The sequence below is a fragment of the Pan troglodytes genome, chromosome X, assembly GCF_028858775.2.
Source record: "Pan troglodytes isolate AG18354 chromosome X, NHGRI_mPanTro3-v2.0_pri, whole genome shotgun sequence".
Lineage (NCBI taxonomy): Eukaryota > Metazoa > Chordata > Mammalia > Primates > Hominidae > Pan > Pan troglodytes.
In genome coordinates, this window is record NC_072421.2 from 13,572,329 (window position 1) to 13,716,507 (window position 144,179).

Below are 144,179 nucleotides of genomic sequence, written 5' to 3' on the forward strand. Positions count from 1 at the left end.
TGCAGAATGAAATGCACATGTAGAACCAGTTCCATTAGCAAAAGTCAAATCAGTCTCCTCTTTGAAGATGTAGCATGATTTGTGGACCTGACCATTATAAGGGCATCTTTTGCTAATTTAATACATATCTATATACCTACTGCTACTTTTGTATCCATAACATTTTTTATTCCATAAAGAGAAACACCTTCTACAATGATTAAGTCATTAACTCTGATAGCATCTCATTATAAATCAGGAGTCAGCAATCTCTGGCCCAAGAGCACAAAACGGTTAGCTACCTGTTTTTCTACAACCTGAGAGCTGAGAACAGTATTTACATTTTTAAAGGACTGGAAAACAAATGAAAAGAAGAATACTATTTCTTGGCATGCAGAAATTATATGACAGTCTCCTACCATTTGATCCAGCAATCCCATTATTGGGTATATGCCCAAAGGAATATAAATCATTCTATTATAAAGATACATGCACGCATATGTTCACTGCAGCACTATTCACAATATCAAAAATGTGGACTCAACCTAAATGTCCACCAATGGTAGACTGGATAAAGAAAATGTGGTACATATGCACCATGGAATACTATGCAGCCATAGAAAAGAACGAGATCATGTCCTTTGTAGGGACATGGATGGAGCTGGAAGCCATTATCCTTAGCAAACTAATGCAAACAAAAAACCAAGTACCGTGTGTTCTCACTTATAAGTGGGAGCTAAATGATGAGAACACGTGGACACATAGAGGGGAACAACACACACTGGGGCCTATTGAAGGGTGGAGGATGGGAGGAGGGAGAGGATCTGGAAAAATCATTATTGGGTACTAGGTTAATACCTGGATGACAAAATAATCTGTATGACAAACCCCCGAGACACAAGTTCATCTGTATAACAAACCTGCCCATGTAGCCCTGAACTTAAAAGTTAAAAAAAAAAAAGCATATGAAATTCTCATTTTAGCATCCGTAAGTAAAGCTTTCTTGGCCCACAGCTGTACTCATTCATTTACAGTTTATCTACAGCTGCTTTCCTCTTAAAATGGCAGAGTTGAGTAGCTGCCTCCAAACAGAAAATATTTACTATATGGCCCACTTCAGAAAGTTTGCTGCCCCCTGGTATCAACAAAGTGGTTTTCAGAAGGAACCCTGAGGCGCAGCATGGAATGTGTAGACACGTAAAAATTATGACAATGGACTGACGTGGATTTACAAGCCTAACTTCTCACAGGATGTAATTCCTAGTGGAACACCTTACATGAGCAGAAAAAACAAAAATCTGGAGGAAAAAAAAACAAAGATGGAAAACCTGAACTTTGTGAACGTTTGGAGAGTAGAGCGTGAAGACTGAAGAAATATTGTACATATTGCCAAGATGTGCCCTTTCTCCATAGCACACTTTCCTTCTTAAAGTGGAGCTGGGCAGTCCGGAGGTAAACACTAACCCTGTGCTGATTGACTGATGTATGATGGACATATAACTGTGAATCTAGTCTGAGTAGGAAGTGATGAGAATGGCCTTTGAATGTCTAGTATCTGAAAGCAAACATACATTAGGGGTCCCGTGAGAAGGCTGAGTATCTATCCCTCCATCAATGGCCCCTTAGAAATACCACGGTCACGCTTTAAAAAAGCCTGCCTCCACCTTTGATTTTATAGATATTTTAGTCCATTTGGAAGGGGATAACTAAGATTTAAGTTTCAATACTTGTTGTGACCCCTCCATCAGGGAAGAGATTGGCAGTAGCAGAAGAGGGATGTGGCTAAGAACAACAGTCATCCTTTCTCATTTCCAGAGTGTGTGTGTGTGTTGTGTGTCTCATGTTTTATTTTGGGATATTCTCTTGGTATGGTAGTTCATGTGCCTAATTTATAAATATGTAATACATTTTGGTATATATTTGTGTATTCACACTTTTTATGGATACTTCTATTTGTGTTATCAGTTTACACGTGTCTTGACTTAATTTTCTGTTCCTGTATAACAGATTAGCACATATTCAGTGGCTTCAAAAAACACATTTGTTATTTCATTGTTTCTTCCATTAGAAGTCTGGAAATGGCTTAGCTGGATCCTTAGCTCAGGGTCACACATGGCTGAAATCAAGGTGTCAGCCTGGGCTGGATTCTTATCTGGAAGCTTGGGGTCATCTTCCAAGCTCAAGTGGTTGTTGGCAGAATTCTTTGTCTTGAAGTTGTACAACTCGTGATGACTTGCATCTTCAAGGTCAGCAGAAGAGAGTCTCTATGATTCAGAGAAGGCCTAAGCCCTCTTTTAAAGAATGTCCAACTGATTAAGTCAGGCCCACCCTGGATAATTTTCCATTTGATTCCTTAAAGCTGACTGATTTGGGACCTTAATCACATTTGCAAAACTCCTTCAATTTTGCCATAAAACGTAACATAATCAGGGAGTGACATCGATCACCTTTGTCAAATAACATAACCGAAGAATCATGGTGTAACACCACAGGGCTGAGATTATAGGCACCTGTTGAGCAAGACAAGCGTCAGAGAAATCCAGCTTTAGATCTTAGCTCTCCCACTTTCTAGCCGTGTAATTGCACAAGTGACTTAACCTCTCCATGCCTCAGTACTTTCAACTGTAAACTGGAGATCATTCTAGCAACATGCTAGCATTCTAACACCTACCAGTTTGGGCTGGCTTTGGAATTAAGATTATACTTACAAGAGGTCTAACAGTGTGACTGACAAATAGCAAGTGGTCAATAGGCATCAGATATTTCATTAGATATTCATTTTCATGCATACATATATTTTATTCATAAAACAGAAAAATAATATGAACCGGAATACATGTCACTGGGTCTCCAAGAAAGCAAGACAAAAAAGGCGAAATTAGAATGCAAATTGTCTGATTTCATATTACTTTTGTGGTAAGAACAAGCTAGTTCAATAAATGGCACTTTAACACAAAGTGAGATACTGTAAAAGCATGTGCATTCAATAACTCTCAGTTGAATTTAAATCTGGACAGAAGTACTTGCTTCTAAATTGTTAGTGGATTCATTGACTTATTTTCCTAGGCTCGAATCATTTATTTAACCAAATTATTCCTTTCCCTTTAGTATTACCCACGGAAGTATTTTCACATAACAAACATTAGTTTGCCCAGGCGGCCCCTCCCTTCTTCCCCACTCTAAGATAAAGTCTGTTAATATGAAACCAATAAAGTCAACGTGGAAGGACACTTGCCAAAGATCTTGATAAAGTGCTGTGTAGCAAATGGACAAATATGAATAACAAATCCAGGACCTGCAGTTTCTGTACTGAAAAGTAGTTCTGATCCACCTCCTAGTTTCAAGTTAAAAGCCTGCACTAAGCTCTTCTTCTATGAAAGGGAGGAGGAAAAAACAAACACAAACCCCCCAAACAAGAAATCCCTCCCCAAAACACTGCTCTAAATTTGCTCATGTCCTTGGAAGTAAAAAGAAACAATTTCCCCTGATTACAGATTTCCTGATATGCAGAGAATGCACAACCACAAGTTGCCTCGTGCTCACAACAATGGGGCAGACAGAAATGCACACAGAGCAGGCTTTTGTCCTCTCGGTTATTGTCATCTTATTCCCCAGAATGGCTTCTTGCCTGGTGATGGGCAGAGGGCCTGATTGCTGAGAAACTCTCTTCAGAGGGACTGGTGTGTGGCTGTGGGTGGTGTTTGGGGACACTGGGAAAGGAAAATTCCTGGGAGCAGGGGCTGTACAGTAGCTGCAGTAACTCAGTTGCCCTGGAATTCCTGAAAAGGCTGGGGCTTTGGGCTCTCTTCTATTTCTATCAGAGTGAATAAAAGAGCTAGTTATTCTAAAGCTTTATGGAAAAGGCAAGATAAAGAGGGGGGAGAGAGGGTGAGAGAGAGAGAACTGCATCAATATACAGCAACATTCTGAGTCTCATTGTCAAGTATTGGCAAACTATCCTAAGTGACATATCCAGATGTGGCTCAATTTCTCATAGAAATTTTTTTAGAGGGCAGTAGGAACCAAGAGACTATGGGGTAGGTAGATCTTGTCTTGCCTTGCCTGAGGATCCCTGTATATAATCTATTTTTATCATTAAATAATAATAGAAAATAGAATCGTAGAGGCAACCATCCAGAAGTTTCCAAACATCCAAGTGTTTGACATTATGGAAATATATAGATACAGACTTTGTGGGCTTTACATGGGCTTGTTATCTATCCTTATTTTTATTTATTTGTTTATTTATATGTATTTACATGGAGAGGGTGGGATAGGTGCATCATGAACCGACTTAATTCATTCAACACTCATTTATGAAGCATCTATTGTGTGTAGGATACTGTGAATGTCACACAAACGAAACACAGGAGCCCTCTGGCTTTATTTGCAATCCTATCCCAGAGACTATAAAGCTTGGAAGAAGCATCATTCAAAGCCATATTGACATCCATCCACATCACTCAGCTTCTGGAAAAGTGGGTCAAAAATATTCAATGAGTTACCCAATTCTCGAAGAGAACAAGAGTGAGATAGAATTCGTTGGTAATTCAATAGATTTCGTTAACTCAATTTCCAGTTTACCAACAGCCAAACCAAAGGCTTCTAAAAGGAGTAAGTCAGCTCTCTGACGTACTCTGATCATTTCTGTGTCTTTTGGAGGAAAAAACAACCAGCCCAACTGCTCTTAGTAAGGAAAACTGCAACCCGCCAGTCAGATGCAGATTTCACCTCTGAACCAAGTGTTTGGTTTCACCTACACACTTCCTGCCGGGTGCTTTGCTCATTCAACGTTCAACAGCTGTATCTTTCCCAATTCGATTCATCTCACTTTCTTTTTGGTCATCAGTGGCAAAACAGTATAAAATACCTTTATTACTATCTGACGCTCAGCGTTATACCCAAGATTTATCTTTTTAAAAGCCAAGAGACCATTGCATTTATCAAAAGGAGAGTAGTGGGTGCCACTGGGGGCTCATATTGCCAGTGGATATTGTGAATTACATTAAGAAGATCTGAGAACAAATGTCTTCTGATATCAACTTCTCATATTTGATTACCACTATTTCATGAGTGCCTTTTATTTTCCTTCTAAACATTTGTGGCATTGTTTTTTTTTTAAGCAACAGCCAACCTAATATATATTATTTGTGCCACGTGTGGTATTATTGCTAAGACACTCCATGCGGGTTCTGGTGCAATTTTAGTCTTATATTTCTGAGTTGTTGGAGCCATTTAAGTAGCTTGCCTATGGGGGAATCCTTAAAACAGCTCTGAATACCTTAGAGAGGTACATTTTAAGTAAGGCTGCATCATCATTTTGGCTATGAGAGTTCCTGGGATGTGGGGGAAAGGATGTTAAATCAGAACCCTCACATTATTTAAATGTTTTCATGAAGGGTATAATCAAGTGTGCCTCTTGATTCTATTTGAAGATGTGCCAAGCGGCAGGGGCCCTCTTGACAAAAGCGGCCAGGAAGTGACTTTTTACTCCCCAGCGACAGCATTTTCAAATTGCTCTTTTCTGCTCAATAAAGGCTAAAAAGGAAGTGAAACCTTTTGTCATATTCTGCACCACTGATTTTTTCCAGATGAGCAGAAATGCCTGCCTGTATATCCTTCTAAGGACTGGCTAAGAAAGGGTGGAAAATAACAGGCAAGAAATGTATCTGTTTGAGTGTCTGTTCTTTCGTTGGGCTATGAAGTAAAACCCAAAAACGACATTGAATTTGGCATTGGAAACTACAGTGCCATTGTTGCTTTGGGACTGGCTTAACAAGCCCACAATATTCTAGAAGCATGTGCCCATCCCAGGAGCCAACTCAGCCATTTCTCAAATATGAAGAGGACTGGGCCATGCAGTCCTGTTTCCTCTTCCTGATCTTTGTAGTAGTTACAAGCTGAACAGAAACATGCAAATAAAAATCGAGAACCCTAAAGAGTAAGAAAATCATTTCCAGAAAGACTGATAATAAATTTCAAGCCATCAGCTCAAATATCACTGATTTAAGTGCATTTGTTCCAGCTCTTTTATAGAATGTGAGGTTAAATACACAAACTTGATATTAGAGTTGTCCCTGTACAACTCTTTAAAAGAATCCCGCATGCGATTCTTTTAAAAAGAAAAATAAAATAGAATGATTTTTAAAAATCTCATCTAGAATGAGAAAACATAAAGTGCTTTTGGCTTTCCTTTCCCTGATTTTGAAGGGCTTTTTTTCCCCTTTTCCTTTACTTCCCTACCTTAAAGATGTTTAAATTTAAGCCAGGTGTGAGCTCTGAGAGAGATCGAAGCTGCATTTTACTTACCTTTGTAGCTCAGACAACCAGAAATGGTAGCGTTAGTATTTGTGGAATGAGTCTTCACCTGACTTATCCTGAAGGGATGCATCTTCTGCTTAGGATAATGTTAGATTTGAATTTTACAAGATCCTGAGTCAGTAGTCTGTCATCCAGGCTGCAGTGCAGTGGCACAATCATGGCTCACTGCAGCCTGGACCTCCCAGGCTCAAGTGATCCTCCTACCTCAGCCTCCCAAGTAGCTGGGACTATACGTGTGCACCACCATGCTCGGCTAATTTTTACATTTTTTGTAGAGAACAGGTCTCACTACGTTGCTCGGACTGATCTGGAACCCCTGGCTTCAAGTGACCCTCTCACCTCAGCCTCCCAAAGCGCTGGGATTACAGGTATGAGCCACTGCACCCCACCATTATCATTATTTTAGAGTGTACTCCTACATATAGATATAAAGTTAAGTGTAAAACAGCCTCACGCAGGTCCTTCAAGAGGTATCCAGAAGAAGGCATTGTTATCATAGGAGATGACAGCTCCATGCCTGTTACTTCCCCTGAGGACCTTCCAGTGGGACAAGCTGTGGAGGTGGAAGACAGTGAGATTGACAATCCTGAGCCTGTGTAGGCCTAGGCTAATGTCTGTGTTTGTGTAAAAACACACACAAAAATAAAATAAAAAGTTTGAAAATAGAAAAAAGTTTACAGAATAAGGATATAAAGAAAGAAAACATTTCTGTACAGCTGTACAATGTATATTTTAAGCTGTTATTACAAAAGAGTCAAAAAGCTAAAAAAATTCGAAGGTGTATAAAGTAAAAACGTTACAGTAAGCTAAGGTTAATTTATTATTGAAGAAAGAAAAATATTTTTAACATAAATTTAATGTAGCCTGTGTACAGTGTTTATAAAGTCTACTGTAGTATACAGTCATGCCCTGTGCCTTCACATCCACTCACCACTCACTGACTCACCCAGAGCAACTTCCAGTTTTGCAAGCTCCATTTGTGGTAAGTGCCCTATACAGGTGAACCATTTTTTATCTTTTATACCATATATTTACTATACTTTTTCTATGTTTAGATATACAAATACTCACCATTGTATTACAGTTGCCTACAGTGTTCAGTACAGGAACATGCTGTACAGGTTTGTAGACTAGGAGCAATAGGTTATACCATCTAGCCTAGGTGTGCAGGAGGCTATACCAACTAGGTGTGTGTAAGTACCTCTATGATCGAACAATGATGAAATCACCAAACGATGCATTGCTCAGAACATAGCCCCATTGTTAAGTGATGTGTGACTATAATTACACTACTGGGATTACATTTGGGAGAAGTAAGGTCTTCCTTTCACTTTTTATGAGTTGGAAGATGTATTGAGAAAATCTGCCTTCAGCTGCTATAGTGGTGAGGTGGTGGTAGTTCTCTCTTGCTTCCTGTTAATCATTTACATTTATATGGCCTATTATAACAAAACATTTCAAAGAACCTCATAAACGTGAGGATTGATTCAATTAAACTGTACTTCTGGTCTCTGGGATGAATATGACAATGTTTTGTTCATCTCAGAACTGGAAAATTAAGGCCCAGAAGTTGTAAAGATATTTCTCATTCCAAATTCTGCATATATATATATTTTATGAATAAATAATTCAAGAGAGTGAGGAAAAATCATATTTTTTTCTCCTTTGAGCTGGAAACAAAAACCCTTTGTACAGATTTTGATGATTCTTACTTCCTCCAAACCTTAGCTTTATTCATATGTTCTGCAAACTAAACCACCATTATGAAACCAACTGAAACTATGATCACAGGAGGCCATAAATAAATTAGCTAAAGAATTAAAATCCTCCTGGTCAGGGATTAAGCCTTTTATGATCTTTCTCCTCTATGAAAATCCCTTAATCTCTCCTCCTCTGAATTTTCCATTTATATTGCTTATATCAATGGTTCTTAATTTTAAAAACGTGACCCCTCTTCTTGCACTCTGAATTTTTATGTCCTCGCAAAAGATATCATAATTCTTTTTTAGAAATTACAACTGTATCTAATAGGAAAGCTAAGGAATGGCATTCATGTGATTTTTTTTTTCTTTTCTTTTGAGGCAGAGTCTTGCTCTGTTGCCCAGGCTGGAATACAGTGTTGCGATCTCAGCTCACTGCAATCTCCGTCCCCCGAGTTCAAGCGGTTCTCCTGCCTCAGCCTCCTGAGCAGCTGGGATTATAGGCACCTGCCACCACGCCCAGCTGATTTTTGTATTTTTATGAGAGACAGGGTTTCACCATGATGGACAGGATGGCCTCGAACTCTTGATCTTAAGTGATCCGCCTGCCTCGGCCGCCCAAAGTGCTGGGATTACAGGCGTGAGCCATCGTGCCTGGCCGGGAAAAATACATTTTTGATATCGAATATCTCAGTCCCTGTTATAACTCTGTAAGCCCCGGGGAGTCTGAAATGCACAAGCAAAAATCTCTGGCTGATTTCAGTCAGCCATTTGGGGGCTTATTTGCTTTGTTTTCTAATTGCTTCTCAACATTTAGTTTGAGAGGATAGAAATTAGGCCATTTTTTTCATCTGTTATAGGACTGGCCACACAGTAGTGCTTCAGAAACTAGTTGCTCATTTATTGCTTTGTCCATTCTCTTGATTTTCTTTTGCCTGGGAGGAAACACTGCACTGACCTTTCAACCAAATATTTGGGTGCTGCAATTTTTTTTTTTTTTTTTGAGACGGAGTCTCGCTCTATTGCCCAGGCTGGAGTGCAGTGGCGCGATCTTGGCTCACCACAACCTCTGCCTGCTGGGTTCAAGCAATTCTCCTGCCTCAGCCTCCCAAGTAGCTGGGACTACAGGTATGTGCCACTATGCCCGACTAAGTTTTTGTATTTTTAGTAGAGACGGGGTTTCACCATGCTGGCCAGGCTGGTCTTGAACTCCTGACCTTGTGATCCACCCGACTCAGCCTCCCAAAGTGCTGGGATTACAGGCTTGAGCCACCACGCCCAGCCGCGGGCTGTTGCAATATTTTTTTTTTTTTTTTTTTTTTGCGACGGAGTCTCGCTCTGTCACCCAGGCTGGAGTGCAGTGGCGCGATCTCAGCTCACTGCAAACTCCGCCTCCCAAGTTCAAGCAATTCTCCTGCCTCAGCCTCCTGAGTAGCTGGGATTACAGGCGCCCGCCACCACGCCCAGCTAATTTTTGTATTTTTAGTAGAGACAGGGTTTCACCATGTTGGTCAGGCTGGTCTTGAACCCCTGACCTCGTGATCCACCGACCTCGGCCTCCCAAAGTGCTGGGATTACAGGCATGAGCTACCACGCCCAGCTGCAATATTTTAAATATATTTTAGTATAAAGTGAAGGGCCTCTGACGTCCATCTAGTAAGAATCAGGCCACATATACATAGACTGACAGTTTCAATCTTTGCAGACTTTGTCCTTTGAAGTTTGCTTTGCTTTCTCTTTTCACACCTTGGTAGCATCTTTCAGTTCTCTGCTGCTCCAGAGACGAACATTATGGCCTCTTGATTGGATGGATAAAGGGTCCAGCCCTGACCCATTGGCTGCTAGAAGGGCCAGGGGCAAAAAGATGACCCCATTAACCACCTTTTCCACCTGTACTTCAGTCTTACTTGCAAATTGTTTTTTCTCATGCCTTTTCATCATAGTCTTTACAATCATCTTGTCAACAAGTTATCGTAAAAATTGTTGAAAAGGATCTATTAATTCTCAGCCCAGAGGCTGTCCTTTGGATTTCTTTGTGACTATTGCTTTGGTCTTACATGTGGCTGATATCAGCTTGTTTTGAAAATCCAAACACTAGTCCACATTTTCACCTAGTAAAGTCATTGATGCCTTCTTTGTGGCCAGTTATAAGGAGCTTTTTCATCTAATTCATGATGACCCAGGAACCTTACCTCCATGACAAAAATGTTCCTGGAATTCAGCTTCCCAACGTCATCTCTACTTCAGTTCTTTAGGTTGCCAGATGTTGAAGATAAATCACTTTAACTGTGGTTGCATAGAATTGGTTGGGAATCACATGAGTTTCTTCATGTAAAAACTACCAAGACCTCTGCTTTGGGTCTAGATCCTGGTATATGCTGCCTTCTTCAAAACTAAGGGGAGATGCTGGGACTTGCTGTTAGCTCCATTTTTTTTTTAATTGCATGATTCTCTGACTTTGCTGAGGAGTTGTAGATCCAAGTTCAAACATACATTGGCAACTACACCCAAATGCAGCCAAGATACAAGGGTCTACATGTGATACAGGGTCTAATTAGCCATGTGACTTTGGACAGGTCATTCTCTCTGGCTTTGATTTTCTCATTTGTAAAATGATGTATTAAATTGGGGCAAAAGTAATTGCAGTTTTTGCCATTAAAAGTAATGAATTCGGTTCTTCCTAATAATTGAATTAGGTTCTTTCCAGGCCCTTTTCTGGTTCTTTCCATTTCTAAAGGTCTATGATGAATAGGCCAACCATGTCATCATGGGTTCCAGCACAGCACCCTAGAGCCCCACACCTCATTCCTGGCAGGCACGCACATCTCCAAATAGGGCTCCTTAGTTTTTAAAGAAGGGAAAACGGATAAGGAGAACTGAAACCCACATACTTTCAGTTCTGACTTTGTGAGTTTTGAATTTAAATGCTTTCTCATATGAAACAGTGAGTGGGCAGAAGCATTCTACAAGAAGAGAGCCCTGAAGTTAGATGAGCAATGAGCAATCCCTTTCTGTTGGTGATTCTCTTTTGAAACAAAACGCATCACTGCTCAAAGCTCAACTGCCAAAAAAAAGAAAGAAAGAAAGAGAGAGGGAGAGAGAGAGAGAGAGACAGAGAGAGAGAGAAAGAAGAAAGAGAAAGAAAGAAAAAAGAAAGAAGAAAGAAGAAAAGAAAGAGAAAGAAAGAAAGAAAGAGAGAGAAAGAAAAGCTAAGGGTAAGGAGAAAAAAGAAAAAGAGAGAGAGAACCCACCACCCTGTGCGAGCAGCACAGCTGAACAAAGGGAAATAGAAGGTAGTGGCATGTGAATCCACGTGGCCCTTTGCCAACCCACTTGCCTCTCATGCTGCCACACTTGCATATATCAGGGTAATTTCTGGGATGGAGGTTTTTACTGAGCACTTGTTGGCAGAGAGATTTTCTCCCAGTCTCATGACGTTCACAAAAAGCTAGTACTGAGAAGAAAAAACTGCTGGGACTTACATGTAATAGCATCTTCCAAGCAGCTCTATAAGATGACTAACATTTCAGCTGGACACGAGACAACTTGGCACCAGAAATGGTGGATGATGGTGCACCACCACTGCTTCATGCAGCCCACTATCGAGGCAAGGGGGTCTGAGCACATTGCCTGCAAATAATATGTTTGCAACTTTTCAATTCATTTGAGTCCTGACTTTAAAAAAAGCGTGCCAGGCAAATGATCATCTGCATGACTTTTCAGAAGGTTTTGCCCTGCTAGCCCTTAAATGATATGTGAAAACAAATCAGGGAGTTGGGGCCATCTGAAATGTAGCTTGAGAGGGTAAGAGAAGATGGAGAGACATGCTAAGGGTTTAAATAGGAGGAACCAATGAGGAAAAGCACATGACACTATTATAGTGGAATTTTGCCTTTTTTTGGCCATTCCTGTATTTCCATAGTTGTAACCATTTGTTACAAGCTATTCCTCTGATTTTTTTTTTTTTTTTTGCATCTTATAAAAGTGAGGAGTCTATAAAAGACAACATTTTGTAGGCCTGCAGCCTTTGCATCTAGTTTTTGGAAATAAGTTGTTACCTATCTGCCTATGAATGCCTTCTCCCAGCTTTCCTCGAATTTTTTGAGGGATGAGGAAAAATTAGTTTCCTTTTAAAATACGGAACCCCTGGAGAACATTTGTTTCTCAGAGAATGATAAACAAGGAAAGGGGATGTGATGCATACAGCAAATTTAAAAACATTATCAGGCTGGATGCAGTGGCTCATGAAGCTTGCATTTTAGTGCAAAAAAACAAATAAATATATAATGTGGCAAGTGTATTGCTAAGCATTTTAGAGAAAAGTGAAATAGGATAAAAGGATTAGAGAAGAAATGGGAGGGTGGAGGGTCCATGCTATGTTGTAGGTCATGATTATAAATACCATTAAGTCTAGTCTCCATTCTCCCTCTGTGCAGATGAAGAAACTGAGGCACTAAAGGAAGAGATGACTGCCCAGGGTCTCCCAGCTGGCTAGGCACCCACTGGGAATGAAACCCAGCTCTCCTGACCCAAGACAAGCCCTCTTTTCTCCCATCTCGACACCCGCACTTGGAAATGGGTTGCTGCAGTAGGAATTTGAAGTCTAGCATTTTTTCCCTTTGCAATCAATTGATACTGATTTTCTTATGAGTACAAAATGAATTGTCCAACACCATTTGCATACCAGCTTGTGGCAGCAGTAATAGTCACTAACATTTAGAAAGGGGTGGCATGGAATTCACCTAGAGTTGACTCCCCACTGTGTGGTCAGTTCATGAGCATCTGCCCTGTGCTCAGCACCTTTCACACTGATGTGACAAATTCAGGATGCATCTCCAACTTTAATATGTACATGAGTCACCTGGGAATCTTGTTAAAGTGCAGATTCTGATTCAAGAGGTCTAGGTGGGACCTGAGACTACAATAAGCTCCCAGGTGATCCTGGGGTTGCCAGTTCACAGACACATTTTGGGTATTGAAAGTCTAGGTACCTCTGCTAGTTTGCTGAATGCAACTGAGAAAGAAACCTCAGGGTTAATGCTTGCATTTTTCTGTCTTCATTTCTCCATTGTCCTACTCCCCTCCCTTGGAAGGCTCCAGCTTAGAAAAAGAAAACATTATGAAATAGCAGTGCCAAACCTGAATTACAATGTTAGGCATGTAATTATCTGGGCAAAAGCCAGATGTCTCAGACTAGGGTTTAGTACAGCTTGCCAGGGCTGGGTAAAGTTCCTAGATTGAAGACACAGTTGAGACTACATGACATATGCAAGAGAAAAGGGGTACCTGTGCCTGAAACTCTGGGAGGTGAGAAGTGGACAAGGGTTACTGCTGCATAAGTAATTGAGGAAGCTTCTCCTTCCCCACCAGACTGCAAACTGAGATGTTTGCATATTAATCTTGGCCACAGGGGTGACTCGGTCTGTGTCTGCAAATGAAAGGTTTCATCCTTGGCTGTGAAATAAAAATAGCAAATAGCATGTGGCATGCAGGGGCTTTTCCTCTATAAGGGGCTGTCACTGTCCACTGTTTAAAGCCTCTGCTTGAGCCATCTTCAAGGAAGGAGGGTTGTGAATGAGTGGGGGCAGATTGCAGAGCCAGTTCGTAGACAGCAGAGATGCTCCAGGGAAAACCTCCCTTCTCTTGCTGTTTACATTTGCACATACTTACCAGTTTGCCAGCACTTCTTGGTGTCAACAACTTTGACTGAGACTGCGCCACGTGAATGTATCTCCTGGGGACTCAGAAGATAGCTCAGGAGGGAAAGGCAAGGCCCCCGCACTGTGATCTGACTGAGCTTAGGAGAACTGGGCTCCTCAAATCTTTTTGCAAACTCAGTTTCTTCTCAGAGGAAAATGGTAACAGTGATAATAAGAAAAAAATAAAACCGTATCTCTAAAGTGGAAAAGGCTATAACAGTTCCCATTACTCTTCTGGAGGGAAAACCAGTTCCAGTGGGCCTAGGATTCCGCAGCTATGTAGGGCTTCTTTACAACTGAAGACTTTAGACCATTTGGTTTGTATTCAGTAGGACCAGGTGGAAGATGTGAGGATGGGATGGTGAATGGGAGGTAGATATCTGACTTTAGATTTCTAGGCATTTGCCAAAATATTCCTTCTCCAGTCAAGACTTGTTGCCATCGGTGAAAATGGTTAGTCACCTTATAACAGTTGTGATCTTCCTAAATGCGCTCAGCAAAGGCAAATGGAATGTTCTGGATTACCAACCAATGGCCCAGAAGGTTGTACATCACACTGGGAATTGTTGCTGGTCTCTTTTGTTAGAAGTTGAACTAGAGAGGTGGCAAGCAGAGGTGGAACACTCTCATCAGTTACTAGAAAGATTTCCCACCACCCAGATAAGCCATAAACCATCTGAGGGAAAGAAAGATTAATTCCCTCAGCCAATATCAGCTCTAGCTCGATAATAATTCCCATCTTGGAGATGGGAATAGGGAAGGCAAATGCCCTCTTCTTCAACAAGTCTCAGAGCTTACTGTAGTGTCTCAAGGATAAGGCTCCTATGACCCAAGAGCTGCTGGGCAACCTGTGTGTGTCTCAGCAGAGTCGAGGGTTTGGAGGACTGCCTGGGGCAACCCAGCTGTCACTGGCTGGCCCAGGGTTCCTGCATGAGGCCATGATCTTGGCTTGGCAAACAGCAAGGGAGATTCCAGGAAAACAAAGAAAAAAAAAATCCTTTTCACTTTTAATTCAAGTGGCCCTTCTTGCTGCCACTTTGAATGGCTAAGACATTTGTACTTTTTTTTTTCTTTTTTTTTGAGACGGTGTCTCACTCTCGCCTAGGCTGGAGTCCAGTAGCACATTCTCGGCTCACTGCAAGCTCCGCCTCCCGGGTTCACGCCATTCTCCTGCCTCAGCCTCCCCAGCAGCTGAGACTACAGGCACCCGCCACCAGGCCTGGCTAATTTTTTTGTATTTTTAGTAGAGACAGGGTTTCACCGTGTTAGCCAGGATGGTCTCCATCTCCTGACCTCGTGATCTGCCTGCCTCAGCCTCCCAAAGTGCTGGGATTCAGGCGTGAGCCACCGCGCCCTGCCGGCAACATTTGTACTTTTTAGTGGCCCCCACTTCCAGATGTGGAGTATATAAGTGGATGCCCACTGATGGGGCCACTCTGTAGCTCTCCGGAGTGAGTCAACCCCAGGATATTGGAGGAGCAGGGAGGGGCAGAGAAAAGCTTAATTCATTTTTCTTATTGTACGACTCATCTTAAAACATTGCAATTTCTTTCAAGCAAAATAGCAAGCCTTTTTTGTTTGAATAAACATTTTACTTTGGGATAATTTTAAATTTGCAGAAAAGTTGCAAAGATAGTACAAAGAATTGCCATATACCCAGCTTCTGCCAATGGTAACGTCTTATATTTCTACCGTACATTTGTCAAAACTAAGAAACTGACACAGGTGCAATACTATTACCTAAACACCAGACTTAATTTCAGTTTTGCCAGTTTGCTATTTAATGTGCTTTTTCTATTCCAAGAGACAATCCAGGGGACCATATTGCATTGAGTAACATGCTCTTTTCTAACAAATCTCTGCTTGAGCTAATCTAGCTGATCTTTTAACCAACCTAACTGAGCACCTGTTCTGTACAGGGCCCTGGCTAAACCAAGTGGGAGGGATAAATAAGTCCTGACATAGTTTGCTGTCTACTTGGAGAGGCTGATGCATAAATAAGACTTTAAGATGCATGTAATCAGAGTGGTTTGCAAACAGTGCCCCAAGATTGTGGAGGACAGGCATAGTTCTCTCCACCTGGGGCCTCACTGGGGCCACATTTGCTATGAGTCCAGGAGAATCAGAAGGGCGTTCCTAGATAGGGAAGTGAGCTGGAGAGGGAAATCTGGGAAGGTGATACAGAGTTCCACCCAATTTGACTTTGATAGGAAAGGGAAAGTACTGCAGGGTACTGAGCTGACTATTTAAGATGTGGACGCTTAGAACTAGGAAATGTCCTGGTTTCTAAAAACAATGAAGAGAAGTACTCTAATACTGGGAAAAATGTGTGAGCATGTTAGTTGGGGAGGCTTTTCAACTGGGGCTCATTAGGAAGAAACCCCAGCGATCTTTCTTTCATTATGTGGCAGCTAGTTGAACTATTTGATTTTACAGCAAAGAACTCACAAAAAGAGGGCCTTTGTTCCCAGGTTGAAAGCACAAGAAAATACCAAAAACTTGAATCATACCAGCGTCCAGGTAGATCATCATTCATATCATTTGCCGGTTGTTAATTTTGTTGGTGGCGATCATCTATGCTCTTCCCTCACCCTAGGGGTGCTGACCCTCATCTTAGGAGAGGCTCGACTTGTAGAGCGAGGACTCATTTCCCCCACCCAAGCCAAACAGGTGCAGGGGAATGGAGCAGTTTGACACCAGCCGCAGCTCTGTCCTAGGAGAAGATCATGATGTGACCTGGGGATAAAGACTGAACACAAAGCTCAAAGCAGTGCTCTCTAAAAGCAGGGTGTCCCTTGATGTCTGAAGAAATGACAATGTTGACCTATAGGCTTCTAGGTAAGGTTCCAAAAATGTACCCTCAGGGTCCATCTTCCATACTCAAAGCTTAACTTCAGTTCCCCCACAAAGATTTGCTTTCTCGACGCAAAGAAGGCCAAGATGTAGGATCCATGCTCTTCTAATGTGGTCTTCTACAAAATTCTCAATGGGCCCACACTCCCCAGTAATCCCAGACTTATGAGTCCATATTCCAGCTGTTTAGCTCAAGGGCTTACAAGGCAGGTGGGTTTCACTTAAAGGCAAAAGAAGAGGACAAGAGTCGTGGGGGTAGCTCCCCACAGGTGAGGGCTGGCGGTTGAGAAGGCAGGAGAAAGTGTCAGTTTCATGGCTGACGGGAATCCAGTGTGACTTCAATAGCTGAATTGAGGCCGGGCGCGCTGGCTCGTGCCTGTAACCCCAACCCTTTGGGAGGCCGAGGCAAGAGGATCATTTGAGCCCAGGAGTTCAAAACCAGCCTGGGTAATGTAGTGAGACTTCGTCTTTACAAAAAATAATGATAATAATAATAATAATAACAACTTGAGTGAGCCTTCATCTTTCTGAGCCTCAGATTTTCCATCTGTAGATGAGAATCTTATCACCTGCCCTGCCTATCTTGCAAGGTTCTAGTAAGAATTCGAAAAACAAATGAATGCAGAATACATTGCCTGGTATAATAATACTCAATAAAGGGCAGCTATTGTTCATATTACTTCATGTATAATAAAAAAGTTATTTCTTGTAATTGAATTCCTAGTAAATATGAGAGTCTCCCTGCAGTAAAGAAGAGAACAAACTTTATGCTACTACAAAAAATATGTGGCTATTTGCCTATTGTGGTGGAGAGAATTATCACTCTCCAATTCAGGACAGGGTCCATGTCCTGTACGTCACATGGGAAAGGGGAATTTAGGTGGCAGATGGAATTAAGGTTGCTAAGCAGATGACTTTAAAATAGGGTGACTATCCTGAAGTTTTGGGATGGACCTAATGTAATCACAAGAGTCCTTAAAAGCAAAAAAGGAAGATGGGACTATGCAAGGGAGGACCAGCGGGATGGCAGCCTGAGAAGGACTTGGCCGGGCACTGCTGGCTTTGAAGACAGAGGGAGGGAGTCCTAAGCCAAGGAATGTAGAAACCTCTAGAAGCTGAAGAAGGTGAGGAAATGGATTCTCACCAAGAGCCTACAGACAGGAATGCAGTCCCGCCGACACCTTGCTCTTAGTCCAGTAAGATTCATGTCAGACTTCCGATCTACAAAACTGTAAGATAAAAAGCATGTGTGGGCTGGGCGCAGTGGCTCACGCCTGTAATCTCAGCACTGTGGGAGGCCAAGGTGGGCAGATCATCAGAGGTCGGGAGTTCAAGACCAGCCTGACCAACATGGTGAAACCCCATCTCTACTAAAAATGCAAAATTAGCCGGGCGTGGTGGCGCATCCCTGTAGTCTCAGCTACTTGGGAGGCTGAGGCAGGAGAATTGCTTGAACCCGGAAGTTGGAGGTTGCAGTGAGCTGAGATCACGCCACTGCACTCCAGCCTGGACAACAAGAGCGAAACTCTGTCTCAAAAAAAAACAACAAAAAGAAACGTGTGGCCATGGACACAAACAAGGGAACAATAGACACTGGGGCCTATTCGAGAGTGGAGGGTGCGGGGGAGTGAGGATTGAAAAACTACCTATGGCTACTATGCTGATTACCTGGGTGACAAAATAATCTGCACACCAAACCCCTGCAACATGTAGTTTATCTATAGGACAAACCTGCACATGTATCCCTGAACCTAAAATAAAAGTTTAAAGAATGTGTGTGTTGTTTTAAGCCACTTCGTTTGTGATCATTGGTTACAGCAGCAATAGAAAACGGACACACCTGTCAAAAGAAATTCTGGAGTAATGGCACATTCTTGGATGTAGGAATGATATGTTATTAGCTGCACAGTTTTTTGGAAACTCCTTTACTCCTCTTCTCATGATGAATTAGTCACAGATGAATTAGTATTTTTCCCCCCATTTATCTGGCATGGATTGTAGTTGCTGAACTAAGGCAGCTATTTACAGCGCTCTTCTTATACCTCCGACTATGTTTGCAGAAACTTACATACAAAATACTGTTGCCTGATTCAGGCTGCCTGGTTTGGTTTTGAACAGGGTGTGTCAAGGTACATTCAAAGGGAAACTCTGACTCAAGGGCAAAGTGATGTTGATAGAGTCCAACTCAAAATATTTAGAGAAAAAGATGGGTATAGTCAGACAGTGGGCTTTCTCCCTTGTGTTTTCAAGGTTTTCCTGAGAACAACAGACATATTGTGGCTTTCCCCTTAGCTTACTATTAACATGAAGCGAGAGGTCAATGACACTGTCTGGCTCCTTAAAGGAGCTAAGAGAAGGGAAGAAAAATCCAAATTCCCAGGTAAACATCTGTAAAAGGATTTGGAACTGAGGATAAGGAAGTTCCAAGGCTTACTGAAAGGGAAGGGAAGGCAGCATTATTTACTGGCCATGGATCGTACTTCCTGTTGTGAAGCTCAGCACTGTTTCATAACAGCTGGGGGCTGCTGTCTCTTCTGCTGTAATGAGGAAGCAGCGTTCTTGGTTCCTCCATATTACACAAGTTAATGACCTCTACTGCACGGTGAAATTGGCATAGGGAGAAGAATGGGACGCTTGCCCCTGTAAATACAATAAAGCTTTTTTAAAAAAAATTGCGGGAATATCTTTTCATAGATAATGTTATTGAATATGTCACATGTCCTTTACCCCTCTGTAGGCTCTTGACTTGTCTGGAGATTAAAACAGGTTAAAGAGATAAGTACTCACCAGGGACTGCCCCTTAGCATGCATTTGTTGTCACTACACAGCCAGGGGCTACAAAAGCCAGCATAGTCCTTTAAAAAAGGAATTCGGTTCGTGTCTTTCTTATCATATAATTTTGCTACAAACCCCACAAAAACTGTTTTTGCAGCAAATTTGCCTGGAAGGTCGGCCAGGGAATTGTGAAACAACATTTTTACTTTGACAGGAGACATGATAACTTGCCCTTATCCTTCTGCAGATAAGTCATACTGTGGCTAGGTTCACACATGTGAGATACAGTGAAAAACTGAAGAGACTTCTTGGATATCTCATTGGATAAATGCTCAAAAATCAAGATTTTTTTTGGCAAAAAGGTCTTTCAGGTTAGCCGACAGAGGTTGGCTTTCCTTATCACACCGTGTGAGTTCAAATTCAGATTGGGCTATTAACAAACTGTGTGGCCTTGACTAAGTTAATTAACATCTCTGTGCTTCAGTGTTCTCAACTTTAACGGAGAGAGTAGTAATACATATGCCATATTCTTGGTGTGAGAATTAAGTAAGGCAACACATGAAGCCCACAGAACAGTGCCTGATACTATAAAATGCTCCATCAATGTTAGCTATTTTAATTAGACAGAATGGATGTAAATTCGTGATTGAGGAATAGAAGGTACAGAAACAGATGAGTCATCAAAGGGAAGGAATGCTTGAAAGCCCAGGAAACACTGCCCACCCGCATGTATGCTATCATTTGCACCCAGCATTCAGGGTTCTCCTGAATGAAGAAGCTTCTCTTCCTGCCTTCTTCTCTCCTTTCCTTGTTTCCCATGACAATCCTTCTGGAAGTGTCTGCACCAGCCACACAGGTCTCCAGGGCTTTCCTATCTTCTTCCCCTCAGTCTCACACATTCACAAGGTTTTTGTTTTTTTTAAAAAAAATTATTTTAAGTGACTTTAGATATCTTGCTTGTGTTATAACTTTAAAAAATCTTGGGCCGGGTGCAGTGGCTCACGCCTGTACTCCCAGCACTTTGGGAGGCCAAGGCGGGTGAATCACGAGGTCAGGAGTTCAAGACCAGCCTAGCCAACATGGTGAAACCCCGTCTCTGCTAAAAATACAAAAATTAGCTGGGTGTGGAGGTGCACACCTGTAATCCCAGCTACTCTGGAGGCCGAGGCAGGAGAATAGCTTGAACCCGGGAGGCAGAGGTTGCAGTGAGCCAAGATCGTGCCATTGCACTCTAGCCTGGGCGACAGGGTGAGACTCCATCTCAAAAAAAAAAAAAAAAAAATCTGGACCAGAAACATTGCATGGTTTTACAAACTTATTCCATTTTGTACTTAGGAAATATAGACTAAATCCCAGGTTTTCAATTTCCTTACCATTGTGCCATACTAAATATTGGGGATTCTACTCTTCTAGCAGTGCAAATCTGTGCTACTCTATTCATTCTCCATCATTGCTTAAGCTTCCAGGTTTGGTTTCTTATCTCTCCATTAGATTCTAAGCATTCCAGGGCAGGGATCAAATGTAAGCTTTGTATTCTCAAAGGTATCTCAAGTTCAAATCTCAAGTCTGACACTGGTGAGAATCTTCAGTAAATATCTAATGACTTTTGCATTGCTTCAGTGATTAAATGGCTATAAAAGGCAGATTGTTTCCCTCCTACTGAAGGCACTGTGGATAGGTGCACCCATATCGAATGGCCCCTCACTATTGTGAGTGCTGGCTGTTTTCATCACAGTGGGTGGCATTCTAGGCTCTTCCCCCAGGCTTGGAGTCTCTCTCAATGCCATGATCTTAGCATTCTGCCCGTTGACCACACTGGAAGTGAAACTACATGCTTATTTCTCATGGTGGGACACAGTGTACAAGGAAGTAAAAAAAAAAAAAAAAAAGGGAAAAAGAGAACAGACCTACTTTGTTCCCCTTAATCTCAGGTTTGGTGAATTACTGAGTTTGGGGCAGGCTTTAGAGGCTGGTAAATGACATGACATTGCCTCCTTTGTGGCTACTGAGTTCCTTTTGCAGGGGGATGGAAGACAGTTTCAAAGTTTTAACTTTGATCATCTTACCTGGGAAATGTAAGAAAGGCAGGACCCTCACCTGTTATGATGGAGTGCAGGGCCCAGGCAGGGGACACTGCAGGGACTTGTGGTGGCAACTAGTGCATTATCTTCTTGTGTCTTCATTTCTTCTGGATGAAGTTCATGCCGAAGACTTCTTAGGAAACCCATTCGTTAAGGGGAAGGTACTCCATTGCCTCACTTAGTTACATATTATCCTGGCCTTTCACAGCCTGGATTAAAGTCTGAGGCCTTCTCTCTAATGCAAGCTCATGATAGGATAGAATATCACTCTTATCAGGCCATTCATATTGACTGGTCTTTGACATACTCCGGATACTCTGAAAATACTGCTCTGCAGTTGTCAGCATTTTAAAGGGGGAAAACCATGGTTAAAACAAACTAAATATGGCCTGAGAAGAACTCCATACTTCTATATTTGAGTCCTTGTGGACAAACTATAGCCTAGCTTAATAGGCAGACAAAATTGAAAACCTAACTTAGTAGTATGCACCTGTAACAATAGCTAAGTCTTGGCCAATCCCAGTGGCCATACTTCAACCATTCATACACCGCTGAGTGTTCAAACTGTGTTCAAATAAGGCATATGCCGAGCTGTAACCAGCCCAGTCGTTCTGGACCTCATTTCCCATTTCTGTACATAATTTCCCTTTTTTTGTCTATAAATCTTCTTCCATCACGTGGCTGCACTGAAGTCTCTGTGAATCTGCTGTGATTCTGGGGGCCGCCCGATTCAGGAATTGTTCATTGCTCAATTAAATTCCTTTACATTTAATTTGGCTAAAGTTTTTCTTTTATCACCATTGCCAGGCCTCCTTGGAACACCTATCTCCCACCATTCATTGCCTTTCATGGACTAAGTCAGGTACCACTTTCTGTTTCAGCCTAGAAAAAGTATTTCCTCCTCAACCTTAGAGAGAGGAGGCTAGACGAGATGGCAAGTACCTTCCAGTCCCAACATCCTAAGCATCTCCTTTCTCTTGGTGTGAAGTGATATAGGGAAAAGAAAGTAGGAGTTGGAGTCAGATTTGGATTCCAAAGGCAGTATTCCTGCTTCCTGGCTGTATAGAGTTAAGTGAGTCCATTTCTTCAAGGCTCAATTTTCTCATCTCTAAAATGGGAATGACGATACTAGTCTCAAAGTGCTGTTGGGAGCACTACTGACATCCTGCTTGCAAAGCATCTAGTACAATGCCTGGCCCACAGTAAGCATTGAATGCATTTAGCTATTATTATTATTATTAATAGAACTGTGTAAATAACATTAGTATCTTTTATGGGACTAAAAAACAAAACAAAAAAAGAACTGGTCAGGTGAATCCTCACATGTTATGTTAAAACTCTAGGGACCAGGCCAGATGTGGTGGCACATGCCTGTAATCCCAGCACTTTGGGAGGCCGAGGTGGGAGGATCTTTTGAGCCCAAGAGTTCAAGACCAGCCTGGTCAACATAGCAAAGCCTCATCTCCACTAAAAAAAAAAAAAAAAAAAAAAAAAATTCTGCCTGGTGTGGTGGTGTACACCTGTGGTGCCAGCTACTCGGGAGGCTGACGTGGGAGGATCGCTCAAGCCTGAGGGGGCCAAGGCTGCAGTGAGCCGTGATCATGCTACTGCACTCAGCCAGGGTTACAGAGTGAGAACTTGTCTCAAAATAAAATAAACAGACAAAAAACAAAATTATAGGAAATAATAAATGCCAGTCTTTCTCCTTCATTTCAGGGCCCAAATCACATCTTGCTGTTGTTGTATGACTATTTTCTTTTTGGTCTTCTTTCTACTATATTTAACTTTTGCATGTATTCCAGAGTATCTGACAAAGTGCAGTATGCATGGTAGTGTATTACAAAACATCTAAGATATTGAATTGATCATCTGTTTCTTAGCTGGCCAGTCTATCATGGCAAATAATAATGAACTTCTACCATTCTGACCAGTGCTCAGAGTGATTTGATAAAGCAGAGATGGACTGGAATTGTTCACAACCACACATTCAGCGACATCCAAGTTTTTCATTGGCCATGCTGAGGAGCAAAGCTATTTAGGGGCTGGTGGGAATTGGACCTGGATGAGGACAGAGGTTGGGCATAAATAAACAGGTCCTTCACTCTGTCACTCAGGCTAGAGTGCAGTGGCGTGATCTCAGCTCACTGCAACCTCCACCTCCCAGGTTCAAGCGACTCTCGTGCCTCAGCCTCCCAAGTAGCTGGGATTACAGGCATGTGCCACCATACCCGGCTAATTTTTGCATTCTTGGTAGACACGGGGTTTCACCATGTTGGCCAGGCTAGTCTCGAACTCCTGAGCTCAAGTGATCCGTCCGCCTTGGCCTCCCGAAATGCTGGGACCACAGGCGTGAGCCACTGGGCCCAGCCTCGGTCCCTCTTATTGACCAGCTACTTCAGACTAACACTGGCCACACACTGTATCTCATAATCCTTTCAGTCGTCTTTAAAATAGAGATTTTTGTCTTCCATTTTACAAATGAGGAAACTGACAGCCAGAGAGATTAAGTAAGCTTCTCAGAGTGGAGCGAGGACTTGCAACTTCACAGCCGTGTGCTTCTCTGCAGTATTGCCTGGATTTAGCAAAGTGGGATTTAAGGATTGCTTCCTTTGTCTTTACCTGTACTTAGGAAGTAGGCTTAGTTCTCTGAATAATCCACTTCTTGGACCATCAGACAACTATTTTCACACATACTTTCATCTTTCCCTAGCCTCCCTGAGTAGGTTAGGTAGTTATTCTTTGCGTGTTTTCCAAAATGGTAAGGCTTCAGGTAGACTTTCAAATTGTAAGAGTCATTTCAACAGAATTAAAATGTTCCACCCAAAGCCTTATACAGAGAGTGCTTTGAATACGTCTCCAAAAAGTATCTGACTGAATCTAATTTTTTTTTAATGTGCTTTTGCTTAACTTACATTCAGTAAGCCCACCCCATCTCAGACATTTTTACTTCTGAAGATCACTGGGGCCGAGCGCAGTGGCTCACCCCTGTAATCCCAGCACTTTGGGAAGCCAAGGCAGGGGGATCGCTTGAGGCCAGGAGTTTGAGACCAGCCTGAGCCACATAGTGAGACCCCCATCTCCACAAAAAAAAAAAAAATTAAAATTGACTGCTTGTGGCGACACATGCTTATAGTTCCAGCTACTTGGGAGGCTGAGGTGTGAGGATGAATTGAGCCCAGGAGTTCAAGGCTTCAGTGAGCCATGATCACACCATTGCACTCCAGCCTGGGCCACAGAGCTGTCTCTCTAAAAAATAATAATAATAAAAATAAAAAAGAGAGAGAGAGAAATCAGAAATAGCTCCTTATAGCAAATACATTCAGAATTTCCCCATAAACATAGACTCCCATGACAACCAAACAAAAAGAGACAAGGAAGGAGAAACTCACTCTCTTAAATCCACCAGCTGTAAATCCTTTCTGCTAAAAACTGTAGGATAGTATAGATTCTGTTTAAATTTTTATTTTTATGACTGATGTAAAGAATGATCCTTTGTTTAAAAGCCCTTTCTACTACTCTCTCTATGTTATATCTAAACTGGTACAGAGATATTGGTATAAAATATCTCTCCAATGGATAAATTGATTAATTGACTTGATAAGTTTGACTTAACGTGTATATGTCAAAAATCATTTTGAGTATTTCCACACACTTTGGGCTTCCAACGATCTGCATCCTTTCCCCCCACTGAGATTCTCTATGCTGGCATGTTTTTCTATGGCACAGTGAGGGAGCAGTTGACACAGTATAGGCCAAACGACCCATCTATTTCTGTTTTCTCCCTTAATTTACAATATCACTGATTACACCTAATAATTCCATTCTAAAATACATTTTTACACTAATTTTGCTACTCACAGGTCCTAGAAACACCATCACCAGGGTATACTATGGATTCAATTTTGGGGACATAAACATGTTCAAACGTCTATGATGAAAAAGAAAGGTTTACTATTACTTGTCATCCTCAGTTCCATTTGTCTTATTAGAACCTTGCTGGGCACAGTGGCTCAAACCTCTAATCCCAGCACTTTGAAAGGCCAAGACGGGAGGATTGCCTGAGGCCAGAAGTTTGAGACCAGCCTGGACAACATAGTGACACTCCGTCTCTACAAAAAATCATAATAAAAAAAATTAGTCAGGCATGGTGGCATGCACCTGTTCTCCCAACAACTCTGGAGGCTGAAGAGAGAGGATCACTTTAACCCAGGAGTTTGAGCTTGCAGTGAGCTATGATCACACCACTACATTCCAGCCTAGGCAACAGAGCAAGACTCTGTCTCAAAAAAAAGAAAGAAAGAAAGAAAAAAAAATAGAATCCAACAATCCCCCCACCCAACATTATGTTTCCTTTTTCTGTACCCTGGGCAAAGAATATCAGAATTTTCATACACAGTAAATTCTCTATATGTGCTTGTCACTGGGGTAGTTTAAAAACCAGTGCTGTGGGGTACAGGTTTCTCTCCACAAATCACCACCGAATCAGCTTCTGACAGATCTGCAGCTAGAATGACTCTTGGCCAATCCTAGGATGATTCCTTTATTCATTAGTGGCTTTCAATGCCTTGGGGCTACTCTTTCTGTTATTTGAGGACACCATGCAGCATGCAGCGGTTTTTTATTAACTCACTAATTGTGCCATTTCTTTCACTCTTGGGGTGATGTTGTATGTGTTCTAATATAAGATATACAACTCTTCATCATTTTTCCCTGTTCAGATAATCTATTCTGCATGAGGACTCCCTGTAAGAATATTCATAGTATTCAACTGTAGTAAGAGAAAGTTTGAAATAAACTGAATAGCCAAGTGAAAGGACATTGGTCAGATAAGTTATGGTAAACAAAATGGAATGCTAAACATCGATTAAAATGAGATGTTTGCTACTACATACTCATTAAAAAATTTTTTTAAATGAGATGTTTGACTGGGTGCAGTGGCTCATGCCTATAATCCCAAAACTTTGGGAGGTCAAGGTGGGCAGATCACTTGAGGCCAGGAGTTCGAGACCAGCTTGGCCAACATGACAAAACCCCATCTCTACTAGAAATACAAAAAAAAAAAAATTAGCTGGGCATGGTGGCACATGACTGTAATTCCAGCTACTTGGGAAGCTGAGGCACAAGAATCACTTGACCTGGGAGGTAGAGGTTGCAGTGAGCCGAGATCGCAGCACTGCACTCCAGCCTGGGTGACAGAGCAAGACTCTGTCTCAAAAAAAAAAAAAAAAAAAAAAAAAGAGAGAGAGATGTTTGAAGGGTATTTTAAGTTATGGAATGTTTGCAATGCTACAGTGAATATCCTTGTACTGAATCATGTACACTGATGCAAGAAATTCTGTAGGATATATTTCCAGGAATGGAATTGCTCACTCAGAAAGCTTAACTATTTTGCATTTTATATATATTGGTGAGAAAAACTTCAAAAAGATTGTACAAACTTATAATCACAAAGCAGTAACCAATTGGATGAGATTTTTTTTAAGAGACCATTTTGAATCCATCCAGTTTAGTCTAGCAACAAGCTGGAATGCTCTAAAAGAAACTCTAAAACACTAATTTGTCTTTTCACTCAAATATGTATCTTTTTCTGAAAAAATGTCTAGTGAACTATATATAAAAATCATTCTATAAAGCATTTCTTTTATGTTACTAAATTAATCAGTAGAAAGGACATGTATTATAAAAATATACTGTTGAAAACATGTTTTCTCAACATCCTAAAAGCTTCAGGCTGTATAGACACAACCCAACTTTGTGTCTAAATGCTGTGTCATTCATATGTTCCAGCCTTGGTTTCCTTATTCTTAAAATGAGGAGTTGGAACATAAGGTCGGTTTCAGATGTAACGACTCCATGATTTTACAATACCTCTTATCAACTGATTGTAGTAACCAAGAGAACTTCCTTCTCTCTCCTAATAATGACTTTTTTTTTTTTTTTTTTTTTTTTTTTTTTTTTTTTTGAGACGGAGTCTCGCTCTGTCGCCCAGGCTGGAGTGCAGTGGCGCGATCTCGGCTCACTGCAAGCTCCGCCTCCCGGGTTCACGCCATTCTCCTGCCTCAGCCTCCCGAGCAGCTGGGACTACAGGCGCCCGCTACCACGCCCGGCTAATTTTTTTTGTATTTTTAGTAGAGACGGGGTTTCACCGTGTTAGCCAGGATGGTCTCGATCTCCTGACCTCGTGATCCGCCCGCCTCGGCCTCCCAAAGTGCTGGGATTACAGGCGTGAGCCACCGCGCCCGGCCAATAATGACTTTTAAAAAAAAAATTGGAGACAGGGTCTCACTCTGTCACCCAGGTTGGAGAGCAATTATAAGATCCTAATTCACTGCAGCCTTGACCTCCTGGACTCAAGTGATTCTCCTGTCTCAGCCTCCCGAGTAGCTGGGACCCTGGGTGCGCCGCTATGCCCGGATAATCTTTTACTTTTTGTAGACACAGGATCCCAGTATGTTGCCCAGGCTGGTCTCGAATTCCTGGACTCAAGTGACCCTCCAACCTCGGCCTCCCAAAGCGCTAGGATTACAGGCTTGAGCACTGCACCCAGCCAGAATGACATCTTTTGTCATAGGTTGTGTTTAGTCCGCACAAAAGCACTTTGAGGTCTCAGTATCATTGTGCCCATCTTACAGAGAGGAAACTAAGGCACGGAAAGGTCAGTAACTTTTCTGAGACCACAGAGCAAGGCAGGGGTGGCAGAGGAGCAAAACTGCAATCCCCGGGGGCTGGGACAACAGAGCCACATTCTTTCTCTTTTCCTCCCTTTCTTCCCTATTGTTAACAGATGGAAGCAAATCTCAAAGTGAACCCTACAAAAATTTTGACATTGCATTCCATAGCTTAGATAGACAATGTTTGTTTCTGTGATCCAAGGGAGAAGATTCTTAAATTATGTTCAATTGAATGTACACATCCAAACGTGGCTTAGCTTCTTTATGTCTGATGCTGTAAGAGTCTTTTTATGATTTGTTTTGATTTTTATGTTTTTTAAATTTTTCTAGGATATGTGCTTGATAGTACTGAAACAAAGGCAGAAAAGAATCCTGGGGTAGGGGGGTGAGTGGGAGGGAAGTCTCTTTAAGGTCAAATTGAGTTACTGTCTCTTGCAGATGAAGATGAATATGCTCTCTCTCACCAGACAGATTCTTGTGGCCCACGGAGAAATCTGAGCTAGTTCCCTTTTCTTGCTAATGAAGGGTCATCACTGAGGAGACTGAAGGGGAATTTTTCAAACCAGGTGAGACTAAGTGTGCAGGGTAGGCTCTCAACAGATATTGGCAGCTGCCTTTCCCTCAAGGTCCCACCTCCCCCACCCCAGACTTCCAGACACAGGCAGCTCAGGACATTTTCATACTTTGTGCCAGGCAAGAGATGCTCTTCAAATCTGTGACACGTTGGAAAGTTTTTTTTTTCTTTCAAATCACTTGGATGTTCCACATCTCCAAATAGCAAGGAAAAATGCTTGATCTTGCATTTTAAACTTTCTTTCTTGTTGGTCTTAATTTTCTTTATGTATTTATTTATTTTTTAGAGACAAGGTCTCCCTCTGTTACCCAGGCTGGAGGGCAGTGGTGTGATCATGGCTTACTGCAGCCTCAAACTCTTGGGCTCAAAGGATCTTCCTGCCTCACCCTCCAAGTAGCTGGGACCACAGAGGTGCACCACCATGCCCAAGACAAAGAGTCTCAGGCTGAGAGGCAGCAAGTGCAAAGGCCCTGGCAGGGTGGGAGACTGCTCACTGTGTCGCAGGGAAGGAGAGGAGACCTACAGTGACTGATGGGCGGTCATGGCGTGTGAGCAATGAAGAAGGCTGATGAGGCCCCACCCATTGGCCTTATATCACTGGGATCTTTTTCTCATGCAATGGGCAGCTAATGGAAGGTTTAGAGCAAGGGAATGAAGGGCTCTGATGATTCATAATAATAATAGCATAGTGTGACTATTATGATCATTTTAGAACTATCACTCTTCTAGCAGGATTAGGAAAGAGGCCCTACACCAAAAACATAGACAGGGAGACCCAGTCCAGGAACAGGTGGAGATGATGGATTAGCAAGGGAGGGCAGGGACTGAAGAGCCGTGGGTACTGAGTGCACCAAGGGCACTGAGAGAAGGCCTGGGCTGCTGATTCCATGCTCTTGTGTTGCTTTGCTTTAGTGTTACTGCTGTCCTGCCCTTTGGCCAAGGGAAAAGATAAGAGTAATTTGAAAGGAAATATCCCTGGGAGAATAACAGCTTGTTTACCTGAAACGGATAATTCCTTGGAACAGGACTTGCCAGCTTTCAAGGATTCTAAAATTATGAGGCCAATCTGCACTTTAACCTGGACATGATCAGGATGTACTAAACTGAGACCGGGGAACCAGCCCTGGAGTTAAGACTCCTATTTTCAGTTTTGCTTTCGACCTTCCATAAACTGTTCCAATTCTCACTCATCTCCTGATACCATATTATTTTGGGCATCACATTTCCATGACTTGACTCCCTACACAAATTCTGCTTTGAAGCTTTTTCTATGCTGAAGCCACAATGGATCAATTCAGTCCAATAACAGCTCAGCGGAAGGGAAGGGAAGTCAGTCAAAGCAGGGATTTGGTGTCAAGTAAACACAATAATAGGCTTTTAACTGAATGAGTCTTTCCCTTTTTATTTTCACTTTTTAATTTTTTTATTTTTATTATTATTATTATTTTTTTTGAGACGGAGTCTCGCTCTTTTGCCCAGGCTGGAGTACAGTGGCGCAATCTCGGCTCACTGCAAGCTCCGCCTCCCGGGTTCACGCCATTCTCCTGCCTCAGCCTCCTCAGCAGCTGGGACTACAGGCACACGCCGCCACGCCCGGCTAATTTTTGTATTTTTAGTAGAGACGGGGTTTCACTGTGTTAGCCAGGACGGTCTCGATCTCCTGACCTTGTGATCCGCCCGCCTCCCAAAGTGCTGGGATTACAGGCATGAGCCACCGCGCCCGGCACGTCTTTCCCTTTTTAGCCAATTATTTTGTTGTGTAGACAGAGCCTCAACCAGCCCCGGTACCATTTGTCTCTTCCCAACGACTCCTCCCTATTCTCCTTCCTGGTAGTTCTGTGGGCTCCTTCATGCTGGTTTCCATGCCACAACCTATCTGGAATCTTGGAATTGCAGAACTTCAGAGGAAAGAGAAGTCTGGAGTATATCTGAAGTCATGACAAACAACTTCCTTTCCCCATAGCTGATAAAGAATGGGCCTGCAGGTCCCATATGAAGGGAAGGTGTGAACACCCTGCATGATAGGAAAGTTTACAATGCCCTGGAGGTCCCTATGATTCACTGAGCAGTGCTGGACAACTAGACAAAAGCAAATATATCCACCCGGTTCAGGGGGCTTAGCCAGCTGTTTACCACGCCAGCAGTTTTCCTGTTTCACACCCCATATCCTTAATATAGGGCATTCTCTTAAGGGACCTATCATGTCCCTTCCAGTACACTCATTGTCAGTCTTTCCTTTTTTCTCCTCCCTTCACTCTTTCCACATTTCATCCAAATTGTTCTCTTTTCCTCCCCCTCCAGGGGAGAACAGGAGGATGGCCTGTGCCTGTTTCCAGTCTCACCATGAGCACGGCCAGTTGGTGTTTACACATGAAACGGAACTAACTGATCTCCTATGCATGTACATCAGAGGGAAGTACCTGTTTTCCTTTGAATTCAATAGGCAGCTAATGAGTTTTCCATTCCTTCTGATCTCAACCTGCTGTCACGTCCACTAGTGGGTGATCTTCTTTCTGTTGCAAAAGAAGACTTTCTGAACTCCTATGTGGGTGGTCATTTATGAAGGTTGATTGGTGTTTGAAAATAATTTAGAACTCTGTATGTTCATATGTGTATGTGTGTATGTGTAAAAATAAAACTTGATTGGCATGACATCATGGGTGCTGGGAGTGGGTCTGGTAACCAGGATAAAAAGTGGTCTTCTCTGTCCCTTGTCTGGCCACAATTAGGAGAGAGTCTGGATTGTCAGGAAATGGAGCTTGTTCCACCCTCTCACTGTGGCTTAAGAATTTTCTTCTCAACAATGAAAAGATGCACAGATCATAGTACAGGAGATAATAAGAGTCACTCTTGCTATCTTCAGCAGATCATAGTTGTACACCATTCTATAAAAATATGAGAGAGAGAGAGAGAGAGAGAAAGATCTTTGTAGGAATAAACATAGAAAGCCATGTTATCTACAAAGCCAATTCAACCTGGACTGCAGTACTCACAATCATAAAGTTCTAGTTAGGTTATTAGTTAGTGGTTGACAACCATAAAGTACCAGTTAGGTTATTAGTTAGTGATTGGAGGGATGCAAAAGCTGACTTGAATACATGACTTCAATCACTTGGACACATGTTTAATTTCCTGTAAGAAAGCTGCAGAAAATCAATGACCTAAATATCTGAACTTGGGTATTTCCAAGGAAACCACCAGACTTCCCCATTGTCTTAGATTAAATACAATTAATAAAATGCCTAACAGACCCCAGAGGTCTTCTGTGTAATTAGATCAATAGCAGTACAACATCTGAGATTTACTTCTCTCTCCAACAAGACCCTTTAGGCTTGGTAACACATCCAAGTGGAAGAGGAAAGAAAGAAAGAAAAACCCAAAACCAAAAGCACAAATAAAACTACCGCTGAAATTACGAAGTTAGGCTCTTCCCAAAGGCAAGCAACTAAACTCATTCTACCAGTGAGACTGAGTGGAACCCTCTGCTCAGCCATTCCTCAGCATTGGACACGGCTTATTCTTGACGTTTGGATAAAATATGGGTTGGTCCACAGGAAAGACATTCATTTTAAAAATAAAATAAAAAATATGAGTTAGCATCAATACAATTCTATGTTTTAAGAAATGCAGGTTGGTATTATCAGCCCTGATTTGCAGATAGAAAAACTGGCTGTGAGATCATCAGCAATCCTGACGTCTAGAAGATTTCAAGGCCGGGACTCAAACCTACGACTCTATAGTGTAGAGCTTATGCTGTCTCCTTAAATAGTCATGGCTTCGCTAGGCTCACTAGAGGGAGATGATTTCACGTACAATATTTAAAAAGTAAGGATGTAGGGGCAATGAAAATGTGGCCCAACTATATCTTAAAAGGAAGATAGTTCACTGGCATATCAGGTCATGAAACAACCACGAGTGTGAACTAGGAAACCACAATGCATGTGAGAATGGCCCAAACACAATTGACTGCACCATCTGGAGAAAAGGTGAAGCCTACACGGAAGAATGCCAAGTAGAAAAATGAGATGGGTTTATGTCAAGCGAAGATTAACATTTCATGTATCTTCTCACTTTAAGCACTTCGTCCTGCTTCTGGTATATCCCTTCACCCTGAGCTGAAGCGAGTTCATTAGCTAGGTGGAAAACAAGAGGAAAGCCAGTGGAAACTGACACTCTTTTTAGATTGTAACCCCTACTTGGGGCAAACCTACAGGATCTCAATGACAGAGGTTTGCTTTCTTAGTAAACAGCCTTGGAAATTCCCCCTCATCTTCCTTCATGGGTCTGGTGTTCTTCATCATTTTACCAGTGACTTATATGTTGGGAGAGAAAACCTGCTTGCTAGATATTAAGCTTATTAAGAGAAGAGGATAGGAGTTGGAAGGGTGGGAGTTGAGTACTTAGCATCTTGCAAGACAGGATCAGAATTTGAAAGAGATCAGAGGAAATTGAAAAATAATTCATAAACATAAAGTGCAATAAATGCTTGTAGAATAAATAATAAAACAATGCAAAGCAATTATCCTAGGGAAAACAGAGATAGAGAAGTTGGTTATAACGCAAAAGGTCTATGGATCATGGTGATGGTACTTTTGCTTCTGAAATAAAAACTTAAGATGTATCACAACAAGCATAAATGTACTTCATAACACCAGTTCATTGAGTGCCTACTTAATTAATTCTGCTGAGATACTGATGAGGTACAGAAAAGGAAAGTGAGAATCAAAATAGTTTGACTGCCTGTTGGGCACTCAAAGGGTAGTTCTTGATTGATGCATTAAAATGTACTGTTTTTGCAGTCTTCAGCTTTATTGAGGCATCACTGACAAACAATAAACTGCACCTGTTTAAAATGTGCAATATGGTGAGTTTTGATGTATACACACATCTGTAAAACTGTCGCCACAATCAAGATGATCAACTTATCTATCATCCCTAAAACTTCCTCATGCCTCTTGGTAATCCCTCCCTCTCCACTCCCAGTACCCGGGCAACTACTGATCTACTTTCTGTGACTATAGATTATATTTTATAGACTCAATTTTATATAAATGAAATCACCCAGCAGATCTTTTGAGTCTAGCCTCTTTCACGCAGCATAATAATTTTAAGAGTCATCATGTTGTCTTAAGTGTCAATATTTCATTTATTTTTATTCCTGAGTGGTGTTTCATGTAGCTTATTTTTTGGTGCTCAGTTATTACTTCCCTGGAGAGATTAGTCAGTTGACACATTCTTATCCTATTTCTTTATTCTGTACTTTTTGTTTAACTCACATCATAGACTCACTAAATATTTATATGAATTTATTCAAGGATTTGGTTCAAAAATGAACATCTCTTCGAGAGGATTCTATTGGGGGTCATTCATTCATTTGTTCATTAAGTCATTCAGCAAATATCAATTAAGCCCTTACTAGGTCCCAGGCACGGTGCTAGGCACTGGGGATACAATAATAAAGAAAAGAGACATGCATCCCTCACATTCTAATGAGAGGAGACATGTGGCAAACACAATAAAAGCAAAAATTATTAGTATGTTAGAAGCCAACACATGTGATTTAGACATAATAGAACAGGCTGAAGAGCCAACAGGCATCATCCTAACAATGCAGCCCGGATTCCAAACAGCTCCTGCAAATTGGACTGAGTGTAGACTTTGGCATGGTTTTCTCAGTCACACTTATAAAAGCCCCATGGAAATCAACTTCCAACAGGACTTCAAAGAAACGGAGGCTGCCATGAATGGTCAGGTATTAGGGAATGAGGTCATCCTTCCACTGAACACTCCCCTACATCCCCTGCAGGTGTGTATGTCTTAAGCTTTTGTGCTTACCTGCAGGAGAAAGGCCAGAAAGTGGCTGCCACATTCTTCTCCCCCAACTGCAGGAGTGAGGCCACAGAGGTTTACCTGGGAAGAATACTCTCCACAAACTTAAATCTCAGCCCATTACACTGGTAAATGTCACATTCCAGTTCCAGATATCAATCTGGATCCAGGAATGTATGTGCTTCACTCATTCCAAGCACTCATTTGTTTGGTTTGGGGGAGGAGAGACAAGGCTAGAGCAATCTGAAAGTTCAATCAAGCCAAAATACCTTGCTCAAAAACTGATAAAACAGGGCCCCCAATCCATAACCAGAGAATGTTGGGCACTTTCTTCTCTGCAGAAATGTTTTTGCATTTAAGTTTAGGTAGATTTAAGAGAGGAGTGTAAGGAGAGAGTTTCTGTAACCAGAGGAGGGGAGGCTTCCCCGCCTGCCTCCGGAGCTTCTCCTCCAGGGTGATCTGGCAGCCATTCAAGGCAGCCTGAACTTTCTGAGAGACTTGATTTCCTGTTCCCACTGCCTCAGCCGACTGGAGGACTAGGGTGACCCAGGGTGGGGAGCAAGGGACACTGGTTAGTTTAGGATCAGCGGGTGGGAACTGTTTATCCCAACATGCTTAGAAATTCTTCTAGCAGCAACTGTAAAAATAAAAGTTTGAACTGTACAAGAAACTTAAGTTATTTCAACAGTGAACTTCAATCATGAGATTCTTGAATATCTTTTGGGAAGACAAGTTATTTTGTTTGTTTCATTCATTTAAAATATAAAACAACAGACTTCTTATAATGCAGAGGGGACCTCACTGTCACCTAGTTCAACTCACACATTTTACAGATGATGCAGAGTTCAGAACTATTCATTGACAATGGCTGGGGGGATGGGAGCAAGATCCATGTTTCCTGGCTCTGAACTCAGTGCAATTTCCTCCATGGATTATAAAGAAGTGCAATTCCAAATGCCACGCCTTAGGGGGAAATTTACTATATGTAAATTATACCTCACAACCTGACTTAAAAAAAAAAAGTATATGTTATCCCTGCTTCCTCCTGAACCTGGGTCTGCCTGACACCAAAGCCCCGGGGCTTTCCGCTCTCTGCCTCTCAGTAGTCTTATTGTCATTCCTGTGAATCCATGGTCCTTTAGTGGTTTATGTTTGAGGAGGGAGCTGTGGACTGAATAAACTATGCAGCACAAAGGCATTAACCATGGATTAATGGGAAAGAAAAGCTTGCTGAGTTCTGAGTCTGACGGGTCAAGAGCTTCTGATGGTGTCATGCAAATTTCACTTCCCAATGAAATCAGTCACTCTTCGTGTAGAGGGGCCATCATATCTTAGCCAGTTCCTGCTTGGGGTTCAGAAGAGAAAACAAAACAGTTTGCCCCATGGTGGGAAAGGGACATTTGGTATTCTCCTTGGCTTCCTAGCTAATTACAAAGTGTTAATGACATTCAAAGGAAACTTGCCTCCTTCAGGGCTTTACAAATAAGGAAGGGCGGGGGAAGGTGAGCCAAAGAACAGACAGGGGCTCCAGTGAAACACAGGGCACAACCAGTCAGCTCCCAGAGTGGGAGGCAGCCTTAATTTACAAAGGAAATAGACACCCCAGCACAGGCTGAAATTGGGTGGGACCAAGAGTTCTTAAACTAATCACAGCTGGTTTCCAAACCTCAAAGATTTGTTATTGCAAAAACATTCTCAAGCAGTAGATGAATAGATTGAATGGCGAAGAACAAAGAAAAGATGGAGACATTTTTCCCACAGCGGCTTCAAGACAGGTTCAGAGAGGTATGAACTAGCAAAGTAACACATTTATCCAATCAACATTTTTTACCCATCTCCTACACTGGGTCTGAGGACACAGCTATCACGTAACATTTGACCTCCTCTAGTATCCTACAGAAAAACAACTAAAGCACCTTTGTGCAACTCAGAACTACAAGCTCTTCCTCATGATTTGGACAACAGGTGCCTTCAAAGAATGGTTCTTTTTCCTATATTTTCCTTCCCTTCTCTTAATGGAGAATTTTTTCTTCCACCCTAAAAAGGAAACACGACCATCAGTTTCCCAAATATGAAGAGGGAAATGCATGTGTGTATAAACAGTGGTTACCACCTAGTAGAATTTTAAGCCTTTAAGGATTTTCCCCCCTAACGATCGCAATTTCCTTCAGTTACTATTGTCCTATGTCTTATATCCAATGTATTATTTAGGTATTTCTTTACAGGCTTTTTAAGATTTACAGGTGTACCTGATCAAAAATAGCTGGAAAGATCTGAGATGTTTTTTACTGGATAATTTATTCCGTGTGTACCCAACAGCCAAGCACTTGGCAAATGACCAAAAATATGATTTATTTTTATTTATTTTGTTGAGACGGAGTCTCACTCTGTCGCCCGGCTGGAGTGCAGTGGCACGATCTCGGTTCACTGCAACCTCCGCCTCCCGGGTTCAGGTGATTCTCCTGCCTCAGCCTCCCCAGTAGCTGGGATTACAGGCGTGTGTCACCACACCCAGCTAATTTTTTATATTCTGGGTAGAGACAGGGTTTCACCATGTTGGCCAGGCTGGTCTCAAACTCCTGACCTCAAGTGATCCGCCCGTCTTGGCCTCCCAAAGTGCTGGGATTACAGGCATAAGCCCCTGTGCCTGGCCAAAAGATATGATTTAAAAAGCCATAATAGCTCATGCAAGAAATAAGCAGCTGACAGATTAAAATGGCAACTTTATGCTTTAATGGCAATGTAAACTATCCAGAAGGGACATTTATTGGCTCAACAAGAATTGATTTTCTTCGCTCTCAACTATTAACAGGTCTTCTCTTTCTAAAAGATAGGAATGTGTGCTCCAGTAACTAATTTGTTTATGTGTAACTAATACATTGAGAGAATCTCTGTAAGACATCTTTCTCTGGCACTTATTTTATCTTGATCCTGGATGGAAGATAATGATAACCAAGTGACCTGTTTGTTGACTAGGGCACACTTCAAAGCAGGTATGGATATTTGATTTAATGTACATTAGCAGGACATGGATGCAAGTGTATGAGTACTGAGACAGGTAGGCAAGTGGCAGGGTGAACTTCACTCCTTAAAATAGTGAGCTCAAGAGACATAACTACCTAAGCTGTCTGATTTTGTTCGATATGCTCTTTTAAAGTGATATAAGGCAAAATATATTTAACTGGTTAATTAGTGAAAATGTAGCAACAAAGGATGTCTGGTTAATTCATGGAAAATGGGAATTTTGAATAATTTAAAGGTAATGTTTGAATTAGGCAAATAAAATTAATTCTTGTGTTTGCATAAACACAGAGATTGGAGAATTGCTGTGTATTCAGTGTTCTTTCAAATGGCCAATCATTCATTTATTTAGTACATGTGTATTGTGCACCTCTTGTATGGGTGGGAACACACCAGGTTCCAAAAATAAGACTGGGACTATGATAAAATTTTTACTCTCAAGGGTAACAGTTAAGTAAATAACAGCCACAATATGGGGTTTGAGAGGTACACAACCACTAAAAGAGAGGAAAAGGGACACAATTTTGTTTGAGAACTAACAGATTCCAGAAAAGGTAAAGAATTAGGTGGTCTTTGACACAAGTCTTAAAAGAGTAAGCAGGCACTTGCTACACATAGAGGAAAGAAAGTACAGCAGACAAAGAATAGGCCAGTCATGGTTATTAACTATCAACTAGTCCATCTTTACCACTTACTTGCTATTCGTTCCTGGACACAATTGATCTCAGGGAGGTAGTGAGTAGAATGGTGGTTACCAGAGGCTGGAAACGGTAGGAGGGATGTCAGGGAAAAAGAAATGCTGGACAATGGGTATAAACATACAGTTAGAGAGAAGAAATAAGTTCTAGTGTTCAATAGCACACTCGAGTAACTACAGTTATCCTGTATCTCAAAATACCTAGATGAGATTTGCAATGTTCTCGGCACAAAAAATGATAAAAGTTTGAGATGATGAATATCCCAACTACCCGGATATGATCTTTACATATTCATGAATCAAAATATCACATGTACCCCATATATATTTACAACTATTACATATCAATAAAAATCATGAAGATATTGATAACTAATAGCTAACATTTATTCAACATGTACCATGTGTCTAACCTTCTCACCATCATTGTTTCCTCTGACACTCACCGTAACCCTCTGACACAGATACCATCATCACTGTCTGTTTTACAAATAAATAAGAATAAAAAGAATTGATTTCAATGTGTTTTGGGTGAGCAGTGCTGAGAGAGCCCTGATTCACTTGGATAAGAATGCAATGCGCTGTCTGGTTCTGGTTCAATTTTACATCTCAGAGCTTATGTACTGTGAGTGCAATAAATCAGGTGTGTGCACAGAAATTCAGGGCAGAGTTAAGCTCCTCCTAAGGAGTGAGTCAAGTATTTGTGATTTGACTGGATCACCTTAATTTAGATATCTTTACAAAGATATTAACCTATCAATCCAAGATGAAATTTTAACTAACATCAGGGAGATGAGATGGCCCTTTCCCTCTGGTATCAAAAGAAACCCTCTCCAAGAGGCAGAGGCAAGAGACTCTGTATCTCCTGGGTTTCAGTTGCTGAAGGAAAGGACTTGCCACTGGTCTGTGGGAAAACTTTCTTGGGAGCTGTCTTTGCGTTTGAACTCTGAATTTTGTTCAGTACATCATTGTTCTAAGGATATATTTAGTGCTTTGTGAGTGTACATTTCAACATTCAGCTGTTGAGTGAGACAGTATTACGAGACATGATGCTCTTGATATCAGCCATTCTTCAAAGGGGGCGTTTATTATGGAACAAAAGAAAATATGTGCTTCAATCTAGAATTTAAAAGCACTAACTGCAACGTTTCAAGCATATATAAATAAATGTTATCTGTCTTACCATTTTCGGGAGAAAAGTGAATCTTTACATTTGTTTTAGTGTGACTTGTTTCTGATATTCTAACCTAAAATTTCATAGTCACAAAAAAGTACAAATTAAATGTTCTCTTTATGAAAAATAAAACAGAGACTATAGCACAGGTGATGTGAGAAAAATAGTCACTAAAAAAAAAGGAACCAAGAGTGAACAGTGAAGTAATCTATGGACTTGGGGTGATAATGATATGTCAATGTAAGTTCATGGGGTGTAAGAAAGGCACCACTCTGGTGGGGGATATGGATAGTGGGGAAGGCTATGGTAGGAGAACAGGGGGTAAATGAGAAATCTCTAGACCTTCAGATCAATTTGTTGTGAACTAAAAACAATTCTAAAAAATAAAGTCATATATATGTGTATGTGTGTGCATATATTCACATATACGTATATGCATATTATATATGTATAGATAAGTGTAATGCATATATACATAAACACACACACACACATATATATACACATTTATACACACACATACACACACCCCTAATAACTTTTAAGGACAAAAACTTTCTTCCCTTCAGAATATCTGCCAAAGTGACTTAAAGTACACCTTTACTCATTTGAGGTGGTAAGGGGTGGCATAAATATCAACTGTTTCATCACTAAGTACATTGTGTCCTAATTCTTGTCCTTCCACTATGGAATAAACCGTTATATAGCCCAGTGTGTATAATAGAACTCTCATATGGACCTCTGCAGATCTCAAATGAGGATCTTCTTAGAAACTTGAAGTAGTAGTTAGACTTATACACCAACACATGCTTTGGGTAAAAGGAAAATCCTTTATGAAAATGCAAACTTTAGGAATTAAATGCTCCCCATAAGGACTCACTTATTCCTGCATAAGTGATTGCAGGCAGAAAAACAGAATCTGAATGAACTTGTTTTTCTTTTTTTCTTAAACTTGGAAAACCTAGAAAAACAAGAGTGGTATATAGGGGCCAATTAAAATAAAAAGCACAAGGAAAAATGAGAGGAAGTCGCTCCTCTCCTCCCAATGGGAGTATTGTGTTTTGAACAATTCATGAATGGAATTTCAGAAACTCAGCAAAAGAATACATTTAACTGACTTACTCCAAATATATTCTGAATTTCATATTTACTAAATAAAGTGTTTCCAAATGAACATTTTGTATGTTGTTACATGTAACAACTGCACATTACAAAAGGAAAGGTAGGAGAATTCATCACTTGAGTTTTTAGATGCATGTATACTTACACTTCCACATACTCCACAAATACTAAACTCGAAAAACAAAGCACCCTACATAATTTACCTTGCCACAGATGTGAAATAATTGTAAGCATACATAAATGTTAATAAAATACTTTGAATCAATGTTAAGGGGAGATATCACTGAATGGTGGACCAAAACAAACTAAATGGCAATTTGATGTCTGTGGAAATGACATACCCAGAAGCCGGTGGCTCAGCACTGATATTAATATATCTTGCTCAGTTGTCTCAATCATTTATGGTAGTTTAATTTTTTCAAGAACACAGATGTTAAGGTACTTTTAATAATTTTGAAAGGCCATAGAGTTTATCTATTTTTTGAAGTCTTGCTTTCATTGGAATTGCTTCTTTAACTTAATGAGTAAATACAAAGAATGCACAGATAAAATAAGGGTTTGTCTTCTTTTATTAGAGAAAAATGTACTTTTCCATGCCCGTGCTTTCCACATTTTGGAACTGATACAGATCCACAGAGGCCAAACCTAAAACTAAATTATCTTTAATGTTAAAATTTAATTGACTGTGTATGTAACTGTGCAATTGCTGCTTTCTCACAGAACTGTCTAGGGTTCATTCAACAGATCATAGAAACGTGGTCTGGCATTTAACAAACAGACTAATAATAGAAGAGATATACTAATTTATACAAGAATTAACTAAACACTGTCATGTGGTTTAGTGTAGCTCAAGTTATGCTTGTATCATATAACATAGGTTCAAGTTCTTTCGTCAGTCATCAGAATAACAGAGGTTGAAGATACATCTGAATAAGTGCCAACTCTTGCTGCAGCTGTTTCAAAAAAATAAATTTAAGTAATTGCGATACACATTTCTACAAATAAAATATTCCAGTGCTTACATCAATCCTGAGTTTTTAAGATAAAATATGCACTACTTACAATTACCACAATATTATTTTGGAACGTGGCAATTTATTTTTTAAGTTGACTCTCTTCACCAAAAAGAGGGCTTTCATTATACTCTTCCAAGTCCTCACACTCTAAAACAAAAAGTCTAGTTCACTGACAAACCATCACTTTACAACTCACATTTTAAAGAGAGTAAATTAAATGTCAAAAGGAAACAGCTTTTAATATTCAAAGGATGCTGGTTATTTATTTCAAATTTAAAAACTGTAATCAGTACATGGAGCTCCAAATACTTAAAATTTTTAATGCCAGATTTTAGTGAAATATTATTATAGCAGGTCCAACAGTCATGTACTTTGCTTGAAGAAAATGGTTTGATGAATATGTTATGGTCAAGATGGAGCAAAAACAGAAAAAGACTGGTAGTCTTAGATAATGAAATACCATATTTTTTCACCAGATAGCGACCCATTTGTTATCACTAATAGTCGACATAACATGGTTTCCACTGAAGGGATAAAATGCTCTGTGACATGACCTCATCAAGTTAGAGAAAACATAACTATGTTTGAAATATATACTATTCTCTCAACAAATAGTTCAACAGTTCCTACTCCCTAAAAAGTGGTATGTTAATGCTGAGGAAGATGTAAAAAATGAATACACAATCTCTTCCATATTCCTGTGACATGAGCAAATATGCACGAATAAAAAAAATAATACAAAACTTATGTAACTGCTGTGGAAGAGCAACTCACTCGGACATGTAGCCAAAAATGGAGACTGATGTCCACTTAGTTGGCAAAAGATTTCAATCGGTCAAAAAAAAAAAGGACTTTAAAAGCATCGTGAGGGAAGAGCATGAGCAAAGCATGAGAGTAATGGAGAGGTCGTTCAGAGAAGGCTGTCAACCTGGAGAGGCGGGAAGAAAGACAGAAGGCAGTAAAACAAGCCTAAGAGGGGGTCATGTAAAGGGGAGAGTCTCTGAATATCTAAGAACTGACATGTGGATACCACTGACAGGCTGGGAAGAGTGAAGGGCTAGAAGCATTTTAGGAAGGGAAGAGTTTTCGGAAGATAGTATTTCTGATCAATGAAGGGTGGCTCAGAAGAGAAGAGAGAACTCAGAAAAGAGTTTAATAGTACAAGCAAGGAAGAATGAGTTCTTGAACTAGGGTTGCCTCAGTGGCAATTTAAAAAAAAGAAATTTAAGGACCATTGCAGAGTAAAACTTGCCTCATGAAAACTGTATGGGAAAGATAATGGACTCAGAAGAGTCCAAGATGATACCGAAGTTCCTACCCTAAGTGGTAACATGTAGCATTAACATTGACAGGAAAACTTTTCTAGTCTCATGTTCATACCAATTAATAAATGGTTTCTGGGGAACATTATAGCAACATGTTCTCTACTTGTGACTTCTATATAAATAACTGTTTTGTGTATAGATAATCCTTGAGTTGCTTGAAAATTCTATTTTCAAACTCTTTTCCCAGTTTATTTAACACATCTCAGTTAGTGTAGAGGAGTGACATATGAACATGTCTTTCCACAAGGTTATTAAAAAGAATATCTTACCTCCCAGAAGGGAATTCCATTGTTTCCTAAATAATATACATCTACATGAAGAAGAGGTCATTGTCCGATGACAATTTGCTAATGTGCTGTACGACAGCAGATAATTCACAATTCACAACATGTTAATAATCTGCTGGCTTTCCCATTCTGTTATACATCTGAACCATCTCTTATGATTACAAATTGTCATGTAAAACCATTACTAGTCACTAATAATTTTGAAAGTGAATATGCCATAAAACACTCCTACATTACAGCAGAAAACAAAAGAGTTACATTTGCCTACTTCCTATTTAACTAAAACTCTTGAAACAACACAAGTAAAAAAGACATCCAGAAAGGACTTATGGACTTTCTGCCTCCCACTAAAGATTTGTCGCTGATCTCCTAAAAACTGAAAATAAAGTCTTCATTAATGTGTTCATAAGGTATCAATTTTTATACACAAGATGTATATTTCTAGGTAAAATTTCCAATTTACCTTTTCCTGTTCTAAATAACTCCTAGAAAACTATTCATGAATCCTAAAAATACTGTTTTATGTTATTTTATGTTATTTACTAATTATGTTAAATCTGGAACAACACATTCAAAGTGAAAATGGTAAGTAATTTAAAATGTATAACCAAAATGTCTTTCCATACATTCAGAAACAAGCAGATTGTCTTCTATTTTTATGCATGTGTTGTATTTTATAAGAACGTATTGTGTTACCAAATAGAACAGACCTTTGTGAATTGCTCGTGTGGTGGCTCAATCTCTTTCAGTTCCTTTCCCATCTTGTTGCCACCTCTTTTGTTGCTCTTGAAATATTTTCTAGAGGCACAAAACAAAAAACTGATTAAAATTGGGTAAATTTTAATACTTATAAAACATTCTGCATTAAAGAAATACTCTTTAAATCAATACTTCTGAACACTTTCTTTTAGACAACGTTTATGACCAATTTGAAACAATTGTGTTCACCACTCATGTGCTAAAACAATAACCTTTTTCATCAGTCATGGAGTAAAGAATTTTCTTTCTTATACATATTCAACACATACGTCTTAATTCTTGATTTCAAATGAAGAGTATTTGATGACCCTTCCTATAATTTGTTGACCACAGATAGGTAAGATCTATACAGAAATTAACTAAGAAACATTCTTTCTTACTAAGATTTTAAACACCTGTTAAATCTTGGTCATTTCAATATGTACATAGATAAACCTTCCATTAATGATTGCCTTTCTGCACCTTGACCTAATCTCCAACAATAGTGTTCTCCTCTCCTCTACGTGGCACTCACAGTCATCCCCTAAATTTTGTCATTCCCAGTGACTGCAGTATCTACATAATATTAATAATAGCAATGATAAACAGCAACCATGGGTCAGATCGCATCCTGAAAAATTTAAATAAACCCGTTACATAGGAACCCTTTAATCCTCCAAACAACTCTGAAATAGGTACCCTCACCATGTCTCCTTTCGTATATAAAGTAACTTTAGCACAGAGATAAATAATATGCCCATGGTTCCTGAACTAGCAATGGTCAAACTGGAATTGGATCCCAAGCAGTGGGGCTCCAGAGTCGCAGCCCTTGACCACTGCACTCAGCTGTTTCTCCATCTTCCCAACATACAGCCACTACCTTCCTGCCACTGTAGGTCACTCACTTCAGTACTACAGCTCAGGAGTCTGTCGGGACCTGACGCCTATTGAATGGAGCACTTTTCACTGCCCAATGCCCCACCCCCATGTGCTCAGGTAACTCAGCCCCAGCTGAAATTCCACAGCCAGTCATCATAACCCCATCCCTGCCTCTATGCCCTGTCCAACTCTCCCTCTATCAACATGCTCGGCTACACCCCAACCCAGGAAATTCCAACCCTACAGCTGCTCTTGCACAAATATGCCAACTGAGTTCACTTTAACTTCTTCATCACTATGATGCTGACTTCAGTTGGACCCCTAATGCTGCATGGCAATTATATTCCCCTAGTCCATGAGTCCACTAATGGGCCACCCTCTCTGGGCTCATGCTCTCTTCCTTCTTTGCTGGATTTCTGCATGAACTATTACTACCTGAGACATTGATACAATAGGTTAATCATAAAGCTAAGCCTGATACCAACAATTTGTTCTTCCTTTTCTCCATCTCCTTCCTCATCTTTCTGCTCATCTGTGATGACCCCTTCAAGGACATTCGGCAACTTCAGAGAAATTCTATAATCACGTTTCTGCCTGTAACACATAATAAGTAACAAGGTCATACGTCATAGAGGGATGAAAAATTAATCCTATTCAAACCAAAACTGACTTGACATAGTTTGTACTATAAAGTAGCAAGGGAGTAATAGCAGCTGAAATCTTCTTTTTGGGAAAAGGTGAAATGAGTTACTGTCATTCTGAAAGGATCCCTTCCTAACTGACTACTAGAGCAGCTATCTTACATTCTTTACCTGCTGAAGACAAAGGAGGGTTTACTGCACTATAAATTTCCCAGAAACAATCTTTTTCTTCAAGAGCAGTTTACTTTTCATTTCTTCTTACTAAATAACATATGCGTTCTCATAAGGAGGTGCAAGAATATCATAGCCATTCATCCTGTAAGATTTCCCGAAAGAAATACTTCACTTAACTATTTCTCCACTTTGGCACGACAATGATCTAAAAGGAATAGTGAAAACAATTTAACTAAAATAAATAACTTATTTACAACACAAGGTTATCCCTTTCTACATAATTGAATATTGTTAAGAATCTACAGACTAAATGTTGAAGACATTTATCTTATATTCACCTACCGTATTTCTAGAAATGGATAAACATTAATTTTACAGGAAGACTTTTTATCTGGAAGGCAGAAAGAGGTCATCTTCATTGGCTTCTAGGTAATATCTCTCAATTCTGTTAAACTGAGGTTATAAAACTAAAGAAACTTACCTGTTTACGGAACAATCAAGTAAAATATGTTGTTCCCTAGAGACACCAATATGTACAGGATAGTTCTGGAAATTATTTGCACCAATGAATACAAAGAAATGATATAAATATCATTATTCAAAAAAGCCAACAATCATACCTTTTTAGTTGTGTTGTTCTCAAAACATTTTTAATTCTGTTCTTTATTTCGCTGCAAGCTTTTGCAATCTTTTCAATCCTTTTTCTCTTTGCAGCAAGATGCTCTTTAGTGTCAGCTAGATAGTAAATGAATATGCATTAAATGTTCATGTTGAAAAGTAGTTTCTTTGCATATATTAAAATCAATATGGGACTTGATGGTTCAGCAATATCAGAAGGACGTTTAAAATGTAAAATGCAAAGATCATTTCAAAAAGCAAGATTTACTTACTTTATGTAAAACCTTTCAGGTATTAGTATTCCAATTTCAGTTGGTATAACAGCAAATCACTTAATTGACAGATGATGAAAAAAAGCAAATAATTAAAAGTTTCTATTTTTTAAGTGTGCAGAAAGGGTTACAAACACAGACTTTAATTTCTTTTTTTTTTTTTTTTTTGAGACAGAGTCTCGCTCTGTCACCCAGGCTGGAGTGCAGTGGCACGATCTCGGCTCACTGCAGCCTCCGCCTCCTGGGTTCACACCATTCTCCTGCCTTAGCCTCCCGAGTAGCTGGGACTACAGGCGCCCGCCACCACGCCCGGCTAATTTTTATATTTTTAGTGGAGACGGGGTTTCACCGTGTTAGCCAGGATGGTCTTGATCTCCTGACCTCGTGATCCACCCACCTCGGCCTCCCAAAGTGCTGGGATTACAGGTGTGAGCAACCGTGCCCAGCCACAGACTTTAATTTCTACATTTATAAAATGTCCTACAATTCAAAGGACATGTTTCCGTGAAATACTGTCACAACTCATTATGTAAAGCACAAAAAAGTATCTGATTTAATAAGACCATCAAAAGGGTAGAAATAACTTAATACACAATAAAAAAGTATTTTTAATCAATAGTTGATGCTATTAACTGTATTTTAATAAAAGAAGCAATGTCCATGGGTGTAAACATTTAGATTTAAATAGATAAATACATTCAAAACACATTTGAAATATTTTCTGAGAGCTTTTTATATGACATTTTTATCCACAGTGCAGTGTTTCAGAAAACTGTAATACTGCAAGGAATGCTTTCCTAAACATGGTTTCACATGAGAGATCTACCATCAATTGCTGAGAATAGTTTTGAGCAATCATAAAAGAGCTGCACCATAATACAAATTTTTTTACATACAGTATCCATCTATAATGCTCATTGTATTAGACAAAACCGGCACTTTGTCACCACCAAATAGAGCAAAGCTTTCCAAATATACTGCTTATATGAATTATCGCTATAGAAGAGCTGAAAACTAAAGTAAGCTTTTTAAAAATAAGAGTATTGTCTTCATAATCTCTACAGAAATTTTCTCAAACTTTTTTGAAAATATGGTCCCATAACAGTGCAACTAATATTTCACATGGCAATATAAAGTTTATGAGTTTTTGGATCCAATTGTATGCTTCTCACTGGGTAGAAAAGTTGTCTTTCCTTTTCTACTACACAGCTTATTACTGGAATAATAATAGAAAATCATCATTTTAGAGAATTCAATTTTCTCTGGTACTTTAAAGAAAACAAAATTAGAAAGTTGTGACAATAGCTAAATTAGGAAGATGAAAACCTCATATTAAAAACTCTGAGTACATACGGACAGGAAGAGGTGAACAACACACACCTGGGCCTACTTGAGGTTGGAGGGTAGGAGGAAGGTGAGGATCGAAAACCACCCATCAGGTACGATGCTTATAATCTGGGTGACAAAATAATCTGTATACCAAACCCCTGTGACACGCAATTTATCTATATAACGAACCTGCACATGTACCCCCAAACATAAAGTAAAAGCTAAAAAAAAAACCTGATATATGACTTAATGTGTGTACACTGAAAGGAACGAATAGAGCTGTTTCTCCTCCAATGTCCTCTAATATCCCCCAAACAATTAAATTTCCACGTGTATGAAAGAAAAGCCACCCCTCTTGCTTCACCATTATTAGAAGCATTCTCACATTCCATATCAACAATTAAAAAAGTAAGAAAAATTATTAAACAGATTACATTAAATGCTATATATGAGAAGAAGGCATTTAAGACAGTCTTGTCATCCACTAATTCATATAACCTACTGTAAGGGTTGTATGGTTGAAAACAATTTTCATAAACCACAAATAGCTCGTAAAACATACCTGCAATATCTTCTAGCTCCTTGGTATCAACCCTGTAACAAAAAGTTGCAACAAAATTTTAACATAATGCTACACAAAAGGCCTTGTTTGTTGGGAAGAAATGTCTTGTGTGAAATGTTCTGCATAGAACATAACAGTGATGACATGATCCAAAGCTGACTTTTCCTAAAAGACCTTATCTGACAGGCAAAAGGGACTTAAACACTTTACCCCGTGTGTTCATCTGTTTCAGCAAAAGATCCTCTTTCCCCATGCTCATCAGTTACATCTCCCTCCTTTGTCTCTGTAACAGGTTTTCTTTCCTCATGCTCATGACTTACTGGATCCTTTCCTGCATTAAAATAAAAAAGACAAACCTTTTTTAGAGGAAGACGCTGTTGTGGGCATTTTTCATAGAGAAACGTACTATTTGTAGACTTTTTTGGCTCTCCGCCAATTAAAGCTTTACCGCAGAGCTATACATGGAATCGCCGGCTCCTAACCATTTTACGGAGGCATTTTTGGAAGCCCTTCGGGTTCAAGTCCCAGTAAACAACGTTCACAGGTCAGATCCCTTGGATGTCAGGACCGCATCCATGGAGAAGAGCTGCTCTGAGAGCATCTGTAACCCTGCTATGAGGGGGAGCCTCCCACGGGAAGCCTAAGGCCCTTGAGCCTGCTTTGAAAACCTGGGGCATCTCAGCACATGCACGGTGAGCTCCAAAGCCACGAAGGGGCCGGGGGCCTCGGGCTGCCCATGTGCCCCCCGCGCAGAAAGCAGACAGACTGTTGGGCGTGCACCTTCTTCTAGGTCCCCTTGGGCTGTGTTTACCTGCAAGCTCCATTTCCTGGGCGGCCATAACTTGAACCTCCAACTGGTCCTTGGCAGCCATCCTGCTGCCCTTCCTGCCCACGGGCTCCATGGCTGACTGGCCTGGGAAGCTAGAGGCGACCTCTGAACCTGGTGAGTGCAAAGACACACTAAGGCAACTAAGGAAACGAGGCGTGTTAAATGAAAATCATCAGGATCGCAGGTTCAAGGGCGCCCCGGGTCTCCTGTGGGAGCAGGAGGGGACGCGGAGAAGATGCCATCATCCCCTCCTGTCCTGGCCCGTCCAGCGCTTCCCCGGGGCTGGCTGCAGAGCTCGCAGAATTCCGCGGCCTCTGCGGGATTCTTGCAGTGCCCTTGGGACAGAGCCTGGCCCTGCCCCTGGGTTCCCCAGCGACCCAGTGTAGTCGGGAGGGCCGCGGGGTGACACAGGATCTCCCCAGCCATCTCCATGGGAATGAGCCGGTACGCACCTGTTTCTGACAGGGGCAGGGACTGCCCACTCGCCAGCCTGGACGCCCAGGGGACCCCTGGTGACCCCAAGTATCCCGTCCTGATGGGCGGCCAGACAAGACGGACCCACGTTGACCCCCCAACCGCCCCCCAAACGCTGCACACATGCACAGGCCTCCGGGACCCTCCTGGGTCCTGGGGACCACTCAGGCAGCTCCAACTCCCTGCCCTGACCCAGGCCCCAGGCGACAATGCCTGGGCCATTTCCTCACAGATCAGCCTGGCTGCCCCGCCCTTCACACCCTCTTCCCCAAAGGGCCTCTGGCCCGCCTTCCCGCATCCCCACCGAGGGCGTCTCACCTGAGGGAGCCCTGATGTTGCTCCCTCAGAGGACCTGCAGAGGCTGGCACCACGAAGCTCCTCTGAGGGCCTGGGTCCTCTGTTCTCACGAGAGCAGCAGCCGCCCCGACTGCCCGCGCTCCTCGCTGATTGGTCGGCTCAGTGCGCATGCAGGTGGCGGGCGGCAGGGGGCCACGCCCCCTGCAGGCACAGCCTCCCCCTCACGGACTGTCCATGGCTGCTGTGGACTCATTGGGTGGCTCTCTGAGGCCTCTGTCCCCACGATATTCCAGCTCCTCATCCTGGTGAAGGAAGCAAGGACTCGGGAGTGGTGAGTGCCAGGGGACCCTGCCCTAAGGAATGGAGGCCAAGTGAACGGGGCCTAGGACCTTGCCCCCAGGCTCGTTCCAGCCACTCCTGCCCCTTTGGGTGGAATGGCCATCACCCTGCAGGTGGAGCCCCGGCTCCCTCCCATGTCCTGTGTGCTTCCAACACGCCCAGCTGCATCCTTTTTAGCAATGGATTGTGCTTTTATGTTTTATCTAAGAAAATTGTTGACTCCCAGCAGGGGCAGGTAGTTTTCTCCTATCCTACTCCATTCCCTCACACTGGGCATTGCATGATTCTGCAGTGGATATACAAAGTTAAAGACTTTATGTCTAGATTTCTCATGATGTGGTCATTTCTTTTCTTTCATTTTTCTTCTTTATTTATTTATTTATTTTTTTTTTTGACAGGGTCTTGCTCTGTCACCCAGGCTGGGCTGCAATGGTGTAATCACTACTCACTGTAGCCTCAACTTCCCGCGCTCAAGGGATCCTCCCACCACAGCCTCCCAAGTAACTGGGACTACAGGCATGTCCCACCATGCCCAGCTAATTTTATTTTATTTATTTATTTATTTTTAGAGACAGAGTCTTACTCTGTCCCCAGGCTGGAGTGCAGTGGCACGATCTCGGCTTCCTGCAACCTCTGCCTCCCTGGTTCAAGCAATTCTCCTGCCTCAGCCTCCCAAGTAGCTGGGACTATAGGCGCACGCCGCCACGCCTGGCTGATTTTTTTTTTTTTTTTTTGTATTTTAGTAGAGACAGGGTTTCACCGTGTTGCCCAGGCTGGTCTCGAACTCCTGAGCTCAGGCAGTCTGCCCGCCTCGGCCTCCCAAAGTGCTAGGATTACAGGCATGAACCACCGCTCCCGGCCAATTTTGTTTATTTTTTGCAGAGATAAGGTCTCACTATGTTGCCCAGGCTGGTCTGCAACTCCTGGGCTCAAGCGATCCGCCCGCCTCAGCCTCCTAAAGTGCTGGGGTTACAGGCTTGAGCCATCGTGCCCAGCCCGATTATTTCCACAGCTGGGTTGGAAGCCATCTTTCCCTGACAAGGCAGCTCACCTTTGTATCTAAGAGTTCTCTATAACCTAAAGAGAATCCCTAATTACTGACACTAAATACCACCAGCTGTCCCCATTTCCCCACAATCTACTTGGTACCCAAATTAGCCAATGAGACATCTTGGGGAATTTTAAGCCATGATTGCTTCAGGTTTCTCTCTCTTTCGAGCTTAAGATGTGTAACATTAAGAAAGAAGACAAATCTTGCGGAGGGCTTTGTGCAACCAGTCTTACAGCTTTCTATCCCATCTGGATCAATGTAATTTTCATATGCTTCATCAGAGATTTCAGCTGAAAGTACTATACCAGGTTCTGTCTATAATTGGAAACACATACACACATACACCAACTACTGGTATTCAGCTAAGAATTCAATGCTGGCTCATTTTTCTTTAAAAGAATGTCAAATCAAGGAACAATTCTCCATCGCAAAGCGGAATTTGATGTCAGGTGAAGACAAATGGGGATTACAGAGCTACTTCTTTGGCATAACAGCCTGGAAACAAACTGAAAAGGATTCTGCAATTTTAAATAGGCACAAAGACATTCTTTTCAGAACACCAAGTGTCCAAGTTACAAAACCCTGAAGAAATTCTTTTAAACTTTTGGATGGAGCAATTTATCTCTTTTTCCCAACTGGAGTATTTGTGAGATGTCTCCCGGAAAGAAACAACTCAATACACAAATCATTAAGCCTTTGTAAAGGGAGGAAGTCTATTTGAAGCAACTCTGGGTTGCGGAAACAGGTTTTGTGAACTAACCAAAGCCTTTAGGGCAAACATGGTCACTTCAAATTTTTTTTCCCCACTAGAGGTTATCTACAAAGACCACAGGAAATGTTTAAGCAAATTTAAAGGAGATTTCTCAAGAGTTATTAGAATAAGTACTTTAATTTAGAGAATTGGTTTCTAATAACTGGAGGCATAACCCCCTCCTACCCCCAACACCCTACTCCACCCTATGTGAATTGACTGACAAGTAAGGATAATGCTTCATAACAAATGTAGAAATAACACCAATTTTCAAAGCAGCCCTCGCTCTTCTATTGCTGTAATTAAGAACTAACTGAAAGAAATGCACTGCTTGGATTCATAGACAGACAGAGGGACAAACAGATGGCTAGATATGTGATAAGCAACAACAGTATGGCCAAATGTCAATGACAGAATCTAGGTGATGGGAACATGAATGTTTTCCATGAAATTCTTTCAACTTTTCTGTGTATTTGAAATTTCTAATAATAAAATGTTGGAAAACAACATGTATGCTGTGCATACATGTAGAGACATAGGCTCAGACCCTCTCATCAAATGGCAACAACAATTGTTCATTTTGAAAACATCTAGAAATCTAAGATGTGATCACTGGGTTAAAGACTGTATACATCCATACTCTGTAGCCTGAATTAGTGATTTACGCTCTAATAGCCAATCAAATTGCTCATTTATCAGACAGGGCTGGTAGCACAGGAGATGGAAGTTTCTCTGCTGATAATCCTCCAGACGTTTGAGGGCTTCATGTTCATTCACATTTCAGCCTTTTCTCCAATTCTTAGACTCTTAGCAAAAGTTTATACTCGAATGAAGCAGCAAATTCTAGGCTCCAGCTGTTTAAGAATGAATGAAAACATTCATGTCTTTCAGAAAGGCTTATCTGATGTACTCTGCACAAATACCCTCACCTATGATCTTCTCTGTGCAAACTCTATCAGGGCCCTTCTCAGTGGGCTTTTCAAGACTCTCTCCAATTAGATTATAATTCTTTCAAGGGCAGGTCTTTGTCAACTTTGCTTCTCCAGCACTCAGCGCCATGGCTGGCACATGGTGGGCTGTCAGCAAATGCTGTGTTTGCTATACGTGAATTAATGCTGTGCATACATGTAGAGACATAGGCTCAGACCCTCTCATCAAATGGCAAAGTCTACCACCCAGTCCTGAGAATTACATCTCAGCTTAGAGCAGAGGGGCCCCACCCTGGCGTCTCCTGGAATCACTCAGGAAATTTCAAAACACACTGCTGCCTCCATCCTACCCACTAAGTTTCTGATTAACTGTGTTGGAGTTTGGCCTGGGCCTCAGGATGGTGAAATCTCCCCAGATGATAGAAAAGTGCAGGCAGCACTGAGAATTCCAGGGTTTGGACTTTACAAGCCACCAGGTAATTTCATTTTCACTCACCTTCTTTCCTTTGATTCTCAGGACAAGCTACCAGGTCTCCAGGACTGAAGGTTATCATCTAAGTTGGTGTTCTCAACTGGAGGCGATTTACCCCCCACCCAGGAGACAGTTGGCAATGTCTGGAGGTATTTTTGGTTTTTATAGCTGGGGATGGGGGTGCTACTGGAATCTTGTGGGTAGAAGCCAGGGATGCTGCTAAACATCCTACAATGCACAGGATAGCCCCACCACAAAGAATTATCTGGCTCCCAATGCCAACAGTGTTGAGATTGACACACCGTGGTCTATGGTAACTGTTTGATTAGCTAGGGCTTTCTTAGCTAGAGTAATCTCCTTTTTGCACTCTGTGCCCATGCCCCGAATAAGACAGACAACTGCACAACAATTTATCCCAGAGTACATCTGAGTCAACTGTTGATGTTACATGTTGGATTGGCTCCAGCAAATGAAGAGCTGACATTCAATGAGTGTTCCCTTTGTGCCAGGCACATTATATACATGGCCATATGTTCCTCCCAGCAATCTGGGAGAGGAGAGAGATTCTAAATTTGAAAACTAAACTCATTATACAAGGTCATGCATTTAATTAAGAGTTTGAACCTTTAACAACAAGCCCAAGACAAGGAGTTGCCTCAGATCCTTAATAGGTTGCCTTAATATAAAATTAATAATGCCCTATGTTTCTCAAAACCCCTTGTTTGAGAAACTCAAGCCTAACACATTGTTCATCTTTCCTGCTCTTGCGGAATGGAATTGATGTGCCATACAAGCCTAATCATTAACAAGACATACCAGTACCCTTTCCTTGTAATCCCACCCTCCTCCACCCCACTAAGGATCCACAAAATACCTTTTAAGGTGAAGTTCCAATCACTTTCACATTATTGTAACCATGGCTTATGGCTTATCTTTGTTGTCATGGATAATTGAGGCAACTGTGTGGGAATGGCAACTTATGAATGATCTAACAATAGGCCTATTAATATAGCAGTAAATGTCACAGTTATAATAAAAGGTACCATACTTACACAGAGTATTGCCAGACCTAGCACAATTCCTGGCATAAGGTTTGTGCTTAATAAATGCTTGCTGGATGAACCAATGAAGTAATCAAACGAGTCGGAATAAGATGCAACATATTCAAGAGATTTATAGAATGGAAGATCTCTAGTGTTTTTATTTGAGATCGATATGTTCTGTAGTGGTAACCGAAAGAGTAATAGCTGACTTTCACTTTATTATTAAAGCACAAATAGAGCATATCAATATTTATTTTCTCATCCTTATTTTGGTATCTAATAGTGCCACCAAATATTATATTATATGGATAACTATAATTCCGATACTTAAATCAACATTTTTAATCTTGTTGGTAGACATTATATTTTTCTTTAAAAGAGAGATAAACAGCTTAACATGGGAAATATTTGACATTATTAGATTTCTTAAAAAGAATTTTTGTGCTTTTATCAGCATCTGACCAATATCTACAGGACTGACTTCTCCTTTAGGCACAGAGTTGAGGGACCACAAAATTACTTCAATTTCTCTTAAAAATAACAAGGGAAAATATTAATATAATTCAGTATGGATTATATTATCTTTATACTAACAGAGTCACAAAATATAATTTTTTAATGTATTATTTTATATATATAATTATTATTTTTTTAGTGGAGGAAAGGCTTCACGAAGGAAAATGCATCTATAGCTTATTAATGTCATGCAGTGGCCCTGGATGTCACCTCTCTACATTCCACTGCCCTACTCTTTTCAAATAGCTTTTTTATTAATTAGTTTCCTTTTTTTTTTTTTTTTTTTTTTTTTTGAGGCAGAATGTCATTCTGTCGCCCAGGCTGTAGTGCAGTGGTGCGATCTTAGCTCACTGCAACCTCTGCCTCCCAGGTTGAAGCAATTCTCATGCCTCACCCTCCCGAGTAGTTGGGATTACAGGCATGTGCCACCGCATCCGGCTAATTTTTGTATTTTTATTAGAAACAGGGTTTCACCATGTTGGCCAGGCTGGTCTCAAACTCCTGACCTCAAGTGATCTCCCTGCCTCAGCCTCCCAAAGTGTTGGGATTACAGGCATGAGCCACCACGCCTGACTATTAATTAGCTTCCGATTTCAATTTTTTAAGAGAACTTTGTTTCATCATCTAAGTGACTATCTGGGTCCTTCAGTGGAGGGAGACTGATAACTGAGGACATTTTACAACCAATTGATGACAAGGGACTGACTCAAGGTGTGGGGGAGGGGTGAGGGAATTGGTGACGTGGGAACATACCAGTTTGCAGGTCAAAAATGAGGGGTTAAAGATGACTCCAAGACTCTCAGCTCAGGGACATGGGCAGATGAAGGTGCAGTTAGGCTAGCAATGTCAAGTAAATACCATGAGAGAGGAGATGGTCAGTGGGTCTCACGGAGATTGGGACTGGAAAGGGCTAAAGCTAAACCTGGCAGAGATAAAGGAAAAGGAGCCAGCACTACAGACTGAAGAGATAGGAGGACAAGCTGGAGAGTTGAGTCCAGAGACAGAAGAGGACAGAGATTTTAGAGTTGTGGAGAGTTCAGTAAATTCAAAGACCTCAGCGGGATGAAGAAGGTTGAGGCTTGGATGGCCACCATAAGATTTGACCATCACGAGGGTACCCAAGGTCTTTGCCTGGTAGTTTCTGAAGTGTGATGTAGGGAGAAACCAGATTGCAGTGGATAAAAGATATGAAGGCGGAGGCTGGGCGCAGTGGCTCGTGCCTGTAATCCCAGCACTTTGGGAGGCCGAGGCGGGCAGATCACCTGAGATTGGGAGTTCCAGACCAGCCTGACTAACACGGAGAAACCCCGTCTCTACTAAAAATACAAAATTAGCCAGGCATGGTGGGACGTGCCTGTAATCCCAGCTACTCAGAAGGCTGGGGCAAGAGAATCGCTTGAACCCAGGAGGTGGAGGTTGCAGTGAGCCAAGATTGTGCCATTGCACTCCAGTCTGGGCAACAAGAACAAAACTCCGTCTCAAAAACAAAACAAAACAAAACAAAAAAGATGGAAAGGCAGAGAGGGAGAGAGAGGGTTCCTCCCTCCAGGGCCAGGACATTTTAGAATATAAGTTGAGGAAAAGGAATTGGTGGTCACAGAGAGAGAAAGAACAAGCTGGTGTTTTTTCTTCTCTTCTGTCTCTCAAAATTATGCTTTCACAGAGAGTATGAAGTGTAATCATCTAGACTAGGGGTCAACAAACTACAACCCCTGGGCCAAATCTACATAGCTGCCTATGCTTGTAAATAAAGTTTTATTGAAACACAGCTATGCCTATTTTTTCTCTCTTTTGTCTATGGCTGCTTTTACACTACAGTAGCAGAGTTGAGTAGTTGTAACAGAAACTGCCTGCCCAGCAAAGTAAAAAATATTTACTATCAGGCCCTTTCGAGAAAGTTTGTCAACCCCTGTTCTAGGTCAACTCCCTTGATATAAAGATGGAGAAACAGACATTCCATTACATTTCTGTGTTCATTTGCTTTCTTGTTCTGACAAAGCAGAAGTGTCTACCGGAATTATTAATTACCTAGTGTATGCGTCATCACCCACTGAATTTTAAGAGCTATGTATACAACTTTCATGCAAAGTGTCACCACTTTCTATTCTCATCAAGGTGAATTTTCCTCCCCATTCTAGCTGCAAAGCAAAACTAAAGCTAAATGCACTTCCATCCTTTATACAGGCCTCATTTCAGCAATGTTTGTTGGGCACATTAATGAGCAGAAATGACTTAGCTTTATAACTGCTGCTGAAAATCTTGAGATTTAAGTGAGAAGGAAATACTTTTGTTTCTGCCTCCATCCTATTTTAGTGTAAATCAAAGTTAACAGCTCATGGTCTGGTTGGCAGTTCACAAGAAAGGGCGAGGTTGCCAGAAAATCAAAATCACACAATTTCCTGTTTTTGAAGATGTATTTCAACAAGATCACTGAGAGCTTCAAAGACAAAAATGGCTGTCTGCCAGGGCCAGACCAGCTCCAAGCGCCTTTGTTTGCTTTATTGTTTGATGCTGAGGGGTCAAAGCACTCTTTCTATTGTGTTGTCTCTGCTCCCCACCCCTGTTATTTTTTTTGTTGTTGTTATTCTATTAAGATTCCTGCTGAAAATTAAATTAAGTTTCCTAAGTTCTTCTTTGTTGATCCTAGCAACTAATTATAGAGAAACCAGAAAAGATTCACAATACTTGGGCATTTTTTTAAGATTGTAATTGGCTACCCACAAAGTTGGTGGAACAATAGTTTTTGGGGAAAAAAAGAGATTCGTACTGATTTTTCAATGAATATTTAAAAATATCTTGGCATCAAAATTCCTCCCATTAACCTCGTTTGAACATAAAAAGGTCCCTTTTACTGGTGCTATAATTGACTTTCCCCACCCTATTCTTCCCTGTTCATCCTGACACATCCCCCACACTCCATTTTAAATTGTGGCATAGGACCCATGTGGCCCCTGTAATCTTCCTTCAAGGCCAAAGCCGACTCCCAGAATACTCAGCATGTCAGTGCCACCTGCTCACAACTTTGGCACTGGCATGGTTGAAAATTCTTCCAAGTAATGTCCAAGAGGGATAGCTTTTTTCTGGGATGAGCTTGCAAAGCCAACTCAGAGGGTCACAGTAGATTGTGATTACATCTTTCAGAGCAGAATGTCGGGGGTGGGGCGGGGGCGAGTGCATCTATGGAACGGTTAGAAAACTCGCTGACTAGAGGGGCTCCCAAGATCACTTTGTGTGAATTCGACTGCTATAGAAACTATGAAATTGGTTCACTGATCTGAACTTTGGGTCAAGACCCATGCAGCCATTCTAGACATGAATGGTTTTGGCCTTCAGTCACAACAATTGAAAATTAGACCCTTGAAGAAGGCAGGAGTCTCTGAAGGCTCCTCAGAATGTGAGGGCTTTAGGCCTGGAGTACCTTAAAGGTTTTCTTTAAAAAACATTTGGATATGGTGACCACATTGTCTGATTTTTAAATTCAAGAGGCATTCATAGAGAATTTGAAGTGCTACTTGCCTTCGAGCCAAGATGCGTTATTTAGGGTAATGGCATTTCTATAATCTGTCACTCCTGAATCTCCTGTAAGAGAAGCATTTTCTTAGGCCTGATCATTCCTGTCTAGGTTGACTATCAAGAGCTGTACACCTCTGAGAACAGATCTGGGGTGTGAGGTCACACAGGTGGCCTCAAGGGGAAGACAGAGCTCTCTAGTTGTTGTAACTTAAGGTGAAAGGTGTGTAACCCCAGTACTACAATGAGAGGGCCAGCTCACTCTGAAACCTGGTGATATCACCTGAAAGTCCTTGAGCTGAAATGGAGCACCTGCAGTCATTATGGTGATCACACCCCTCATGTCTTGCTAAATATCCCTCAACAGTTTAGTGATATAGGTAGTCATTAACAGGTCCCTAATGAGATTTTATTTTATTGTATTGTATTTGATTTTTGAGACAGAATCTCACTCTGTGGCCCAGGCTGGAGTGTAGTGGTGCCGTTTTGGCTTACTGCAACCTCCGCCTCCCGAGTTCAAGCGATTCTCATGCCTCAATCTCCCAAGTAGCTGGGACGACAGGTGCATGCCAGTACACCCGGCTAATTTTTTGTATTTTTAGTACAGATGGGGTTCGCCGTGTTGGCCAGGCTGTTCTTGAACTCCTGGTCTCAAGGGATCCACCCACTTCAGCCTACCAAAGTGCTGAGATTACAGGCATGAGCCACCCACTGTGCCCGGCCCCTAATGATATTTTAGTTAAGAAGATTTTCTGTATTTATGTAAGGCCATGCCAGAAATGTTTTCTTTAAAGATGCTTTATTCATAGAAGTTTGCTGTCCTCTTTACGGTTTAAAATAATTGATTACTAGTTAGACACTATCAGTGTTTAATATTGAACCATCTCTGAATCACCAGTTTATTCTGTTCAGATTTCAAGTGGGTCAGGATTCACATACACATTTGAAGTTTGAATCCATATTAGTTCCTCAACACAAAAGGAACTGAGACACAGAGATAATCTTTGGCCATTAGTATTCACCATGGAAATTACCAAGATAATCTTAAAACATCATAAAAATCAAGAAGTTATAGTTTAGTCCCATAAAATCAGAATCATAACGTATTTCAAATCAATATCACTCTAAATCAGTATAATCCGTTCATCACACCATGAGTAACAATTACCCGTTTGAAAGAGCTTCCTGAGTAGCCTGAAGGCTCAAATCAATGTTTTCTACTTAGTACAATCACAACATTTAAAAATTTTTTTATAATTCTAAAAATTATATGAGCTTAGGATAAAGAAATGACAGTTTACCCCTTCTCAGTTTCATTCTTCAGAAGGATGTTAACATTACCTTATGTAAGCTTTCAGAATATTGTTTACTATACTGTACTTACAAAAATATAACTGAAATCGGTTGATTTGCTCCTTAGCAACCCTGTGAGTGGAAGCATATTAACTAATATTTCTGTTTTCAAAAAATAGGATAATAATATACATCTGCACTTGCCTTTTGTCCTAACCTAATGATGTACTTTGGATATCCCTGTCTATTATTAGACATACATCTTCCTCATTTCGTGGTTACACAGTATTCCATTGTATGGAGATATTATATTTTAACCAGTTCCTTCTTGATGGCTATATATGTTGATTCTAGCTTTTTTCCCCCTTGGCTGATATAAACATTGTATTTTTATATCATTGTGCAGTTGTGAAAATGCCTAGAAATAAAATAACTGAATCAACTAGATCCAGTTATTTAAAAATCTTGTGATCTGTTTCTCAATTATTGCCCTCTCCAAAATTGTCCCAGTATATATTTTCACTCACAGGGCATGAAAGCCAATCCTAGTGTTTATGAAGTAAGGCACTTCTGTTAACAGAGGTGTTACTGTTATAGTCTAGAATAGAGACTTTACGTGCATGCACTCCCTCTCTCTCTTTCTCTCTCCCTTTTTCTTTTATAGACTCTGTGAGCAGATTAGCAGACATTTTGTATTTATAGCACTCGGTGGCAAACTGCATGTGATGATTACTACCAGATTTCATCCTCATCCTTGATTGTGTGACATTGTTCATATACACACTGAACTTTGATTTGTGAAGATGGGCTTGATGATTTCAGGAAAATAGAGAAGACAAGATAAATTCTTAAGATCGCTATTTAGAAAACTTGTGTATTTGCTGATTTGGCATGTAGATATAGAATAATAAACCTTGTTACTGGTATTACAGATACCATGCAAGCCTTTGCCCTATATTATTTTTCTTCAGAACTCAAGCCATTCTACATGTCCATCAGATGATCTTTCTGCAATGACACAGGCTGTCAGAATCATTTATAGAACAGAGTCCAACTCTGGATAACCCAATCAAAAAAAGGAGTTGATTGGAAGGACATAGGCAGTTCATATAATCATTAGAAAAGTGAAAGGTCAGGCACAGAAAACAAACAGGAACCAGGGGCAGGCCTGATGACCAAGAACAAAACAATTCACACTGTGCTCTGGTTAAGGCCACACTGCCAGCACCACCACTCCTGGGCCTCCCCACACCTCTGGGCTCCTGACTCCACTACTGCCACCAAGAGTCTCACACCTGTGTCCCTCAACACACAAAGTCCTAGGTGCAACTTTCTCATTGGATGAGCCTAGGTCATGTGCTCAAACCCCAGCCACAGAAAACTCTGGGAGAGGGAATTGTCTGAGGTCCTTTAGCTTCCCCTTTGGAAAATTTATCAACACCTGCACAATGGCGAATTGTCTCCAAATAGAGAGTTCAATGCCTCATATCCAAAACAACTCAAAAACAATAAAGAGGAGAAACAAGAACTGATCACCACCCTGAGGTCTCCACTTCTGTTTCTGGAATGATGTTATAATTTATTTCTGACTTTCTTTATTGGCACCTCCTTAAAAGCAGCAGATCAGCATTTTGTAACCTCATCTAACCTCTCTGCATTGGCTCCCAGCATTATTGTTTTTAAAGATTCTCAGCAATAACAAGAATACCTCATGATCACCTAGTGCGTGCAGGTTCCTAGATGCTTTTCCACGTAGGACAGCGTGTGCTCAATAGTCCACTATGTAGTGGGGATAATTCCTCCCTATCTTGTTAACTTTTTGACGTGACTTTTTTTTTTCTAACCCTTCTCTCTCCAGACCCTAACCTGGCCATTCCCACTGCTTTCTCAGCAACATTGGAGAGCACTATATTAATCATCAGAATAAAGACTTAACTTTTCTTCTTGGATTTCAGGACCCTCCTTCTCCCATATTGTCCTGTCCATCAAACCACTGCTTACCACCACAAATCATTCATCCAGCCAGCGGGGTCCCTCCTGCTCAATCCTGGGTCTTACCACATGCATTACCCATTGGCCTCAATGGAAATAAGATCCTGTATTTTGAATGAAAAAATGCCTTTATTTGTATTATTTTTATTTTTAAAGCCAGCTGTGTGTTCTTTGGAAAAGTAGGGAAGCCTTCTCGACCTAGATTAGTCATCTGAAAGCTGAATGTGGAGCCGGGTGATTTCTGATTTCTTCCTCCACTGTAACCTTCTATATATTTAAAAAATTCCATGAACAGAAGTGGGGTTGATAGAGGAGGGGACTCAAAGTAACATTAAAGGGGGGAACTCCTTCTTTCACTGGCTTTATCTGAAAATGAGAATCATAATTGATATTCTCAAAGTAGCTTGAGGACTCGAGTTCACTGACACTATGTGAGTTAATTGTTGAATGCTCCTTTGAGGTCTTAATACATATGCCCATGGAGATCCTTTTAGCTTTCAAATAAAAACCATAAGCATGAAATGCCTAATTCCGGTCCTGGGCACTTCATGCTTTATTAAAATATAATAGTATTTGTTATTTTCATGTATGATAATGGCATTGTAGTTGTATTTTTAGAAAGTGTCTATCTTTTAGAGCAGGATTTCTCAATCTCAGCACTACTGACATTTGGAGACGGTTCTTTGTTGGGGCTGGGGGTGTCTGTGCATTATAGAATATTGAGCAGCATCCCTGGCTTCTACCCACTAGATGCCAATAGCACCCCTTCCACAGTTGTGACAATCAAACATGTCCCCAGACATTGCCAAATGTTCCCAGGGGAGCAACTTCACCACCAGTTAAGAACCACTGTTTTAGAGATACATACTAACATATTTTCCAATGAAATAATAAGATATCTGGTAGGGAGTGGTTGAGGATATGGGTGCGGATAGGGCAGAATTGGCCAAGGACTGATGGCTGTTGGATTGGGTGATAAGTACTGGGGCCTCATATTATCTTGACCACTTTTGTGTGTATTCAAGTATCTAAAATCAAAAGTGCAAAAAACATTGTTTTAACACATCAGTGGTATTGATTTTAAATCTGTTCTCAAGGTTGAGCCTGCAGAGCATCTTACCCTGGAAAGATTAGGAGCTGAGGATAGGGGAAGTAGAATATTATTCATGCTCTTGACTAACTGCTTTTGACTCTTCTGGGGACATACTAAGTTTTGAGTGGTTAAACTGAACTCTTAATCAGCCTTACTAGTGTCAAGCCATTCTGCACACACCACCATGATTTTTTTCTTCCTGGTCATCTGGATGAGCATTAGCCAAATTGAAGGTTGAGGCTGCATTATCTGGGGAAGCCTTCCATCCTCCCCATGGCCAACAGCTCCTTGTTTAGGCCATCTGCTTGAGTGCAACCGTATCCCAGCCTTGCTGCTTTCGGGGCTGATGCTTAAAGGCAGGTTTCCCTTATTACAGCCTCATGGGCACCAATGTACACAGTGAGAAAGGGCCTAGGGGAAGGCTGAGCCTGGCTGGAACTAGAGGAACACCAGCAGGGATCCAATTAACAATACATAATTACCAGTGGGTCTGACCTTTCTTTAGCCTAGAAACATAACTGGAACTTAGCTTGAGACTGGGCAGAGTAACCCTCAGAACCTTTATTTTGAGGCTGAGTATTGGGTTGGACCATCCAGAATGGAGCAGGAATATGTAAGGATCACTTTGGAGATGATGTTGGGCTCGTGGTAGCAAAGAGGTTGTGCAAATTGGCAGTAGAACATCAAAGTGATTCTTTTCTACGTTTAAGAGGAGTAATCAAAGCTGTCTAGAAAAATTGGCAAATCGTAATTCTCTTCGGCATAGAAAAAATGTAGATGTAATTGATTTAGAGAAGTCCACAGCTACTTTCAATCTTAAAGATAGTAGATGGTGTGACTAAGAGCTGGAACTCCAGCCACACCACCTGGACTTAGATTCCAACTCCACTCCTTATGAGCATCCCATGCTAACCTTTGTAAGGCAAGTTATGGACACTTGCCTCACCTCAGTTTCCTCATCTGTAAATCCCGGACAACAATCATATGCCTCTCCTAGGGTTATATGAGGATTAAATAAGTTAGTACACTAATGGGTTTAGAATAGGGCCTAGTGCAGAGTAAAAAATTGATGTTGGTGATTGTTAGCTAGAACTAGCCTTCTTTATCTTGCCAGACAGTGTAAACATTATGTAGGCAGGACGATTTGAGGGTCGGGGAGAAGAGGCCGCTTCCATAAAATTTAAAACGATCATCAAAGGCCATTTCTTTGGATTAATAAGTTACTTGTTTTTCACATTTTTGGGAGTTGGCACGTAGCATGGGGACATTTATCAAATGCTGTTTCTCTGATAGAGCAGTTCTTAAAAGACAGGAATTTGAATGGGGTGAAGGTGGGAGGAGCAGGGGACATCTGGATTATGGGGGCTCTGCCTTTGAAATGGCAGCTGTGTGGGTCCTGGAGGGACTTTAAACCCTCAGAAGACAGTGGCCACTGATGCTGGGAGATGGGTGAGGGATCCCCCAAAAAGACATGCCATTTGAGAATTATTTCTGAGCTAAGAATCTCTTGACCTAAAGTAACCATATTAAACTGAATGTGCCCCATATCAAAGGGATCCCATTCTCCGTTCAAATTTGTCTTTTGTACTGTTAATGCGTTAAAGACTCCCAAACCCTCTGCCCTTGTTGGGTACTTTGTTTTCAACTCTGTCTCCCAGATGACACACAGACCCTCTCTGGTGTCATTTCAATTCTGGAAGTGAATCTGATAGCTCTCTTTGTTGCCAGAATTTTCTCACTAAATGAGGTTACAATACTTCATATTTACAGGCTTCTTAATTTCATCTTTGATGTTTTTCTTTTTAGCAAGCAAATTATTCTGGCTTTCTTACAAATACTGCTCAGAATCAGAGCAAGGGCTTCTTACCCCCTTGCAAGGGTGGCCCAATCACTGTCTGCTTTTGATTTGTGTACTCTGTGCCCTCTGTGAACAGTACTGCCACTTGAAACCCGATTCCCAGAGCAGTCCTTGGACCTCTTGTATTAGCATTCTCCAGACTGTGAAATTAAAATGGCAGTTTTCTGTTTCAACCCTAGACCTTCTGAATCTGAATTTCTAAAAGTGGGGCCCAGGAAACTGAATTTTTATTAACTATCCCAAGGGATCTGATGTACACTGAAGTGTGGAACTGTGACCTCATATCCTAAACCCACGTTCTCCATTGCAAATCCTTCAGCATCCTTACCTTCTGTCTTACCCACCCAGAAGACTCCCTTCCCAAATATGCATCCTGCATGGTGTCATTGCATTTGCTTTCCTAGGGAGGGATGAAGATAAAATCTTGACATGTGCTTTGTGGTGAGGGGAGAAAGCAGTTTTTATCTGAGGCTGAAAGGTTATATCTTGAGCCTCAGACAGAAAACTTAGGATGAGTCACCCAAGGAAAGGGTCAAGAGGTCAGCTAGCCTGAGCTTATAGAGCGAGACAGTCTTGTGAGTCTGACTAAGTTAAACCATGATCTTGGGTCAATAAATATTTGCAGAATGAAACAGACAATTTACTGATATTGAAATGGCCAGGCCACTTGGATGATCTCCCTGAGTACAGTGTCTAACTTTGAGATTTTATACATTATAGTAAAATAGTGGCCAGGCATAGTGGCTCACACCTGTAATTTCAGCACTTTGGGAGGTTGAAGTGGGAGGATTGCTTGAGCCCAGGAGTTGGAGACCAGCCTGAGCAACAAAGCAAGATCCAGTCTGTAAATTTATATGTATATGTGTGTGTGTGTGTGTGTGTGTGTGTGTGTATAAAATAGCTTGGGTACTCTCCAAGCTGACTGGGACTCGGCCTTGACTCTGACCTTGATTGCTCTTATTCTATGAATAATTCCAAAAAGATTGATTATCTGATTACTCAGGCCACTGCAAACAGGAAGCGCCTGATTAGAAGCAATTTGCAAGAGCAAGAGGAATATGCAAACACAGGCACAGTGAAAGAGGCAAAAATTGACAGAAATTTCTGGAAAATTTGCTTATGTGGAACTTGTTATTCCTTGATGATGACAAATGGATAGGTGAGAACATAAAGATAGCTGTAAAAATCGAGCACTTCCAACTTCAAGACTTGACCTTAAGAATCTTCTAGTACTTAAAAAAAGTAGGCCATTGTTGACAAGTATAACACTGACTACTTTGGGATGGAGAAGTAGAGATGATGAAAAGTGAAAAAGGCTTTACACAAGTCATGGAATTGAGTCAGTAATGATCTAGGGGGCTGGAACTAAATCCCAAATAGGTCTCTCTGAATTTATAGATTTGGTTTCATAAAAGGAAATGACAGCCTAGAAACCTCTGTTGAGCTTCTCTTCCATTTGATTGACCTAAATTTCTTTTGGCTGATTACCAAAGCATTACACTAGCAAAATGTTTGCCACTACTATATGGACATTCAAGCTGGAAATACAATACTCAAGTAATTAGAATCAATGTTCCCTATACAAGTACAAGTGATAGCTCAGATGTTTCTCTGCATATAGGGGAGAAATAAAGTCAAGTTCTGGCAGAGTTCTGTAAACATCAGCTAATTTCAGACAATTCCAATAATACCATTATAAGGTACAGGATGTTGAAGTCCAAACTCTAAAATAAAATTGAATAATGTTATGCCTAATTGTGTGACCCTTAAGGTTATGCTAAGAGAATAAACTTAGTGTTTATTTTTATCTGAGGATATTAACTAAATAATTAAGGCAATAACTTGTGTTTGACAGTACAGTGTGTCTATGTGATTTTGTCTTAAGAGGGAAAATATATGTATTAGTCTGTTTTCATGCTGCTGATAAAGACATACCCGAGACTGGGAAATTTACAAAAGAAAGAGGTTTAATGGACTTACAGTTCCATGTGGCTGGGAGGCCTCACAATCATGGTGGAAGGCAAGGAGGAGCAAGTCACATCTTACATGGATGGCAGCAGGCAAAGAGAAAGAGAACTTGTGCAGGGGAACTCCTCTTCATAAAACCATCAGATCTCATGAGACTTATTCACTATTAAGAGAACAGCATGGGAAAGACCTGATCCCATGATTCAATTACCTCCCACCAGTTCCCTCCCACAACACATGGGAATTCAAGATGAGATTTGGGTGGGGACACAGCCAAACCATATCATTCCACCCCAGCCCCTCCCAAATCTCATGTCCTCACATTTCAAAACAGTGAAATGTGTCCCAACAGTCCCCCAAAGTCTTAACTCATTTCAGCATTAACTCAGAAGTCCACAGTCCAAAGTCTCATCTGAGACAAGGCAAGTCCCTCCTGCCTATGAGCCTGTAAAATCAAAAGTAAGTTAGTTACTTCCTAGAGACAATGGGGGTACAGGCATTGAGTAAATACAGCCATTCCAAATGGGAGAAATTGGCCAAAGCAAAGGGGCTACAGGCCTCATCCAAGTCTGAAATCCAGCGGGACAGTCAAACCTTAAAGCTCCAAAATGATCTCCTTTGACTCCATGTCTCACATCCAGGTCATGCTGATGCAAGAGGTAGGTTCCCATGGTCTTGGGCAGCTCCACCCCTGTGGCTTTGCAGGGTACAGCCCCTGCCTCCCAGCTGCTTTCGTGGGCTGGCATTGAGTGTCTGTGGCTTTTCCAGGCACACAGTGTAGGCTGTTGGTGGATCTACCATTCTGGGGTCTGGAGGACGGTGGCCCTCTTCTCACAGCTCCACAAGGCAGTGCCCCAGGAGGGACTCTGTGTGGGGGCTCTGACTCCACATTTCCCTTACAAACTGCCCTAGCTGAGGTTCTCCATGAGGGCCCAGCCCCTGCAGCAAACTTCTGCCTTGCCAGCCAGGCATTTTCGTACATGCTCTAAAATTTAGGTGGAGGTTCCCAAACCCCAATTCTTGACTTCTGTGCACTGGCAGGCTCAGTACCACATGGAAGCTGCCAAGGCTTGGAGCTTGCACCCTCTGAAGCCATGGCCCAAGCTCTATGTTGGCCCCTTTCAGCCATGGCTGGAGCAGCTCGGATGCAGGGCACCAAGTCCCTAGGCTGCACACAGCATGGGAACCCTGGGCACAGCCCACAAAACCATTTTTTCCTCCTAGGCCTCTGGGCTTGTGATGGTAGAGGCTGCCATGAAGACCTCTGACATGCCCTGGAGACATTTTCCCCATTTTCTTGGGGATTAACATTTGGCTCCTCATTGCTTATGCAAATTTCTACAGCCAGCTTAAATTTCTCCTCAGAAAATGGTATTTTCTTTTCTATCCAATTGTCAGGCTGCAAATTTTCTGAACTTTTATGCTCTGTTTCCTTTAAAAAACTGAATGCCTTTTATAGCACCCAAGTCACCTCTTGAATGCTTTGCTGCTTAGAAATTTCTTCCACCAGATACCCTAAATCATCTCTCTCTCAAGTTCAAAGTTCCACAAATCTCTAGGGCAGTGGCAAAATGCCACCAGTCTCTTTGCTAAAACATAACAAGAGTCACCTTTGCTTCAGTTCCCAACAAGTTCCTCATCTCCATCTGAGACCACCTCAGCCTGGATTTCATTTTCCATAATATTATCACCATTTTGGTCAAAGCCATTCAACAAGTCTCTAGGGAGTTCCAAACTTTCCCACATTTTCTTGTATTCTTCTGAGCCCTCCAAACTGTTCCAACCTCTGCCTGTAACCCAGTTCCAAAATCCCTTCCACATTTTCAGGTATCTTTTCAGCAGCACCCCACTCTACTGGTACCAATTTACTGTATCAGTCTGTTTTCACGATGCTGATAAAGACATACCTGAGACTGGGAAATTTGCAAAAGAAAGAGATTTAATGGACTTACAGTTCCACATGGCTGGGGAGGCCTCACAATCATGGTGGAAGGTAAGGAGGAGCAAGTCACGTCTTACATGGATGGCAGCAGGCAAAGAGAGAGATAACTTTTGCAGGGGAATTCCTCTTTATAAAACCATCAGCTCTTGTGAGATTTATTCACTATCATGAGAACAGCTCAGGAAAGACTTGCCCCCATGATTCAATGAGCTCCCACTGGATCTGTCCCACAACATGTAGAAATTCAAGATGAGATTTGGGTGGGGACACAGCTACACCATATCAATATACAAAGGAGAAAATGTGGGAATAAGGGCTAGGGAAATTGTTAGCAACAACCATCTGGGTGACCTTCAATTTTATTTTTATTTTTATTTGTTTTCCGTTTTTTTTTTTTTTTTTAAATAGATACAGGGTCTCACTGTGTTGCCCAGGCTGGTCTCAAACTTCTAGGCTCAAGCAATCCTCCTGCCTCAGCTTACCAAGTAGCTGGGACTACAGGTGTGTACCACCATACTTAGCTAATTTTTTTTTTTTTTTTAATTGTAGAGACAGGGTCTTGCTATGTTGCCTGGGATGGTCTTGAATTCCTGGCCTCAAGCAATCCTTCTGCCTTGGCCTCTCAAAGTGCTGAGTTTACAGGTGTGAGACACCACACCTGGCACAAGCTTAAATTTTATTTATTTAAGACAGAGTGTTGCTCTGTTGCCCAGGCTGGAATGTGGTAGCACAATTTTGGCTCACTGCAACATCTGCCTCCTAGGCTCAAGCAATCCTCCTGCCTCAGCCTCCCGAGTAGCTGGGACTACAGGTATGTGCCACCACGCCTGGCTAACTTTCGCATGTTTTGTAGATGCAAGGTTTCACCATGTTGCCCATGCTGGTCTCCAACACCTAGGCTCAAATGATCCACTGGCCTAGGCCTCCCAAAGTTCTGGGATTACAGGTGTGAGCCACTGTGCTTGGCCCCAAGCTTAAATTTTAAATCCCAAATGGGAATTTGCAACATTCATCTCATGTTGAAAAACATCTTTCTTATGAACTCTGAAGAGGCCTGAAGCCCTCTCTGCTCTTGAATTCTTCTATTTCTTGAGCCAGGGGCAAATCACTAACCTTCTTGGGTCTTAGTTTCTCCATTTATGAAGTGGGAACATTATTGCTCACCATGGCACAACTACCCCAAGGTTAATGGTGACCACAATGACACTCAAATTCCAAACAGGATTTCTGAGAGGACCTCTAATATTTGAATGGAGTACTAGGATGTTAGATCTGGGAGAAATTTGTCTAGTTATATGGCATTATACTCATCTGGTAGGGGACAGAATGGAGTCAGAGAGGTTAAGTGGCTTCAGCATCTCTTTTTATGCATTTTTGTGGTACACAACCACAGTGTGTCTCCTCAGCTCTGGGAGCTCCTTCAAGGAGGCATATCTTAATCATCTTGATGTCACTCAATCCTAGCAGAGTGCCAGGAACACAGCAGATGTTTGCTATTTGTTAAATAAGTTGCTAAAGGCAGTCAGAAAAGGAGTCTCTCTGGTAACTGGACTCCTAGCCAGCCCTCTTTTCATTAAGTCTCAGCTCTGTAAACATTCTTGACAAATATGTTAGTTCAGAACATTCTGGACTCACTGAGGGATTTTTCTCAGCAGCATCTCACTGGAGATGTTTCAATTCCTTTGCCAAGGGTCCTGGTTGTGTGGTCCCACAGGTCTTGGCCAAGTCTGCACAGACGTGGTCTATTTATCTGGGTCTCTTTCTCCCTGCTGTGGGTCCCTTGAGGATCGTGAAAGTGAATTAGTCATCTTTACATCACTGGAGACAAGCACAGTGCCTGGTGCACAATCGTGGTTCTATGAGTGTTTGTTGAACAAATTAATGTTAATTAACACTTGTTGAATGCTAACCCCTGTGCCAGCCACCTTTTCAGAGTACTGTACCCAAGGAACTCCTTTGATCCTCACGACAGCATTCTCATCATTATTTTTAAAAACATTTATTTATTTATTTATTTATTTATTTGAGACAGAGTCTTACTCTGTCACCCAGGCTGGAGTGCAGTGGCGCAATCTTGGCTCACTGCAACCTCTGCCTCCCAGGTTGAAGCAATTCTCATTCCTCACCCTCCTGAGTAGCTGGGACTACAGGCATGAGCCAGCACGTCCGACTGATTTTTTGTATTTTTAGTAGAGACAGAGTTTCACCGTGTTGGGCAGGCTGGTCTTGAACTCCTGACCTCAAGTGATCCGCCTGCCTCGGCCTCCCAAAGTGTTGGGATTACAAGCGTGAGCCACCGCGCCCGGCCCCCTTACATTCTTATCATTATTCCAGTTTTATGGAAGAGGAGACAGGCACAGAGAAGCTTGGAACTGAATAGAAAACCACACAGCTAGTAATTAGAGGAGCTGGGATTTGAACTGAGGGAATTTGGCTTCAGAGTCGACCATACCAGTGATTCCCAACACTTTGTTCTTGGCCCCCCTTTGCACTCTTAAAATTAACTGAGTGCCTCAAAGACCCTGTCTTTATTTAGCACCTCAAGGAGCTAAATCTCTCAAAACTTATATAGTAAAAATTAAACTGAGGAAATTTACAAATGTTTGTTGATGAATTAATTTAAATATAACAATAATAAGTCCAATTGAATGTTAATGTGACATAGTTTTATTTTTAAAAACTATACTTTTCTTTAAAAATGTAGTGAAAAGAGTGGCAATGTTTTTTGTTGTTGTCGTTTTGTTTTGTTTTGAGACGGTTTCACCCTGTTGCCCAGGCTGGAGTGCAGTGGCATGATCATGACTCACTGCAGCCTCCACCTCTTGGGCTCAAGTGTTCCTCCTGCCTTAGCCTCTCAAGTAGCTGGGACCACAGGTGTGTATTACCATGCCCTGCTAATTTTAAAATTTTTTGTAGAGACAGGGTCTTGCTATGTTGCCTGGGCTGGTCTCGAACTTCTGGGCTCAAGCAATTCTCCTGCCTCAGCCTCCCAAAGTGCTGGGATTACAAGTGTGAGCCACTGCCTCAGGCCTGAGTGGCAATGTTTTACACTGTTGCATATTTCTTTAATGTCTGACTTAATAGAAGACAGCTGGATTTGCTTATCTGCTGTGTATTCAGCCTCTTGACATATGTCCTGTAGCCTCTAGAAACTCCACTGTACACTTGTGTGAGAGAGAGAAAAGGGCAAATAACATCTTGGGTTTTGGCACTCCCCACGGGTGCCCCCAGGGTATAGCTTGGACAATACATAACTCCCTCTCTGCATGCTCCCCAGAGTGGAATGGGATCACAAAGCAAGAGACTTGGCCTTCCACGAGACATTAATGCTGCAGAGGTGAGTGATGCAGCCTACTCTAACCTAGGGCGCCCTGTGATGGGGCTGTGGACTTATGAAACCAATGTGTGTCCTATGCCCTCAAATTCCATGTGGTTTCCTGCCTCTGTGCCTCTGCTCTTCCTGAACCCTCTGTCTGGCATGCTGTCCTCCTTCAGGTGGTTTCCTGGAGACCAAGGCTGTACTGAATATCCCCCTCCTCTAGGCTCTCATAGTACCCCAAATAGACCCCCATGGCAGCCATCACCACATTACATGAGTCTCTCTACCCCAGGCTGAGTGCTCCCTGAGGGCAGGGATTTAGGATTTAGCCCTCTTTGCATTTCCAGTGTTGAAGGCAGAATGACAGAGCAAAGTGCTGGGGAACATGGCGGTGGAGGAGACAAATTTGACCTGTAGATCGAGGGAAACTTCCTGGAAGAAGGGGATTGGGCCTGGTCTGGTGGCAGAGGGAAGGTAAGGGCAATCCTGTCATTTGGAACTGTTTGACCCTGGGGCAGGGGCATCTCCCAGGGGAAGACAGAGTTGGTAGAAGTGGTTGGAGGGTCCAAGGCAGAGAGGCCAGTGGGAGACAAAGCTGGGAAGATCAGAGAGGACACAAAGTCACTGCATACAGAAGTCACTTGGATGAAAGGAGCTCTTCTGATCTCAATCTGTGTGAGTTTCAGAGCAATTGGACTGTAGGTCAGTTGATGCCTGGCTCAGTGCAGGAAATGAATATTCAGGCCCTTTCAGCTGAGATGGAAGTGCTTTTCCTGAGCAGCAGTCAACAGACCTCACATTTTAGGAGACCCCTGGTCCCAGAATGACTGTTAGCTGGATTGAATTCTGTACGAGCAAGGTCTTTTTTTTTTTTTTTTGAGACAGATTCTTGCTCTGTCGCCAAGGCTGGAGCGCAGTGGTGCAATCTCAGCTCACTGTAACCTCTGCCTCCCAGGTTCAAGCACTTCTCCTGCCTCAGCCTCCTGAGTAGCTGAGATTACAGGTGCTCACCACCACACCTGGCTAATTTTTGTATTTTTAGTAAAGATGAGGTTTCACCATGTTGGCCAGGCTGGTCACGAACTACCTGACCTCAAGTGATCCTCCTGCCTCGGCCTCCCAAAGTGCTGAGATTACCGTTGTGAGCCACCACGCCTGGCCAGGAGCAAGGTCTTAAGCAGAAAAATGCTCACAGCCACTGGGCTAGTAAGTCTATTTATTCTCAAGGATGAAGGCTCTAGCCCTCATACAAATATGACAGAAAGCAATCACACACCAAGCTACATGACTAGGAAGTAGAGTACTTAAGGAGGCAGAGATTTGTTTTTAGTTGACAGCAAGAAATATATGTTTTCCTCTTATTCTTCAGCTACCATTCTGGCTAGTTTTTATTACTCTCAAGAGAGGCAAAGCCAAGAATTTCTTGTAGACATTATTTCCCAGCAAATGTCGCATTTTAGAATGCATACTGACATCTTCCCCTTAATTAATTTATTCCAGACATTCAATTTGGCAGCATTTAATAAATTATGATTACAAACAGCACCACTTAAAAAGTATGATTATTAAAATGGTACTCATTGAAGAATCTGAAAGTACAGAAAAACAAACAAAAAGTAGCAGGCCAGGCGTGGTGGCTCACACCTGTAATCCCAGCACTTTGAGAGTCGGAGGCAGGCAGATTGCTTGAGCTCAGGAGTTTGAGACCAGCCCGGCCAACATGGTGAAACCTCGTCTCTACAAAAAATACAAAAATTAGCTGGGTGTGGTGGTGCGTGCCTGTGGTCCTAGCTACTTGAGAGGCTGAGGTGGGAGGATTACTTGAGCTTGGGAGGCGGAGGCTGCAGTGAACTGAGATTGCACCACTGCATTCCAGCCTGGGTGACAGAGTAAGACCCTGTCTCAAAAAACAAACAAACAAACAAACAAACAAACAACAACAACAACAAAAACTAGCAGGAAAAATCTCCCCTCTCTTCTAATTCCAAACACTAAGATTCCCATCCCTGTGTGGTAGTCTCCCCAGATGGCTGCCATCAATTTTTTTTCCTTCGTATGCACATGCTGTTTGACCCAGCAAGAAACCATTCTACCTCCCCTGGAATCTGGCCTGACATCTTGAATTGGGTTGGCCACTACTAGAAGTCTGTATAAATGATGCTGTGCCAATTCTAGGCCTGGACTTTAAGACATCTGGCAACTTTCACTTTCCCTCTGAAAACCTACTGCCACATAAGAAGTCTGACTATGCAGAGACACCATGCTGTGAGGAAGCCCAAGCTGTGATGTGGAGAGGCCACCAGAAGAGAACTAAGTGTCTGACTTGTGAAGAAAGCCTTCTCAGTCCTTCCAGCCTAGCCCAGCCCCCAGTTCAGTGCAGTAGAATTAGTGACCTCAGCCAATGCCACCTGGAACAGAAAACCACCCAGCTCAGACTAGTCTACCCAAAGAATCATGAGAAATGATAGTTATTGACTGATGACACCAAGTTTTGCCAAGTCTGTTATTCAGCAGCAAGTAATAACTGAGATGCCTTGTTCTATTTTAGAATATTTTCTTAGTATCTTTTTTCACAGCATTTTTAGCAGTCACACTTATACAATAAATATAATTGGTTTTTAGCACTTTTCACAATACATTTCAGGATATGTCTCTTCTCATTTTATCAAAAGTGGAAGGAATATTTTTAGTGACCACACACTGTTCAATTGTAGGGATGTATTATCATCTGGGCCAATCAAATTCTGTCTGCCAGGAAGGTAGAAATGGGACAAAGTGATTCTGATCAACCTTTGTGGTTGAGGTGGCCACATTTGGATATTGTGCAAGCAGAACTAGAAAATCAGTCACAGACAGAAAGAAGAAAGAAGTGGGCATAGAGGTTGGGCGTGGTGGCTCACGCCTGTAATCCTACCACTTTGGGAGGCCGAGGTGGGCGGACCACTTGAGCTCAGGAGTTCAAGACCAGCCTGGGCAACATGGCAAAACCCCATCTCTACAAAAAATAAAAAAAAAAATAGCCTGGCATGGTGGTGTGCACCTGTAATCCCAGCTACTGAGGAGGCTGAGGTGGGAGGATTGCTGGAGCCCAAGAGGCGGAGGTTGCAGTCAGCCAAGATTGTGCCACTGTAGTCCAGCCTGGGTGACTGAGTAGGACCCTGTCTCAAAAAATATAAAATAAAAAAAGAAAAGAAAAGAAAAGAAAAAGAACTAGGCTTAGAAAGAAGAGAGAAAATGAAAAATAGAGATAATACGGCCCATAGTGTGTCCTTGAGGTCTACTGATTTTCTAGTTCTAGCCCTTGTGTTGTATGAAATACTTGAATAGCCTTTTTCCCAGCTGCCATGTAAGAAGTGATAACTGAGATGTAAGAAGTCTGACTATGCAGAGACACCATGCTGTGAGGAAGCCCAAGCTGTGATGTGGTGAGGCCACTAGATAAGGCCTCCTGTATTCCATGAAATACTTGAATATTTTTTTCCAATAAATTCTTCATTTGCTTTCAAACCACTTTGAGAGACTTTTGTTCCCTGCAACCACTTGAATAAGGCCAATGGTTTCAAAAGAAGAGCAGGAAGGAACGTCATGTTGGAGAGGCAGGAAAACCTTCTTTTTTGCAGCATGAAGTTGCCTCTGTGGACTTCAGTTTCCTGATGGTGACTCAGCTCTACAACTTGAAAATGAGCAGTTAACAGGCTGTTTGTGCCAAGTAATTCTAGTGATAGATGTGCATTTTTTTCTATAGCTTCCCACCATTATAGTCCACTTTGGAAGCTGAATTCTGATTCAAAAAGGAATGGAGGGCAAAAACCGTGTGTGCTCCTGAGAGAACAGTGCCAAATTCTCCACTTGCAAAATGGGACATTAATAATTGCCGCCTCATTCCACTGAGTCTATGATGAAAATTATTTCTTCAGTTTTTCAAATTTAATCACAGCTTTTGAAATTAAGGACATCTGAATATTGTGTGTGTATATACAGTATAATTAATGCTGTATTTCTGGGCTAAGAGCCCAGAAACTATTGTATAAAAGTATACACAAATGTACCTTTACAGTTTGATAATATTTCATTTCCATGTAGGCAATTTTCTTCTTGAATAAATTACTTGATGGTTGTATTTTTTCATGAACCATCATGAGGAATATTCCAGATTTCCAGATTTGCTCTCCAGTGTTTTGAATGTACAGCAACCTTGCCAACATGTGGCCTTGAACGTTCTGCACATGGCTAAGGATCTGTTGGATTACCATTCTCTATAGCTGCCCTTTTCCACACAGGAGCCACTAGCCACATGTGGCTACTGAGCAACCGTAGTGGATTAAATCCAAATTCAGGTGTTCTGTAAGTGTAAAATACACACTTAATTTTGATGACTTAGTACCAAAAAAAAAAAGAAAAGAAAATATCTAATAATTTCTACATTGACTACATGTTGAAATAATAGTATTTTGGATGTACTGGGTTAAGTTAAAGATATTAATTTCACCCATTTCTTTATACTTTAAAAAATGTGGTTACTGAAATTTTTTAAATTACATATATGGCTCACTCTTATGGCTTGCATTATGTTTCCAATTGACAGTGCTACTCTACGGAGCTGAATTCAACCTTTTGTGAGTCTCTCTGGGCCCCCAACCAATAGGGACGAGTAGCCTTAAAGTGCTAGCTTATTTCTTCTCAGGATTCCCAAAAACCAGGGAAAGCAGATAGAAGAATCGGGATGTGTCTGCCCTGGATGCTTCCTTTTTTTTTTTTTTTTTTTTTTTTTTGGTCTCCTTCTTGACTCTTTGTGTCCTCTCTACCACCTAGTGCTACCTAAGTGGCCCGCCAAGAAAACCTCCCCAACATGCACTTCCTGAAACATCTCCCTGAGCTCCAGAGTATTGTATTCTTTTTCTTTTTCACCTCCCCCAAAACTAACAACCCCTCAGTGTAGGAATCTCACATAGCTGTTATATGAAATATGGGCTTTAAAAAATTTCTCACAAGAGTATGTAAGATAAGCCTTTGTATTAGCCTGTTAAAGGTAAGGTTGAAAGGCTCTCCAATGGGACAACTTCTGGCCAAGTGTTCCAGTAGAAAGATGCATTTCCAGCAGTTGAGAGGGCAGTATTTTGGGGTAATGTGTTTAAACCAAACATTGTTAGCACATACCTATTCTGTAAATATATTAACCTTTTCCCTGCTAAAGGCATAGTTATGGGTCATACAATCAAAACGATGTGATCTCACATTAATTTTCCCTAAAATAATCTCTACCAGCTTCCATAGAAGCCCCTTCTGCCCCTGTCCTCATATCCTTTTCCCTAATTAAAAGTCTATAATTTAGAAGGTGCCATTATCGACCAAATCGCTTCTGTTGTAAAACTATCGGCTGAGATGTTTCTAGCTGTCTTCCATTATTCATGACTCTCTCTCCTTTGAAGTAACTAACTTTTTTTTTTTTTTTTTTTGAGACGGAGTCTCACTCTGTTGCCCAGGCTGGAGTGCAGTGTTGCGATCTCTGCTCACTGCAAGCTCCGCCTCCCGGGTTCACGCCATTCTCCTGCCTCTGCCTCCCGAATAGCTGGGACTACAGGCGCCCGCCACCACGCCCGGCTAATTCTTTTTGTATTTTTTAGTAGAGATGGGATTTCACCATGTTAGTCAGGATGGTCTCGATCTCCTGACCTCGTGATCCACCTGCCTCGGCCTCCCATTCACTCAGTCACTCACTTGTTCATTCATTCATTCATTTATTATTTATATACCATGCACTTTCTAAAAGTTCTTGAAGCTGTTTGGTACCCTTCATACGCATGCAAACCTGTGCTTCCACTGTTGTGCTGTCAAACTGGGGGCCTCTAGTGAAGAAGGAAAATAATTCCACATGCACGCCAATCCTGTTCAAACGGACACCAGGCTAAGCCCTTTGGGAATTTTACACTCAGACCCAAGTGGAGAACTGGGCTTCTTAAAAAAGTCCCGTAAATCAATCCATAGTATATAAAAATTAGCCATGTCTAAAAGAGGTTTATTAAGCAATTTCCACAGCCACTGCATTAGATTTCAAGGAGTTTATGAGGATAAACAGATCTTTATTGAGAATCACCATTAACATGGTCATTAGCTTTCACATCATTAAATATCTCATTTCAAGGGCAATTATGTTGGATTTCACATTTATCAGAAAATAATTGCAGAAAAATGTGCTATACACGCCATTTTTTCAGAGGCATCAGCAACACAAAAGGTAGAACTCAAAAGCAACATTTCCTTTTTGTGTATTATTTGAAACTTATGCCATGGCAATTTTGCAGGACTAATTCACAGATTGGCTTATTTAAGTCAGACGTTATATGAGCATCAAATTATCCAACTTCTCTATGATTCTTTTAACCTGTGCCAAGTTTGGTTTATATGGTGATTGATGGCTTACTATTGGGAGAGTCACTCCATTACAATAAGATTATTTGTAGATGAGTGGTGGACACACCCTCAGGTGACCCCCAATGAGTCCCCATCCTTGTATAAGCCTCTCCCCTTGAGTGTCAGAGGAAACTGTCTTGCATCCAGCCAATAGAATATGGCAAAGGTGATGGGATGTCACTCCCTTGATTACACCATGTAAGACTCTGTCTTAGTGGACTGGCGTGAGAGACCCTGCCTTGCTGGTCTTGAAGAAGCTTCCAAGCTGTGGGACAGCCCCTGGCAAGGAACTGTGGGCAGTCTCAAGGACTGAGTGACCTCCGGATGACAGCTAGTAGGAAAACAAGGACCCTAGTCTTGCAGCTTCAAGGAACTGAATTCTACCAACAACCATGTGAGATTGGAAAAGGTCCTCGATCTCCATATGAGACTGCAGCCCAGCTGACAACTTGATTTCAGCCTCTTGAGGCCAGAGCTGAGAATCCAGCCATGCCATACCTAGATTCCTGGCCCATAGAAACTGTGAGATAATAAATGGCTGTGGCCAGGCATAGCTGACACCTGTAATCCCAGCAATTTGGGAGGCCGAGGCAGGAGTATCACTTGAGCTCAGGAGTTTGAGACCAGCCTGGCTAACATGGCAAAACCCTGTCTCTACAAAAAAATACAAAAATTAGCTGGGTACAGTGGTGTGTGCCTGTAGTTCTAGCTACTTGGGAAGCGTAGGCACGAGAATCTCTTGAACCCGGGAGGCGGTGGTTGCGGTAAGCCAAGATCGCGCCATTGCACTCCAGCCTGGGCAATGGCAATGAAACTTTGTTTAAAAAAATAATAATAATAACAATAAAAAAAAATGGGTGTTATTTTGAGCCACTAAACTTGCGGTAGTTTGCTATATAGCACAGAAAACAGATACAATGGGTTTTTCATTCATGTCTGTGACACAATATTCATAAATTTATCTTTAAACTAGTTATTCTCAAACTCTATGAAAAATCAATTTTTTAATCTCCAATCTATCATGGAAAAATACTTCCATAAAATGAATTATTAGAAAAAACTAAATTTAAAAGGTATACAAAATACAGGTCCATGGACCAATAGTCATAACATTTTTAAAAATGAGCTCTTACAAAAATTTAATAAAGACATACAAAACACAAGCCTAAGAGTTTTATTAGATTTGATAGACAGTTACTCTGTTAAATTAGTGTAAAAGTCTTTAAACATTTATTCTCAATTTACATGTCTCCCTGAGGCTGGATAATAAACAGCTCACTGAAGAGTGGCCATCTACAGATCATCTATTTAAATGATACCAAATCAACTTATAAAAATAGCTGGTATTTATGGAGGTTTTATTATGCCCGGGACAGTGTCCAGTCATTCACATGAATTACCTTCTAGTAATGATCATCCCAACTCTGAACTTTATGAATTCTCCTATTTTATGTGTGAACAGACTAGGATTAATGGGATGAAGTAACTTACCCAACTTGGTCACACAGCTAGTAAGTACGGGAAGTTGTGACCCAAACCCAGAAATCTTAACTGCATAGCATGACACTGCAGAATCCCTTTATCCATGGTAATATTTGAGATAATACAATGCTCAAATTATGGTAAATATGGGATGAAATTAATTTCACCCTGGTCAAAATTTCCACAAAGTCCTACATAGGGAGATTTCTGTGCTTTTGTTCCCTAAAAATGAGACCCATCGCTTATACCAAACATGAACTAGAGAGAGATGAGGCATGTGGTGAGGTCTAGAAGGAAATGAACCGTGCTGTTGTTGATGTCTCTTCTCAGAGCATGGTGGTTCTTAGTATAGTAGCAGAATCAGAGATGCGGAAGAGAGGAAAGCAGGTGTACCTTGGTGATTTATGCTCCATTTACACTGGGTTATGGATTTTACTTCCTTCACTGAAGTTTGTCAGAGGCTTGAGGGTAACAGTTTCCATCACAATCACTGGGGGGATTTTTGTAACTACCGATGTGTAGGCTCTGTCCCAAGAGATTCATAGTTTACTGGTCTGGAAGAGGCCTGGGAATCGGAAGTGTTTCCAAAGCTTCTTGGGTGATTCTAATGTGTAGCCAGGGTTGAGAACTGAAGTTTTAAGGAAGATAAGCATGGAACTAGGTACAGCTGAGTCATTTCTGCTGGATGTCCTCTTGCCCAGGGGTGGTGTGAAAGCCACAGGAGAACAGCCTTCTGCCCACTGCAGTCACCCATGGGGAATGCCCTATTGGGATTAGCGTGGCTCAAGTACCTCCATGTTATATGAAGCTCAGGAAAACATCCACCAGCCACTTTAATAGTCTCTAGCCTCTGTCATTTCAGACCCTCATTAGCTTAGGTTTCATCTACTTTGCAAAATATCATTCCATTGATTTTAGTGTTTTAGGTTATCATTTATGGCAAAATTAGAATTTCATTGTTATTCAGCCCCCATTTGTGGTTTTTGCTTATACCATAGGAGATACGTCCTAAGTATTAGAACTTTCCTAAGCATTTTAGTATTTTTACATTTAATTTACATTTTACATTTAACCAGCTTTGACCTGCATCACAAATCATTGAGATTTTGCATTTAAGAATTTTATATTTTTTCTTCCTATATCAGATTGGACGTAATAGTAGAGCTAGGGTTGGTGGAAACTGTAATCTCACAGCATGTTTGGTAGAATCCTAGTCTTGTGAGAAGTTCCTTGAAAAGAGAGTTTTCTAACTCCTTAGTACTCAACGTGTGGGGATGTATGAGCCAGAACATTGGCATCTGGGAGCTTGGTAGAAACACAAAATCTCTGGTCCCACTGAAGACCTATTGAATCTGGATCTGCATTTAACTAGACTCCCAGGTAATTCTTATGTTTGTGTAGGAAGGGTTTAAGAAGCATTGAATGTTGAGAAACAACTGCAAATTGTGTTCCTTTTCCTGCAGATGCATTATACACATTAGCATATGAAAGGTTCTGTTAAGTACAATGGTAAAGAAAATGGTTTATCCCAGATATTCCCAAAGGTATTTGACCATAGGGCAACATTTTTTTTAGGGTAGCACTTTTAAAAAGCCTTTTATTGGAGCGTGACATATATCAGAATAGTGCATATATTGTTGGGTAACCATTCTCCATGGGTCTCTCACCCTTCTGCATGCCTTGTAACCAGAGGCTCTGACTCCATTTGTTCTGAACTCTCTTCTCAAGGATGTTTGTATAGTCAACAGCCTTGGAAGACAGAGATAGGGTTTCCCTCCAGAACAAAAATCAGTCCAGTATAATAAAGCCATTCCAACACAATAGTGGTTCTCTCCAGGACAAAGGTCAGGCAGGCTTATTGCCTCTTTAGAAATATTTGGATTCCCTTCACTTTGTGTTCTTAAACTATGGCATAAACCCACTGCATGTGCAGTATTCTACTGGGCTCCTCTACATTGCCCCCATGGGACTTAGAGGGCAAGAGAAACTGATACAAATATGAAGCTCATGTTGTATGCTGTTCTCTGAATAAGAAAGTCCTTTGCCTCTGACCCAGGAGTCTCATGTCTTCTGTCAACATCCATGAAACTAGGGCAGGCTAACTTGTCAGCTTACAAGTAGGGTCAAATCTGAGAACCTTCACAGTTCTTGATAATTATATAGGATTGATTTGATGGATCTTTGCAAACTGCATGTAACTGTGTAACAGGTTATCAGTTCAAGAAAGATAAAATTGCTAGTGCCCAGAAGGCCTCTTCACGACCCTTTCCAGTCACTACTCTCCCCAACTCATGTGGACTAACAGTGACCTCCTATGTATGTAATGAGCTGTTTTCTAAACTGAGATCACTGAAGCTGACATTGATCAGTACCTAGTATGAGTCAGTCAACCCTCCGAATGACTTTATGTGTAGTAAATATTTTAATTCTCACAGCAACCGTCTGAGGTAGGAATTATTATGCTCATCTTGCAGGTGATAAATTGAAGCACAGGAGAAACTAAGTGACTCGCCACAGGTCACAAAGCTAGAATTTGAACCCAGGTAATTTGACCTCAGAGCTTTTTTTTTTTTTTTTTTTGAGACGGAGTTTTGCTTTTGTCGCCCAGGCTCCAGGTTGGAGTGGAGTGGTGAGATTTTGGCTCCCTGCAACCTCCGCCTCCCAGGTTCAAGCGATTCTCCTGCCTCAGCCTCCCGAGTAGCTGGGACTACAGGCACCTGCCACCATGCCTGGCTAACTTATTTTTGTATTTTTAGTAGAGACAGGGTTTCACCATGTTGGCCAGGCTGGTCTCAAACTCCTGAGCTCAAGTGATCTGCCTGCCTCGGCCTCCCAAAATGCTGCAATTACAAGCATGAGTCACCATGCCTGGCCTTCCTCAGAGCTAACTTTTAATTCTGTCACCACACTGGGCCCCATGCTCTGACACTGGCACAGAATACTTGCAACAGGCATAATCTCAGGAAGTCTGAGCATGAGTGGTTTTACAAACACAGGCAGGCCTCAAATAGAAATATGCTGTGTTCCAAGAATTTGTTTATAAACCAATCATTTTTCTTATGTCATTGAAAAGGTACTGGATACGTCATCTGACAAATCTAGACTCCCATCCTGACTTGCATTTAGTAGCTGTGTGACCTTGGACAAGACTTAACCTCTTTGGGCTTCAGTTTCCTCATTTGTAAAATAACAGAGGTGGACCAGAGGAGCATGCAAGCTTCTTCTGACTATAAAGTTCTGTACTTTTATATCCAATATATATTCTCCACAGAATTAGCATTATCGATTCCAAGACTAGCACCAGAATATTTTTTTTGAGTAAAATGGTGCTGGAAATTTGAAAAAATACTCATACAAATATTTCCGTGGACTGGAACCTGATTTTATCACCTGTGACTTGGGCAAGTCATTTAATAGATGTGAAGCTCTTTTCACCCCGGCAAAATGAAATTAAATAATATTTGTTCTGTGGGGAATCATGAAACTTCAAACAAGTTATCTATCTATCTATGTATCATCTATCTATCTTTATGTTTTATAAGGTGATATGTATTATACACACAGGTATGTTATTTGTTTTTTATAACCTCATTCATCCATTTATCTATCCATCCATCCATCCATCTATTCATTCATTCATAAAGCATTTATTGAATGCCTGCCCACTTCTTGTCAGGTACTATGTGAATAGTGGAGGTATAACATTAGAATACAGTGTGATAGAGGCTCTGAGAAGGGCAAGTACAGGGTGCTCAAAATGGGTACCTAATCTAGTTGGGTGTGTTTTCTGTGGCAGAGAGGGGGAGGAGAAAGCAGGGAAAATTCCCCAAGGAGTTAATATAAAAGTTGAGACTTGCGGGACAATGTTGACCAGGCTGGTGGGAGTGGGGATAGAGCGTGGGAGGGAACACAGGACACAACATGGGCCAAGGCTGAGAGGTATAAGGAAGCTGAATTATTTGTAGTCAGTGTGGTCAATGCATTTGGATTTCTCAGAGCCACATTTCACACAGCAAGTGTAGGGGTAGTGTAGACGGCTCCAATTATGGGATGGTGCAAACAGCTGTAGTTTGCAAACTTTCAACCTATGCTTAGAAAAGGATCCTTTCTTAAGCAGGATCCTTTCTTCTTCCTCCAAATTGGGGGAATTGGGGGAGAGATCCCTGGAGCAAGTCCTGGCTTCTTTTGAATCCCTCTGAGAATTACTTTTTCGTCAGAGGTTACATATATAGTTATCAGCCCAGGATGCCCTAAACTCCACATTGGCCTGTGGCTTCATTCCTCACCTTGCACCTCTCTCCCCACTTTCCTTCTTCCAGCCAAGAGGGCATGGAGGCTGGAGATGGAGGCTGGAGACTGAGGCCATGTTTGGGGGTATACTTTCCTCTTCAAGGCTGGCTGACTTTAATCCAACTGCTCCTGGGTTAAGATTCTGGGAGGTGCTTCTCTTTCTTCCCTTTCCCTCCCTCTCCTCTCAGCCTCCCACTGCCCCGTCCTGATCCTGCCCTGGGCCCAACCTATTCTAGGAGTCTCAAAGACATGCCCTGCTTCTCCAGAGCTCATGCAGAGGCTGCTGAGGCCAGAAATCTCTCAGATTCCTTTTGCTCCAGCCTCTGGTTTTTTAACGAGCAATTGCCTGGGAGGAACTCTGAGGGAGGCTTTCTGCTGAAGAAGGGAAGTGCTTTCAGTTTTGGCGTTTTCATCTGGAGTTCAGCAGGGCCTCCCGCAGCCTTTCCAACCAGACCAGGCACATGCAGAGTGGGGAGATGGTGTCACCCAGAACACCTCTAATTTTCCTTATCCAAATGATTTCTGTGACTCAGAAATCATTGGCTGATGCAAAGCCAGGGAGCTGGGAGCTCCTTTCAAACTGGTGGAAAGACTTTCGATGCATGGGAATTGGCTTTCCTGGGCACCAAGTCTCTGGGGCCCCATTTTGTTTTCACAGCTGCCTTCTGGTGGAGGGGAGAATGTATTAATATCATGATTACTTGCTCCCTGCCAGCAAGCACTGCCTGGCAGGTTGTAGGCCCCTGAATGTTTTCGTAGAGAAGGGAAAATGCGGTCAAAGAAGCTCAGGGCCTGGGTGCTGTCATTATCCTCTTTCAGGATTTAGGTCAGTATACCACGATGCATTTAATGCATCTGTTTTTTTTTTTTTTTAATTGAGACAGAGTCTTGCTCTGTCACCCAGGCTGGAGTGCAGTGGCGCAATCTCGGCTCACCACAATCTCCGTCTCCTGGGTTCAAACAATTCTCTGCCTCAGCCTCCCAGGTAGCTGGGATTACAGGTGCCCACCACCGGCTAATTTTTTTTCTTTTTTTTTTAAGTTGAGACGGGGTTTCACCATCTTGGCCAGACTTGTCTTGAACTCCTGACCTTGTGATCCACCCACCTCAGCCTCCCAAAGTGCTGGGATTATAGGCATCAGCCACCGTGCCTGGCCCACATCTATATTTTCAAGCAAAAATGATTTCCCCTTTCAGTTGGAGAATTTTCATTCTTAATAGTTACTGCCTATCTTTCTCAAAAATTCCTGTGTCAATTTTGGAAAACATTAATTCTTTGGATAATGGGGACAGCCTTACATTTAACAGTTGCTTGGCCTTTAATCACCAATGGAAGGGGGAGAAATTATAGAATTTTAAAAAATGGTTGTGTTGGAAGAAGATCTTTTAAGCAGTCAAAGCAGGTGGTAGCATGTGGCAAAGGGGTGGCATTGATGGGAGAAGCATTTATTTATTTACTTATTTTTGCCATTTTACAATGAATTTACTAATTTGGGTTAGTAGGTGACTCATAAAATAGCCCTGTATGTGTTGTATAAAATAGAAGTGAGATAATGTCCCTTTTCTACTTAAAAGCCTGCAATGATGATAGTAGCCCTATTCACAATAGCTAAAAGTGGAAACAACCCAAATGACCATTAAATGGTGAATGAATAAACAAATTATGGCATATGCATACAACAGAATATTGCTCAGCCATAAAAAGAAATAAGGTACAAATGCATCTCCAAAATATGATGCTAAGTGAAACTAGTCAGTCGCAAAAGTCACATATTATATGATTCCATTTATATGAAGTGTCCAGAAGAGGGAAATCCATACAGACAGAAAGCAAACTGTGGTTGGCAGGGGCCACGGGGAGGGGATGATGGGGAATGACTGCCAATGGGTATGGGAATATCCCTTTGAGGTGATGAAAATGTTCTCGAACTAAATAGAGGTGTCGGTTGCACAACGCTATGAATACACTAAAAATGCCACTGAATTGTTCACTTTAAAATGGTTAATTTTATGATGTGTGAATTTCACCTCAGTAAAAAATAATAATTAAGTAAGATCTGCAATGGTTCCCTATTTCTCCAAGAGTAGAAGCCAAATCCTTACAGAGGCCTCCTATAGGAGATGGCCCTGTTACCTCCCGGCCTCGTCCTCTCCTCTTCCCACGACTGTCTCACTGAGCACCATGGCCTCCATCAGTTCCTCCTAATGCTAGGCATGCTCCCACTCCCAAACCCCCTTTGCACTGGCTGTCCTGTCTGCCTGGAAGACACTTCTCTCCAGTGCCCACATGACTCCTTTAGTCTTTGCTTACATGTCAATGTCCAAGGAGGCCTGTCCTCACCACTCTATTTCCAATCACACCCGTCCCCAAGTATCATTCCCTTTATTCTGCTCTGCTTGACTTATTTCCTTCTAACAAACTATGTCTTTTTACTTATTTATTCTGTTTATTCTCTTTCTCCTTCTCCTTCCTCTAACCATTGGAATGTAGCTCCACCACCAAAAAAAGAATTTTAATATGTTTCTGTATTCTAGGCTTAATTTGTATTGATTTTTAAAAAATGTCTACAAAATCAAATAACAAAGAATTACACATTCAAACAGATTCAATTAAGTGGATTCTGAAAGAAATATCTGTAGAAAATGAAGTCTCAAATCTCATAGTAAAGCATCTTCATAGCTTTTTATTCTCTGCTAATGTTTATATTTCATGGAGGCATAAAATCATTCAGGCTGAAGTTAAAACATCTTTCTTTTATCACAAGTAGCTTGAGTTTTGAACCCGGAGGAGGCACTCTGGGTTGAAAGTTATTCATTATAGAAAATGGTTGAACTATAAAATGTCTTCTACTGGGAGAAGGTCGGCTTATTTGGGTTGCTACAGCTTTATTGAGGGTGGGGCAGGGAAGAATATAAAAATCTCTTTCTGCTGTTGCATTTGTTTATCAAATTTGTGCAAGGCCTTGTTGATCATGGGAAGCATAAAGAACACAGATACTATATTCACGTTTAAAGTAAGACAACGGAATCTATCACAAGGGGAGTGAAAGTCTAAAAAAGAAAGGGGGAACAGAGAGAAAAGAAAGGGCAAGTATTTAGAAATAGACAGCAGCCTGAAATATTTTTGTACACGAGCAGGAAGTTGCTTTCAGAAAGCCAGGCCACAGACTCTTGCACACAAACCTTGCACAAGGAGCTCTAGGATTAGAAAATAGCATCATGAGCTGAAAGTGATTACATTTTGCAGATGGGTGTCTCTATTAATTTGGATCTATACTGTGGCTAGAGATCCTGCTGTCTGACGCAAAAGCAAAGGATGTAAAAGCCAAAAAAAAAAAAAAATGCTGTAACCCTTCTCTTAATATTGGCATTAAAGCTGAAAATATGCCTCTGTTTATCCAAAGCATAAGGAAGTTGTATATCATAAGGAAGTTGTATATCATAGTAGCAGAATGTATCAGGTATCTAAGATTGAGTGCAGAATTCCGATAAGAGAGCTCTTGAGCACAGAGTTTCAGCTTTGGGCAAGGAAGAATTTCCCTGTGTCATTTTGTTTAGGGAAATGTTTCCCCAATAATACACATTTCATTTTTCTGGCATGGACTTGGACTCATGTGGATTCCATTTGAGGAAAGAAAAGCTCAAGAAGCAGAGGGGTGGTGGGATTTTTTTGTGACTGCTGCAATTTCAGAGAATGCAAAACTAGTGTGACCCACTAATGGTGACTGTTGTGCTGTAGAATGTTCTGTTCATAGCCACGGGGGAAACCGCTGCGATTCTGAGGCAGAACTGGCTAGTTCAGGAGCCAGCAAAGACACTAGAGTTAAAACCCACGTGCCTACCTTTGTCTTGTAACAAATAGCAAAATTTTGCCTGATGTTGGAAGAAATATTCCTTTTCTTAATCTGGTGTAAAGCAAGTACATGTGAATGTTTCCCTTGATTAACTTAAGCTCCCTCAAATGACAGGTGCATTTGTGTTTTTGCGAAGAGTTGGAAGGTGGATTGGTGGTGAGGTGAGACAGGCATCATCATCGTTTAGGATTTTTCACGTGTCCTTGGGGCATAAACCAAGCTAAAGATATCCAAAAAAGCCAATTCCTCTTAGAGCTCTCACAGTGTAGCGTGAAACCTGCCTAGGAGACTCCAGTGGTTCTGAATCGGAAGGGAAATTGGCAGGGTGTACATTTTTGGTTATCATGATTGGAGGAGGGAAAGGGGCAGTGAAAAGGCTGCTCTTGTCATGGAGTGGGTAGATGCCAGGGCGGCTGCTAACCATGCCACCATGCACAGGACAACTCCCCTAATACAGAATTGTCCAACCAAAAGTGTCACTAGTGCCGAGGCTGAGAAATCCTCATCCTAACACATGCCCTAAACAATAAATCCATTTTAAACATTCCCCAGTTGGTGAAATTAACCAGAACGATAGTCTGATAAAACAAAAAACAAGTAACCCAGTAAGTAATATTTCCTCCTTCCTCTTTCCCATTTCACAGAAAATCGTTGAATAAATGCAAGCAGGATATTTTTAAGAGAACAATTCTGTAAGCAATCTCCTTAAATATGTTTCACTTCAATTTCTGCCATTATCTAGAGGCTATATGCCCAGTACAATTATTGAAATCACTGTAACAGTAAAAATTTATAGCCGTATTAGTGTATTTTGGCTAAGTTGAAATGGCAGATGAGGGTAAAACACAAAAATCCTTTAAAAAAAGATAGCTTATTTGATTGCTGCACCAGTTTAAGAAAAAAGGCTAGAATTTATGTTAAAACTGTCTTTAGGGCCCAGCACGGTGGCTCATGCCTGTAATCCCAGCACTTTGGGAGGCCAAGACGGGTAGATTACTTGAGGTCAGGAGTTCCAGACCAGCCTGGACAACATGGTGAAACCCAGTCTCTACTAAAAATACAAAAAAAATTAGCCAGGCATGGTGGCAGACACCTGTAGTCCCAGCTACTTGGGAGGCTGAGGTAGGAGAATCGTTTGAATCCCAGAGGTGGAGGTTGCAGTGGGCCGAGAGCATGCCATTGCTCTCCAGCCCAGACAACAGAGTGAGACTGATATGGCTCTGATGAGTGGAGGAACACCAGGGTTCTTGGTCCTCATGCCGGTTTAGATAAAACAACATGGACACACATGGAGTGGTTTTAAGGAGCGGAGAGTTTAATAGGCAAGAAAGAAGGGAGAAGAAAAAAGGAAGAAGTTCCTCTGTACAGAGACAGAGGGAGGGGGTCTCCAAATCCAAGAGAGGAGGCCCCATGTGCTAAGGATACCAGCCAGTTTTATGAGGAGGCTGGAGGAGGCAGTGTCTGATTTGCATAGGGCTCAGGGGATTGGTTTGACCAGGCTTGTCATTCACGTAGCCTGCGAAAAAATTGGCCCCCCACCCTAGCTTTTAATATGCAAATGCAGGGCGCCATGACGTTCTACACACGTGGGGATATGTGGGGGTGCCCGTGTTGCCAGGCACATGTCCGGGGTAAGGGCAAGAGGACAACGGTGGGAATCGCCATGTTGGGTGGACCCAGTTTCTAATGGCCTGCATTTGCATATCAAAGGTTGCCGGCCTGGGTCCAGGAGCCAGAGTTTTTCTGCTAGACAAGAAATGTTTCTGGAGTTGCTTTGAAAAGAAATGAAAACTTTCCAAGGACCCCTTTTCCTCTCTATCTGCCTAAAATAATTTTTTAATAACTCCTACCACAAGACTTTGTCTCAAAACAAAAACAAAAACAGAAACAAACAAAAAAACCTGGATGCAGTTTAGATCTTTAGATGCAGGACAATAAGTGACTTACATAAAAATTCAAGCCCAAGAAAGCAATGAGTGTTTCAGTACTCCTGAGCTTGTATCTCTTTTAATTTATTGGCCAGAAGAGAAAACAGCTTCAGCTACTCTTCCTAGTTGGGAAACTTAATATGAAAACCTAATATGAAGCCCAAGATCCTTAGAGAATGTTAATACAGAAAGTCCTGCCCATGGCTTGAAAATTTTTGTGCAAATAGCATTAATTGGGGTAATCAGGAGGTCTGGGATTTTAGGACAATTGGTGTCACCACTTATCTGTGTGGCCTTGGCCTTCAGTTTCCTTATCTGCAAAACAAAGCCTATGATTTCCAAAGTCACTTTCAACTAAAGAAACAATGGTTCAAAAATAGTCAAATACAGGCTGACCTTGAGATTTCTACCAAGCCATCAAATGTCTCTAGTAATTTTTACCGATTTGGAAGTAAAGTGATAGCTCATGAAACTGGGAATTTGTTCTTTAACCAGTAGAGAAAATAATATTTATTAGTATCTGCTTTAGAAGGATTGCAAATAGTTAATACCCTCTTTCCTTCATCAGAATAAATGAATCCAGGACCTCTATGATAAAGAATTTATTTTTTCTCCCACATCCAAATCTATTTATTATTCTGTGATATTTGGAGTTGAGTATTTAGATCATTTTAGGTCATTCTATGTCAATTTAGCCTTGCAGAACCCCCTGAGACAATAGTACTTCTATCTTAATATTAGTGCGAATGTTAAATTTTTTTTTTTTTTTCCTGAGTTGGAGTTTCACTCTTGTTGCCCAGGCTGGAGTGCAATGGTGTGATCTCGTTTCACCGCAACCTCCGCCTCCTGGGTTCAAGCGATTCTCCTGCCTCAGTCTCCCGAGTAGCTGGAATTACAGGCATACACCACCACGTTCGGCCAATTTTGTATTTTTAGTAGAGATGGGGGTTTTCCATGTTGGTCAGGCTGGTCTTGAACTCCCGACCTCAGGTGATCCACCTGCCTCAGCCTCCCAAGAATGTTAATGTTAATTTAGAATTTTCCAAGCAAATCTGTATACAACAGAAATTGCCTGGCAGCATGGCATATCAGCATTTAGTGTACTCTCTCTGAGAGGCTCTTGAAAGCTGAAAACTGGAGAAAACACAGGGCAGGAGCACAGAACATGGGCAAACAGCATCACTACATGTTTTCTCCTTTACAGGAAATCTCTTGCCGGAAGCCGTGCCACAGAGCACACAGGCAGTTTGCAGAGAAGGATGCAACCCACACCATGTCCGAAGCGGGCTCTGGGGAAGGCAAGGTTTGATTGTTTCTCAGGTTGTTTTACTGCCCTGCCCACACCCTCCCACCCAGAGAAGTTATTCCTTCTGCAGCTGTGTGCGATTTTTTCAGAAAGAGTTTGTTTTTCCCAAGACTTTGTATTGCCTTTTCTCCTCTTCTTGGGCTTGAGTTTAGATGGGACATAACAGGAAAGGGCAATGAATCCCAAACCCATTTTATTTTTTGGTTCATTTGTTGATTTATTTTTATCTCAGCAATAATTTAGTGAGAAAGAAGGTTAATATGATGACAAAAATATGGGTTTGGAAGACCCTTAGTGAGTTTTAAGAAGACAGGCCACCATAGCAGCTGTAGCTAAATAAGCATTTGCTGTATAAGTCAATTACTAAAAATTGTGTGTTGTCTACTTAGAAATGTTTCTTGGGGTGTTTATTAAGGTGTGTGACTTTGAGAATGAGGAATAGAGGAAATGGAAGACGAGTAAGAGAAACCATCCTCCATTTGAGATATTGTGACCCAGCTCTGTTTCCTTTGCTCTCTGTCTGAAGTTTAAAAAAAAAACAAACAAAACAAAACAAAACAAAACAAAAATTAAAAACCCTCAATGGAGAAATATATAAATATTTACAAAGGCTTCTCTTCTATCTACAATACCTTTGTGCAAGATATATCATCTTAAAATCTTGCAATTTGATTGCAGTTGAAATTAATGGTGCAAGAGGTTTTCTTTTTTGTTTGCTTTTTTCTTCATAACGGAAGTGTAATCTCCTTGCAAAGCTTGTGAGCATGCATCCTAAATTGTGAACTTCATCTGCCATGGAAGGGAAAACCTTGACCCAATACCATTGGGATCTAAAAGTGTGATTCCTAGGATTCTGAGCATACTACACGAGATTTAAGGCCCCTTTCAGACTCTGCATTAATGCTTGTTCAGTAGTGATAAATAACATTGATTGGTATTGAGACCAGATTAATAACAGAAGGCAGCTAAAAGGTATTCCCTCTTAGCCTAATTTCCCAAAGGGCATCACTCAGCTGCATTAGTGGGGCGAGGCTCTTCCTTCTCTAAGTGGTGTCTTTAGAAGCTTGAGGGATTATTGCTCAGGGGAAAATGGCTCAATCTGCGGGATTCTTTTTTTTTTGAGATGGAGTTTTGCTCTTGTTGCCCAGGCTGGAGTGCAATGGCACAATCTCGGCTCACCACAACCTTCGCCTCCTGGGTTCAAGAGATTCTCCTGTCTCAGCCTCCTGAGTAGCTGGGATTACAGGTGTGCACCACCACGCCCAGCTAATTTTGTATTTTTAGTAGAGATGGGGTTTCTCCATGTTGGTTAGGCTGGTCTCGAACTCCCAACCTCAGGTGATCCACCCGCCTCAGCCTCCCAAAGTGCTGAGAGGGATTCTTAAGAGCAGCTGAGAAAGGGCCCTGCACTTCAGCTGGCTCCAGTTTGTCATCCTTTGTCTGGTATCTTCAGACAAGACATTGCAATAAGAAAAAATAAATACAGTGTGAGAAATCAAATGGTTTTTGTCAAAGTGTAAAAGGGACTGCGTCTGACTAACACTGGAGTTGGACAGAAGCCATAAAGGATGTTTTGTGTGAATGTTTCCGGCTGCAAAATCTACCTGACTGTTGCACTGAAACCACAACTATCTATCACATGCTTGTGAGAAACCCCCAGGAGCTTCCTGTTTCGTGTGGGTCGTGAGAAGATTGCACAGCACAGTACAGCTTTCATTGTCTTTGAGCTAATCTTAAGCTAGGAGAAGGAAGGAGAATTCACATTTTGTATGTTTAGTTATTTGTGAAGTCTTTACACCCATAAATTGATTATGTATAAATTAGTATACAGATTCACTACCATGGAGAGGATACTGTGTACATCTGAGGATACTGTGTACATATGGTTGAGTCACTTCACCTAGGCCTTGGGGAGGAGTTGGGGCATCTCCAGGGTAAAGTAATGTGGTTTAGCACGGGGACTTCCAAGGAAGCATCAGTATGAGATAGGGGAACATGGCTGACCAACGGCAAGATGATGCCCCATGATGGCGCAGATGGGATTGGCGTGGGAGGGGTAGTTTGTGAGACCAGAAGACTTGCAATCTCTCCTGCTGAGACCAATACCAACCAAAGAATAATTAGAGAGCATGGAGGACAACATGATCTCATGTGAATCTCACATCATACCTTACAAGTTAACTCTGTGTATCGCCTAAGGAACGGCTGAAGCTTCTTTTCTTGTAAATGACAATAGACACATATCCAGTGCCATTAAGGACAGCATCTGGTCACCCAGTGGCCAATAATGTCAAAGTTCTGATCACAAGGTGAGCAGTTTCCTGAAGATAGAAGAGTACGATGGCCACAGCCATGGGTTCCAACATAGCCACTCTCTGGGGCCACCAGACACCCTCCTCACACTCCGCAGAGTTTGCTTAAATGTGCTCTGAGCTGGATGCATTTGCTAAAGGTTTGTCTCTTCCCCTTTGTTAACCCAAGAAAACAGAAGGACGTCTCAGCTAGACCCCAGCCGCTGCCACCCCATCTCTTCTCCAACTCTGCTCCGGCAGCTGGCGTTTCCTGTGTTCTCTCAGTGGCTTAAGAGAATGGTGGTGGCACATTGTCCCTTAATTAGACTGCAAGAGCAGCCATCTCCTGCTCAACTTGCCTGGGCAATCTTTTTATTCATCATACCTGAAAGTAACAGTAGTGGCTTTTTGTATGGCATATGTTATATGTAATCATGATGACCTTCTTATAAGCAGAAGAGTGGAAAAAATACAGGAGGAACTTAGAACTGACATTCTCACTTCCATCATGTGGATTAGACTATTAGCATGTTGCTGTGCCCCCATTTCATGTTATTAATTAATTAATTAGGGATCAGGCTGGGCGTGGTAACTCACATTTGTAATCCCAACATTTTGAGAGACCAAGGCAGGAGGATCACTTGAGCCCAGGAGTTCAAGACAGCCGGGGCAACATAGCTAGATGCCACTGTTTCCATAAAAAATAAAAAATAAATTCAGGCATGGTGGTATGTGCTTGTGGTCCCAGCTACTTGGGAGGCTGAGGTGGGAGGATTGCTTGAACCTGGGAGGTCAAGGCTATAGTGAGCTGTGATCGCACCACTGTACTCCAGCCTGGGCAACAGAGCAAGACCCCGTCACAAAACACACAAAAAAGGATCAGCAAGCTTAGGTGAAATATTATTTTCATAAGTGAATTTTTCATTATGAAAAGTTCAATAAATTTTTCATAAAACAGTACTTTTTATAAAACAATATTTAATTTTCAAAAACAATATTTAATGACTAAGAAATTTGAACAATATAGGAAAGCACAATGATGAAAAACAAACCCCGCAAAACCCTTATGGACTTAATTCTCAGCCAAAATTGCAGTTAATATTTTGATGTATTCCCTTCCAGTATTTTTTTTTCTCTGCTTCTACATATATTGGTAAACACTGTCCCTCTTTTTACAAACCTAGATCATTCTGGATATTCTATTGCGTATCCTACCTTTTTTCATGTTATGTAGCATTTTAGCCTCATTTCCCCATTCTCTTATAACATGATTTTTTTTTTTTTTTTTTTTTTTTTTTGAGACGGAGACTCGTTCTGTTACCCAGGCTGGAGTGCAGTGGCGTAATCTCGGCTCACTGCAACCTCCACCTGCCAGGTTCAAACAATTCTCCTGCCTCAGCCTCCCGAGTAGCTGGGACCACAGGCATGTGCCACCATGCCCGGCTAATTTTTTTTTTGTATTTTTAGTAGAGACAGGGTTTCACCATGCTGGCCAGGCTGGTCTCAAACTCCTGACCTCGTGATCTGCCCACCTCGGCCTCCCAAAGTGCTGGGATTACAGGCGTGAGCCTCCGTGCCCCGTCATAACATGATTATTAATGGCTATGTTCATTTTAAGAATATGCCATATTTTTTTTTCTAATTGTTGTTGAGGGATATTTAAGAGGTATAGAATTTTTCTCCATGGTAAACAACATCGCAATGAATATATCTGTCCATAGATTTTTAGACTATATCTCTGATTACTGACTAAACATGTGATCCTTGAATTAAATTTTTCAACATCAACAGATCTAAATATTTTTATGGCTGTTGATGCATATTGTCAGCCTGACCTTGAAAATGACTACACCAATTTATAGTCACAATCAGATCGTTAAAATTTTTATTATCAGACAATCCTTGGTACCGAGGACTGATAGTGACAGTGCAGTGTCTTAAGTGACAGTGAAAAGCATAGACCAGCTTCATATACGGAATTTAAAGATCCAAGAGAAAAACTGATCAGATATTGAACTAAGGGTGCTTCCCAGGGTTGTTCTAGAAGGAAATGGCCATTTTGGCAGAGCCACTGACCTTTAACAAAGATACCAGAATGAGTTGAATGCTCATTCTGCTTGAGCATGAAAAAGACATATACTTCATCCAGAATTTCCCTTCTATCCCCCAGATCTATTCAAGTCAGGGTTTGTGACAGGGTAGCCTAACAGGGTTTGAGGTTTCCATAAGGGGAGGGCTCATACGTATGAGTTTAGTTCTTGCAAAAAGGAAAGCGTAGAAGTTGACCTTTGAGGTCATTTGGTGCACAACATGCAGTAGGCAACGAGAGGTGAACCAACCTTCGTTCTTTTCTGCTTCTGGCCAGAGCTGACTCCGTCATTGTCTGTTTTCCCACTGATTATAATAATATCCGTTGGCTTCCAAAGGGTAGTTGGGGTTGAATTCCTGTTTATCAAAGGCTTGGAAGAGAGGCCCTCTGATAGCCTGTGCAAATGACTGGTAGGAAAGTATAGCTGTGGCCTTGGCGGGCCACATTGTCTGTCTCAGATGGCTATCAAATGAAGCCTTGGGTTGCCTCTAATGTAACAAAGCTAGAGTTAACAGTCTTCATCCTTACAGAGCTCTTGGGCTGATTGTGCAAGAGATTCATGATCTGATCACAAGAGCAAAAAGAACGCCTGTGTTGCAGATAACAAAGAATTACACAAGGCCTGAAACAAACCCCAATGTTTTAAAACACTTGGTGGAAATTTAAGTTGCAAAGCATTTTATCATCTCAGGCCATCTCTTACAGGGGCCAGCTGAAGCTACCCGTACACATCGTTTTACAAGCACTGGGCTGTCAATGGGTCTTTTAAAACCAGCTGAACTGCGTTTTGCTTTTCAGTGTGTAAGCTGGTCAGCTTACAGCAGTACAAATTGGCAGCGTGGCAAGAAAGAAAACTGAAATTCAATCCAACACTGGGATTGGAAGCTCTTGAGACTCAAATGTCACCAACACCGGGGTGCGGCTTCTCCTCTAATTATCCTGTCAAACGAGGGTTGAAAATGTCAGCACAGACTTCAGTCTCAGCTCCTCCAGCAACCAATGAGAATGGGCTTGGGTCTGGTTTAAATGATGAAGAACAAATTTGAAAAACCCTTCGGTTGATTTCAAGACTTCCTGGGACGGCGATGTTTAAACCACAATGTTCTTCTTTTGGGGCAAAGTTAAGAGCCAATCACAGTTAAGGTTTCTCTGCATGTTCTGCCCATATTTGGCTGTAATCTTGCTTCATCCAACTAAATTTATAATATATGTGAGTGAAAAGCAAGCCTTTGGGATTTGTCTCTCTCTCTCTTTCCTTGTTATAAAGGAAGGCTTATCTTTATGCATTTGGGGCTACCTGTGAACTTACAGTCTAGCTTCAAAGCAAAGAAAGGAGCAGCCAGTGTAGAAAACTTCGTTTTTACTTTTATTTTTTTTAAACAAGCTTTAACTGTAGCTTCTGGCTACAGGAAAGTACGTAGAAAACCGAATCTAGTTTCAGCCTGTGCAGTACTGACCAGGAGAGGCTTATGAGATTATGGGGATATTGAAGAACACAGAATGTCACATGGATGATTGTATTTTATCTATAATGTATGTGTAGGAGAGATCCATTTCTCAGAGATGGCAAGAACTAAATGCACCCTTTGAAATATCTTCTTAGGGGTTGCTTGAGGAGGATGATCAAGTCTTACAGAGAGATAAGACACAAATATGATAAAACTTATTCTCATTTTAAGTGACTATTTATTGACCACTTGATATGTATCATCCATTTCATTCTTACCACAATCCTATGAAGGAGATTCAATTCTATCCACATTTTGCAGTGAAGAAACTGGCAGTGCATGTAACTTGCCCCAGGTGCCTGAGCTTATAAGGAGTGGAACTAAGAATCCACTCTGATCAGTCAGCTGCCAAAGCCCCTCACTCTTAGCCTCTTTGCTCTACTCCACTGAGATGTTCTCTTGGGTTTACTACCAAGAACAGAGGCCGTAAGTAGTATAGAATGCCCCCGGGGACCCCAGTGTCCAAGACACCAACTTCCACTGCCTCTCAGGACCCTAAGGAAAGAAAACTGAGAGGTTGTTCAGCTTGTCTCAGGTCCGGAACTGTCTGGTCAGAGGGGATCCTGGGGTCCACCAGTTGAGCCCTTCATTCAGGGCCCCAGTTATTCCTAGTCTTGGGAAACCCAGCTCTAGAAGCCCCTCCCCAGCAGGATTGAGGACAAAGGGGCTAGACTAGAGACCCAGCAACATGGCCCTTCCATGTTCTCAAAACTCAAGAGACCTAGAAAAGAGAAGGGTGGCAAGGCAGCCCAGCCCCACCCCCCAGGGCCAGAGAGGCCCCACTTCACTCTGTAGAGCAGTGGGATTCATCTGGGGGCCAGTTGGCCCTCCAGGAGATGTTTGGCAATGTTTAGAGACATTTTAGGTTGCCACAGCTGGGTTGGGGAGGCGAGGGTGCTACTGGCATCTAGTGGGTAGAGGCCAGGGATGCTGTTAAATATCCTACAACGCACAGCACAGCTCCTGCCACAAAGTGCTGCGGTGAGAAGCCCTGCCCTCGAGTCTTGGTTGGGCACATTCCACCCACAGCTCTGAGGAAGCTCCGTCTGGGGCTTCTTCAAAGAGTCATTCTGCAACCAGGAAGCTGGCAGCCCATACAACTATGCAGAAGGTGAAAGAGAGAAGGCGGGACCATGAACACGCGTTTTAATTACTGCATGTTTGTTTCTGACAGAGAGAGGTCAGTGTTTGCCTCCATTTGCAGGCATCAGGACCAAGGTGGGCAGTGGGCAGTGAGGGGGCAGGGGTGGAGGGCGGCACTAGCTCTGTGTAGCAGGCTGAATAATGGCTTCTAAAGATAGCAGATCCTGATCCCGGTAGCCTTCTATGAAAAAAGGTGGTCTTTGCAGATGTCATTAAGTGAAGAATCTTGAGATGGGGAGATTATCCTGTATCATCTGAGTGGGTCCTAAATGTAATCACACGTATTCTTGAGAGAAGGAGGCAGAGGGAGATCTACGTGCACATGGAAAGGGTGATGTAACAACAGCAGAAATTGGGGTGATGAGGCCACAAGCCAAGGAATATGGATGGCCACTAGAAGCTGGAAAAGGCAAGGATCAGATGCTCCCCTAGAGCTTCCTGGGGGAACGTGGCCCTGCCCACACCTTGATTTGGGCCTAGCGAGACTGATTTCAAAATTCTGGCCGCCAGAACTGTGAGAGAATAAACTGTTGTCTTAAGCCACCAAGTTGGTGGTCATTTGTTACTGCAGCCATAGGAGACTAATGTACCCTGATACTCCTGGGGCCCCCAGATGGATCTTCTGAGGCTGAGGGGCAAACTCTTCCATGCAGGCAAAGCCAGAAAAAGGGGAATGGAAATTTCCTTTGCACTTTCCTTGATACACTTACATTTCCCATCCCACCCTTTAAGCACCCTTTCCTGTGAAAACATGGCACCTGCCCCCTCACCGGCCTCTATCAGTCAACAATTCAACTGAATGTCGGGCAAAGCATATGACACCCCCAGTGCTTGGTTCAAACCTGTTTGAGTCACCTGTCACTTTCTACCTTGAATTTTTGTCACCAATGTACAGGCAGTAACTTCTATACTAGACTGTGACTCAGACGCTCACAATCACACTCAAACACAGTCTAGTGTTTTTCACAGCCTGGTATAGAAGGTACTGCCTGTACATCAGAACAGGGGAGCAGGAGCCTGATCTGATTTATTATGAAGTCTCCCAAGGCCTCCAGCGCACAGTATCAGGCACACAGGAAACAATCAATGATTAATGTGTGCTTCCTCCATCCTATGAGAAATATTACTTAGGTCTCTTTATGACGAGTGGCCAAAAAGCACAAAGCCGAATCTGATGCTTATTAATAGTAATCCCATACATGCTGTAAGCCCTGCAACAACTATCATTATCCATGTTCTGTTTTTCAATGGAGGTGTAATTTACATACAGTAACATGCACACATCTTAAGTGTATAGCTTGATGAATTTTTACCTAAATGTACCTCCTGGAAACCACTGACCACACAAACATCTATGTCTTTCCATCACTCTAGAAAGCTTCCTTTTTCCCTTTTCCCAGTCAATTAACCCCCATGCCCCTCACACTCCAGTGAACCACTATTCTGACTTCTACTCCCATAAACTAGGTTTGCTTGTTTGTGAACTTCATATAAATGAAATTGTACAGAATGTACTCTTGCATCTGGCTTCTTTCTCTTAACATAATGTTTTTGAGATTTATCCAGGTGATTTTGAGTATCAGTTTATTCTTTCTTTTTTTAATCTGCTGTGTATTATTCCATTGTAAGAATATGCCATAATTTGTTTATCCATTCTTCTATTGATGGACATTTGGACCATTTCCAGTTTGGGCATATTGTGAATAAAGCTGCTATGAATACTGGTGTATTTTATGGACCTGTGCTTTCACTCCTCCTGGCTATGTACTTAGGAGTAAAATTGCTGGGCCGTAGAGAAGGCATCTGTTTAACTTAATAGAAGTTAGTATCACTATTTTTGATTTGGATATGAGAAAAAAAGGGTTTTTTTAGAAAAAAAATGAAACAGTTACAATCTTTCTTCACTTATTTTCCCAGTTCCATTCATTGTATTAATTTTTTAAAGAGTAGAGTATCTCTTTCCTGTGCCACAGGCATGGTTAATTGAATCAGGAGTACAGAAAGTTAGAGGGTCACGAGGTACGAAGAATCCAGCAAACTCACATCTGCGTAAATACACTCTCACATCATTTTATATGCATTCACACCAACCCATATCTTTAAAAGTGGACTTTCCTGACACTGGGGTTGACCACAGTGCTGACACAGACAGAATTCCTATGAAAGCAAATATTTTAAGAGGAAAATTTCCCCTGTAATGAAAACCTGATTGAAATGACAGTTGCAGGCAGTGAAAAGCATGTGGAATATGTAGAACGAGCAAAATCAGATCTTTCTGTGGTGTCCTTTCTGAGTATCCAAGAAGTCTCATTCCCCTGCCAAATGCACAACTCTCCTAAGGCCTGAGCACAAAGAGAACTGCCTGGTCTTCCCAGCTGCCAGCTCCCTTCCAAAGTGAATTCCTGAGTCCCAGCTGCTCCCCACTGGAGTGCCACTGAATTCTACAAAATCCTGACCAGCTATGCAAAAGCAAATAAACAGGGGCAGGTATTTTAAGACCCTACAGTGTCACAACACTGAAGGCTGGTATGCTAAAAGGAAGAACAGAAATGTCCAAGCTTGTTTCTCTACAAGGTATATTTTACAACAGCCATTACTCATCACAAGTAAAATTCGTTTCACCCAAATAGGCATTTCATACAATTTTTCTAATGATACACAGTGCTTGTTTTCAGATTACCTAAAGTCCCAACCCTTCTGCTATCTCAAACTTTGACCTTTGTCTGTGAGATGCATCTAGTGCCTCATTAAATGGCAGCTTGATACAATTATACATTCCTTGGTCCTTTCTTACAGAATCTGAGATGACACCCCGGGATTGCCACGGGAAAAATTGCCATGTCTGTGTGATATCAAATAGTCTGATCAAGTCAGCAAATAAGAAATGTCAATCACTCAGGTTTTGTCGTTGGCACAAGGAAATCAAAACAATGGGGTGATTCAATATCTTTCCCTTTCTTTTCTTATTTTTTTTTTGGTTTGTTTTTAAACATTTATTTTTTCCACTGCTCTCTTGTTGTGTTGATAGTCATTTTCTGAACAAAAACAGAACACTTTCTACTTGATTTTCTTTGCCATTTTTTGAGAGACTATCGAATGTACTTGTCCTGAAACTGTTTTCAGAGCAGAATTTAGCTTTCTCAGTGGGACTGGTAAACAATGCAATGGGAATTAGCCCTACATTTTCCACATTGATTTCCTGCAGCTCAACTTCCATATGAGTTGTTTTAATGTATAACTTATTGGATCTGTCATGATTTGGAGTTAATTTCTTTCTTATTCTAAAGAGCACACAGGATTGCTTAGGGAGAAATGACCATGGACTGGCAGAGGCTTCCTTATTAGGAAGTCAATGTATCTGCCACTGAAACCCCACATCATGGACCTCGGAAGCCTCCATCATGGTGGGGGATTTGGTTCTCTGCTCCGCATATTTTTTTTTTTTTTTTTTTTTTGAGATGGAGTTTCACTCTGTCACCCAGGCTGGAGTGCAGTGGCGTGATCTCGGCTCACTGTATCCTCCACCTCCTGGGTTTAAGCAATTCTCTGCCTCAGCCTCCCGAGTAGCTGAGATTACAGGCGTCCACCACCACACCAGGCTATTTTTTTGTGTGTGTATTTTTAGTAGAGATGGGGTTTCAGCATCTTGGCCAGGCTGATCTTGAACTCCTGACCTCATGATCTACCCGCCTTGGCCTCCCGAAGTACTGGGATTACAGGCATGAGCCACCACGCCTGGCCTCCTCTGTATATTTTTTATGGAATCACTTCTTTCTTATTTTAGTTCCACTAGCACAAGTAAGTTTTGATTTGGGAAATGGTGAATATATTACTGCACATGTTTTGTGGGCCCACAGACTCTATCATAGACTTTTTGTTGTTGTTGTTGTTGTTTTTGTTGTTAATGTCCGATTTAATGATATAAAATTTACCTACAGTATAATTTAACCCTTTTATGAATACAATTCTATGAGTTTTGTGAAACAAATGTAGAGATGTAACTACCACCACAACTAAGATATTGAGTATATCACCCCACAAAGTTCCACTTTGCTTCTTTGAAGTCAGTCTCCTCCCACCAATCCCCAGTTCCTGGAAACTACTGATCTGTTTTGTGTACCTATAGTTTTGTTTTTTCCAGAATGTTATATTAATGGAACCATATAAAATGTGGCCTTTTGTCTCTCACTGTTTTCACTCAGCATGACGCTTCTGAGATTCATTTATGTTGTGCATATCAGTACTTGTTTCTTTTTATATCTAAGCAGTATTCCATTACATGGATATACCAAAGTTTGTTTATACATTTACCTATTAATAGAGCATTTGGATTGTTTCTAGTTTGGGGCAATTATGAACAGTGCTGCTATGAACTTTCTCTTAGAAGTACTTGCGTAGACAAGCATTTCCATTCTATTAGTAAATTACCTAGGAGTAGAAATGCTGAGTTGTATGCTGTGTTAAAAGAAACTCCCATACAGTTTTCCAAAGTGGCAGTATCATTTTGCATTTCCACTAGTAATTTATAAGATTTCCAATTGCTTTGCATCCTTGGCAGTATTGTCAGTTTTGTTTTTTGTTTTTTGTTTTTTATTATAAGCCAGGCATAGCCCCAGTTACTTGGGAGGCTTTGGCAGGAGGCTCGCTTGAACCCAGGAGTTTGAGGTTGCAGTGAGCTAGGATCACACCACTGTACTCCAGCATGGGCAACAGAGTGAAACCCCATATCTAGAAAATATTTAAAAATAGTTAAGTAAAAACTGTAGACATTCTCTTGGGTTTTCAGTGGCATTGCATTGTGCTTTTAGTTTGCATTGCCCTAATGACTAATTATATTGAACATTGCCCTAATGACTAATGATATTGAACATTCATGAGCTTCATGAGTGTATTTGCCATCTGTTTCTCGTGTGTAATCAAATCTTTTGATCATTTTTTAACTGAGTTGTTTGTTTTGTTTGATTATTGGAATGTGACAGTTCTTTAGATATTTCTCGATATGAGTTTTTAAAATCAGATACATGATTTGCAAATATTTTATCCAAACTCTTGACTAGCTTTTTTATTCTCTTACCAGTGTCCTATTATACACTCTCATTTGCAGTGAATTGGGGTTGTTTCTTGCCTTCACCCCTGTCATCTTGGACAGCAGGGTAAGGAGATAGGTGGTGCCATTGGCTTCTGGTCCAATGCGTAACACTCTGGCTTAAGGTCTATTACGGGTTGAATGTTTTGTGTTTACCCCAAATTTACATGATGAAATCCTAACCCCCCAATGAGATGGTATTAAGAGATGGGGCCTTTAGGACATAATTAGGTCATGAGAGCTTGTTCTTGCTCTCTGCTCTCCATCATGTGAGGATACAATGAGAAGATAGACATCTGCAAACCAAGAGGTGGGCCCCCACCAGACACTGGATTTGCCAGCACCTTGATCTTGGACTTCCCAGCCTCCAGAACCAGGAGAAATAAATGTTTACTGTTCAAGCCACCCAGTCTCTGGTACTTTGTTATAGCAGCTCATGCTGACTAAGACAAGGTCAGTCTCCAGAGAGAAGAATATTGACCTAAACATTGGATTCTTCACTTCTCTAACTGCAGAGTACATAGAATAATTGGGAAAGTTTGATTAGTATGCAGATTTCCAAGCTCCACTTCCAGAAATGTTTATTCAGTACCTGTGAAGTGAGACCTAGATTGTTGCGATATTTAATAAGCAGCCAGATTATCCTGATATAGGTGGCTCTGGGATGAGACTTTGAGAAATCCTGAATATCTAAAGCCACTCATGATGCTTCATGTCTGGTGTGGTAAAGATGCGAAGTCTATGTCCAGGCCTAAACAAGATGGTGAGGTGTAAGTCAGAGCAGGGGATGTTGCCACACAATTAGACAAAAAGAGAAGAATCACCAAGAATGCAGGAATTTTAGGGCATTTATACTGAACATTCAGCCTGTTCCCTCATCCATCACTCTGCTATCATAGGCATGTCGTAATAAAAGTGGCTTTCATGTGTGATATTTTATTTGAATATAAACTGGAGGGGAAAGGTTGTTGACAAATAAATAAATTTTGGCACACTAAAAAATATCAGTCAGGCTGCTGTGGAGGTTCATGCCTATAATCCCAGAACTTTGGGAGGCCAAGGTGTGAGGATCACTTGAGGCCAAAAGTTCAAGACCAGCCTGGGTAACATAGCAAGACCTCATCTCTATTTAAAAAAAAAAAAAAAATCAATTCTTAACCTTGACCCTGAATAAGAATATTGTCTCCTTATGTCATACATTACTGGGCTGCCAGCTATGGTGCTGTGATGGATTCTGGTTCATATTTTTAGGTCCACTGTTCTTACAGGAAGTCATCATGACCTTTTTCAACAGGGATGTGTGGAAGCTCTTTGGTCTTACAGTAATACTTTTCTAGACAAAAGTAGAACTTGTCCTGCTTATTTTCAAAAAAATTCATGAAGGATATTGGAGTATGAATCATTATTGTGTTTTAGAGAAAAGGAAACACAGACAGTAGCAACAAAACACCCAACTTCTATGTAAGGGCAAAGGGAATTTTTCCCTTCCCCTCTGAAGGTTTGAGTCTGCTGAAATAAACTGATAAAGAGGAGAAAGGGCATACAAGTTTATTAATGTGTAAGTGTGTATGGGAGCCATACAAAATATGATACTAAAAGAAGGGCCAGATGGGTGAAGCTTAAATAGCACATTCTTCACAGAAGGGAGAGAAATAGAGGAATGTAGGCAATTTTGAGGTGTAATGAATGATTTTCAGGGGAAATGAATAAGCCCATAGAAGAGACAATAGCCTGGGACAAAATTTCTCTGAGCTCTGGAGAGGTGGCTGACAAATTTCAAGAAGGTGAGGGGTAGAACTTCACTATGAACAAAGGTTGTCTTATTATGTAAGTAAAATCTTCCAGGTAATCTCTTGGACCTTGCCTCAGAAGAATAGAAGTCTGCCTGGGCATGGAGGTGACTTTTAGTCTTTTCTCCTCTTTGGTGGCCAATCTTTCCTGGTTATTTGATGAGATTCATAGATAAGGGGTTTTAAGAAAATTGAATCTCTTTTGCAAGAAGTTTTCTTCCCACAGATAAAGAAACTCCCAGAGAGAGCCCCTTCATGCACTTTAGGGGTAGAAACAAGGGAAGGTTACAAAGTCCTTGGTTCTAAAGGCAGCTTTTAAGGACTTCCAATTTCCTTCACTTCAAAAGTGCTCAGCATGCCACAGCTGATACTTTGGGGTATCATTCTCTGAGCCCCACCCTCTATAAAATCCAGGCATCCAGATATTTGGACTATGTAATACCAAACAAACCAGTTGATCTGAAGTTTTTCCTGAATTGGACAAACTATTCTGACATTGCATAGGTACAACCAGCATGATTTAAGTTTTATCTGCAAACAGAAACCAATTGGGACTGACCTGATTTTCTATGTTAATTAATCAAATATTGTTGTTCAAACATTTTGGTACCTCTCAGCTAAAAGAATTTAAAAGGCCTGTTACTTTAATCCTGTTGTGGAATGTTTTTTAAAACTTATAGCTAATTAACAAATCTTCATGGGCAACTAGAGCACCTCAGGCTCTGGTAAACATAAGGGATCAATGGTTATTAATCAAAGGTGGTGTAGTTGGAAGAAGCCTGGAGTAGGAGGCAAGAGACCTAGGTTCTACTGCTTGCTTGAGCTGAACTGTGCTTCCTTAAGCTTCCATGAGAATAGATACCTTCTAGCAAAAAAAAAAAAAAAAAAAAAAAGAGAGAGACTAGATACTTAAGGAAACATACATTTGTAAAAAGACTAAAACCAAAGTGATTAACTACTGTCTAAATATAATTCATTCCCAAAACAGGCAAGCAAACAAACAACAAAACAATCCTAACAATGTAGGTGTTTATGTACCTCCCATATAAAAAGGATCTGAAACCCTGAAGCCACAGGATTCAACCAGGCAAGTAGAGAATTATTTTCTTTATTTTAAAACAATACTAAAGTCATGCATAATTAATGCTGAAAAATTAGAAAATAAGGAAAAAGAAACTAATAAATGAATAAAATCAATTAAAACTCTACCACCCAGTAAAAACCACTGCTAGCATATCAGTGCTATATTCGTCCATAGATCCATATACATACATGATGCATGTATATTTCAAATGGGATCATGTTGTAGCCACTGTCCTGAAATCCTGAAATCTGCTTCTTTGAGCTAATGCCGTATTGTGAAGCAGCTTGCATGCTAATAAATATGCATCTTCATCACCCATTGTAATGACTACATTATATTCCATTGTAGCCTTGAAAATATTAACAACTAACAAACCTAGTGCTTCCTCTGTGCCCAGCACTTTTCTAAGCACTGTAACAACATGCCTGTGAGGTAGGTAGTATGATTACTCCTGTTTTACAGACAGAGAAACTGAGTTAAGGAGAAGGTAATTAACTTGCCATTTGGGGTTCAACCCCAAATGGTCCAGGATCAGAGTCCAAGCTCTGAACACCTGGCCATGCTGCTCCTTGCCTCTTCCTTTTGGTTGGATCTTTATGTTATGTCTAATAGTTCATTATTTTAAACAGTGCAGGTTAATTTAAACCTCTATGTCCTCAAAAGAGTGGTGGTGGAGGGTGGAGGTAGAAGGGGAAGCATTGATAAGAGATGACTTTTTAATAAGAGAGTAACAGAGAGACATTCTTTTGGATAAAATCAGATTAGAAGGTGTTCATTCTCATGGTAAAAGTGAGAGCTCATAAAATCACTGTAGTTACTTAGGGGAGGGGGAATTTTCAGGCATGTGCAGAAGGCGTATTTGCAGGACTGTGAGAGACAGATTTCACCAATTACATAGATCTACATGGAAGAAAATGTTAATAGCAACTGCGTAGTAGAAAAGAGTAGCCCTGCTAATGAAAATACAGAGTTAATTTTCTGTAGTCTGAACTTTGACCCATTGTGAAGACAGAAATAGAAGTCCTTGGCAATTAGAGTAGGAACTTGCTGTGAAGGAAGTGAGCATTCATTTGAGACTGGGTGTGGTGGGAAATAAAGCAAATGATGACTCACAGACAGATCAGCGGACAAGGCGAGGCTAGGCCTGGGAGGAGCGAGGAGACCTGAACGAAGCTAGGCAGGCGCTTCTCTGTTCAGACTCACAAGGCATCACTGGCTCACTCTGGACACAGAATATCTTTACTGATAGCTGCACATCATTATTATTTCATTTTACAAATTACACAACTGGCATATTCCCACTGTAGAATAGTTTTAAAGTGAGATGAATAAGAAGATAGTAAAGTGAAATCCATCCATTACCTTAGACATTCTTAGATACCCATATTAAGAGTTGGCATATATTTTCACATTATTTTCCTATATACTTTTAAAATAAAGATGGGATTTTCACCACTCAACAATAAACATATAATTGCATCATTTTTCATATAATGGGATGCTATGTAGCCATTAGAAATGATAAAAATATGTTATTTGACCAAATAGTAATGGGCATTGTGCGTACATTAACTTAACTAGCCAGTAACCATTTTTCCTTTGGTTCATGAAATTCATGAATTCTACAAAGTTAATCTTATATTGGGGTGATCTCATTGACTTTTAAGTGCCACTGCAGTTAAGTAAGAGTGGGGATGGGGTATGAACTTCAGGAGTGAAAAAAAACAAAAACAAAAACAAAACAAAATGCTTTATTACAATATCTTTTCCAAACTACTTTGGATGGCCCGGAGGAGGTCAGAAAAAGAGGAGAGCGATTATCATTAATCTTATTCCTCTCTTTACAGCCACATTAACCTGAAAGAACAAAAATGTAGAATACCTTCCTCATCTTCTCACTTTTTCTTTAACTCTCACATAGTAAGGAATCCAGAAGAATAAGGCTACAAAGCTACAGGCAAAACAGTAACAGGAATGGCAAGCATGTCCTGTTTGTGGACTGAAAACACAGAGCATTCCTTGGAAAGCCAAACTTTTGATATTGAGATTAGAAAGAGGTTTTCTAGGGCAGCACATGTCCAAGTATTAAACACAAGTCAGATCTTATGAAAGTCTAAGCAGGTCATAAAACAACCCAATGAGCTTAGAAGAGTGGAGAGCTATAGTTAGAGTGCCTGGACCCTTGATTATCTTATTTCCATGAGCTCTAATTAGCATAGTACAGAAGACATTAATGCAATCAGCCACAGTTATTTATTGAGTTTCTACTATGTGTCAGATGGTTTTTTGGGTCGTGGGTATGTAATACCGAACAAAAGCATCATGTTGCCTACTCTCACAGAACTTATAAATTAGCAGCAGGGTGGGGAGTGGGGGGTGGTAAACAAGTGAACAGATAGACAAATCATTCTAAAGAGGGACAAGATTCTAAATAGACATTTTTCCAAATAGGCTATTCAAATGGCTAATACCCACATGGAAAGATCCTCAATTAGTCATAAGGGAAATACAAATCAAAACCACAATGAGATATTTCATCAAACACACAAGAAGGGCTATTATAAAAAAAGACAAACAACAACAAATGTTGGTGAGGATGTGGAGAAATTAGAACTCTTTTACACTGCTGATGGGATTGTAAAATGGTAGAGCCACTTTGGAAAGCAGTTTGACAGTTCCTCAAAAGTTTAAACACAGAGTTACCATATTGTTACCTTATGCAATAAAGAATTTGGGTCGAGCCCATAGGGTAAAGTGAAAGAAAGTAAAGGAATAAAAGAATGGCTACTCTATAGGAGTAGGATCACTCCATAGTAGTGGCATGAGCTGCCCGACTGAGTATACTTATGGTTATTTCTTGATCATATGCTAAACAAGGGGTGGATTATTCTTGAGGTTTCTGGGAAAGAGGTGGGCAATTCCTGGAAGTAAGGGCTCCTCCCATTTGTAGATCATTTAGGGTAACTTCTGGACATTGCCATGGCATTTGTAAACTGTCATCGTGCTGGTGGAAGTGCCTCTTAGCATGCCAACGCGTTATAACTAGTGTATAATGAGCAGTGAGGACAACCAGAGTTCACTTACGTTGCCACCTTGGTTTTGGTGGGTTTTGACCAGCTTCTTTACTGCAACCTGTTTTATCAGCAAGGTCTTATTGACCTGTATCTTCTGCTGACCTCCTATCTCACCCTGTGACTGAAAATGCCTAACCTACTGGGAATGCAGCCCAGCAGGTCTCAGCCTTATTTTACTCAGCCCCTATTCAAGATGGAGTCGCTCTGGTTTGAACATCTCTGACAATATGACCCTGCAAGTCCTGTCCTAAAGAAAATAAAAACATACATCCACACAAAAACTTGTACACAAATGTTCATAGCAGGATTATTGATAAAAGACAAGAAGTAGAAACAACCCAAATGCCCAGCAACAGATGAATGGATCAACAAAACATGAATAAATAAAATATACATATGGTGGAATATTATTCAACCATAAAAAGGATTGAATTATTGATACATGCTACAACATGGATCAACCTTGAAAGCATCATGCTAAGTGAAAGAAGTCAGTCACAAAATGCCAGAAATTGTATAATCCCATTTATAAGAGATGTCCAAAATAGGCAAATCCATAGAGACAGAAAGTAGGTTAATGGTTGCCAGGGACTGAGGGTATGGGGGAATGGGCGAGACTGCTAATGGATATGGGGTTTTCTTTGGAGGTGATAAAAATGTTCTAAAGTTGATCGTGGTAACAGCCACACATCTTTGTGAATGTACTAGCAGCCACTGAATTGTACACTTTAACAGGATCAATTGTACAACTCGTGAGTTATTCCTTAACAAAGCTGTAAAAAACAAAAGGTGATGAAGTGTGTTGAGGAAACAGAAAGAAGCCCTGAGACATGAAAGGGCTTTGTGTGCTCCAGGAATGAAAGAGGAGGCCCGTGTGATCGAATGCTCTAGAGGGCTCGGAGGGGACAGCGGATCTCGTGTTTAGGCACATGAAGTCAGTAATTATAGGCAGTTTGGGATTATGTTCAATGGACAGTGGAAAGTCCTAGAAGGCTATAACACCCAGCAGTTATGTGACCCAACTTTTATTTTTAATAGCTCTTTGTTCCTGAATTGTTAGGGCAGAACTAGATTGCTATTATAGCTCCTAAAACCAGTTAGAGATCATTAACTTAAAAATTTGGAGTTAAAATTAGCAAGGGGCTATTTTCTTTTGATTTAGGACACATACTAGGAAAATGAGGATATCAAAATACTTCTTTCTTAATAGCACAAAAGAAGAGCCTTATTATAGTAAATAATGTAAGTTTTTCATTTTTTAAACCTAAGCATATTCTGTTGCTTCTATAGGACACAAGTTGAGAATTAAACCATTTATTCATGCTCAGTATCACATTTATATTACACATAGGTTCAGGTTTAATTGCATTTAAGAGAAGGAGGGAGTAGAAGATGTTTAGCAAAGGTCATGGTGGAGTGAGCCAAGGCATTCCTGTATGTCAAATGTGGGATCATTGGTCTATCCCCACAGGGCACAGGGGACCGGGAATTCTTCTGGCTTCTTGGTTGAAAATGTGAAGATGTTATTGGGACTAATGATTGAATTGTACAGATTTGGAGACTAATACTCCCAGATGAAAAGAGATGGGCTTTGCCAGCCTCAGGGAGGGCAAGTAAAGAGCTCAGGAAAACAAGGAGCAGAACTGTGCTGGAAGGCAGCTGAAGGCAGTGTGCTCAGCCTGGGACAGCAACTCAGAGCCCAGCAGTGGGGAGTGAACAAGCTCCACTGTGGCACCTGCCAGGGGTCCCAAAAATGCCCAGGTCTCACTCCGTTACCTAGGCTGGAGTGTAGTGGTACAATCTCGGCTCATTGCAACCTCCGCCTTCTGGGCTCAAGCGATTCTCGTGCCTCAGTCTCCCGAGTAGCTAAGACTACCGGCACATGCCACCACGCCCAGCTAATTCTTGTATTTTTAGTAGAGACGGGGTTTCACCATGTTGGCCAGTCTGGTCTTGAACTCCTGACCTAAAGTGATCTACCCTCCTCAGCCTCCCAAAATGCTGGGATTACAGGCGTGAGCCACCACGCCTGGCCAGATGCCCAGGTTTTTGTGAACCCTTTCCAAGTTCTTCAACAGCGTGAGGCTTGTGAAACTTCTGGAAAAAATTTCCCTTCACTCCTGGCAGTGACATGAGCAAGACAAGAAACAAAATATAGGAAGAGTGGCGCTTAACAATTTTAGTAGAACATTCAGGTACACACATGTGTGCACATGCATACACACACACACACGCCGCCCCCCCCCTCCCCACCCCACCACCCTGCGAAGCACCATGCTAGGGAATTCCAAATATGTTAAAACCTGGTGAAGAGAATCCATGGGGAGGAGAGAAGATTGGCGAGCCTGATTCTTCATAATTTAATTACCATTATCTTTGAATGCATTCCATTGCTTGATTGTATTATAATTTACTTAGTCTTGTAACTATAAACCTTCAGGTTTCTTTCAACTTTTTAGCATGACAATGTTGAAACATGTATCTATCTATCTACATCTCTGCTGGGACTAAAATCATGTGTCATATAATCTTTAAAAGAAGTCACCAAATTGCTGTCCAAAAACATTGAAAAACTTTATATGTCCATCAACAAGTGTATATAAATGTATCCTAACACCCTTGCCATTACTAGGTGTTATAAAATTTAAACTTTTTGGGCAACCCATAGTTTAGTATGATATCTCATTGTTATTTTGATTTTCATTTTGATTTTTCTTTTTTTCTTTTTGAGACCGGCTCTCGCTTCATCACCCAGGCTGAAGTGCAGTGATATAATCATAGCTCACCTCAGCCTCGACCTCCCAGGCTCAAGCGACCCTCCCACCTCAGCCTCCTAAGGAGCTGGGACCACAGGAACACACCACCACGCCCAGCTTTTTTTTTTTTTTTTTTTTTGTAGAGACAGCATCTCACTATGTTCCCCCAGACTGGTCTCAAACTCCTGAGCTCAAGTGATCCTCCTGCCTCAGCCTCCCAAGATTTTTGATTCTTAAATTATAAGTCAGAATGAGTTCACTGGCCGTTTTTTTCCCCTCCCTTCCCTTCCAGAAACTTCCTGCTTGCCTGTTTTCTATTGGATTATCCATCTGTTCTTAATGATTTGTGTGAGCTCACTGTCATATCTGTTGCAGTATTTGCTCCAGTCTTTTGGTTTAGAAATAATGTTTTCTGAAATAAAGAAGTTTATATTTTTTATGTAGTTAGGTTTATAAATAATTCTCTTTATGGCTTCTGGATTTTATCTCTGGCCTAGAAGGCTGTTTTTTTCACCAAGATTAAAAATACATTCACTCCATAGAATTACCATATGATCCAGCAATTCCACTTTTAGGCACATGCCTTAAAAAATTGAAAACAGGAACTCAAACAGACACTTACACACCAATCTTCATAGCAGCACTGTTCACAATGTGCAAAAGGTAGAAATAATCCAAATGTCCACCAACAGATGAATGGATAAAATGTGGTCTATATACACAATGGGATATTGTTAATTGTTAAGCCTTACAAAGGAAGAAAGTACTGATCATGCTACAATATGGATGAACCTCAAAAACATTATGCTGAGTGAAAGAAGCCAGACACTCCTGACAAATATTTTACAATTCCACTTGTATGAATTTCCTTGAATAGGAAAATTTATAGAGACAAAAAGTAGAATAATGGTTGCCTGGGGCTAAGGAGTAGGGGAATGGGGAATTGGCGTTTAATGGGGTCAGAGTTTCTTTTTTTATTTTTATGTTTTTGAGGCAGAGTCTCGCTCTGTTGCCCAAGCTAGAGTGCAGTGGCAGGATCTCAGCTCACCGCAACTTCTGCCTCCTGGGTTCAAGTGATTCTCATGTCTCAGCCTCCAGAGTAGCTGAGATTACAGGTGCATGCCACCACATCTGGCTAATCTTTGTATTTTTAATAGAGATGGTGTTTCACTATGTTGACTAGGCTGGTCCTGAACTCCGACCTCAAGTGATTTGCCCGCTTCAGTCTCCCAAAGTGCTGTTGTAAGCCACCGCGCCCGGCCTGAGAGTTTCTGTTGGGTATGATGAAAAATTCTGGAGATGAATAGTGCCGTGAATAGATTTAATGCCACTGAATTGTACTCTTAAAAATTGTTAAAACTGTAAATTTTATGTTACGTGTATTTTATCACAATAAAACAATGGAATTAATTTAAAAATAAAATCACTCAAATTACTTTCTAGGCCTTTATATTTTATTTCCTATATTTAAATCTTCCCATTTCTGCATTTACTATTTTTATTTTCTATCTCTTCTTGACTCAATTAGGGTAACATTTTCTCTTAGGAAAACATTCACTTCATTGAAATTTTAAAATGTATTTGCGTGAAATTATGGTAAATAACAATTTAAAAAATTTCTCTTTGCTTAATTATCTATTTTCATTCTTAATTCTGTACCTTCCCCATTTGTCTTGATGGGGCTAGCTAGCACCTTGTTTTATTTTATTACTTTTAAAAAGAGCCAGCTCTTCTGTTTCTTAGTTCTCTGGTTTTCCTGTTTTCTAATTTATTGGTTTCTGCTTTTACATTTATTAATTTCTTTCTTCTCTTTTCTTAGGTTAATTTTATGTTTCTTTTTATAAATTCTTGCGCTAAATGTGCAATTAACTAATTAACTAAAATTTTTAGTAAAGTAAGTGTTTAAATTCATAGCTTAAAGGTATAGAACAGCCATATTCCACACGTTTTGACATGTATTATTTTCGTTATTATTTTCTAGACATTCTAGTATTTTAGTTAATATTTTCATTTCAACACAAATGTACTTAAAAGGAGAATTTTCTTTTAAATCTCAGTGTTGGGTTTTTTTTCCCCTCTTTTTGTAATTATTTTCTACTTTAATTTACTATGGGTACAGAATAGCCCTGTTTTCTTTTAATATTTGGGAAGCTGTTGAAGTTTACTTTTGTCACAGTGGGTGAAAAACATCCATTGTTTCCAAGAAGGTGTATTCCCTGTTACTGATTAACTCAGTGCACTTACTTTCTCTGCATTATCTGAGTTGAGAAGAGTGAATTAAAGTGTGGTTTCGAATTGATTCTATTATTTATTTTAGTATCTGATATGGTTTGGCTCTCTGTCTCCACTCAAATCTCATATTGAATTGTAATCCCCAGTGTTGGGGGAGGAAACTGGTGGGAGGTGATTGGATCAGGGGGCAGACCTCCCGCCTTACTGTTCTCATGACAGTGAGTGAGTTTTCACGAGATCTGGTTGTTTAAAAGTATGTAGCACTTCCCCCTTGGCTCTCTCTCCTGATCCACCATATGAAGATGTGCCAGCTTCCCCTTTGCCTTCTGCCATGATTGTAAGTTTCCTGAGGCCACCCAGCCATGCTTCCTATAAAGCCTGCAGAACCATCAGCCAAGTAACTGTTTGAGTCCTTGTTTTCAATTCTTTTGGGTATAGAGCTAGGTGTGGAATTGCTGTGTCATATGGTAATTCCATGTTTAACTTTTTGAGGATCTGAGTTTCATTTTAGTGGTTTTTCTTTTTTCTTTTCTTTTTTTTTTTTTTTTTGAGATGGAGTCTTGCTCTGTCACCCAGGCTGGAGTGTAGTGGCACGATCTCAGCTCACTGCAACCTCCACCTCCTGGGTTCAAGTGATTCTCGTGCCTCAGCCTCCTGAGTAGCTGGGACTACAGGCGCCCGCCACCACCCCCAGCTGATTTTTGTATTTTTAGTAGACACAGGGTTTCACCATATTGGCCAGACTGGTCTCGAACTCCTGACCTTGTGATCCACCCACCTCAGCCTCCCAAAGTGCTGGGATTACAGGCTTGAGCCACCGCACCCGGCTGTGGTTTTTCTTTTCTCCCATTCTATCACACTGTTTCACAATAAGAACAAATAAAATAATCAGATAATGGAGAAGTTTCTCACTATTTAATATCTCTACCTATCACCCCACTGAATGCCTTTAGTTCTACCAGGTATTCAAATGAATACATTTCATTTTATATCATTTATTTTCATTATTTTCATTATATAACTCAACGTAGCAGTTTCTAAAGGGCCAGAGATTTGTCTTAAGTCAGCAAGCAGGAAAGTGGATGAGGGAAAACACAGGGCCTGGGTAACCTTCCCATTGCCTGTGACTAATCAAGAATCAGGGCTGGCTTCATGGGTGTGCAACTTACGCCATCACATAAGGCCCTATGCTTAGAAGAGCCCTGCACTGAGAAGGGCCCCGTGCTCAGAAGGACCTGGTGCTGGGCTTAATGATCTGCTGTGACTGGTTTGAAAATCTTAATAATTTTTGAACAGGAGGCCTCACATTGTTATTTTGCACTGGGCCTCGAAAATTATGTAAACAACTCTATTAAGAAGTGATGGTATCTATCTATGCCCATCCTGTATCCTAAAAAACAAATTGTAAATTCTAAAAACAAATTCTAAAATGGGAATAAAAAAAGATATGTCTACCACTCAAGGTGGAAGCGTTCCAAATGTGGGTGGATACTAAACAGAATGGTAATAGAATAACTGAAGTGTATTTAAAAACACAGATGACAGACCAAAGTCAGACAGAATTTTTACAAATGAATTTACTGTGTCTCCTATTGTTAGCCTGATAGAAGACTTCAAAAAGTCATTGCAGGAAACTGAGCTCAAGTAAGAACAAACAGCAAACACATTCCTTCTACTCTCCAAGAAAAAGTGGGGAGGTTTCAGTTCTTATGCCTTCAAGTAGAACTGAACGATGCTCCCCCCACCCCCGCCCCTCCGCCCGTGCTTGGAAGGGCCTGGTAAAATCAAGAGTAAAATGCAATCCCAAGAGATGAACTATAAAGAAAACATAATACTTTTGCAATAGCCTGCTAGGCTTTTCCATCATGTTTTGATTGCAGGAAAGATCAGGCTTTATGGGCTAAAGGAAAAATAAATGAGTTCGTGATAAGCCAAAATCCTGCCCTCCCCTTTCCAGTATCAGCAGGGAGTAGAGGTTCTGGGTTTTTCCTAAGATCAGAGGAAACATGTCTTAAATTCAGGGTGGAATCACAACTGGCCAAAAACCTCATCAAGGCCTTCTTATCTGCTCCATCTGCTGGCTCTGAGTAATCTTTAGCAATTGCTCAATGGTGACGTCTTTAAAGAAATCCTGCCAAGAGCACCCTTTCCCTAGCCTTTCCTTAGTTACAACAATCTACAAAAGACCAAGGGTGAACGTCTGGGTGGAAGAGCTGGCCACCTCTGTATTTGTTCCTTGCTACAAGTGGGTATGAGAAGTATCCTAGGAGACAGATTTTCCAGGACAATGATTAGCCAAACAGTCCTATCCAGAGGCCTTCCAATAAACCAGATTAGCTGTGATGTGATTATGTAATTATATGGCATGTTTCAAGGAGACACCGTAAACTACAATCAACAATTTGGCATCGTGCAGCAACTTGGGGTGTAACCTATTTCAGGAAGAGCCAAATTGGATACCGAAAATGGAAGGACTTGCTCTCATAGGGAAAGAATAGTGAAGGGAAGTGTTTGGTGATGGTGAAAAATATAACATATTTGGAATTTTTAATAAAGAGTTTCTTAGAAGCATCTTATAACATCTTTCCACATCCCTGATTCCCCTTTACAGCTCATGGCCTGAGTTAAAAAAAAAAAAAAGACTTAGGTAGAAATAGCAGGGACTGGCTTACCTATCGTCTATGATTTTGTTGAGTTTTGTGGGAGGGAGACTCTCTAATATTGTTTTCCTCCACTCTCATTCTCCATGGTGCAAATCCCAGGTTGGCTTTTTGTGGGTTTTTTGTTGTTGTTGTTTTGTTTTAGTTTTTTAAAATGTATAATTGACACATAAAAATGGTTTTCACATAATCCTTCCTGCAACACAAAAGGCCCCAAGGGCACTTACCTAGCTTGCCTTCAGGGGTCAATTGATTCATGATGTGCCAGGTAGTCAGGTATACTCTATGGAGGAAAGCCTGTATCTTTGCATATCTAATTTATTTCCCAAGTTTAAAAAACAGTGCTGCTTTTGATCCGACTAGAATGGCTTGAACTGGATTCTGTTGGAAGTTAAAGTGGTATTATAATTGCTTTTTTACTTAACTGTCTACCCCAATGGAATGTACTCCTTGAGGGCAGGTATTACATGACAGTATATTGATCATTATGTTCCCAGGGTCCCAGGGTCAGGTATAATGCCTGGCACACAATAAGTGCTTCATAAGTATTTCTTGAGTGGTTGCTGGATGAGCAAAGCAGACAGAGACCCTTTCAAGACCTTTTATAGCTGAAGCATCTGTAAGCAAGTAAGAATAGTGGTTAGAGGCAGAGTTTATAGAACTGGACAACTTGGTCTTGAATCCTAACTCTGCCTCTTTCTACTGTGGCTAAATTATTTAACCTCTTCATACCTCAGTTTTACCATCTTTAAATTGGGTGTAATAATGAGATCTATCTTATAGCTCTGTGAAGATTAAAGGAGTTGAAATTGGAAATGGTAGGTGCTCAACTGTGTTAGTTTTATTTCTTAAAAAAGTGAACAGATGATCCTTTTCATGTCCTTGCAGCTTTGTTCCATGCCCATTGCTCCCCAAAAAATTAATCCTTGGGCAAAATATTTTATCATAATAAATTATTATATATCAAATCATCTCCCTTGTAATTGTTCTGTTATACAGGGCAAAAATCTTACAGGAAAAAGTGTCTCCAATCCACACTCAGTATGGCATACTTGCTAAATATACAACTGGCAAAAAAAAGTTCGTGGGGGAAGAGTGGGAGAAAATTTTGGAGCCATTTGAAGCTCTAAGTGACCTAAGCATTTGCACCATCTAATAAAATTTGATGAATCATTTTCAGTTATTAAACATAAAAAGGATTTGCTTATGCATGGCTATGTTTGAGCAGATTTGGTTGATACCTCATACTTTCCATTAATTATAAACTATAAAATGGGAACAAAATGAGAACAGTGAGTTAAGGTTTTTTTTATTTTCTTTTTTTTTTTTTGAGATGGAGTCTTGCTTTGTTGTCCAGGCTGGAGTGCAGTGGCGTGATCTCGGCTCACTACAACCTCTGCCTCCTGGGTTCAAGTGATTCTCCTGCCTCAACCTCCTGAGTAGCTGGGATTACAGGCGCCCACCACACCTGGCTAATTTTTGTATTTTTAGTAGAGACGGGGTTTCACCACGTTAACCAGGCTGGTCTCGAACTCCTGACCTCAGGTGCTCAGCCCACCTTGGAATCCCGAAATGCTGGGATTATAGGCATGAGTAATTGTGCCCAGTCAGAGTTAAGGCTTTTTAAAAATAAAATTTCTGACATCTCTACCACTTAAGAAAATGTCTGCCACCATCCTTGTGGAAGGTTTGAAAAATTATAAATATGCCAAGTGGATCTTTATCCATTCTTCCAAGCATTCCTCTTATGCTGCTGGGATGGTTTGACTCTAATTATACTGGAAGTTCAAGTTCAAAAAAAGTTTAAGGGGGAAATGTGTGGCTGTGAGCTGACTTCTATGAAGCAACCTGGATTAGGATGCCAGTGAAAGAGGACCTGGGGGTTGGTTGGTGAGTGTGGCTGAAACTTCTCTGATATAAATCCATTCATTTGTGTGCCCTGAGGTGTGGGCACTCCTGGGGGCTCTGAGATGCCAGGCAATGGTCACTCCTGACTTCCAGTCACCAATACCAGCTTGTCCTCGTGGTTAATCTCCTATTCCCTTTCTACATATGTCATCAGACTCCTCAAACAGTTCTTAAACAGCAATATAGTATTACCAAATGAGGAAAGAAAAGGATAGGAAGCAACATATACAAAATGGTCTCAATTGTTTAAAAAACACACATAGGCCAGGTGTGGTGACTCCCGCCTGTAATCCCAGCACTTTGGGAGGCTGAGGTGAATTGCTTAAGCCCAGGAATTCAAGACCATTGTGGCAGCCTGGGCAACATAGCAAGACACCTGTATTTACTAAAAACAAAACAAAACAAAAAACACACACACTGGGGAATGAGATTGGAAGAAAGGACACTAAATGTTAGCAGAGTTTATACTGGGCTTTTAATTTGTAGCTGATTTATATTTTTTCCTTTATGCTTGCCTGTGTTTTCTAAAATGTTTATAATAGACCTATGCTGCTATAATCATAGAACAAGGAATTAAGTGCTGGATGTGGTTGAGTCACGCCTGTAATCCCAGCACTTTGAGAGGCCAAGGTGGGCAGGTCACCTGAGGTCAGGAGTTCGAAACCAGCCTGGCCAACATAGTGAAACCCCATCTCTACTGAAAATACAAAAATCAGTTGGGCATGGTCATGGGCGCCTGTAATCCCAGCCACTCAAGAGACTGAGGCAGGAGAATTGCTTGAACTCAGGAGGCAGAAGTTGCAGTGAGCCAAGATTGTGCCACTGCACTCTGGCCTGGGCAACAGAGTAAGACTCCATCTCAAAAATAAAATAAAATCTATTTAGAAAAATATCCATATGACATGGTGAGAACTGGCTGGGCAAGTGCTCCACATGGCCAGTTTGCAGCCACGTGTAAGAGGCGATATCTTGTGAAAGCTGATTATACAAATTGGGTCATTCTTGTCATGCCCAACTAAATCAGCATCAAGGGCCAGGGGAAAAAAGAACTGGGGGAACATAGCCCCTGCTCCAAGAATTGAATTTTCTACAAGCCCAGCTGCTGAAACAGCCAGCTGAAACCTGAAGAGCAGTTTTACCTAGCAGCTGCTGAAGCAACCTGCTGTGACTCCAAGCCTGGTTTTACCTACCACAGTCACTCACTGTATTCGTCCATTTCGTGTTGCTAAAAAGGAATACCTGAGGCCGAGTAATTTATAAAGAAAAGTTTATTGGGCTCATGGTTTTGCAGGCTGTACAAGCACGGCACCAGCCTCTGCTTGGCTTCTGGTGAGGCCTCAGGAAGCTTTTACTCATGGCAGAAGACAAAGAGGGAAGAGACATGTCACATGGCAAGAGAGAGAGAGAGAAGGAGGGCATAGTCTCTCTAACAACCAGATGTTGCTGGAACTAACTGAGTGAAAACTTGCTCATCACCAAGGGGATGACACCAAGCCATTTATGAGGGATCTGCCCCCTCTGACCCAAATACCTCCCACCAGACCCCACCTCTAACATTGGGGATTACAATTCAACACAAGATTTGGAGGAGACAAACACCCAGACATCCACTCACCAATCAGAGCTTGCCAGCTCCCAAAAGCTTCTCTAGTGCCAATAAGCTTTCTTTCAAAATGATAACGTAACATCTCTTTTTCTAATAAAACTCACAACCTTCTCTTTGTTCTTCAGACATACCGAAGACCACCCAGTCTGTGTGTATGCCCCAAACTGCAATCCCTGCTTCCCAAAATAAAATGTTAAATTTAGGGATTCATCTCTATACTTTATTTTGGCTTTGACAATCTGATTGAGAGAAAACTCAGCTGCCTCTCAGACAAGCCCAAAAGTATTACCAAATGAGGGAAAAAAAGATAAAGAGTTTCTTACAAGCTTCTATAACATCTGTCCATATCCCTGATTACCCTTTACAGCTCATGGGCTCAGTTAAAAACGACAACAGAAAAAGACTTGAGGTAGAAATAGCAGGGACAGGGTCACCTGCCAAAAAGTCCTTACATCACACCCTGCTCCTAAGAGTTCTGCCTCTTTACTTACTGGTAGTTTCCTGAGAACATGTCCCCAGTCCTCCTCCATAGGTGACAACTGGGCTGCAATTGGAGCTCAGAGCAGAACTCACCAGGAAGGAAGCAGTGTGTGTTTCACAGTCCACTGTTGAGCTAATTATTCCCAGAGGCCTACAGGACTACACAGGCTTATATTGACCATCGTCAGCAGTCAGTGCCTCCCTTTTTTGAATTGTACATTGCTGGTTAACTCTGTAAGTTAAGAAGGGAGAGTATCCATTTCTTCACCTGCTGACCCAGAGCAATTTCCTTTCTTCAAGAAAAGGGAGAAGGTTATGATTTCATAAAAGCTGCCACTTCTCTTTGGATGGAAGACTAGATTTGCTACAGACATTTTCACCTTGTTATGAATTTGTCTGTTTGCTTTTGCTTTGGGAAATGGTATTTAGTGGGCAAAAGTATAGCTTATTTTTGAAGCGCCAATGTGGAAAACAATAGTTAAAATATTAATATCTGTTGAAGAATCCATCAAAGGGTATACCATTTATACAAACGATAATAACTTCGGAAAATATGGCTTCAAAGGGATTGTTATTTTTTGTTTATAACCTAAAGAAAATCCCTATCTAGCAAGAGGAATTCCAATTACTTCACATATTTCTTTTTTTTCCCTCTTCTTCTTCTTCTTTTCTTTCTTCTTCTTCTTCTTCTTTTTTTTTTTTTTTTTGAGACAGGGTCTCTCTGTTCCCCAAGCTGGAGTGCAGTGGCACTATCACAGCTAACTACAGCCTCGACCTCATGGGCTCAAGCAATCCTCCCACCTCAGCCTCCCTAGTAACTGGGACTACAGGCACACATCACTATGCCTGGCTAAATTTTTTTGTATTTTTTGTAGATACAGGGTTTCACCATGTTGCCCAGGCTGGTCTCAAGCTCCTGGACTCAAGTGATCCACTGAACTCAGCCTCCCAAAGTGCTGGGATTATAGGTGTGAATTCCCTGCCCGGTCATACTCCACAGATTTCCGATCTGACTTAAGAGCCCTCTTCCCCATCTGCTCTGCTGCGCTCTACCATTATTTCTTGTCTAGGCTTATATCATGTGATCTCCAAGGTCTCCCTTTGACTAAAGCAATTTGTGTATGTGTCTTGTCTTCCCTACTCAATTAGAAGCTCATCAGGGGCAAGTGAACATACTGTTCCATTTGTCTAAGGTCCACATTGCTTATCTCAGTTCCTGCCACATATTAGTAGCTCAATCAGTTCTTATCAAACAAATGAATCTTAAATATATTCATTGGTCATTTATTCCTTCATTCAGTTAGTCACTCAACAGATATTGTTTGAGCACAACTATACGCCAGTCATGTTCAAGGTGCTGAAGATACAAACTTAAACAAATGAGGCTGAGATCCCCATCCTTAGGAAACATGTTCTATTCAGTTTGACCTGTTACTGTGAAAACCTTTAATCTCCTTGTTTAAGGGTCTAATTGCTGATTTCTGGTAGTTCATCTGAAAGGCGGTAGGAGTATATATTTTTTGTGGCCTTTCCTTTTTCCAAGGATGTGTTCAGGATCAGGAAGCAAATAAAGCCTTTAAAGAAAACCTATGAGTTCAAAATTTGCCCCAGAACATTGTGTGGCTAAAGGTACAGCCCCAGATAGATCCCTCCCTCATTGAGGAGTTGGGGCCCCGTGCATAATCTGAAATGGAGGGGGTGAAACAAAAGGATGTAACTCACCTGTTATCGGGGGAACCCACCCCCGATAATTCAACGTGGGTCCTTTTCTATTTTCCCTAAGTATTTCTTGGCCAGTCCGAGAAATAAAGGGAAAGAGTACAAAAGAGAGAAATTTTAAAGCTGGTTGTCCGGGGGAGACATCACATGTCGGCAGGTTCCATGATGCCCAATGAGCTGCAAAACCAGCAAGTTTTTATTAGTGATTTTCAAAAAGGAAGAGAGTGTACAAATAGGGTGTGGGTCACAGAGATCACATGCTTCATAAGGTAACAAAATATTACAAGGCAAATGGAGGCAGGGCGAGATCACAGGACTGGGGCAAAATTAAAATTGCTAATGAAGTTTCGGGCACGCATTGTCATTGATAACATCTTATCAGGAGACAGGGTTTGAGAGCAGACAACTGGTCTGACCAAAATTTATTAGGTGGGAATTTCCTCATCCTAATAAGCCTGGGAGTGCTACGGGAGACCGGGGCTTATTTCAACCCTTATCTGCAACTGTAAAAGACAGACGTTCCCAGAGCGGCCATTTCAGAGACCTCCCCCTAAGAAAAAGAATTCAGTGATATTTCTCCTATTTGTTTTTGAAAGGAGAGAAATATGGCTCTGTTCTGCCTGGCTCTCAGGCAGCCAGACCTAATGGTTATCTCCCTTGTTCCCTGAACATCGCTGTTATCCTGTTCTTTTTTCAAGGTGCCCAGATTTCATATTGTTTAAACAATTTGTGCAGTTAATGCAATCATCACAGGGTCATGAGGTGACATACATCCTCAGCTTATGAAGATGATGGGATTAAGAGATTAAAGACAGGCATAGGAAATCACAAGAATATTGATTGGGGAAGTGATAAATGTCCACGAAATCTTCACAATTTATGTTCAGATTGCAGTAAAGACAGGCGTAAGAAATTATAAAAGTATTAATTTGGGGAACTAATAAATGTCCATGAAATCTTCACAATTTATGTTCAGATTGCAGTAAAGATAGGTGTAAGAAATTATAAAAGTATTAATTTGGGGAACTAATAAATGTCCATGAAATCTTCACAATTTATGTTCTTCTGCCGTGGCTTCAGCTGGTCCCTCCATTCAGGGTCCCTGACTTCCCGCAACAACCTGTGATAAAAGACACCCTTGAGTCACCCTCTCCCCCCTCTTCCTAAAGTTAAGAATTTAGGAACTCTGTGGACTTAGAAAATGAGGATTCAGGATAAAGCTGTCTGTGTGAATTGAATGGTAGCTGGTCATTCCAGAGGTGTTCAGAAAACTAGATATGACCTAGGAGGAAGGAGACCCACAGTACCTGAGCCTAGGGTGGAGTTGGGAGCAAGAAGAGGCAGGCAACCTCTGGAAAGTGGAAAGTAATCCACTGGGAATTCTCATAAATTTTAGGATGAGTGCAAGGCTTCCTAGAGCCTGTGTGATTGAGCCCTAAGCTGTTTTATCTAAACATGAAAGGAAAGCCTGGGCCTGGAAAGCTGGAGTGCATGGAGAATTCAGATTATTCTTCAGTCTCAACCTTCTTTTCCACGCTAAGGAGAGCAGTTCATTGGCAGCTCTGTATAGGATGCCAAACATGTTTATCTGGTGGGTCTTCATGTTGCCTCACTTCCAGAAAATCTAAGAACTTTAAAAGACCGGCATGTTGTATACATGTACCCTAGAACTTAAAGTATAAAAAAAAAAAAAAAAAACCCTGTAATAGTAGAAGGATCTCATTTTAAAAACTTTTACTCATAGTTGGGAACAAACTTTCCCTATATTAAAAGGAGACAGAACATCAATCTGAGTGTACACAATGCAAAATTCTGAACCAATTCCTGTTTTGTGGAACTGTTTTCTGGATATATTATATGCAGTGGACTGGTAGGTCCTTGTAGCCCACTGTTTTCTCTGAGGGATCCAGAACTAATCCCAGGAAAAAGCAGAAAGACTCTCAAGCTTATGGTTTTGATGCCTCCTTTGCCCATGAAGAAGATGCTATTTTCCATCAGCAATCTATTTGCATGAGCCACTTTGTATGTACAAACTGAAAATGAACAACATTGACCAAAACTCTCAGCAGTGGGGGCAATGTGATGAATGGATGATGACTCTTTCTCTCTCCCAGCCTTATCACCAAACCCCTCCATTTCAACGCTCAAAAAAGTAACTAAAACAAGGGAAACCCAAGATTTCACAAAAATGACAAATTCAATTTGATTAGAACAAACTCCCGCTTTCCTCAAAAGTATACGCTCCTGCACCGTTCTGGCTTTGAAATTGAACTTTGGGAATAAAGGTTTGAAAGATCACCTTGGTTTTGGGGGGACCCATGTGGCAAATTACCTCTCCTCTATTTCTGTAAAAAATGAGGATTCAGAGAAAACTTGGAACCCCAAAACTTCCCTCTAAAAATGAAAACTTCTGCTGAAGAGGATGTCATGTTTACGACAATAACAACAACCAAAGCAGGTCATTGTGATGACAGGCGGGTTAGTCACATGCCTGTTCACATTCCATCTGCAGCTTAGACTCTAAAACCCTTTGGCTTAACGTCTCCCCTTTGGAGGCTGAAAGACAAATAGAATAATGGAGAACATTTAGCTCCAGAGGATTTAGTAATCTTTTCATCCATTTGATTTATAAAACTGATTGGAAGGAATGGAGAAGCTTCTCTTGTTGTTACCATTTAGCTCTTTACCTTGATGCTCTATTTTGCTCCCTTAAAGCTTTTAATGGTCCCAGATAAATCAGAGCTTTCACATCACCCTGCCACTTTCTGCAATCTGAATACTCTGTGTCCTAATCTAGGATCGAACAAGTTTAAAGATCATTTGCTTTTGAACGCGGTTTGCTGAGTCTTTCTACCCTCCATGGAGATCTTCTGCATTGAAAAATTCACAATTCTGGTTCAGCTTGAACTTGGGTTTTCCAAAAGTTTCCACTGGACTCCTTAAGGATGAAAAGAGGAAAGTCTTAGAGACAAGACAGAAGGCAGGCGCTAAGGCCAGCCAGAGCGAAAAAGATTTCTAGGAGTTAGCAGCCAAATAAAACAACGGCAAACAAAACAAACCCAGGCTGCCCTTTCCTCTGCTCTGCAGGGTCTTATCTGTTGGTGAACTCAGCCGCCTCAGTCTAGAATACTCAGCCCCAGCGTCACTGAGAAGGCTGAGTTTGTGCCTGTCCGTCCCAGGTACCTCTCAGCACCCTGCACGGTCTTTGTTCCAGCACATTCCTCATAGTTTTGTAACTATTTGTCCACTGGTCTGTCACCACTAACATCTAGCACCCTCTCGTCTAGTCTGTGTTCCTTGTGTATATTCTTAACTAGTACTAGTGTGTTAACTAGTAGATAAATTCTACCAGAATTTAAATTCTTATTCTCATAGGACAGGGATTTTCGACCTCAGCTCTTTTGACATTTGGGGCCAGATCATTCTTTAGGTGTGGGCTGTCTTATGTATTGTGGGATGTTTAGCAGCAGCCCTGGCCTCGGCCTACTGGACGCCAGGAGCACCCCCCACCCCCCAAATTGCTGCAGTGGAAAATGTTTCCGGGCATTGCCCAATGTCCCCTGTGGAGCAAAATCTGCGCCGTCCCCCCAAACCTCTTGAGAACCACTGCTGCAGAGTAATACAAAAAATATGGGTTGAATGATTTAGTCCACATGGTCTCTAATCACAGGGACTCTCCAAAGCTATCAAAATTGTCCCTTATTTTTATTTTTTAGAAGAAAGCATCAACATTTTACTGATGTAACCACCAGCTTCTACTTTAGACACATATTTTAAAATCACATTAAAACCAAAGTTTTTTGTTTGTTTGTTTTTATTTTTGTTTTTGTTTTGTTTTGTTTTTTAAAGTATCCCTGAGAGGTAGGTTTACTTAGCAGGGTCTCTAGGGTAGTAGTTAAGAGCATAGAGTGTGGAACCAACTGCTTCAGTTTAAAATCCAGTTCTACCATAAACCACCTGCGTGATCTTGGGGAAGTTACCTAACCTCTCTGTGTGAAATCCTCAGCTATGTAATGATCCAAGTAATCTAAATTATAATGTAGAATAATAATAATACTGCCTGCTGAATAGGGTTGTTGAGAGGGTTAATATTTGAGTTAATATTTGAAAAGCTCTTAGAACAGTTCCCAGCACAAAGTAAGCAAGATATAAACATTAGCTCCAAGCCAAGAAGTACAGGGTTTTCAAAAAGTCTCTAAATTCAAGCACATTTGTTTAGAACTATTTGGAAGCCTTATGTTTCTGCTGCCAAAGGGATCAGAGTAGACCCTGCAATATGTACAAAACATCTCTATACTTCCAACATTTTGGAACTGAATTATAAATTTCCAGTCAGCTCTGTAACTTTCTATTCTTAAGACTTTACTTTCCTTCCGTTGTGACTTCAACTACTCGATGTAGAAAGTAAGAAATACAATGAGTCTCAGAAATAAAATGGGAAATCTCATCACCTATTGTATGTGCTAGTCAGTGTTTCACACTTAACTACTGGAGGCAAACACAATGGAAACCAGTTGGCTGCCATTTTGATAACACATTCAAGTTTATTTGTGTTCTCTGGGCCATTCATCTCTAGGGAATTTCTCTTTGTTTATTCTTCTTCCCTTTTTGTGTACAAAAAAAGAATTTAAAATATGTTATGCCTTTGTCCTCACTGTGCAGTGGTGCTTAGACTAGCATCTGTGATAATAACAGTAGTTGTTGCCGTTCTTCAACATTGTATTTTGGAGGCAGCATGGTGTGGGGGTGAGGACATGGCTTTGGGGCTCTATTTCCAGTTTTACAACTAACTAGATATGTCACCTTGGGTGAGGCACTTAATTTCTCAATGGCTGCTTCTCCACGTGTATGGTAAAACTGATGTTACTACTCTCATCAGAGAGTTTTAGTGAGACTGAAAGTAAAGTTCATCTTCAGAAGTCGGCACAGAGCAAGACTCATGGTTGAGGTTCTATAGATATTAGCCATTACCATTCCTAATATCTCACAACCACAATGGAGGTAATAATTTTTCAAGCAGTTTTATGCTTATTGTCTCATTTGACGAGAGTATTGTTCAAAAAGTAGGGGAAGGTGATTTTAATGAACTGAATATTTATGTCCCTCCCAAATTCACATATTGAAATCCTAACATCCAATGTGATGGTATTAGCAGGTAGGGCCTTTGGGAGGAAATTAGGTCATGAGGGTAGAGACCTCATGAATGAGACGTGTGCCCTTATAAAAGAAACCCCAGGAAGTTGTCTTACCCTCTTTCCTCCTGAAGAAGGATCTCACCAGAATCCAGTCATGTTGGCACCCTGATCTTGGACTTACAGCCTCCCGAACGATGAGAAATAATTTTTTGTTGTTGTTGTTTAAGAAGCCCGTTCTATGGTATTTTGTTATAGCAGCCTGAACTAAGACAGTGAATTTAGCCGCACATTAAAGAGAAGATGACCAAGGCAAAAAGATGGTGAGAAATTTGCCCAAGGTCACCAGTGACTTAGCATCAGTTCAATCTGGAACTGGATCCCCAAGACCCCAAGTCTCATGCACTTTTTTCCACCAGTGCTTCTCAAAAATTAATGTATACTCAGACAATCTGGGAATCCTGTTAAAACACAGATTCTGATTCAGCAAGTCTGGGGGAGGTGCTGAAATTCTGAATTTCTAACAAGCTCTGAGAAGGCGCCAATGCTGCTCGTTCATGGACCCCACTTGGAACAGTGAGGGTCTATAACTGGTTTCATCAACCTCTGGAACTTATGATTCCTTGAAGCTAAACTTTCATCAGAGTTTGAAGAAAAAAAAAGTGTGCAAAAAAAATCACAAAACATATAATGAGATAACTTCCAAAGTTATTATAATCTCACTACTGTGAAGTTACAAGGGAGTTTATTACCAAAATACCCATCGAACTTCAAAGTGTCAGTACAAACAGGCAACCCTCAATTTTGCCAAGGCCTACAATCAATGAAAAGTTTCTATTCTGTTGCCTGATTGGAGGTCCTGCTGGGAGACACAAAAGTCCCTTCCCTCCTTCCCTTCATTTAGCACCAGGGAGTTCATTACCAATGGGGGCTCCATGCAAAAGAACATTTCTCTATCTTCTGAAAATTGATTGCTCCCTCTCTCTGTACATTTGTTTTTCATTTACACAGATATTTCAGCTATTTTTGATTTGTGGTGTAACCTAGGTAACCTAAATCAGCTAAAATAAGAACTAATTCCAACCTCCAGATCAAATGGCAAACCACACCTGAGCTTTGCACAGATCAAGTAGCAGAAGGAATAGCGAGGTTTTTGTGAGGAGGGCTGCCTTCTTTGATCTGATGTGGCCCGGACAGCATGGGGGCCGGTGCAGATGTGTAAGAGAGGCTCAAGTGCCACTTTGGAAGATTCACCAAGAAGAGTGCATTCTTCTCTCTTCTGGTTTCTCCATATTGTTCTTTTGGGTGTTCACTTTCAGATTCTGCTGGCCTTTGCATATTAGAGAAGGGGTTGGCAAACTTTGTCTGTAAAGGGTCAGTCAGTAAATATTTTCAGCTTTGAAGGCCACATACACGGTCTCTGTCACAACTACTCAACTGTGCCCTTTGAGCTCAAAAGCAGCCACAGACAATATGTAAACAATTGGGCATGGCTATGTTCCAAATAAACTTTATTCATGGACACTGAAATCCTAATTTCAATTAATTTTCATTTGTCATGAAATATTATTTTCCTTTTGATTTTTTTTCACCATTTAAAAATGTAAAAACCACTCTGCTTGCAGGCTGTATAAAACCAGGCGGCAGGCCGGAGGACTTGGCTCACAGGCCATAGTTTGTCTACCGTTATACATATTAGAGTCATACAAGTACAGCCAAATGCAACATTCTCATAAAACATAATGTTAAAAATCAGATGGAGGATAGACCTCCAGATTTCCTGCGTTTATGATGACAGCTTTACAGGAAACCAAAACTGTGTGCTGGGGACTGTTCTGGGTATTCTGCAAATGTTTTTTCGTGTTTGTCTTTGGTATATAATACATTCTCATTTCCTAGGGCTGTTTAGTTTGTGAATGTGAAACTGTCGACTTCCTGTGTCAACTTCAAGTAGCTAAGTTTTCCTATTTGTTTGAATTCCTGTAGTGGACCCTCATCTTATATTTATTTATTTTGGCTCCAAAGACTGACCATATTCATAGTAAGAGTTTGGCAATGTAAGTAGTCATTTTCTGCAAAGAAATATATTCTGACCGAATCATTTCACTGAAACCTCCTAAACCATGAACTTTTATTCTAGAACTAATAAGTGTTTGTGGCAAAGTTCTTTAGCCCTTTGGCTTGTACATCTTATGGCTACAAAAAGGTAGTTGGAATTTTTTTTTTTTCGTGAAGGAATTTCATGCATAGCCCAGGACTGTTTTAAGTGTAGAATTTATCTTTGCAACATGCATCTTCAACATGCATGTATGCTTTCTGAGTATGTGCAATTATTCTACTTTTGTGTTAGATGTTCTAAGCTTTTGTGTCTTTCTTGTCGCATCATATACAGATTCCTTTCAACCATTACCTTATACATACCCTTTAACTTCAATAGCTTTAGCTGTAGGAATGTCTGTAAAGTCACAAAATTAATTTTCTCCAAACACCACATTCATTTATCCCTCCCCTTAGTGGCACGAACTTAACACAAGGCACACGAGCTTTCAGACTTGAGATTCTTTTTTTATGACTTCTTTAATCCATCATCTAATTGTTGATCTGACAGATTGCATACTCAGAGTAAGTTTATTAACCAGAGCATCTTTTTTGATACCATAAAATTAATTTATTTCTGCCCCAAAAGTGCATTTTGGGAGTGGGTTAGTAAGAAACATCTGAATCATAATCATTTTTGGAACATCCCTTGTACTCCATAAAAATAACATTGATTCAGAACCACTCCCAATTCTCTGCTCCTTCAGGAGACAGGATAGTGGAATTGATTAGCGCTCAGCTGCTGAATGCTGAAGGACACCCACAGGCCTGGAAAAGACTTGGCTAGGCCTCTGCCAATACCCCTGACGGAAGAAGGGAACATTGGTCGGCTCCCTTTCAGATAATGTGCTTGGGTTTTGCCGTACCTTTGAAAAGACATTGAGACATAAAGGCTTTGTCAGAAGAGGAGGAGGATGCAGGAGGGTGAAGGCTGCAGCCTTGGCCCAGCTGAAGTGCCCCACACAAATTTTCAGATCTCTGACATCTGTGTTTCCTCTGGCCTGACCTTTTCCTAGTCCTTCCCTGGCTAAGGGGTAGCAGTCCCAAGAATACAAGCCTATGTCACAACACCCTGCATGATCAAGGACGTCCCTGGGTGGCCTAACAATAAAAGCACAGCATTCTGGAGGAAAGAACAAAAAATGGACAAGAAGAATGCCAAATAAGCAAATCTGCAATGTCATAAGGGTCAAGCTAGTCAATGTCTGTTTTATTGCCAATTCACAGAACAGAAAAAAATGTAGCTTTAAAACGATAACAATAATAAAAGCATATCCACTGGCACATCTTCCTTGTTTTCAGTGATTAATGCTTTGAAGAAAGTTGATTGGAAGAGAAACACAGTCATCTTAAAATACAGACATGTGCTTTTTTGCTTATAAGCAACTGTAGCTCAGAACTCCAATCACTTCTGTTTTGCCCTTCAAATTTCCACCCACGGTAGACATGTCAAGAAGGAACACCCCATTATTCTCAATTAGCTGCCCTCCTGGAGGAGGTAGGTACACACACGATGCAAAAGTCATTTCTGTTTGACTCAAGATTAATTATTATTGTTTATTATTATTATTATTATTATTATTATTATTATTATTTTGACACAGAGTCTCGCTCTGCTGCCTAGGCTGGAGTGCAGTGACACACACAATCTTGGCTTACTGCGACTTCTGCCTCCTGAATTCGTGATTCTCCTGCTTCAGCCTCCCAAGTAGCTGGGATTACAGACATATGCCACCATGTATTTTTAGTAGAGACAGGGTTTGCCATATTGGCCAGGCTGGTCTCGAACTCCTGGCCTCCTGCTATCTTTCTGCCTCGGTCTCCCAAAGTGCTGGGATTACAGGCGTGAGCCACCGCGCCTGGCCACCTCAAGATTAATTGCATGGTGTCAGTTGCACTAGATGTACCCTTCTGATCTTTGGATGATGCTTGCGTTAGACTAATGTTAGGTGCACTGCTATTCCCTGAGCACACCTTCTGATGAAATGCACCCAAACACAAAGTTCCCAGAGCTGTCCCATTGCAGCTTGAGGAACTTTCCATTGCTATGACCAGAAGAGCAGCAAGATTTCTTCTCTAAAGACCGTGCCCAGGAATCATGTGCTTTCCCATTTGCTTTTTTTGAGGTAACAACCCTTATTCCCACAATGTGTCAACTGAAGCAGAAATCAGTGGACAAGTTTGGTCATCTGTCAAAACTGCACAAAGCTCTTTATTCTAGTGCAGGGTTCTCAGCACTATTGACATCTTGTGCTGGATCATTCTTTGCTGGGGCCAGGGGACTGTCCTGTGTGCTGTAGGATGTTTAGTAGCATCCCTGGCCTTCACCCACTAGATGCCAGAAGCACTCTCCGCCCCTGCCCCCTGTCATTTATGACAACTAAAATTGTCATGGAACATTGCCAGTGCCCCCTGGGGGCAAAGTTGCTCCTGATTGAGCACCACTGCTCTGGTATGAGAGAATTGTGGGGGTACACAGGGCAGCCAATCTTATTTATTGCAGTTCGACTCAGTTTGAATCACCAGTCATTCTTTTCCAGACCTTTGAAGTACAGGACAGGCAGTCATGCAAGGTAAACCGCCATCCCCATGAAGAAAGCGACCCTCCCTTATCTCTAGCTCCTAGTCTGGTGATTAGTTGAATTACATTTTTTTTTTTGCCTGTGAATTTTCTCTTTCCACTGTGCACTTAAAGTCTAGGAACTGTTGACTCACTTTTCTTGGTAACTGGGACACTTTGGCTTCAGATTCCCTCAGTTTCAGATGCCAATTTCCATTTCATACACAAATATCTTAACTCAAGGGTGCCCCAAGAATCTTGCTCACAGTATATGCTTGAAGGAACGTTTCTGTCCTGGGAAAGGTTTATCTCTGTACATTTTCTTCCTCATAGCGTTTCTTCAACTTTCTCTCTGAGCCTAGTTTTTCACAGTCCTCATTGGCCGTCAGTGTTGCCGGTCACCACATTCTCACTACTCAGGAAGCCCTCTTCTGGGACCTCAGTCCTGGGCATTGTCTCTTCACAGACAATCACTCATCCACAGTAGAGAGAAGAGGGTAAATCTTGGAATTATTGGCTGACTCTTTGTGGGCATCTAAACCTCCCTAAGCAGAATGTCCGCAGCTTTCACTGCATATCCAGAGGGATTTAGTACACACACAAATCTCCAGGCCCTAGCCCATCAGAGGTTAACTGCACTTTGAGATCCTTGGAATAGTGGTTCATACTCTATCCATGATCTTTATGGGAAAGCATTAATTTTATTATTTCAAAAATGCACATTGAACACTACTGTGTACTAGGTACTGTGCTAAGTATTAGGAATTCAGCATTAGTAAGAGAAGCAGTCCCTACTCTTGTGGAGGTTATAATATTGGAATGAGCTGGCTCAAGGAGAAAAGGGTCTGGCACACAACCCTGAATGTGGTCAGTGTCTCCGATCATTTTAGAAAAATTAAACAACAACAAAAACTTGTGCAAGTTTCACAATGGAAGGATCCTTCCATGCATCCATATAGATCCAAAACATTGCTAAGTGAGAGCAAATATCATGAGAAACATGGAGTCTAAGAAAGCAAACAGACAGAAAGCCACATGAACCTTTTGTATCGGGGAAAACTCATACAGGACTTTTGGTCTAAGTTTTTGAAAGAGGAGTGTTAAGCTCAAATACTTCCTCAGAAAACTTAAAGAAAACCTGAAGAATTCATTGAAGTACAAATTGAACTAGAGAAGCCTTCAATGATGATGTGAGGTGTTTTATTGTGGTTTTACCCCTTCATCTTACAGTGCTAGAAAAGAAAAGCTGCTAGATTTGGGGGAGTGGAAAGGTCCTCAAACAACCTGGTTCCTTCATCATTTTGATCTCTTAGCCCTTGGTGATTTTATTCTGCATGGAGAATGGCTATAGGAAAAGGACATAGACTATTATTTCTCTTGATTGAGTCACGTAAACATGCTATTGCAAAATATCAGAAGTTATGAGTCAGAAGTTATGCCAGAGACTATTATATAATAGGTTCCCCTATTTTAAGAAAATATGGTCAAAACCCATTTTAAAAACTAGATTTTGATTTTTTGGCATACTATGCCTTGGGGGATCTGTAGCAAGACACAAAGCCATCATATCCCACTCATTAACTGTTAAAGAAACTGCTGTCCAGAAAAAGAAAATTGAGAGCACTATGATTGTATTTTAGATCAGAAAGACAAGCAATAGAACTAACATGGTTATTTCAATAAAAACACCTAAGAAATAAGGAAAGTCTTATGTCACTAGATAAGAGAAGGCAGTTTTTCAACAGGGATCTATGGAAATAACACCTTAAAAGACAGATGAGAGAGTTTCAGTTTTGGTGAGAATCATTTGACATACTTCGGAGTGGTTTGATTTTTTTCAAATATTTCCAAAATGAATACATGCTAATATATATTGTATATATATATATATATATATATATTTTTTTTTTTTTTTTTTTTTTTTTTTTTGAGACGGAGTCTTGCTCTGTCGCCCAGGCTGGAGTGCAATGGCGTGATCTCGGCTCACTGCAAGCTCCACCTCCTGGGTTCACGCCACTCTCTTGCCTCAGCCTCCTGAGTAGATGGGACTACAGACACCCACCACCACACCTGGCTAATTTTTTAATATTTTTAGTAGAGACGGGGTTTCACTGTGTTAGCCAGGATGGTCTCGATCTCCTGACCTCGTGATCCGCCTGCCTCGGCCTCCCAAAGTGCTGGGATTACAGGCATGAGCCACCGTGCCTGGCCTATTGTAAATATTTTTGAGTCTCCCTGTTGGGATAAGAGACATGTTCGGGCACTGAGAAAACTTAACCTGAGCCCTCTTAACCACCATCAAAGACTCAAAGAGAAGGGAATGGGCACTGGATGACTGAAGAATTGGGATTCTAATGGATAAGAGTCTAACATGATCACCAAAGGTTTGGTTTCTGAACTCCTAATAGAGAAAGCAGTCATGATCAGAATTGAGCGAGGGCTCTCTGGAAGGAGTAATGTCAGACCAATCTAATATCTTTAAAAATATAAAGTTATTACATTGGTGGGATAGTGATAGGATAAACTTAGGGAGAAGACAATGAACCCATTGCTTTACAACAGACATGATTCAAAGATTCTCCAACACATTTATGATTTCCTACTGGTTGGTATCTAGTAATATGACAAAATACATAAAATATTATTTTTAGTGAGAGAGATGAAAGGCCCTATATTAAACAACACCAATGTTATTTTAAAAAGTCTTGTGATTATGTATATGGTTCTTACTATTTTTCTTTGAACAACAGGCAAGTTGTTTGAGGGCCCATAAAGCGACAGAGATAGTAAATAGATCACAGACATAAATAAAAATATTATCATGTTAACTTACTATTTATAGGCATTTGGAAATTGCACGAAGCATGCATAACAGAAGTTTGACATGGATTATCCCCAGAGCTCTTTCCTGTGACCCATCTAGTGGAAATCATCCCAGAAATCCTAGAGGTTAGGTGTTTTTGCTGGGAGGAATAACACTACTGGAGTTAAACAAACCAACTATTTGGACACTCCCAGTCTCCCCACCTGCAACTGCCTCAGCAGTGGAAACATGTGGCCAGAGATCACAGGAACTCATGTGAAGATGCCTCTAAGTGGTTACTATTCTTGTAACAAATTTACCAACAAAGCACATGGATCTTCAATTATCTCTGTTTAAATTTAAGGAGAAGTGCCAGCACTGAAGGGTAACCTCAAATAGGAGCCCTCTTTTACACACACACGTGCACGTGTACACACACACATGATACACACATGATAAATAGCAGGACATAATTTGTTTATTTCTCCAACACTTCTCACTCACCAGACTGTCAGATCAATTACCAAGATGACTGAAATAAATAAGCACAATTGTAATCCTTTATCACTAGATCACAGAGAAACCATTTCTAGAACCTGAAACTCAGACGAGTCTCTGTTACTGGACAGGGGCATCAAATGGGAGAAGTAAAGGCTGTTTGAGGCTTGTATTCATTTGAGATGGCACTGGCTTCTGGATCTTTACAATGTGTCTCCCCTCTCCTGGAGGAGAAAATGACTGCTGTGGAGATTAGGATAAATAAAATGCACTTGATTCAGCTTGTTTTTGCTTTGCACCGGAAACTCCATCCAATGCACGTGGCCTTGAAAATAGATGCTGGGCTTGGAAAGAAAATAAGTACCTGCAGAGAGACAGAATTCAGAAGCAAGAAGGATCTTCTCTGGGTGACCACCACTACCAGATTCCATTTTATTTCGAAAATTATAATTTCTGTGTTCATCCATTTGTTTGCATGGGGCTTTCTCATTTTGCATTGTTTTGTTTATTTTGATTTTATTCTGTAGTCCAATACCAACACACTGAGGAATAGCTTCTAGGCAGTGTTTATGAACAGCTGAAGGCAAGGATCAAGTTAAATAGCACATATACTCCCAGTGAGATTTTCCTCTTTGCACTTTATAATCTTCACATTGCTAAATTCCTTAAACTACAATTGATTCTCTCTGCAAGAATTGCCAAGACACTGTCAAAGCCAACTTCAAAAAGCTAGAAACACGACCTTTATACAAATATATGGTGAGCATGTATCAAAGACATATTTAATTCATTAATGAGGAAACCAGCATGTAGGAGAAACATAAACACACACACACACACACACACTCAGTGGGAAAAAAGTTAAAATGTGATTGCAAAGATAGATACAGAACTTTTGTGTCCTACACGGCAATAAAACTGTAACCTTTGGGTTTTGGGGGGGTTTCTGTTTGTTTTGTTTTGTTTGTTTTTTTTTGTTTTATTTTGTTTTGTTTTTTACCGAATAGAAAGGAGCTGCAACTCTACTTTGCAAAAGTCATTTGTAACTTATCAAATTACCAGTTACAATCTACCTTCATAGAGCAGATGCTTCAGATCCTAGTCAGTCATAAATAGGTAAGTCAAACCATGGTGCATTTCCCTACAGAATGAAATATTCCTGGATGGTTTTGGTAGACAGTGCTTCAGTATGAGTTGGCAAGGACATGCAGTCATCCTTTTGCTTATTTCCAAGTGTTGTATAACTTTTCTTCACAGAGCCACACAAAGGCATTCTATCTACAGTTTAGTAGATGAAGTTTTGTGGGTCTTGGTGGCTGAAATACCCTTGTAACTTCCCTCAAAGCCCCACGTCATAAAAAGCTTCAGCAACCAAAGGAAAATGCTAATGTTTCAAAATGGAACTCTTGAAAGATTTGTCTTTCTAAAAACAAGCTTTTGTCATGCACCCAAGGCAAAGGTGGCCCCCATCTCCGCCCAGCACCTCACTTGACTATAGGGCAGCAATCTGCAGTGGACTGTTTGTCAATGCTCCATTGTATGCTGAGGTTCTGAGGGGTGTGACCGCCCACAGCTGGCCACAGCTCCTCCATCTACATTTGCTAGCCCACGCTTGCAGCCAGAAAGCCTTTTAGAATGTTGCAACAAACAAAACCAAAAGCCCACAGGCCATCTCAGGCAGAGGAAACCACAGACAGACACACTGTCTTCCACAGGCTCCCAACTCTAGTTGACCCTGTTTATGTCTTAGTATTTTAAGTCTATGACCTTAGCAAAGGTTCAACATGCAGTGCCAACTGAGCAGGCAGAAACAGAAGTACAGTTGTTGCCACAGGATTTGGAGGCACAAGAATTCAATTTGAATTCTGTGTCCACCATGCACACATCATGTAACTGTACCTGCCCTGAGTCTTGGTTTTTTCTTTTTCTTTTTTTCTCTAATTGTTTTGGTATCTATCTATCTTAAGGTAAACATGGTTTTGAAGTAATGTCACTTTTTTATTTATTTTTTATTATTATACTTTAAGTTTTAGGGTACATGTGCACAATGTGCAGGTTAGTTACATATGTATACATGTGCCATGCTGGTGTGCTGCACCCATTAACTCATCATTTAGCATTAGGTATATCTCCTAATGCTATCCCTCCCCACTCCCCCCAACCCACAACAGTCCCCAGAGTGTGATGTTCCCCTTCCTGTGTCCATGTGTTCTCATTGTTCAATTCCCACCTATGAGTGAGAATATGCGGTGTTTGGTTTTTTGTCCTTGCGATAGTTTACTGAGAATGATGATTTCCAATTTCATCCATGTCCCTACAAAGGACATGAACTCATCATTTTTTATGGCTGCATAGTATTCCATGGTGTATATGTGCCACATTTTCTTAATCCAGTCTATCATTGTTGGACATTTGGGTTGGTTCCAAGTCTTTGCTATTGTGAATAGTGCCGAAATAAACATACGTGTGCATGTGTCTTTATAGCAGCATGATTTATAGTCCTCTGTGTATATACCCAGTAATGGGATGGCTGGGTCAAATGGTATTTCTAGTTCTAGATCCCTGAGGAATTGCTACACTGACTTCCACAATGTTTGAACTAGTTTACAGTCCCACCAACAGTGTAAAAGTGTTCCTATTTCTCCACATCCTCTCCAGCACCTGTTGTTTCCTGACTTTTTAATGATTGCCATTGTAACTGGTGTGAGATGGTATCTCATTGTGGTTTTGATTTGCATTTCTTTGATAGCCAGTGATGGTGAGCATTTTTTTGTGTGTTTTTTGGCTGCATAAATGTCTTCTTTTGAGAAGTGTCTGTTCATGTCCTTTGCCCACTTTTTGATGGCGTTGTTTGTTTTTTTCTTGTAAATTTGTTTGAGTTCATTGTAGATTCTGGATATCAGCCCTTTGTCAGATGAGTAGGTTGCGAAAATTTTCTCCCATTTTGTAGGTTGCCTGTTCACTCTGATGGTAGTTTCTTTTGCTGTGCAGAAGCTCTTTAGTTTAATTAGATCCCATTTGTCAATTTTGTCTTCTGTTGCCATTGCTTTTGGTGTTTTAGACATGAAGTCCTTGCCCATGCCTATGTCCTGAATGGTAATGCCTAGGTTTTCTTCTAGGGTTTTTATGGTTTTAGGTCTAACATGTAAGTCTTTAATCCATCTTGAATTAATTTTTGTATAAGGTGTAAGGAAGGGATCCAGTTTCAGCTTTCTACATATGGCTAGCCAGTTTTCCCAGCACCATTTATTAAATAGGGAATCCTTTCCCCATTGCTTGTTTTTGTCAGGTTTGTCAAAGATCAGATAGTTGTAGATATGTGGCATTATTTCTGAGGGCTCTGATCTGTTCCATTGATCTATATCTCTGTTTTGGTACCAGTACCATGCTGTTTTGGTGACTGTAGCCTTGTAGTATAGTTTGAAGTCAGGTAGTGTGATGCCTCCAGCTTTGTTCTTTTGACTTAGGATTGACTTGGTGATGCGGGCTCTTTTTTGGTGCCATATGAACTTTAAAGTAGTTTTTTCCAATTCTGTGAAGAAAGTCATTGGTAGCTTGAGGGGAATGGCATTGAATCTATAAATTACCTTGGGCAGTATGGCCATTTTCACGATATTGATTCTTCCTACCCATGAGCATGGAATGTTCTTCCATTTGTTTGTATCCTCTTTTATTTCATTGAGCAGTGGTTTGTAGTTCTCCTTGAAGAGGTCCTTCACATCCCTTGTAAGTTGGATTCCTAGGTATTTTATTCTCTTTGAAGCAATTGTGAATGGGAGTTCACTCATGATTTGGCTCTCTGTTTGTCTGTTATTGGTGTATAAGAATGCTTGTGATTTTTGTACATTGATTTTGTATCCTGAGACTTTGCTGAAGTTGCTTATCAGCTTAAGGAGATTTTGGGCTGAGACAATGGGGTTTTCTAGATATACAATCATGTCATCTGCAAACAGGGACAATTTGACTTCCTCTTTTCCTAATTGAATACCCTTTATTTCCTTCTCCTGCCTAATTGCCCTGGCCAGAACTTCCAACACTATGTTGAATAGGAGTGGTGAGAGAGGGCATCCCTGTCTTGTGCCAGTTTTCAAAGGGAATGCTTCCAGTTTTTGTCCATTCAGTATGATATTGGCTGTGGGTTTGTCATAGTAGCTCTTATTATTTTGAGATACGTCCCATCAATACCTAATTTATTGAGATTTTTAGCATAAAGTGTTGTTGAATTTTGTCAAAGGCCTTTTCTGCATCTATTGAGATAATCATGTGGTTTTTGTCTTTGGTTCTGTTAATATGCTGGATTACATTTATTGATTTGTGTATATTGAACCAGCCTTGCATCCCAGGGATGAAGCCCACTTGATCATGGTGGATAAGCTTTTTGATGTGCTGCTGGATTTGGTTTGCCAGTATTTTATTGAGGATTTTTGCATCAATGTTCATCAAGGATATTGGTCTAAAATTCTCTTTTTTGGTTGTGTCTCTGCCCGGCTTTGGTATCAGGATGATGCTGGCCTCATAAAATGAGTTAGGGAGGATTCCCTCTTTTTCTATTGATTGGAATAGTTTCAGAAGGAATGGTACCAGTTCCTCCTTGTACCTCTGGTAGAATTCGGCTGTGAATCCATCTGGTCCTGGACTCTTTTTGGTTGGTAAGCTATTGATTATTGCCACAATTTCAGATCCTGTTATTGGTCTATTCAGAGATTCAACTTCTTCCTGGTTTAGTCTTGGGAGGGTGTATGTGTCGAGGAATTTATCCATTTCTTCTAGATTTTCTAGTTTATTTGCGTAGAGGTGTTTGTACTATTCTCTGATGGTAGTTTGTATTTCTCTGGGATCAGTGGTGATATCCCCTTTATCATTTTTTATTGCGTCTGTTTGATTCTTCTCTCTTTTCTTCTTTATTAGTCTTGCTAGCGGTCTATCAATTTTGTTGATCATTTCAAAAAACCAGCTCCTGGATTCATTAATTTTTTGAAGGGTTTTTTGTGTCTCTATTTCCTTCAGTTCTGCTCTGATTTTAGTTATTTCTTGCCTTCTGCTAGCTTTTGAATGTGTTTGCTCTTGCTTTTCTAGTTGTTTTAATTGTGATGTTAGGGTGTCAATTTTGGATCTTTCCTGCTTTCTCTTGTGGGCATTTAGTGCCGTAAATTTCCCTCTACACACTGCTTTGAATGTGTCCCAGAGATTCTGGTATGTTGTGTCTTTGTTCTCGTTGGTTTCAAAGAACATCTTTATTTCTGCCTTCATTTCGTTATGTACCCAGTAGTCATTCAGGAGCAGTTTGTTCAGTTTCCATGTAGTTGAGCGGTTTTGACTGAGTTTCTTAATCCTGAGTTCTAGTTTGATTGCACTGTGGTCTGAGAGACAGTTTGTTATAATGTCTGATCTTTTACATTTGTTGAGGAGAGCTTTACTTCCAATTATGTGGTCAATTTTGGAATAGGTGTGGTGTGGTGCTGAAAAAAATGTATATTCTGTTGATTTGGGGTAGAGAGTTCTGTAGATGTCTATTAGCTCTGCTTGGTGCGGAGCTGAGTTCAATTCCTGGGTATCCTTTTTAACTTTCTGTCTCGTTGATCTGTCTAATGTTGACAGTGGGGTGTTAAAGTCTCCCATTATTATTGTGTGGGAGTCTAAGTCTCTTTGTAGATCACTCAGGACTTGCTGTATGAATCTGGGTGCTCCTGTATTGGGTGCATATATATTTAGGATAGTTAGCTCTTCTTGTTGAATTGATCCCTTTACCATTATGTAATGGCCTTCTTTGTCTCTTTTGATCTTTGTTGGTTTAAAGTCTGTTTTATCCGAGACTAGGATTGCAACTCCTGCCTTTTTTTGTTTTCCATTTGCTTGGCAGATCTTCCTCCATCCTTTTATTTTGAGCCTATGTGTGTCTCTGCACGTGAGATGGGTTTCCTGAATACAGCACACTGATGGGTCTTGACTCTTTATCCAATTTGCCAGTCTGTGTCTTTTAATTGGAGCATTTAGTCCATTTACATTTAAAGTTAATATTGTTATGTGTGAATTTGATCCTGTCATGATGATGTTAGCTGGTTATTTTGCTCGTTAGTTGATGCAGTTTCTTCCTAGCCTCGATGGTCTTTACAATTTGGCATGATTTTGCAGTGGCTGGTACCAGTTGTTCCTTTCCATGTTTAGCGCTTCCTTCAGGAGCTCTTTTAGGGCAGGCCTGGTGGTGAAAAAATCCCTCAGCATTTACTTGTCTGTAAAGTATTTTATTTCTCCTTCACTTATGAAGCTTAGTTTGGCTGGATATGAAATTCTGGATTGAAAATTCTTTAAGAATGTTGAATATTAGCCCCCACTCTCTTCTGACTTGTAGAGTTTCTGCCGAGAGATCCGCTGTTAGTCTGATGGGCTTCCCTTTGTGGGTAACCCGACCTTTCTCTCTGGCTGCCCTTAACATTTTTCCTTCATTTCAACTTTGGTGAATCTGACAATTATGTGTCTTGGAGTTGCTGTTCTCGAGGAGTATCTTTGTGGCGTTCTCTGTATTTCCTGAATCTGAATGTTGGCCTGCCTTGCTAGATTGGGGAAGTTCTCCTGGATAATATCCTGCAGAGTGTTTTCCAACTTGGTTCCATTCTCCCCGTCACTTTCAGGTACACCAATCAGACGTAGATTTGGTCTTTTCACATAGTCCCATATTTCTTGGAAGGTTTGTTCATTTCTTTTTATTCTTTTTTCTCTAAACTTCCCTTCTCGCTTCATTTCATTCATTTCATCTTCCATCGCTGATAGCCTTTCTTCCAGTTGATCACATTGGCTCCTGAGGCTTCTGCATTCTTCACGTAGTTCTCGAGCCTTGGTTTTCAGCTCCATCAGCTCCTTTAAGCACTTCTCTGTATTGGTTATTCTAGTTATACATTCGTCTAAATTTTTTTCGAAGTTTTCAACTTCTTTGCCTTTGGTTTGAATTTCCTCCTGTAGCTTGGAGTAGTTTGATCGTCTGAAGCCTTCTTCTCTCAACTCGTCAAAGTCATTCTCTGTCCAGCTTTGTTCCGTTGCTGGTGAGGAGCTGCGTTCCTTTGGAGGAGGAGAGGCGCTCTGCTTTTTAGAGTTTCCAGTTTTTCTGCTCTGTTTTTTCTCCATCTTTGTGGTTTTATCTACTTTTGGTCTTTGATAATGGTGATGTACAGATGGGTTTTTGGTGTGGATGTCCTTTCTGTTTGTTAGTTTTCCTTCTAACAGACAGGACCCTCAGCTGCAGGTCTGTTGGAGTTTGCTAGAGGTTCACTCCAGACCCTGTTTTCCTGGGTACCAGCAGTGGTGGCTGCAGAACAGCGGATTTTCGTGAACCACAAATGCTGCTGTCTGATCGTTCCTTTGGAAGTTTTGTCTCAGAGGAGTACCCGGCCGTGTGAGGTGTCAGTCTGCCCCTACTGGGGGGTGCCTTCCAGTTAGGCTGCTCAGGGGTCAGGGGTCAGGGACCAACTTGAGGATGCAGTCTGCCCGTTCTCAGATCTCCAGCTGCGTGTTGGGAGAACCACTGCTCTCTTCAATGCTGTCAGACAGGGACATTTAAGTCTGCAGAGGTTACTGCTATCTTTTTGTTTGTCTGTGCCCTGCCCCCAGAGGTGGAGCCTACAGAGGCAGGCAGGCTTCCTTGAGCTGTGGTGGGCTCCACCCAGTTCGAGCTTCCCACCTGCTTTGTTTACCTAATCAAGCCTGGGCAATGGCAGGCGCCCCTCCCCCAGCCTCGCTGCCACCTTGCAATTTGATCTCAGACTGCTGTGCTAGCAATCAGCAAGACTCCGTGTGCATAGGACCCTCCAAGCCAGGTGTGGGATATTATCTCCTGGTGCGCTGTTTTTTAAGCCCGTCAGAAAAGCGCAGTATTAGGGTGGGAGTGACCCGATTTTCCAGGTGCTGTCTGTCACCCCTTTCTTTGACTAGGAAAGGGAACTCCTTGACCCCTTGCGCTTCCCGAGTGAGGCAATGCCTCGCCCTGCTTCAGCTCGCGCACGGTGCGCTGCACCCACTGTCCTGCGCCCTCTGTCTGGCACTCTCTAGTGAGATGAACCCGGTACCTCAGATGGAAATGCAGGAATCACCCATCTTCTGTGTCGCTCACACTGGGAGCTGTAGACCAGAGCTGTTCCTATTCGGCCATCTTCAGTCTTGGTTTTTTCATCTGTACAGTGGGAATGGTAAGACTTAACTTACTACTCTATAGAACTGGTTTAAGATCAAACAAAAATATCTGTTCAAAGAGCTTGTTGTAATAAACATAGTTATCCTTATTGTTAAAAGCTACCCCATTCTGGATGCCAACTGTAAAGGGTGCTTTATATACATTAACTGGGATCACATAAAGAGCCACACAGCTGTTGGTTATTAGGAGCATGTATG

At 41.2% G+C, this 144,179-nt stretch overlaps 2 protein-coding genes across 3 annotated transcripts; one reads left to right on the forward strand and one right to left on the reverse strand.

Annotated features, from left to right (window-relative positions):
• Positions 1 to 41,047: 41,047 nt before the first annotated feature.
• FAM9C (family with sequence similarity 9 member C) lies at positions 41,048 to 50,069 on the reverse strand. 2 transcript variants are annotated; one of them, XM_001135435.3, is made up of 8 exons: positions 49,959 to 50,069; positions 49,149 to 49,277; positions 48,548 to 48,668; positions 48,338 to 48,369; positions 46,177 to 46,291; positions 45,227 to 45,335; positions 43,835 to 43,922; positions 41,048 to 41,449 (listed from the first exon to the last, which is right to left on the reverse strand). In XM_001135435.3, the coding sequence occupies exons 2-7, from the start codon at positions 49,237 to 49,239 to the stop codon at positions 43,860 to 43,862; spliced, it is 531 nt and encodes a 176-aa protein (XP_001135435.2). In that variant the 5' UTR covers positions 49,240 to 49,277; positions 49,959 to 50,069; the 3' UTR covers positions 41,048 to 41,449; positions 43,835 to 43,859. The 2 variants fall into 2 exon arrangements, with proteins under 2 accessions (XP_001135435.2, XP_054532246.1); XM_054676271.1 differs by having other exon boundaries at positions 41,048 to 43,500.
• On the forward strand, positions 49,973 to 101,264 carry LOC129138878 (uncharacterized). The gene is made up of 4 exons (XM_054677083.1): positions 49,973 to 50,268; positions 53,525 to 53,628; positions 91,183 to 91,276; positions 101,112 to 101,264. The coding sequence occupies exons 1-4, from the start codon at positions 49,973 to 49,975 to the stop codon at positions 101,116 to 101,118; spliced, it is 501 nt and encodes a 166-aa protein (XP_054533058.1). The 3' UTR covers positions 101,119 to 101,264.
• The last annotated feature ends 42,915 nt before the right edge of the window (positions 101,265 to 144,179 follow it).

Coding starts and splice junctions, on each gene's coding strand:
- LOC129138878 (XM_054677083.1), top strand. CDS start 49,973: ATGTTGCTCCCTCAGAGGACCTGCAGAGGCTGGCACCACGAAGCTCCT. Junction 50,269..53,524: donor GAAGCAAGGACTCGGGAGTG/GTGAGTGCCAGG, acceptor TTTGATTCTCAG/GACAAGCTACCAGGTCTCCA. Junction 53,629..91,182: donor ACAGTTGGCAATGTCTGGAG/GTATTTTTGGTT, acceptor TCTCCTTTACAG/GAAATCTCTTGCCGGAAGCC.
- FAM9C (XM_001135435.3), bottom strand. CDS start 49,239: ATGGAGCCCGTGGGCAGGAAGGGCAGCAGGATGGCTGCCAAGGACCAG. Junction 48,669..49,148: donor CCAGGAAATGGAGCTTGCAG/GTAAACACAGCC, acceptor ATTTTAATGCAG/GAAAGGATCCAGTAAGTCAT. Junction 43,923..45,226: donor GAGAAAAGGAAGAACAAATT/GTTGGTATCAGG, acceptor TTGTGCCTCTAG/AAAATATTTCAAGAGCAACA.